The 137,966-nt window shown below is 39.0% G+C and overlaps 2 protein-coding genes across 3 annotated transcripts; both read right to left on the bottom strand.

The window, feature by feature from the left end:
* Positions 1–54,199: 54,199 nt before the first annotated feature.
* On the bottom strand, positions 54,200–133,370 carry RAD54B (RAD54 homolog B). 2 transcript variants are annotated; one of them, XM_024572484.3, is made up of 15 exons: positions 133,205–133,370; positions 128,668–128,828; positions 125,226–125,394; positions 91,529–91,723; positions 88,867–89,148; positions 85,665–85,827; positions 82,487–82,712; positions 82,016–82,223; positions 75,493–75,632; positions 69,323–69,613; positions 66,539–66,714; positions 61,644–61,905; positions 60,185–60,251; positions 59,782–59,982; positions 54,200–55,380 (listed from the first exon to the last, which is right to left on the bottom strand). In XM_024572484.3, the coding sequence occupies exons 2-15, from the start codon at positions 128,800–128,802 to the stop codon at positions 55,160–55,162; spliced, it is 2,736 nt and encodes a 911-aa protein (XP_024428252.2). In that variant the 5' UTR covers positions 128,803–128,828; positions 133,205–133,370; the 3' UTR covers positions 54,200–55,159. The 2 variants fall into 2 exon arrangements, with proteins under 2 accessions (XP_024428252.2, XP_024428253.2); XM_024572485.3 differs by lacking the exons at positions 125,226–125,394; positions 128,668–128,828; positions 133,205–133,370 and adding an exon at positions 109,787–109,912.
* On the bottom strand, positions 99,906–110,207 carry FSBP (fibrinogen silencer binding protein). Its single transcript, XM_024572486.3, has 2 exons — positions 109,787–110,207; positions 99,906–104,345 (listed from the first exon to the last, which is right to left on the bottom strand). The coding sequence occupies exons 1-2, from the start codon at positions 110,158–110,160 to the stop codon at positions 103,820–103,822; spliced, it is 900 nt and encodes a 299-aa protein (XP_024428254.1). The 5' UTR covers positions 110,161–110,207; the 3' UTR covers positions 99,906–103,819.
* Positions 133,371–137,966: the final 4,596 nt, after the last annotated feature.

Here is a 137,966-nt window from a genome sequence, read left to right as displayed (position 1 = left end):
CCTCTCTCTCTCTTTTTTTCTTTCATTCCTTCTTCCTCCCATCCTTTACCATTTTTATGTCTTCTTCCTCCCTTCTTTTATCTATTTCTATGTTTTAATTTTTGTTAAAATTCCTTCTTATCTTGCCTCCGATCTTTCTTTAATCCTTCTTCCCTCCTTCCTCCCTTTCCTCCTTTCCTATTTCCTTTTTCCCTCCTTCCCATCTTTGGTTTTGTTTGTTTGTTTGTTTGTTTGTTTGTTTTTTCCTTTTCTTTCTCCCCCCCTTTCTATTTTTCCCACAGGTGCGACAACAAAACCTGGAGTGCTGAAAAGACTAGAGTTAGACCGTGTTAAACACATAAACGTCAGCTCAAGACCAGTGAGCACAGGAGAGTAAGGAGACAGCACCACCGAATCCCATTGGCATTCTACCATAGAAGTTCATATCATAAACCCAGGGATTCAGAACAAAGCAATTTAAGAAGCAGAGGCCAACAAGAAGAGCCTCACAAACAATGGGAAGACAAAGAAACAATTCCCAAATGAAAGGAAAGGAGGAAGTCTCAGAAAGAATACTAACCGAAAAAGAGGCAAGTCAACTATCAGATACTGAGTTCAAAGCAATGGTCATCAGGAAGCTCACTGAGCTCTCTGAGCTCAAAGAGAACTACCAGAAACTACAAGGAAACTACAATGAACTCACTGCAAACTATATCAACATGAAAAAGGAAATAGAAAATATCAACAAGGGCCAAGAGGAAATGAAGAATACAATTTCTGAATTGAAGAACACAGTAGAAGGAATTAAAAGCAGACTTGATGAAGCAGAGGATCGGATCAGCGAGCTGGAGGATAAAGTAGAAAAAAACACCCAGAAGGAACAAGAAAAGGAAAAGAGGCTCAGAAAGAATGAAGAGGCAATAAGGGAAATGCAGGACAACATGAAACGTAACAACATCCGTATAATAGGAATACCAGAAGGAGAAGAAGAAGAGCAAGGGATAGAAAACCTGTTTGAAAAAGTAATGATGGAAAATTTCCCTAATCTGAGGAGAGAAAAAGTCACCCAAATCCAGGAATCACAGAGAGTCCCAAACAAGAGGAACCCAAAGAGACCCACTGCAAGACACATCATAATTAAAATGGCAAATTTCCAAGACAAAGAGAGGATCTTAAAGGCAGCAAGGGAGAAAAAGGAAGTAACATACAAGGGAGCCCCAATAAGGTTAGCAACTGACTTCTCAATGGAAACGCTCCAAGCCAGAAGAGAATGGCAAAAAATATTCCAAGTAATGAGAACCAGAGGCCTCCAACCAAGACTACTTTACCCAGCAAGGCTCTCAATCAAGATAGAAGACCAAATAAAGAGCTTCCCAGACAAAAGAAGTCTAAAAGAATACAGCTCCACCAAACCAGCTCTGCAAGAGATGCTAAAGGGACTGCTTTAAGGAAAGGAAGGAAAAGAGAAAGACAGAGGAACACAGGTAGGAAATAATGGCAATGAATAACTACCTATCGATAATAACCTTAAATGTAAATGGATTAAATGCTCCAATCAAAAGACATAGAACAGCTGAATGGATAAGAAAACATGACCCACACATATGCTGCCTACAAGAAACCCATCTCAGGACAAAAGACTCACACAGACTGAAAGTGAAGGGCTGGAAACAAATTTTCCAAGCAAACGGACAGGAAAAAAAAGCAGGGGTAGCAATACTCATATCAGACAAAATAGACTTCCAAAGAAGGGCCATAAAGAGAGACCCAGAAGGTCACTTCATAATACTCAAAGGAAGAATCCACCAAGAAGACATAAACATTATAAATATATATGCACCCAACATAGGAGCACCCAAATACATAAAGAAAATCTTGGAGGATTTCAAGAAAGATATTGACAGCAACACAATTATAGTAGGGGATTTTAACACCCCACTATCAAAAATGGACAGGTCTTCCAAACAAAAGATTAACAAAGATATTGTGTCACTTAACAATACCCTAGAGGAAATGGACTTAACTGATATATACAGAGCTTTTCATCCCAAAGAAGCAAAATACACATTCTTTTCAAGTGTCCATGGATCTTTTTCAAAGATAGACCACATGATAGGACACAAAGCAACCCTCAACAAATTCAAGAAAATTGAAATCATATCAAGCATCTTCTCTGACCACAAGGGTCTGAAACTAGAAACCAACCCCAAGGGTAAAAACCCAAAACACTCAAAATCATGGAGACTGAATAGCATGCTATTAAACAATGAATGGGTCAAGAACGAGATTAGGGAAGAAATCAAAAACTTCCTGGAAACAAATGAAAACGAACTCACAACAACCCAAAACCTATGGGACACAGCTAAGGCAGTCCTGAGAGGGAAGTTCATAGCAATACAGGCCTACCTTAAGAAGTTAGAAACAGTTCACACAAACAACCTTACCCTACGCCTACAAGAACTGGAGGAACAACAACAAAGACAGCCCAGAGCAAGCAGAAGGAAGGAAATAACCAAGATCAGAGCAGAACTAAATGACATAGAGACTAAAAGCACAATTGTAAGGATCAATGAATCCAGAAGCTGGTTCTTTGAAAAGATAAACAAAATCGACAAGCCTTTAAGTAGGCTTATCAAGAAGAAAAGAGAGAGGATCCAAATAAACAGAATTAGAAATGAAAGTGGAGAGATTACAACTGATATCACAGAAATACAAAGGATCGTAAGAAATTACTATGAAGACCTATATGCTAAGAAATTTGAAAACCTAGATGAAATGGACACATTTCTAGAAAAATATAATCTTCCAAAACTGACTGAAGAAGAAGCAGAAAACCTGAACAGACCAATATCAGCAAAGGAAATTGAAGCAGTCATCAAGAAACTCCCATCACACAAAAGCCCTGGACCAGATGGTTTCACAGGAGATTTCTACAAAGCATTTAAGGAAGAACTAACCCCTATCCTTCACAGACTATTCGAAAAAATCCAAACTGATGGAAGACTCCCAAACTCTTTTTATGAAGCCAACATCAGCCTAATCCCAAAACCAGATAAAGACACAACGAAGAAAGAAAACTTCAGGCCAATATCGCTGATGAACATAGACGCTAAAATTCTCAACAAAATATTAGCAAACCGCATCCAGCAATATATTAAAAAGATCATCCACCATGACCAAGTGGGATTCATCCCAGGGATGCAAGGATGGTACAATATTCGCAAATCAATAAACATAATACATCACATCAACAACAGCAAAGACAAAAATCACATGATCATATCAATAGATGCGGAAAAAGCATTCGATAAGATACAGCACCCATTTCTGATAAAAACACTCAGCCAAGTGGGAATAAAGGGAGCAGTCCTCAACATAATTAAGGCCATATATGAGAGACCTACAGCCAGCATCACATTCAATGGACAAAAACTTAGAGCTTTCCCACTAAGATCAGGAACAAGACAAGGATGCCCTCTCTCACCACTCCTATTCAACATAGTATTGGAAGTCCTAGCCACAGCAATCAGACAAGAAAAAGCAATAAAAGGCATCCAAATTGGAAAGGAGGAAATGAAACTGTCACTGTTTGCAGACGACATGATAGTGTACATGGAAAACCCTATAGACTCCACTCAAAAACTACTCGACCTAATAAATGAATTTGGCAAAATAGCTGGATACAGAGTCAATACCCAGAAATCAAAGGCATTCCTGTACACCAACAACGAAACTGCAGAAACACAAATCAGGAAAAAAATCCCATTCGATATAGCAACAAGAAAAATAAAGTACCTAGGAATAAACCTAACCAAGGAGGTAAAAGACCTGTACTCAGAAAACTACACAACACTGAAGAAAGAAATTAAGGAAGATACAAACAAATGGAAGCATGTACCATGTTCATGGATTGGAAGAATTAACATCATCAAAATGGCCATACTACCCAAAGCAATTTATAGATTCAATGCAATCCCTATTAGAGTACCCATGACATATTTCACAGATATAGAACAAACATTACAGAAATTCATATGGAACCATAAACGACCTCGAATAGCAGCAGCAATTTTGAGAAAGAAGGACAAAGCAGGAGGTATCACAATACCTGATATCAAACTGTATTACAAGGCAACGGTAATCAAAACAGCCTGGTACTGGCATAAAAACAGGCTCATAGACCAATGGAACAGAATAGAGAGCCCAGAAATAAACTCAAATCTATACGATCAATTAATATTTGACAAAGGAGGCAGGAGCATAAAATGGAGCAAAAACAGTCTCTTCAACAGATGGTGTTGGGAGATCTGGACAGCTACGTGCAAAAAAATGAAACTCGATCACCAACTTACGCCATACACGAAAATAAACTCAAGATGGATAAAAGACTTAAATATAAGCCGTAACACCATAAAAGTCCTTGAAGAAAACATTGGCAGGAAAATCTCAGACATTCCACGCAGCAACATCCTCACAGACACATCCCCTAAAGCAAGGGACATAAAGGAAAGAATAAACAAATGGGACCTCATCAAAATAAAAAGCTTCTGCATGGCTAAAGAAAACAGCACCAAATTACAAAGAGAACCAACAATATGGGAAAGCATATTTGCCAGTGATACCTCAGACAAGGGCCTGATCTCCAAAATATATAAAGAACTCACACGACTCCACTCCAGGAAGACAAACAACCCAATTAAAAAATGGGCAAAGGACTTGAACAGACACTTCTCCAAGGAAGACATACAGAAGGCCCAGAGACATATGAAAAGATGCTCAGCATCACTAGCCATCAGAGAGATGCAAATTAAAACCACAATGAGGTATCATCTCACACCAGTCAGAATGGCCAACATAAACAAATCCACAAACAAATGTTGGAGAGGATGCGGAGAAAAGGGAACCCTAGTGCACTGTTGGTGGGAATGCAGACTGGTGAGGCCACTGTGGAAAACAATATGGAATTTCCTCAGAAAACTAAAAATGGAACTGCCCTTTGACCCAGCAATTCCGCTGCTGGGATTATACCCTAAGAACACTGAAACACCAATCCAAAAGAATCTGTGCACCCCAATGTTCATAGCAGCACAATTTACAATAGCCAAATACTGGAAGCAACCGAAGTGCCCATCAGCAAACGAGTGGATCCAAAAACTATGGTATATTTACACAATGGAATTCTACGCAGCAGAGAGAAAGAAGGAGCTTATACCCTTTGCAACAGCATGGATGAAACTGGAGAGCATTATGCTAAGTGAAATAAGCCAGGAAGTGAGGGACAAATACCATATGATCTCACCTTTAACTGGAACATAAGCAATAGAAGGAAAAAGCAAACAAAATATAACCAGAGACATTGAAGTTAAGAACAATGTAACAATAGCAAGGGCGGGGGTGGGGGGTGGGGGCGGGGACAGTAGGTAGAGGGGATTACAGGAACTACTATAAAGGACACATGAACAAATCCAAGGGGGAGGGTGGAGAGGGGGGAGGGAAGTGGGTTCACCTGGGGTGGGGTGAAGGGATGGGGGAAAAGGCATACAACTGTAATTAAATAACAATAAATAAATTAAAAAAAAAAAAAAATAATTTGAATCAGTATGCCCAGAGAGATTTAAGGCAAGAATTCCTATTACAAAAAAAAAAAAAAAAAAAAAAAAAAACACCTGGACCAGGCTTCTGCAAGAAAAGGAACAATTAAAAATAAATTTTAAAAAATTAAGGTATTAGAAAGATTATAAGAAAAAGTCACAGAGACCTCCTGGAAAATAAGTCACAAGTCAAAGAAATGGAAAATATAAGCAAAATGTTGTCATACTTGAGGACTTATCCAGGAAGTATCCTCCATGTGAATTTTAGAAAGTAAATAGTGAAGATACAGGAGTGGAAAACAGAAAATAACAGAAGGAAATTCTCAGAGCTGAAGAACGATATATGGCTGCAGATTAAAAGGGCTCAGCAAGTCCTGAGCAGAGAAATAAAACAGACCCACACATCATTGTGAATTTCTGAGCACCAAGGACAAAGGGGAGATCATTTCATCCTGAGACACCCCCCAAAAAGGCTTACTATTAAAAAAATAATTATATTGATGTCACCTGTCAGCAACAATAGATGTTAGAAAATAGTTTTCAAAGTTCTAAGGGAAAAATTATTCTGAACGTAATATTCTGTACATAGCCAAAATCTCAGTAAAGTGTAAGGTCAAAATAATATTGTCGGTCATGCAAGAACTCAAAAAAAACAATGACCTCCTAGACAATCTCTTTGGAAATTAAATTTTTTTTAAAGTAACCAGTAAATCAAAAAGATAAAAAAGGAATTCAGGAAAAAAAAAAAAAGGAAAGGAAAATGTGGAGCAGAGTAAACAGAGAACCTAACCCAATAGATCAATTAAAAAAAAAAAAAAAACCGCCCAGGAGAACAGTTGTGCAGAAGCTTAGGAAGCAATCAGTCCCAAATTAAAACAATAAATCCAAGAGCTCAAAGAAAAAGGCTTCAAAAAGAAATGAAGTCACATTAATAGACTGATTAAGCAGCTCGATGTCTTGGTGATAATGTGAAGTTATATGTTTCTTTTGTCCACAAACAAAAAACAGAAAATGAGGGTGGGGGAACAAGGAGAGTATGAAAGTTAAAAAAAAAAAAAAAAGGCACAACCCAAATATAAAGCTAACTGAAATGTAGGGTAATTTTGAGCCATTGTGGGAAAAAAATTTTTTTCATTTGACCTTGATGTTTGGAACATTCTATTTGATGAAGCTCAGTTTTTGTGACATATAACTACATTTCCTTTCTTTTCTTCTTTTTTTAAAGACTTTATTTACTTTTAGAGAAAGGGGAAGGGACAGTGAGAGAGGGGGAGAGAAACATCAGTTTGAGAGAGAAACACTTACTGGTTGCCTCTAGTACAAGCCCTGACCAGAGGGACTGAACCCACAGCACAGTCGTGTGCCCTGACCAAGAATCAACCCTGTGACCCTTTGCTTTACGGGACAATGCCCAACCAACTGAGCGACACTGGTCAGGGCTGACTACATTTCCTTTCAACTGCACGGCAGCATTCTACACAAAGTCATATTTACATGAATCAAAATATTGTAAACACTTTTCACTAGCATCCCATTCTATTGTAAAGAAAGATGCAGGAAACCCACCAAACAAAAGTATAGCTTCATGAATACCTATGAGAACAACAACAATTTAACCATCACTCAGCTCAAGGAATAAAACTTTACAACCACCACAAAAGCCCCTTTTTTTCTCCATCTGGATCATAAGTAATCATTTCCTTGGCTTCTTAATCTTTTTATGACCCAAATGTACATCCCTAAATATTATAGTTTGATCTTAATAATTTTTAAATTTTTAAGGGTTTTTTACATTTATATTTTAAATTTAGAAAGGTTTCCCCTCCATTCCTTTCTTTTACTTGCCCTGCCTCTTGAAGAACATGTAGTCCAGACTTCGCTGAATGCAAACTCATGCTGTTCATCTTCTCTGTAATCCTGCAAATGGACGCCTGGATCCAGAGACTGGCCCAGAGCCTGGCTCCAGCAAGACTATAGGTGGCAATGTGTTCTTTCTTTTTTTCTTTTTTGTTTTCATCCTTTCTTTTTTTGTAACAGCTTTATTGAGATAAAATTCACACCCCATTTAAAGTGGACAATTCAGTGGGTGTTAGTATGTTTACAGTTGTGCAACCATTACTACAGTTAAGTTTAGAACATTTTTCATAGTCCCAGGAAGAAACCTTGTGTCCCCTAACCATGACCTCCAAACCCACAATCCTCTCACCATCCTGAGGCAACTACTAATCTACTTGCTGTCTCTATTGAGTTGCCTATTCTGCACATTTCGTACAAATGGAATTAAACAATATGTAGTCTTTTGTGACTGGCTTCTTAGCATAATGTGTTCCAAGGTCGTGATGCATTCTTTCATCAGGAGACACAACATGTCCAGATTTCACTCTTTTTTGATATCAAAGGATGTTGGGGGTCCATGCCTGGAGCTATTAATACATCAATGATTGCAAAATGGTGATCTGATTTTGACCTTTTTTCAATGTATCAGCTTTAGTACATACATAAAGAGCTTCTATCCCTCTTCTCCTATAAGGTTTCCCAGCACTGCAGCTCTAACAGAGCAGGCAGGATAAGTGCTTGATTTATTCCTGTCCTTTGCAAGTTTTCAACATAGGTTATTCCTCTGTCACCTTCCAATAGTTATCAGTGACATTTAAATATATACATTTGTAAGTTACGAAACCTTGGATTTAAATATATTTGATAGGTTTTGCTTAATTTCATCTATCAATCTTTTTCAAGCTCAAATCCTACTTCTTCGGCCAGAGGGAGCCTCTTCAAGCAGGCTCCTGCGTGTTTCTGACACGTCTCCCAGTAATGTGAAGACACTGTGCCGCCGATGTCGAAAACAGTTAAAAATTGTTTGCTTATACTCTCTCACTCTGACTCTGTTCTTGTTGTTGTTGTTTTTAAATTTATTTTTCAATTACAGTTGACATTACATTTGTTTCAGTTGTGCAATGTAGTAACTAGACATTTATGTACCTTATAAAGTGATCAGCCCAGCAAGTCTAGTACCCACCAGGGGCGTCCAACCTTTTGGTGTCTCTGGGCCACACTGGAAGAAGAGTTGTCTTGGGCCACATTAAATACACAAACACTAATGAAACTGATGAGCAAAAAAAGGGTTTAAGTAAACTTATGATTTTGTGGTGGGCCACATTCATAGCCATTCTGGGCTGCATGCAGCCCATGGGCTGCAGGTTGGACACCCATAGTTATTGCAATATTATTGACTACATTCCCTATGCTGTACCTTACATCCCCATGACTGTTTTTATAACTGGCAATCCGTACTTCTTAATCCCTGTTACCTTTTTTACCAATCCCTCTAACCCCTTTCCCATCTGGAAACCATCAATTTGTTGTCTGTATCAATGAGTTTGTTTCTGTTTTGTTTGTTCATTTATTTTGCTTTTTAGATTCTACATATAAGTGTAATCATAGGGTATTTGTCTTTAGTCTTTCTCTGATTGATGTCACTTAGCATAATGGCCTCGAGGTCTGTCCAGGATTTTGCAAATGACAAGATTTTATTCTTTTTTATGGTTGAGTAGTATTCCATTGTGTGTGTGTGTGTGTGTGTATCACTTTATCAATATATATGTATCACTTTATCACTATATATATGTGTATCACTTTATCTATTCATCCATCAATGGACACTGAGATTGTTTTTTTGTCTTGGCTATTGCAAATGATGCTGAACATAGGGGTGCATATATCTTTTCAGATTAGTATTTTGGATTTATTTGGATAAACACTCAGAGGTGAAATAGCTGAATCGTATGGTATTTTTATTTTTAGATTTTGAGGAATCTTTAAGTTGTTTTTCATCGTGGCTGCACTAATTTACATTCCCACCGACAGTGTATGAGGGTTCCTTTCCTCCACATTCCCCCCAGCATTTGATCGTTGTTGATTTATTGATGACAGCCATTCTGACAGGTGTGGTGTGCTATCTCACTGTGGTTTTACTTTGCATTTCCCTGATGACTAGAGATGTTGAGCATCTTTTCATATCTGTTGACCATCTTTACATCTTCTTTTGAGAAATTTCTATTAAAGTCTCCTGCTCATTTTTTAATTGGATGGGTAGTTTGTTTTTGGTGTTAAATTGTATGAGTTCTTTACATATATTGGGTACTAACCCCTTACCACATGTATGATTTTCAAATATCTTCTCCTACTCAATAGGTTGCCTTTTCATTTTGTTGATGGTTTTCTGTGCCGTGCAGGTTTTCAGTTTGATGTAGTCCCATTTGTTTACTTTTGCTTTTGTTTTCATTACCTTCGAAGTCAGATCCAAAAAAAAATCACTAAGACTAAGGTCAAGGAGCTTACTGCCTATGTTTTCTTCCAGTAATATTATGATTTCTGGTCTTACATTAAAGTCTTTAATGCATTTTAAGTTAACTTTTGTGTAAGTTGTAAGATAGGGACCCAGTTTCATTCTTTTGCATGTATCTATCTAATTTCCCCAACATCATTTATTGAAGAAACTATGTTTTCCCTATTCTATATTTTTTATTTCTTTGTCATAAATTAGTTTTGTGTGTATGTGTGGATTTATTTCTGGGTTCTCTATTCTAGTCCACTGATCTGTGCATTTGTTTTTATGCCAATAACATAATATTTTGATTTCTGTAGCTTAGCAGTATTCTTTGAAATTGAGGAGCATGATACCTCCAGCTTTGTTCTTCTTTCTCAATATTACTTTGGCTATTCAGGATCTTTTGTGATTCCATGCAAATTTTAGAATTATTTGTTCTAGTTCTATGAAAAACAACATTGAAATTTTGGTAAGGATTGCAATAAGTCTATAGATTGCTTTGGGTGAAATGGACATTTTAACAATATTAATTCTTCCAGTCCATGAGCAGGGAATATCTTTTGGTTTTTTGTGTGTCTCCTTCACTTTCTTTCATCAATGCCTTATAGTTTTCAGGAAACATAGTTTTAACCTCCTTGGTTAAATTTATTCCTAGGTATTTTATTCCTTTGGTACAATTAGAAATGGGATTGGTTTTTTAATTTCTCTTTCTAATAGTTTGTTATTAGTGTGTAAAATGCCACAAATTTCTCTATATTAATTTTGTATCCTAAAACTCTACTGAATTCATTTATTAGTTCTAACATATTTTTTGGTGGAGTTTTTAGGATTTTCTATGAGGACATAGTTTCATGTCCTCTACAAATAGTGACAATTTTACTTCTTTGATTTGAAGACTTTTATTTCTTTTTTGATTAATACCTTTATTTCTTTTTCTTACCTAATGCTGTAGCCAAAACTTCCAATACTATGTTGAATAAAAGTGTCAAGAGTGTGCATCCTTGTCTTGTTTCTGACCTTAGTTGGAAAGATGTCAGCTTTTCACTATTAAGTGTGATGCTAGCTGAGATTATGACATATGCCCTTTATTATGGTGAGGTACATTCCCTCTATACTCACTTTGTTGAGAGTTTTATCATTGATGGTTATTGAATTTTGTCAGGTGCTTTTTCTGCACATATAATACTATTATATGATACTTAGCCTTCATTTTGTTAATCTGGTATATCAGGAAGATTGATTTGCAGATGTGCATCCTGGAATGAATTTCACTAGGTCATGGTGTATAAGGGTTTTTTTAAATTATCTATTTATATTTAGAGAGAAGGGGAGGGAGAAGGAAAGGGAAAGAAACATTGATGTGAGAGAGAAACATCAATCAGTTGCCTCTCGTCTGTGCACTGATCAGGGATTGAACCCACAAGCTGGGTATGTACCCTGACCAGGAATCAAACAGTGATCTTTTGCTTTGCAGGATGATGCCCAAGCAACTGAGCCACACCAATTAGGGCTCTTAGTGTATAACATTTTATATGTGTTGTTGAATTCAGTTTGCTAATAAATTGTTAAGGAATTTCACATCTATATTCATCAGAGATATGTGCCTGTAATTTTTTCTGTGGTATCCTTGTCTGGTTTTGGTATCAGTAGGGCACACAAAAACTACACAAGAAATACTCCTTGGACATTTGGCTCAGGTAATCTGGGAGACTGAAGCACTGGGCCCAATAGGATAGTTACTATATTAGCCACCCTGCCAAGACTTGGAGACATAACAGATCTACCTAATATACAGAAACAAACACTAAGAGGCAGCCAAAGTTAGGAGACAAAGAAACATGTCCCAAATGAAAGAACAAAATTCCAGAAAAAAAAACCATAATTGAGTTAAGCAATCTACCACATACAAAGTTCAAAACATAGTTCTAAGGATGCTTAAGAAAGGTGCTGAGAACTTCAACAAAGAGATAGAAAGCATAGCCCTGGCTGGTGTCACTCAGCTGGTTGGAGGGTCGACTTATAGACAGAAAAATCATGAATTCAATTCCCAGCCAGGGCACATACCCAGGTTGCAAGTTTGATCCCCAGGAGGGCCATGTAAGAGAAGACAACCAATTGATGCTTCTCTTGCACATTGATGTTTCTCTCTTTCCCCCCCTCTCACTGTCTCTCTCTCCCTCTCTCCCTTTCTCTCTACCTAAAAGCAATGAAAATATGTCCTCTGGTGAGGATAAAAAAAGAGAGAGAAAAAGATAGTATGCATTAAAAAAGACATAGAAATCATAAAAACAAGAGTCAGTCAGAAATGAAGGATGCAATAACTGAAATGAAGAACACTCAAGAAGGAATCAATAGCATATTAGATGAAGCAGAAGATGAAATCAGCAATTTGTAAGACAAGGTAGAAGAAAACACCCAATGGGAAAAGTAAAAATAAAAATTACTTTTTTTAATAAGGGTAGTTTAAGGGGCCTCTGCGACAACAGAAAGCATAAAAACATTTGCATCTAGTGGTACCAAGGAGAAGAGAGAACTCAAGGGACTGAGAACCTATCTGAAGAAATAATGATGGAAAACTTCCCTAACCTGGAGCACAAAGAATCCCAAGCAAGTTGAACCCAAAGAGGCCCACACCAAAGCACTCATAATTAAAATTCCAAAGGTTTAATACAAAGAAAGAATCTTAAGGGCAGCAAAAGAAAGGCAGTTAGTTGCCTACAAGGGAGCTCCATAAGACTGTCAGCTGACTTCTCAACAGAAACTTTGCAAGCCAGAAGGGATGGGCATGAAATATCCGAAGTAATGAAATCCAATGTCTACAACCAGGACTACTCTACCCAGAAAGGCTATCATTTAAAATTAAAGGAGAGCCCTGGCTGGTGTGGCTCAGAGGATTGAGCGCAGGCCTGCAAACCAAAACATTGCTCACTCAGTTCCCAGTCAAGGCACATGCTTGGGTGGCTGGCCAGGTCCCCAGTTAGGGATGTGCGAGAGGCAACCATTCAATGTGTTTCTCACACATTGATGTTTCTCTCCCTCTCTTTACTCCTCCCTTTCCATCTCTCTAAAATAAATAAATAAATTCTTTTAAAAATTTTAAAAATAAAATAAAGGAGTGGTAAAGAGTTTCCCACAGAAGAAAAAGCTAAAGGATTTCATCATCACCAAACCAGTATTATAGGAAATGTTAAAGGGACTTCTTCTGGAAGAAAAAGAAGGAAAAAAAAGAACATAAATATAAATAATAAAATAGCAATAACTACATACCCATCAACAATTACCTTAAATGTAAATGGGTTAAATGCTCCCATCAAAAGACATAGGCTAGTTGAATGAATAAGAAAATAAGACCCATACTTAGGCTGTCTACAAGAAACCCTCTTCAGATCAAAAGACACAAACAGACTGAAAGTAAAGGGATGTGAAAAAAACACTTTAAGCTAATGCAAATGAAAAAAAGCTGAGGTAACAATATTTATATCAGACAAAAATAAATTTTCAAACAGAGGCTATAATAAAAGACAAAGAAGGACATTTTATCATGATAACAGGATCGACCCAACAAGAGGATAAAACTCTTGTAAACATATATTCACCTGGCATAGGATCACCTAAATATATAAAGCAAATATTGACAGACATAAAGAGAGAGGTTGGCAATAATACAGTCATAGTAGGGGATTCTAACACCCATTGACATCAATGGATAGATCTTCCAGACAAAAAATCAAAAAGGAAATAGCAGCCTTAAATGGCACATTAAACAAGAGGGATTTAATTGATGTTTTTAGAGTATCACAGTCCAAACAGCAGAATATACTTTCTTTTCATATGTACACGGAACATTTTACAGCATAGACCACATATTGGGCCACAAAACAATCCTCAATAAACTTAAGAAGATTGAAATCATATCAAGCATCTTCTTGATAACAATGGTATTACATAAAGAAGATGTGGTACATATATACAATGGAATATTACTCGGCCAAAAAAGGAGTGAAATCTTACCATTTGCAATAACATGGGTGGACCTAGGGGACAATATGCTAAGAGAAGTAAGTCAGACAAAGAGAGACACATACCTAATGATTGCACTCATATGTGGAGTCTAAAAACAAAACAAACAAACAAAACAGAAGCAACGTCATTGATACAGAGAACAGACTGATGGCTACCAGGTGGCGGAGGGCGGGGGGGGGGCTGTGTGAAAATGTTGAAGGGATTAAGAAGTCTAAAACGGCGGTTACAAAATAGTCACAAGGATATAAAGCACAGCATTGGGAACGCAGTCAATAACATTGTAAAAACTATGTATGGTGCTAGGTGGGTACTAGACTCAGGGGATCACTTCATAAATTATATAAATGTCTAACCACTGTGCTCTACACCTGAAACTAATATAAAATAGTATCTATTGTCAACTGTAACTGAAAAATAAAAAATACAAATAATTAAAAATGAAAACCTTCTGTAGCTATATCTATGCATGATTATAAAGATTTATCTATTAATAGTTCTGCATTAAGGTATTCACTTAATACTTTATTTTATGGCTTCTTTATGTTCTAAGATTTCATAGCTAAAAACGCATTGTATAAATCACCAGGCAGGTCATGGGAGGGGAATGCAACGCAGCAGCTAAGATCTCAGGCTCTGAGGCTGTACACACATGGGTTTGAATTCTGTCGTGTGACCGAGGCGAGTTATTGGAACTCTGTATCCAGTGGTCCTGTCTGTAAAGTGAAAACAATAAGACTATTACTTCCTAGAATCATTGCGAAATGCAAATATAACAATGCATGTAAAATTGTTACCATATTGCCCAGAGCATTGTAAGTCATTTGCTATTATACGCATTACATGGAGGGCAAAGCCACAACTTACATTTATGTTCCCACAAAGGGCCTAGTATTCTGCAGACTTTCAGTAAAAATCTTAAGTGAATTGAATCAACTGTAGCTACTGGGGTGAAGAAAAAGAAGGGAGGCAGGGGAGACCGAGTAAAAACAGTCAATATGTTCCAAGGGAAACAATTAAAGAAAAGAGCCCAAGCTAAGACTTGCAAAGTACCTACAGATTTCCTAACAATTAGTCCCTTATGAAAGGTTTGTTTGGGGGTTTTTGTTGCTGCTCCTGAGGAGGATTCTGAGATTTTATTTAATTACCTTCATTTTGGTCCCGGGTCTTCCCAGTGTTCTCCTGGCATTCTCTACACCTCGAGGCTTCAGGACAGGCAGGCCAGAGCACAGCCCTTGAGTATGTCTGTTCTTGCCTGCCCAGCAGCCTCTCCATTGTGCATTATGGAAGATTTTAAAGAAGAGATTCTTTAAGGGGTAATTCTACTTGGCTTGGTGAGCAGCCCCAAGACAGTGGAATTAGAGCCTGGCTGGTATCAGGAGCCAGTTCAGGAAGGAATCAGCCCTGGGGCTGGGGACAGTTCCAGAATGACCAAACTTTATGATGGCCTCTACAAACCCAGATTGTAACAAATCCAGGAGAGAGCACACAGGGCTTGAATTCTGGGGATTAAGTTAAATCCTGATCCTAATTCAGGCATCCATAGTATCTGAACATCTTCAGTGAATCTTCCCTCACTCACACATTTATTCATTCATTCAATATCTGTGGTTCACCAACCATGCTAAGTACTGGAAATATGCAAATGAATAAAAAGTTATCTCTAAATCATATAGATATTGTTTAAAAATAATAAGACAGCAGGCCAAAAATGGATAAATGTGCTAACTCTCATGTCACCAAACTGAATCTTAACCGAGTTTTGGCTCCCCCAGAAATGGAATCTTAAACCAGTTAATCAGGAATCGCCCTATCAGCACTAACTGGTTAGGTCACCTGTCTGATAGAGCTCCGCCATCCTCGGAGGAAAGCGACCTTGCAATAACCACCCTGGTTTTTTTGTCTGGTAGAACTTCCTTGTCTCCACTCCCTTCTGCCTATAAAAGTCTTTCATTTCACACAGCTCTCAGAGCTACTATCTGCTAGATCAGACGCTGCCCATATGAATTAGTTTTTGCTCAATGAACTCTTAAAATTTTTAATATGCTCAGCTTATCTTTTAACAGGTGCTGTCCATCCAAAAGATGACTAGAAATGAACCACAATTGGCAATTGGTCCAAAATGCCAAAAAAAAGAAAAATTGAAATATTTGCAAACATATGACAGATAAAAGTCAACATGTAAAGAAAGATCATACATCAGTGCGAAAAAGATGAATGGGATGCTTAAGTGGGCAAAGGACATACGCAGTGGCTCTACAATTGGTAAAAAAAAGTGATGCTCAACTTCAGCAATAATCAAAGAAATGCAGTTTTGCAATAATAAAAACAAACACCACTCTGCCTATCCAATGGGTGAAGTTAGCCACCGCGTGCGGGCAGAGGGTAACAGGCCCCTTGTGAGCTCCTTGTGGGGCGGTAACGTGGATTTATGCTTTTCCAAAGCCACCTGAAAATAGGTCTCAAAAGCCTTTAAAATATTTATATTCTTTGGCCCAATATACACTTTTGTAAGCATTTATCCCAAAGAAATAGAAACATGTGAAAATATTTATGTATAAAAAGTTCATTAGAATTCTATTTCTAATGATATAAAATTGGAAAGAACCTAAAAGCCCAACAATAAAAAATGATTTAACAAATTATAGTTCATTAATACAATGAACTACAATGCAGCCATTTCTTCAAAAGTTTTTCTGCCCCATCTTCTTTCAGAAACTCCAATTACATGTATATTATATACCACTCGAGTCGTGCCATAACTCACTGATACTCACTCTTGCCTGTCTGTGTTTCCGAAGGCACCAGTGTGCTGGAATTTTCAGCCTGCCTGGTAAATGGGGAAAGTAGGCCTTGGCAGCCAGAGCAAGTCCTCAGGCAAGAGATGTGGTGTTGGCCGTTGGAAGTAGGACAGACATAAAATGGAATGGTGAAGGCCAAGGAGATACAGGCAGAGCCCCAGCGTCTGCTCTGTGTCAACACTTCCTTTCACTGGTTCCAGATCCCACCACAGCTTCTGCACCAACTTCATAGTCAGTTGAGATACCAAATGCACTTGACACTGAGGTAAAGAATCATGGCTTCAGTAGGTTCAGGGACAGAAGGAATGCATCTACAAATCAGGAAGAAAGGGAAAGGGAAGACACATTCCTAGGGGTCAGCCACGCAATGGGGGAGGCTGTACAAATAGGCCTAGCTATTTTCCACTCGTGTTGAACGGCCAGCCACACAAAGGCTTCTTCATCTTTGTCACTGTCCACCCCAGCACTGGCAGGTGATGCTTGGAAGGTTACATGCACACGAGGCAGGCAAGAATAACCGGGGTCTGCCTGGGTCTGTGAACTAGGAAGAGGAAGTCTAGAAGGAGTCAGAGGGGCAAGGTACAGCCTGGCTGACTGTAGGGAAAGGTACCAGGCAGGCCACCATCCTCAGACACAGTTCAGGCAAACCAGCAGTCCAGACAAAGCAAAGTTTTTTTGAACATTCACCCTGCGTTAGGAGCTGGGGAGCTGAGGCGGCTTCAGTGCCTTCTGCTGAAGCCCAGATTCCTCTGGGAACGAGAAATGGGCCGGCAGGAAGTTGTAAAATTCAGGGCCTCCACTAGTCCACAAGCCACGAGGCAGCTGAGTGAGGCAGGACTGGGTACTGGCTGCTGGAGTCCTTTTAGGCAGTCCTCAGAGTATGCTGTCGGTGACTGGTGTCGGGCTACACTAAAATTCAGTCCTATGTAATGCTGGAGAAACATTTCCAGCACCAGCCTTGTGTCTGGCAGTTTTTCCTCATGTGCTCACGTTTTCAGTTTGCAGGAAGTTCACAAGCTATCTATACTTATTCCCTCAGCTTTATCTCTCACTTCTCCTTCACATCAACTCTCCACACTGCAAACTCACATATGCAAACTCACATATATACTGATCCTCAACAAAGGCCTCCATTTCCTGCCTCCACAGCTTGACCTGCAAAGTTCTACCCAGTGCTTTCCTTTACTCCCATGAATCAGGCAAGAACACACACACACACACCATCAAGAATTACGAAGTGTCTGAGATTGTGTCCTACTTGCAAGCTAACAACTGAGTCTACCGCAGATTCATGGATGCTAGCAGAAGACACAAGACTCCTGGGTCAGAGACAAAGGACTTTATCACTCACGGTGCAGCAAGTGGCACCATTCAGCACAGGTTTCCCAAGCTCCAGCTCCCAGAAGGCAACATGAAGAGGGCCACTTGCACACACAGGGATTGCACTAAGGGAGAGGAACCCAGTGCTTTGGGACCCTGACATTTTTACAGGGAGCAGTGAGCATGGCTATCTCTTGTTCTGGAAGGAAGCATCACTGTCATCTTCCAGGACTGTTTGCTGTACAAACAGCTCTGAAAAGATAGCATCAAACAAAGAGTAACCAGTCCCCACTCACAAGACATGCAGAAGCACAGGGGATAAGTAAGGAACTCTCACTAACCTCATAAGATACCAAGAGATTTTGGCGTTAGACTCACTTCTGTTCAAAACCCAGAGCCCTCTCCTACTCGTTGTGTGACTTTAGACATGTTTCTTAATTTCTCTGAACTAGTTTTCTCATCCATTAAATAGATACAGCAGTATCCACCACAAAGTTGTTGAAGACTGAATTAACAATATCTGTATAATGCTGAGCAGAATGCTTGTACTTGTGGGGGCTCATTCATTGGCTGCCATCATTACTACTACCCTATCCAGCTGTCCAAATTCCATAAGTCTTTCAAGCCCAGCACAGTTGGTCCCTTTTCGGAAGCCCTCCATAATCCACCTTCCTACTTCTCACTAACCACAGTCAGCTCAGCCTCCCTTCTAAAGTTGCCGGCCTCCTCTCCATTAAGTGTGTCCCAGCAGGGGATGGCTCCAGCTCTGTCTTGTCTGTTTAGTGTAGATGTGTATGTCTTGGCCTCTAGACTGGATTATCCCATTCTAGAGGACGGACTCAGTCCTCTGCTTCACCATATCCCCATGGCATGCAGCATTGCACCTGTACACACTCTAGAAAACACTGACAGGAAGACAACTGAGAAATAGCACATTCTTGGGCGATCAGGCCCCTTCGGGTACACACACACAGGTAACTGAAAACAACAACAACAACAACAACAACCACAAGACAGAGGCCTTTTACCAGTAGAAGGCTGAAGCCTGGCCTGTCGCCTGAGAGCTGCCAGCCCAGCTCCCCTCGTCACACACTCCCCAACTCCTTCCTGGCCCTGGAGCCAGACCCTCCTGTGACTCATCTCCAGCACATACAGGAGGGGCCTGTCAGCAACCCTGGAAGGAGACGTTCCCTTGGCAAGAGGAGAGGAATCCTGGCCATGAGGAGGTACTTTTATGAAAAGAACCACTTGGTTCAAAGTCCAAAAAATGTTATCCCCTGGAAAGCCAGCTCCAGCCAATCCGTGGAATGAAAAACAAACCTCTTGTGATCAAATGCCACGCCCCAGGTGGCAAAACACATGCACCTCTAACCCAGCTGTAAACTGGTAAACCAAAGACATCTTCTGTGGGCATGTTAGTATTTATTAACCACTTGACAGCTGAGTAAGTCCAAATGTGCACTGCAGCCTTCTCTGGTCAGCAAAAAACAAAGAGGCTTTCCCAGCATGCCACCCGCGCCCACACCCCCAGACCTCTGAGCTGCCACACTCCCGCTGCAGCAGGACCTGGGGCTGCTCGACACAGACTGTCACCTCCCGGTCCGGGGCTGACTGCCCATCACTCTCTGCATCCAGACCAAGTCCTGCCCCTGCCACCATAACCATCTTTTCTACCACCACAGCCATCCAAGGAGCTTGGAACCTAGAAATCTGGGGGTTCACCGTTTTCTCTTGGAATCCTCCATTTTTTGAAAAGCTTTTCAGTGAATTTTGCAATGTATTTTAAGCAAAATTTATTACCTCTGGATTTATCAAACTGGGGTCCACATGGACCTACTGACTTGGAAGCTACAGGCTACGCCGAGGGCATCTTCCCAAAGCTTCGGTTTCACTGGATGCTATTCATTTTTAATACATTTTACACTAAAAAGGGAGACAGGTTTGTTATAGAAGAGACATGCAGGGATGGGGTTGGAATGCTGATGTGAGAGATGTCTGGGCCAAGGCCACCCCAATGTCAGTGAAGCAGATGGCACCAAAAGCTCACACGTAGCCATGCCTCTACTCAAGGGCGTGGCTGAAGTTTACAGAGACTTGCGGCCTCCCTTGGAACACAGGCACTGGCCTGGGATCCAGCCTTGGCCAGAGGGTCCTGAAGGGAGCTCTGCTGAGGGAAGCAGGGCCTGAGGGGTTTCGTGGGAGGGTGTTTCCTCCCAAATGAAAAGAGATCCACAGAAGGAAATACCTTCTTTGTCAGCCAAGCAACCCACAACACCTGATGCCTAAGCGGCAGCAGGCATCTTCTGACCCTGAAGAGACAGAACAACAGCCAATGTCCAAAGACCCCCGAGAAGATAGATGGAGGAGACCAGGCCATGGTTAACCCCATCCAGCTCCAAATTAACCAGCCCGAGAACCACCAACTCCAAACCCCTGGCTCTATGAAATACTGAATGTCCTTATTTGTGTAAGTCATTTTTTTGTTGGGTCCTTCCACACTTTTGTATGGTCTTTCCATACTGATAGAGTCACTGTGGAGGTGACAATTCTCAATCTATTCTGCATGTCTCAGTCAAGGTTCTTTGTCTACAGGACAGAAGAGCGACACACGAGGCTTGCTTTACTGTAGATGGTCACTCTGATTTACTGAGCTCTTATTATGTGCTAGACCCTGGGTTCACTTTATTTAATTCTCCTAACAACCCCGTGAGTGGCAATATTATCTTCAATTGTTTACAGATGGGAAAACCAAAGCACAGAAAAGTTAAATAGCTTGCCCAAGATCACTCAGCCAGTTCTTGGGAGAGGCAGGCTTCGCATCCCCCACACACACAGTGTAAGAGCAGTGCCCACGCTTCAACGACTCCTCTTCACTGCCACTCAGCTCCTCAGAGAATTTCAAGAGCCCTGGAAGGCCAAGAAGCTCCCGACACGAAGGTCGGGAGGGTCCCGTTAAACAGTTCCCAGGGTTATTTCTGAGAGGCTCCAGTGCCCCTGTCGCTGCCTAACGGTTGGTGTCTACATTCCATAAAGTCAAATGCATGTGCTTTTACTGCCCTTGTGTCAAAGTCACTGGAAATTCACCAGGTGTTGCCTGACGCTGAGAGAGTTCCTTGAAATTATATGCAAAATACTGTATGGCTTCAGGACTTTTTCCTTGGGATAAACACAACAGTTTTCAAAGTGATCTGTTACCCAAAAGGGAAAGAACCAGCCTCCTCACACCCATGTTCATTGCAGCATTATTCTCAAAAGCCAAGACATGGAAACAACCTAAATGTCCTGCAATAAATGAATGGATAAAAACAATGTGACATATCTTATTTATATTCCAAAATAGAATATTATTCAGTTGTAAAAAGAAGGAACTTCTGCCTTTTACTACAGCGTGGTGCGTGGATGAACCTGGATGGTACTCCTTGTATATGAAATCTAAAAAAAAAAAAGGCCAACTTCATAGATACAGAAAATGGAACAGTAGTAGTGAGGGGCTGAGGAGAGGGGAAAGTGGGGGGCAAATCTGCAGTTGTAAGGGTAAGTTTTAAGGATCTAACGTATGGCATATCCACTATAGTTAATAAAATGGTATTGTATACCGGAGAGTAGATCTTAAGCATTTTCACACAAAAAAAGAGTTAACTACATGAGATGATGGATGTATTGATTATCTTGATCTTTGTAATCATTCTACAATGTACATATATACATATACATATATCATGTCATCACATTGCACACTTGAAATATATACAATTATATTTGTAAACTATTCCTCAATAAAGTTAAAAGTAAAATAAAATATACAAAGTTATCAGCCTCCTAAAGAGATACCAGATGCCGCCAGGCCCTAGCAAATTTTTTAGCATTCGCCGCGACCTTAGCAACCACCGAGACCAGTGCCCTTGTCCTGAGAAGGAAAACAAGGTGAAAAGTAAAGTGACTTTCTATAGCCACTCCACTAGTTAGGGACGAGGTCGGGCCAGGAACCCATGGCTCAGAGCACAAACTTTTCCCACAGCAGTCTGCTGCATTGCCTGAAATGCCGCCATCAGAATCTTCCTTTCTGAATTAATAAGCCCTATCTCCACCTATAAGCAATTAGATGTCCCTGTCAAATGCTCCAAGGCACACTGCCCCTCCTCATTTTCATGTTGTGGTGTTAGTGCCTGTTTAATTGTCTGTCCTGCACCCCAAACAGATCTTCTTGTAAGCTCCATTAGGGTAAAGAAGAGGTATTACTTGCTTGCCATTGTATCCCAGAATCTAGTACACAGTGGGCTCTTATTATTAGTATCTTAATATTCACTTTGAAAAAAATAAATGAATGAATGAATAAGTGAATGATAACCACCTCCTATAGCACAGGCCTTATAAGGTTACATGAGTCTCGGTATAACCACTCTCCTCCTCAGTGCAAGCCAGGACAAGGTTCATGGTTTGACGAGGAGGAGAGGAAACAAACCCACAATAGCATTTTGAGGAAGGCAGGTTGAGGCAAGAAGCCCAGTGGAAGTATAAAGTCCAGAGCACCTGACAGATCAAGAGACTCAAGTTCAATGAGATAGAGGAGCACAGGAGACACCCCTCCCCATGCAAACCCTGCCTGGCCCACAATTCTCTGTAGGCCTCTGCCAAACCAGGACTCTTCCTCCCCGTGGAGCAGCAGGTGTTTTCCTGCCAGAAACCGCTGTCATTGCTCGTGTCCTTCTTCACCAAACACAACTTCTGAGCTATTAATTTTCTTTCAGTATGCGGGGAGTATGCCAAGAACTTCCTGTAGCTTATGAGTCATGGTCCCTGAGCAAAGAACACCTCCCAAAGGAAGCGAGGGCTGTGGGGCATTCGAGCCCTAAGGGAGGCTCTGCCCGAGGGTGAACTGACCCTTGCACTGACCCGGGAAAGGCCCTGTTGGAGGTGCTGGGATACATCCTGCAGGGCGCCATGAAGACTTTACTCGATGCTCAGGGCTGAAAGAACTGAGAGCAGGCAGGAACCCAGGCACTGACCTGGGCGCAGGCAGCCTGATGTTTGTTCTCAGCCTGAGTTTCATAAGGGTATTGAGGTAATTGAATGAGAAAAGGTTTGTGAGACTGTTCTGCAAGCTGTAAAGCACTGTTACTACTAGTTGCTATGGTTAAACTAATATTAGACATCAGACCTACAAGGTGTAATTTCCCATGTCTCTGCTTCTATTCCTTTGAGGTCCATTTTCCAGGTAGGACTTATGAGAGAACACTCAGAATGTCTTGATTGTGGAATTGAGTTCATCTGGATTTGTGGTAAGTAGACTTACGTCTCTTCACTAATGAAAAACTTCAAAGACAGGAATTACAGGAGAAAAAAGGGTGACATTTATGACCCTGGCTGGTACCCATAGATACCTGTAAACCAAATGCAGAAATCACAGCCTCTTGAGTTTGCACACTCTTTGCAAAGTTGTCTACACTTTGGAGCATGCCCACTTGTTATAACCTACTTGAATCAATTTATTCAGCCCCTGCTGTGTGCCAGGACTGTGTTAGATGTGTGGTTTCCAGAAGCTATCCAGAATTTTTTGCTTCCTTAAAACACTAACACATGCCCTGGCTGGTGTGGCTCAGTAGATGGAGTGTGGGCTGCAAACCAAAGGGTCACCAGTTCTATTCCCAGTCAGGGCACATGTATGGGTTGTGGGCCAGGTCCCCAGTGGGCTCCACACGAGAGGCAACCACACATTGATGTTTCTCTCCCTCTCTTTCTCCCTCCCTTCCCCTCTCTCTAAAAAAAACAAATAAAATCTTTTTTTAATTAAAAAAAACACTAACGCATTACTCACCTAATATTAATATTCTTTTGACCTAGATGACCAGGAGGGCAACAGAGACAGTTGGGGAACTTACTTCCATCTCAAATGCTATTCTTTTCCCAGTTTCCAATATTTTTTTCTACTCTCAACTTTCTGTAGAATGCATTGCTTTTTACTTCTTTCCTTCTGTTTATCACACAGCTAGACACACACAGAGACACACATGGAATTAAAATACTGACAAACATTGCAAGACACTTCACTCCTGAGGATTTCAGTTTCCTCGTCTGAAAAATGAGAGTGCTGAAGAAGACAGGCTCTAAGGGCCCTTCAGAGTCTGTGTCTCTGAGATCCTGAGGTTCTACATACATAGAACCATACATGTATGAGGTTCTACATGCATAGGTGTAAGCCCCCAGGTCAATGAGCAAAGTAGAGGTCAGAGACACTAAAAATATTGACTTGCTGAGCTGCTCTGCTCCATGCCCAGAATGTAACACTCTGAATTACAAGAGACACTATGCCCAGTTCAGCCACATACAGAACAAGAGGAATGCTATTATATTGGGGTAAGGGGATAACTATTAAATGATAAAAGGATCAATGTTCTTTAGGTAGCTGACTGGTCTCTAGGTCTTTACCAAGAAAGGGACTCTGACCTGATACTGGAGATAGGAGCCTGGGGGGGCCGCAAGCTAAGGATGAGCAGGCAAGAAGACAGATGACTTTTATTCCTCCTTCAAATGGAGGTGAGCCAAGCAGTGCTGTTGCCTGACCCTGGATGCTTCTTCAAAGGTGGGCTGTGAGGGATCCAAACACTAGCCATCTCCAACCCTTGTAGAGCAAGACAAAAAATACTCCAAAGCAGTCACAGCCTTCCCCACCCTCATCTCTTCTTAGAGTACAACCTCAAGAAATGGACAAAGACACAAACGGAGGAGGGAGAGCGCAGCCAAGAATGACCAGTTGATTTGTACTGAAAGGGCAAGGACTACAGACCTAAGAAAATAAGTCCTTCCTGGAGGAGAAAGCAGAAGACAAGACAGCTGGCACGAGCTGGACTCCGAGGGAGAAGGCCAAGGACGGGCGACGACGGAGGGCTGTCCCAGAGCAGGGGACAGCGGCTACACTGGGTGCAACTTGGAGAAGATGGGACACTCGGAAGGGGACCGTTACTTTGCTGTCATCATGCAGTGTTGTTTGTTTGTTTGTTTGCTTGCTTACTTCCTTATTTCCTCTCTTCTCTTCTGGGGAACTTTGATAAAGACTAAAATCCCTTTACAGTGGAGGACTCCTCATCTGTTGTTCCACTTTCTGCAGCCTCAGTTACCCGCAGTCAACCGTGGTGCAAAAACATTAAGTGGACAATTGCAGAAGATGATGTATTGTAGAACCGTATACTGAAACCTATATAATTTTTATCAACCAATAAATTGTCCCCCAATAAATTTAATAAAACAATAAATTTTAAAAATAAAAATAAATACATAATACTAAAAAAAGAACTGTAAGGTAATAAAGTGTTTTTTAAGCCAAAAAAAGAATTGCAGAGACAAACAGCTCATGAGCTTTAAATTGCACGCTATTCTGAGTGGCATGATGGAAGCCGCTGCGTCTGGGCCGGGATGTGAATCACCCCTTTGTCCAGCACGTTTCCCCTGCACACACCACCGGCCCATTAGTCACCTGGTAGCCCCCCCATTGGTTATCAGATCGGCTACCACAGAGCTGCAGGGCTTATGTTCAAGTCCTCCGTATTTTACTGAATTATGCCAAAATCACAAGGCAATATAATGTTCTGTTCTATTTTATAATAGATATTGTTGTTAATCTCTTACTGTGCCTAATTCATAAATTAAACTTTATCACAGGTATGTACGTACAGACATATTTTATTGCACTTTGCTTTATTGTGCTTCACAGGTGTGTTTTTTCCAAATTGAAGGTAAACCTTCCACCAGCTAAAAGATTATAGTTCTTTCTATTGCAATACTCACTATTGTGGTGGTCTGGAACTGAGCCCCAACAACTCTGAGATATGCTTACGTAGGTAAAAAGATAGTGTAGATAGGTTTCAGTACTACCGGCAGCGTCAGGCATCCACTGGAAACCTATCCAGCACGGGTAAGAAGAGGCTACTGTACCAGGCTTTCTTGAAGTTGGAAGTGATTTCTGAATATGTCTCTTTGCTAAGGCAACTTATTGCAAAGGCACCTCCGTTTCATTCTGGTGAGTCCTTTATGCCTGAGGTAGCCTCAGATCGTTACCTGCTGGATTCATAGAGTGTGACTCAGAGAAAGGCTTTGGGTTTGAAGTCAAAAGGTACTGGCTACAATTTACTAGTTGTGGAAAGGAATTGTTTAGCCTTTCTTCTTCCTCATGTTGAACAAAAGATGCTAATTTCCAAACTGATGCCGTGTATACGCGGTGGGCCTCAATCAGGAGGCCATGGAATCACTGAGAAGCTTTTTATAAACATACGTGCTCATAAAATACTGACTCATGCTACAACATGGATGAATGTCCAGAACAATATGCTAAGTGAAAGAAGCCAGACACAAAAGACCATATATTGGAGGCTTTCATTTATATGAAAGGCCCCCAAAAGGCAAATCTATGGAGACAAGGAGTGGATCAGTGGCTGCCCAGAGCTGGGGGATGGAAATGGGGAATATGGGATATGGGGGACAAGGTTTCTTTTTGACATGATGGATTTAAGATAAGACGGTGGTGATGGCTGCATGACTAATAACAAGTCATTGAATTGTGCCCTGAAAACAGCTGAATTTTATGGCATGTGACAAGTCTCAACAATGCTTTAAAAACTGCATGTGCCTCCTGTTACCCCCAATGAAGAGTGCTTCTGGGGGGAGAGGGGGAAGTGTAGTCTAAAGGAATTTCTTCCCATTGGTTCTTTACACACCTTCCCTGCCTCCACAGGAGAATCACTGCAGCAAGCATTTGCTCCTCACAGGCTGTCCACAGGGGCCGCAGCACTGGCCCTCCCCCGGGAGCTTGTTGACGTTCAGAATCAGGCCCCGCCACACGACTGTGACTGGTGGGCATGTTACAGTGTGAGGAGCACTGCTCTAGAACACTCTACAAATAACGAGAGTCCTGCCCTTGCAAAGTCTTGCCTTGCCATGGCTTCATCCTTTATAGGAAAAGTCCTTTCTCTGAGAACATTCTTGCCTTCCTGAAACTGGTTACTTGGTGAAAAAAACTCAAATAGCTTCTTTTCCAATTAAGGTCATCCATTATTGGTCATAAACAACTCTCATCAGTGTTGCTCGCCTGCCTCAAACCTTGACCAGAATGTTTATGTGAGGCTTCGACCAAGAGCAAAATATCAGGCATTCTGAGAAATGCAGCCCCTCACCTCCCTTTCTACAAGGACACTGGAGAATCCAAATGCTTGTTTACTGTGGCTGAGAGGCCTCCCCACAATCTGCCTGTTGGTGAGCTGCCCCCACTGATATTTCTCTCAGGAATCCCACGTAACACAGACATCAGATGACTGGCATTGGGCACTGGAAAACAACCTCAACATGAGTGACACTTCCACACTTCCATGCTGCAAAACAAGTGACACAGCGAGAGCCTGGTTTCTAGCTGCTCCCCTTCTGGCCTGGAGGACAAGCAAAAATAGGGTTTTGGAAGCTGGTTTGAGGACTGTTAGTTGCAGAAACTAAACACTGTCCCATCTTCTAAAAGATGGTGGCATTGAATGTTAGCCTCAGACATCTCCATAATAGAGAGTTTTCCTTGCAATTGTACTCTAAAACATGACAGACATTATCTCAATTGTGTTAGAGACTTTGTCTATCTCTAAAGAACAACACTGTTTAGAAAACATTATGTTCCTTCAGCACGATCCTGTCTTATTAGGCAAGGCATTTAAGCAGTCTTGTCCTGCCCTGTTACTCAAAGTGGTGATCCAGCCCAGGGTTTACTCCTGCCTTTCTTTGGTCCCATGGGTGTCTTCATTTTGGTCATGTTTTCCCTCACCGGGAAAGAGGAGCAAGAAAAAACAAAGGTTACCAGAGCTGGATTAGTTCCGTCTCTCTTCCTTTGGAGGTCTGGGGACAATGGTAGACAATATTTCCATCTTTAACGTGATGCTCTTCCTCAAGCCAGAGGAGTCAAACTCACCAGGGGATTTGACAGAGATGACAGGAGGATTTTGAGGCAACTTTTAAAAACACTTTAGAAATTAATACAAAAGAATATCCACGCCCTGACCGTGTGGCTCAGTAGGTTGGGTGTCGTCCCACAAGGTGGAAGGTCACCAGTTGGATTCCCGGTCAGGATACACACCTGGGTTTTTCTGGCATGACATACGAGAGGCGACCAATCAATGCTTCTCGCTCGCATGAATGCTTCCCTCCCTTTCTCTTTCCCTTCCCCTCTCTCTAAAAATAAATAAATAAAATCTTTTTTTTAAAAAAGAACATTTATTCACTCTTTCCAACAATGAAAAGTGTAAAGGATTTTCCAAACTATATGCAAAAATGTGAAAGGTTTTTTCCATGAATGGCTTTACTTACAGTTGATGTGGGAGAAGAAAGTAAATGGATTCGTGACCTCTGGGGCTCTCAGGCCAAAGGTGTAGAGACACAAGCTGGAAAGAGAAAGAAAGGGAGGAGACTGTCTGGAGCTGGGGCGGACTGACCATGGCTGACCATCTGTGGACATCGGATGAGGCTGCTCCAAATAGAGCAGCCACAGAGAAGGCCTGTGATTTCAGGCCCTCGTGATGTCTCCCATACGCCGTGAAGGAAACCTGGTGTGCCTCCCATGACCCTAATTTTACTTCCAAAGATTTGAACATATACACACTCAAACTGTGACACTGGATGAGTGAGAGTTCTTGCAGTTTTGATTACTACCACCAGCCCTGAGAGCCATTTCCAGCTGAGTCTGACTATACCGTCATCTATGGTCATTACAAATAGCCATGTTACACCTGTCAGAATCAACCCCAGGGATGGCAACAACCACCAAAAAGAAAAGAATAACCACATCCAGTCCAGAGCAGACTTGAGTGATTAAAAAATGCTTAACCGTGTACCATCAAAAAGTGCTTATTTCATAGAGCAGGATTAGGGAGTGTGTTCCACTTCAGGCTTATCTCCCTGGATGAAAGATGGTGCACTACAGTCTGTGGCTGTTTAACGTTATATATCTGACAACTAGCGCCCATAACTTTGAAGAAAGACAACAGCTTGATCATTTATTTGCACACTGCCATTTCTCCAAGGTTAAGTAGATTCAGTGGAGCATGTGGAACAAGAAACATTGTGGGGAATCACCTGCTGTACTCTCCATGCCAAAGGCAAGGAAGGAGTGTATTGATTGGTGACTAGACTGTTGGTAGTGCTTTCATTCATCTTGCCATCAAAATCACCCTTCAAGAATGTAAAGGTCAGAGGCTCCTGGATCTTTCCGCCCTGGCCCCGAAACAGAGTTCAGGTTCCCGTTGGTCAGAACAAGAAACACCTGGGACAGTCCTCTAACCTGACATAATGTGGGTGGGGGCTGCATCAGCATCACTTGGCAGTTGATGGAGAATTTTGGCAGGTCTCCTCTGAGAAACCCAGAAAAGAAGTGAAGTGTTTACCACATTGTATTTTGGAGACAGATAATAAATTATGAGTCAATATGACAGAGTAAGAAAAGGAACTTCACTGGGGTAAGTAGGTACTGATCATAATTGGAAATCTGGGGAGAAAACAAATTGCACTTGGCAGCATGAAAAGGAAAGATTCTATGTGTCAAGGTTTAAAAAAAACTCTCCTATTTGAAGAGGGGCTTGCACTGGAACCTGAAGAAGGGCTACTACCTGGGTGGCAGAGAGATAACATTATGAACCCAAAGTGGAGAATGACTGTAATAGTATGTTTAATCCTAGTTGAAATAGAGAGTTAGCATTGAATATAATGAGAAAATGGTTAAGCAAGGGGTTACCAGACTGAGGAGGTTGGCTTTCTATCTTCTGCCTGTGATAACATGAAAAATTTTACCCTGAGGGCGACTTCACTCAGTGGGAGCCGCTGCCTGGAACACTGAGTCAAGGATTCTAAGGCAGTGTTTGCACTTCTGAGGAAAGAGTCATGATCGATTAGCCTCGTCTGCCCTGCGAGTTGGATGGTGATAGCCATGCTTCATGTCTGCTGAGTGTGTCTTAGAGTAAGGAGCACCTCAGAGGTTTGAAAGCAAAACTGACTTCCTTGAACAGAGAGAGAGTGTTGATATCAACATGCCTATTGCAAAAGAAAAATTGCCCCTAAATTTTAAAATGTCAAACCTTGTGCTAAAAAAAAAAATGCAATAATAATTGTATCTTAGATTTAACTGGTTTTTTGTGTCAGTTGATAAATATTTGTGTCTGCCTACCGGAAGCTTGGCACCAGGAATAAATTATGGGCAAGACCAATGGCTTCTGAGCTCCAGGAGTTCACAGTCCAGGAAGGGAGCTAGGGACGTGAACCAACCACCAAAACTACAGGGGGTCAGTTGAGAATACTGCGGTAGGTTGGAAAATGGCCCCAGAGATAGCCCCAATGCAATCTCTGGAACCTGAGAATGTTAATTTATATGGCAAAAAAAAAAAATGTTAACTTTGCAAGTGCAATTAAATTAAGGATTTTGAGATGAGGAGATTATCCTGGATTATCTGAGTGGACCATAAGGGCATGGACATGCAACCTTCTAAAAGGGATGCAGAGGGAAATTTGATACATACAAAAGAGCAGAAGACAGTGTGACCCCAGAGGCAGAGAATGGACTGACGGGATCGAAAGCTGAAGCCAACGAATGGGGGCAGCCACCAGAAGCTGGGAGCTAGAAGAGGCAAGGAACAGAGAGATGCTCCCCCAGAGTCTCTGGAGGGATCAGGGCTCTGCCAACACTTTGATTTTGGCTCAGTGATTGACTTCAGACTTCTGACCCAAGAGACTACATTGCTGTTGTTTGAATCCACAAAATTTATGATATTTTCTTATGACAGTCATCGCAAATTAATAAAGACCCTCTGTGAGCATATAGGCAAGTGACTCATTCGGGGTTCCCGGGTCAAGCTTGGGAACTGGCTCTGGCTGATTTGGACCAAAACACTCCCTGGAAGGCTACGGAGTTCTCTTATATGGTGCCTCCAGGGTCTACCGGGGCTGGCAGAGGAAGCTTGGAAAAAGGGGAGGACCCCAGAGGGCTTCCAACGTGGCTTGGAAAAAATAATTCCTCAGGGGAAACAGCTGCCCAGCCGCTGGAAACAGGAAATTAATTCCAGCCATCTCTTTTGTCTTTGTGTCACTCACAAAAGATCCAAAATTCCAGGAAGTAGAACCTAATTGGGTGAGTTTTGGATTGGCAGGGGATGGAAGAAGAATCTACCCTCCCACCAATCCCCGCATTTAGCTTCCTCAGTAGGAAGAGTAGTAAGGGATCCCACAAACACTGCACATGGGAATTCATCCCAAAATTCAGTAGGGGTTCTGGATGTTAACAACCAGAAACAACAACAATAATAAAAAATACCTATACCAGGAGACACCTAATCCGGTCTTGGGTAGCTGTGGGGGGAAAGTGGTATTTATACTGAAACCCAAAGAACTAGTAGTAAGCAATGGGTGTTTGTGCAGTTAATTTATTTCACACACACACACAAATAAAGCCCAGATATGTCGGTATTTCAGCTAACAGACATATCAGCATTAAAAAGCATCAGTCCCCTCTCCATACTTACATGTCTTATTATTTCACTCTTGATTACAAAGTGTGAAATCAATCCAAGGGTTTGGGGAAGGAAAAAGGAGACTTTGGGGTTGAAACTAAGAAAGGCCATGCCTGACCCTTCTGGACATCGCTGTACCACGTCCTCGGGTCTGTAGCTTGGAACCCCCCACATATCACCAACACTGAGAGCAAACACGCCATGCCACAGCTCAGAAGTGTGTATTATATTGCTTAGCAACCTGCACTGTTTGTATGACTAATTCTTTGCCTAGACACATATGAGTATAACTTTGTCTCTCTGGAGATTATAACTGAGTCACAACCCCACTTTTATGAGATCAGAGAAGAATAAAAACCTCATTCGCCTACGTAGTTGCCCGCAGCTCCTGAAATGAAGCAGAGCTCTAGGTCCTTCAGGTGAGATGACTCAGAAGACTACAGGGAAGAAATGAGGATGAATATGGATGGCAAGTTTCAAAAACAGACTGGAAATAAATTCTATTAACGTCATCCTTGGAAGGAGGCAGAGGAGATTCACTCTAGGGGTCTCAGTCAGCCAGGGCACCAGGGCTGGGCTGAGGTGGTTGGTAGAGTCAGCAAGACTTATGTCAGACACAGTCAATTGTTCTTAAATTGGGCCTTTATACTCAGAAGTTTCCTGGGAAGATGCAACACTCATCTATGGATAAGTTTAAAAGAAAATTTACTGAACATAATGCATATCCAGCTATTTACATATATCCTATATTGCTTTTGGTACAAATAAGCCAATAAGCAAGCGATTCCCATTTAGGCCTCTGGAATTCACTCTCACTTTGCACCACAGGCTGCTCCTCGGCGTCTTGGTCTGTCTCTCCCTTGCCCTGCCATCTTTTTGTCCCATCATCAAGAGAAGGACAATCAAGGAAAGGAGCCAAGTGACGTCCAGCCACTTAGTAGTTGTATTGTATACCATGAGCAACTCTCCAATACCCAATTCCTTATCCATAAACTGAGCAAAATGATAGGACTTCATTGTTCTGGAAATTTAATGAGATAATATAAATAAAGCATATATCACTGCCTGGCACATAAGAAATACTCCATAGCCCTGGCCAATGTGGCTCTGTTGGTTGGGGCATCGTTCTGTAGAATGAAAGGTCATGGTTTCGGTTTGACTCCCTTCAGGGCACATCACCCAGGTTCTGGTTTGGTCCCTAGTCGGGGTGTGCATGAGAAGACAGCCAATGTTTCTCTCTCTCTCTCTTTCTCTCTCCCCACCCCCATTCCTTTCCCTTCTCTCTAAAAGCAATGAAAAAATGTCCTTGGATGAAAATTTAAAAAATAAAATAAAAAAAGAAACACTCCATAAATGGTAACTGTTTTGTATCAGGTTGGAATCCTGGCTATATCACTTACCAGCTGTTGATCTTGTACCAACTCTTCCCTTATGTGACCTTCCATTTCATCCTTCATGACAATACCTATCATACAGAATTCTTGAGAATATTTCAATGAGATAACATATAAAAGAGCCTGGCACAGAACGGGTATTCAACTAATATTCATTAATCAATGGAGTAACTTTTGTGTTTCTACTCATTGTTCCCTGATACATGGATGAAGCTAATGCTTACCTAGTCAAGCTTATCTGGCCCTTTCCTCCAAAAACATAAATTTCTCTAAACTAAGACTTTTATAAATGACTTAAACAGAGAGGCCATATCTTCTAAAGCTTGGTGACCCTGGTGCCTGGCACACGGTAGATACATAATAAAATTTTTTTAATAAAATTAATTAAAATAAAGTAAAATTAGAGCTCCCCTGTGTCCCTGACTTCCTGCCCTGCACTACATCCCAGCTGCCCGCTGTTCCATCTCATACCATTTCTTGAGATCTTATTTGTTGGCTTGATGGAAAAGAGGGTAGACTCAGAAAGTACAATATTGCCAGCAAAGATTAAATCCTGCAACTTATAGATTGTTTCCTGTGAGTAGAGTTAAGAGAATATTTAAAAACTTCTTTTTTTAAACTAGTTAAGTAACTAAACCATTATGCGGAGTTGGTGTGGTTGAGGGGGAGATGCGATGCATGCATCCCCAAAAGTATGCAAGTTGACCCTTTGGGGTACAGGAAAATATTAGAACTTAAACTCAATTAGTACAGTAGTAAATTATATAGTGTGTAAATAAATGAGTTTTGTATTTGGGGGTGCATACCCAAAAAATGTGATGGAGTTACAACTTACACGATCAAAATGGAGATCGTTCACTTAAACCATGTAATTAATGTTATAGTTTGCCATTGTTCCTATACCCAAAACTTATCATGGCCTTTTAACTTCATTACTTCGGATATGTGGTTAGAGTTACCCACATAAATGCTACATGTCCAGCTTTTGAAGGTACAAAACCTTTATTATACTTAAGGGGGAGAAAGGGAAAACATAAGGGATGGGATGAGAAGAGAAAAGAAGAGGAGGAGAGAGGGGGAAAAGGAAAGGAAGAAAGGAGACCAGGGGATTAAACTTCTAAAGTCTCAGTCACCTCATGCATCCTGATGACTCACACCCCAAGTGGTAGCCAGTGTAGAACAACACACAAACAAACCCCAAGTTTTGTCAGCCAATGTAGACAAAACTTGGTCCAAATGGAGTCACCAGAAACCAGCTTTATTCCACAGTAACACTGAGCTCAGTGTGGTCCTGGCCGGATGTCCAGTTTGTGCTCTCCTCACCTGCTGGACTCTCCCAGACTCTGACCTGCACGTGGTCTTTGGCTATTGGCTCCAGGGGCTGCTTGTAATTATCTGTCCTGCTGCCCTCTGCTTGTCCATTCTTTACAAAGGTGTTAAATCATGACCAGGGGCCCCAGTGCTGCCCAAGGCTTATGCTGGGCCATTAATTCAAATTGGCTGAATGATTAGAGAAGTTACAAGAGAACCTCTTCTTAGATTAATGTTTTTGTTAGATATTAAAAACTTCCTCCATGCCCTTATTGAAGCTTGTCATTCTCCTAGCCGTGCAGGTACAAATTTTGGTGCCATATTTATTGTCTACCACTACCTAGAGGGTGGGCCATACCCTCCCCAACACTCAGGCCTACTCAAGCCCCATTAAAGCTGGTTTCTAAACACACTCACCTTCTGAGAAGTATTCCCTGCCTGTTAGCTAAATAACCATTATTAACAAAACAATCCACCGATGAGTCAGCCGCAGTCTCGTTTGGGCAAGTCAGGACAGTGACTAAGTCACTTCTCAAACTCGTGACCCGAGGGTTTGGTGCCAACATGGAAGAATTGTTTTCCCTTCTTTGTCACTCGAGGGCCAAAGGCTGCACCAGAGAGAATATGAAGTTAACTAATCACAGAGACAAAATTTTAAATAATTTCTCAATACAAATGAAAATTTTCATAACATTTCAAATTTTGTGTTACAGTCATGCACCACTTAATGACAGGGATGCGTTCGGAGAAATGCAGCATTAGGCGATTTTGTCCTTATGCAAACATCATACAAAAACTTAGATGGGATAGTCTACTACTGTCATCGTACGGGCTATACTTTTGTATGTCTGGTAGCGCAGTAGGTTTGTTCCACCAGCATCACCACAAACACATGATTAATATGTTACACTACAGGTAACAGCTACTGCATTACTGGGTGATAGAAAATTTCTAGCTCTATTATAATCTTATAGGACCACCACGGGAAATGTGGTCTGTTGTTCATTGAAATGTCATTATGTGGTGCATGATGGTATTGTCAAAATGTTTTCATAACTTGTCAACACTTCAATAAGATATTAAATATTTTTAAAATTTCCTCCACTCCATTACTGAAGTTTCTCATTCTCCTACCTAGCCACATAGGCACTTATGCTTAAGAAATTTTATATGTTCCCCCACTCAACCTCTTACACTTGGATTTCTACTCTTTAGGAACATTTCCACTGTCCTCCCACACCTTGGATCCTGAGCCATGGGATCCATGTGACCAGATCTACCCAATTATCAAGCTCTAATTCATTTCACACATCCTCCTGAAGCTTTAGCTAGTGTTTGCAGCTCACCTTGATTTCTATCTCCTCCCCCTGTTAGTAACAGCCCGTGCACAGTCCTAGTCAATTTAAGTCATTTTGTGCTCATCTCCAATGATACAAGGAAATCTCAGGTGTGTTCAATAATTCCGAACACATTTGCTTTCACCACATGACAAAATTCAGCATCCAGTATCATACTAAGTGTGTATGAAGCTATCTATAGTCAGTTAACATCCATTAGACTGGAAACTTCAAGTCTGTGCTATAAACTGAGTGTTCGTATCCCCCAAAATTCATATGTTGAAATCCTAACCCTGATATTAGGAGGGTGACCTCTGGGGGGTACTCAGGTCATGCATGGGATTAGTGCCCTTATCAAAAAGACCCCAGAGAGTTCTCTGCTCCCCACCATGTGATTGTACAATGAGAAGCCAGTGGTCCACAACTTCCAAGATGGCCTTCATCAGAAACTGACACTACCGTCACCTTGATCTCACACTTCTAGCCTCCAGAACTGTGAGAAATAAACTTCTGTTGTTTATAAGCCACCCAGTCTATGACGCTTTGTTAGGGCAGCTTGAACAGACTAAGAAGTCTGTCGGTGCTGAGTGTTGGAAAGGATGTGAAGCATCAAGAGTTCTCATGGGTAGTTCTCTAGACTTCTGATAATGATGGCTGCATAGGTAAACACGGCTCACCTCATTGCACAACCACATCCAAATTACAACTAAAATACAGAACAACCATCACTCAGAACCATCAGAAACTGAGTTGAAGGGAAGTCTGACAACTATGGAATTAAAGAAACCACATCCATCCAGGCTGGTAGGAGGGGTGGAAATGCAGAATGGGCTGGTGTCGTATCCAAATGTGGTGGGAAAAAATTCAGGAGAAATATTTTGGGAGCAAGGAGTCCCAGCCCCACATTAGGCCTCCCAGCCCAGGGTTCCAGTGCCAAGAAGATAAACACCCATACCTTCTGGATCAAAAATCACTAGGGATTGAGGCAATGGAAGAAACTTCTGGAATCCCAAGCAGTTCCTCTTAAATACCCACACATGGACCTAATCAGACTCACTCCCTCTGAGCTCCAGCACTGGGGTAGCAACTTGAAATGCACCAGTGGCATACAAGGAGGAACTGTAGTGTTGGGCATCAAGGCGAGAGCTGGGGGACATCGTTCTCATGGACAGAAAGGTAGTCCATTGTCCCTTTTCTGAACCCTCCCACCACAAAGCCACAGACCAACAGGTTGGTGCCATATTTGATACTCCATCAACCTGACTAACACTATTTGCCCTGACCTAGAGATTCCCAGAGACTCCTTCCCACCCTATTTATGGGCCCACCCAAGCTGCTTTTCCATATGAATGGCTGGTCTTAGTTCATGCTTCACAACTTCCTAAATCCTATCAAACAAGCAACAGCCAGCTTCAGTGAACCCCCAGACCCCATCCCTCTTGTTAAGGGGCCCCAGGCCCAGCACTAGCAGCAACCAGCCTAGATTCACAGCTTGGCTTTGCCTGGGAATCTCAAAGCCCAGCACAAGTAGCAGCCATCACAGATTGCTTTAGAGCTCAGGTAGGGCATCCCCGGGCAAAATACAGATGGGAGCAGACCTTGGCATGCACCCAAGAGCCTGTGTACACAGTAGACAGCAACAGACCATGACGGAACACCACCACCCTGCCCCTGCACAGCTGATCCCCCATGGAAGGCAGAGGTTTGTAGTCAGTGGTCACAGCCAGTCCTTGCAGCTAACTTGCCTGGATAAATCCCTCACACTGACATGCCAACAGAAATCAAAGCTCACTACAAGAGGAGGGTGTACTCAGCTCACATGAAGGGCACACCTCAAGTTCTCAGCCTGGGTGATAGGGGAGGCTGTGTCACTGGACCCTACAGGACACCTACTACATTAGGCCACACTACCAAGACAGGGAATCATAGCATCTCTACCTAATGCATAGAAACAAACACAGGGAGGCTGCCAAAATGAGGAGACAAAGAAACATGTCCCAAATGAAAGAACAGGTCAAAACTCGGGAAAAGAATTAAACATAATGGAGATAAGCAATCTATCAGATGCAGAGCTCAAAACCTTGGTTGTAAGGGTACTCAAGGAACTTAGTGAGGATCTCAACAGCATAAAAAAGATCCAGTCAGAAACAAAGGATACACTAAGTAAAATAAAGAACAATCTTCAGGAAAACAACAGTGAAGTGGATGAAGCCAAGAATCAAATCAATGATTTGGAACATAAGGAAGCAAAAAACAATCAATTTTAACAACAAGAAGAAAAAAGAATCCTGAAAAAAAGCAGCCTCTGGGAAACTTCAGGTGATCCAAAATTCACTTCATAGGGGTGCCAGAAGGAGAAGAGAAAGAGCAAGAAATTGGAAATCTATTTGAAAAAATAATGAAAGAAAAATTCCCTAATTTGGTGAAGGAAATACACATGCACGTCCAGGAAGCACAAAGAGTTCAAAACAAGACGGATGCAAAGAGGTCCACTCCAAGTCACACCATAATTAAAATGCCAAAGGTTAAAAGTAAAGAAAAAATCTTAAAAGCAGCAAGAGAAAAGCAGTTAGTTACCTACAAGGGAGTTCCCATAAGACTGTCAGCTGATTTCTCAAAGGAAACTTTGCAGGCTAGAAGGGATTGGCAAGAAATATTCAAAGTCATGAAATCAGGGACCTACAGCCAAGATTGCTCTACCCAGCAAAGCTATCATTTAGAATTGAAGGGCAGATAAAGAGCTTCCCAGACAAGAAAAAACTAAAGGAGTTCATCATCAATAAACTACTATATGAAATGTTAAAGGGACTTATTTAAGAAAAAGAAGATCAAAACTATGAAAAATAAAATGGCAACGAATACAATTGAATACAAATACAATTCAATCAACAATTGAACCTAAAAAAAACAAACTTAGCAAACAAGATGAACAGAGATAGAATCATGGATACCAGATGGTTGCCAGATGGGAGGGAGCTATGGGGGAATGGGTAAAGAAGTGAGGGGCTTAAGTACAAATAATAGTTACAGAATAGCCATGGGGATGCAAAGTACAGTGTAGAAAATGGAGTAGCTAAAGAACCTATGTGTGACCCATGGACATGAACAATGGTGAGGGGGTTGCCTGAGGGAGTAGGGCATGCTGGGCGGAGGGGAGCAAAGAGGGAAAAATTAGGACAACTGTAATAGCATAATCGATAAAATATAATTAAAAAAACAAAATAATAACAATAAAGTTGGTAGCCCACATTAGAAAAAAAAAAAAAAGGAGTTTTCACACCTTGCTGGACTTCACCAACTCTACAGAGAAATTTGGCAGCTACCAATAAATAGGAAGACGTGCGATCAATGCACTTCTAGTATGTACTAGTAGTTTCGGTGCAGCAATATACATAACTGTAGAAAAACTGGAAACAACCCAATGTTAAGATTTTAAAAACTAGAGGTACCTATGTCAGCATGGGTAAATCCCTAAAATATACACTGAATGAGAAGAGACAACTTGCAACCACATATACATACGCACACTAACATACATACACATGTTTACTTATTTTAGATGCACATTTGCCACACAATTTAAAAATAAGAGCAAACAGTTGTATGTAGTGTTTATGTTACATAAATATAAAGCGAAAGCATATGAATGTTTATGTAAAAAATGTTAAACTTTGGAATTTTGACTCTCTAAGAGAGAAGAGGGGAAATAGAATTGGAGCTAGATCCAGAACAGACTTTACCTGTACCTGTATTGTTTCCTTTCTTAAAAAAAAAAACAACTGTAACAAATATGGCAAAATACTAAGATTTGAAATAGGTGGGTGGCAAGTACGATTCAGCCAACAGATATTTACACTGGAATGTGCTGAGCGCGGTTGAGGGCTGGATACAGCTGTTAGCAGGACATCCAAGTCTCTGCCCACACAAAGCTTGCGTTCTATCGGGGGAGACAGACCACACAAATATAAAACAAATATTTACGTCAGTTAGTAAGTGCCTGGAGGTGTGGGGGTACGCTATTTAAATAGGTTAGGAAGTCCACTCCGAGGCAGTAACTACTGAGCAGAGATAGGAACTAATTAAGAGATCCAGGAAAGTTCAATGTTTTCTTCCACATAAAGAAAAACAATACGACATTTCTTAGGAACCTATAGAAGACATGGAATATCTAAAGAGACATCCCATATCCCTGATGAATACTGTAAATACATCATTTTCCCCCCAAACCAATGAGAAAATAATTTTAACACTCATCTAGAAAAGTACTTGATATAGAATAACCAATAAAACATTGAAAAAAGAAGGGTAAGAAATGGAATATTGATCTACTAAACATTAATAAATCTTGTAAACCCATAGCAGTTAAAATACTTGTCTAAGCCAAGAGCAGACAAATCAATAGGAAACATAAAACATCCAGAAATAAATGTATTAGATATACAGTTTTATCACCTTCATGGGGAAAGAACAGATTATTTAAGTGTCGTTACAACCGGCCAACTATTTTCTAAAATTCAGATTCCTGATTCATTCCTCACACCACAATTACCGATGACAGAACCTGCAGGATGAAAATTAGCATCTCTGAATGTAGGTGTTTAACAAAGAAACCCAGAAGATCCTAAGCTCTCAAACACTGTATGGCAAATGAATGAATAAAAGACCGAGATAAGACACAGAACTCCTTACTGAAGAAATGAAATGAGTTTGCTTGCATTATATCTTATTTCTTATTTGTTCTTTTCTTCACTTAATTTGTACTACTGAGCATTTGCTTGGCACCATCCACATCTCAGGGGACAGGAATGACTGAAGGCTTCATGGTAGATCTTATTTCTCCTGTTAAGGGGCTCCATCCAGATCCAACTCATGGACAGATCCCCTTTTACTTACTAGGCACTCAGCATCCTCCAAGCCTCAGTATTTGTTCCTTCCATCAGAGGATGCTGGGTGTGGCCTGCTGACACTGTCCTAAGGGAAAGGGCGGCTCTTCTGTCTTCTCTTCCTCAGCAGCTCTCAAGAATCAGAAGCCAGGCTCAAAGGTAGGGAGGCCTGTGGGGCTAAGCCACCCAGAGAGAGAGCAACACCCAGGTCAAAGCATCACTGTCTGCCCATGTGGCCCTTCTCCCCTTGGGCCTCCAAGGACACCACCGGGCATGAGACAGCTCCTGCCAGGGGCCTGATGCTGGCCTCCATCGAAGCTCGGAAACTGCAGACATTTTCAGTTTTTTTTTTAATCAGTACTTCCTTAGGCATAAGTAGAACAACCAAAAACATTCATTTACTTTCTACTACTTATGGATAAACATTAATGTTTCCAGGTTTTCAAAGCCACCTGACAGTCGAAGAATTCCCTAATAATGTTTATGGACGAGAAGCGAAAAATCGTTACTGAAGGCCTCTCAGAATACATTTCACTCTGTGCAGAAGTCAGTCCATTAAACCCATCTTCATCTTACAACAAAATCAGAAGTGAGTAACTAAGGTGTGGCTGCCTTCGACAGTCTACTCATTCCATCCGTTTTTAAAGGTTTTCTCACTCTTTATTTAATTTATCATTTAATACCTACCCCCACAACCCATGGGGAAATAATAAGTGTAAAACTCTGGTAATATAAAACGCTCTTGAAAAAACCCCTGTCAGTCATATTGATGGCTAGAATGATTTGCCCATTTTCATAGCTATCATAACAGCAGCCTGTGGTTTGCAGTCTCAGGAAAACAGAAGCTCTGAGCTTTGAGACGTGCCTGGAATGCCTAAAGCAATGAGAGACAATTGTGATCTGTTGCTGCCACCAGCAGGTCATTCTCACAAAATGATATTTTCCCCTTGCTTTTCATTTTGTTTTGTTTCCAGCTCGTGTACAGATACTTCTTGCCCACCGAGTTCTTAGATAAAATAACAAATCTCTTTCATAGGTATCCTCATCAACAATTACTTTTTAAAAATATACGATATGTAACCTTTTCTTTCTTTTAGAAATAGGGCTAATCCTTTTCCTTGTCTTCTATTCCTTCTTCCATTTTTCTTCATAACCCCCTTAATTCTTGCTATTTTTTAAGATCAGTTTTCCGGTAAATGCATGTTAATTTGAGGACAAGTGACACTGGCATAAAAGGTGGAGGCCTACAGTCCCTCATGCTGGATGACTACGAAATATGCCTTAAATTTTCAGCTAGCTTACCAGTTTCAGGCTGGCATACACAAGTGAGTTCTAAAGCCACATCGACCAGAATTTGATCCCGCTTCTACCACTAACCAGCACTGTGCTCTTGGGAGGTAGTTAACTTTTCTAGACCTAAGTTTCCTCCATGTAAAATAGGGATAATAAAATGTACATCTCAAGGCTGTCAAGAAGAATAAATGAAATAATAAATATAAAGCATATACCAATGACGGGTACATAGTAAACAATCAATAATTGATTCATTATTATTATTATTACCAGAAAGTGCAGAAATTAAGCGACTTCCATACACGTCAGAAGCCAAATCAACGGGAGAGCTCTGGCCAGAACCTTCAGATCGCAGACTGCCAAGCCAGAGCTCTGACGGCCACCCTGTCGTGTTGAGGGCTTTCTGCTTGTCCAATCAATGCTAACGCTCTGGTTCCCTTGGGATGGGCACAAAAGTGCTTCGAACATCATTTTTAAAAAGTCAAGTCCTTCCCAAGCCCAGATACACATCATTAGGTCTACTGGACATCCTTCCTACACTGATAACAGCTTCCTTTTTTTTATTTGTCAGTCACAGTGGACAGGCTGCATTATGTTATATTAGTTTCAGGTGGACAGCATAGCCGTTCCCAACGGATGACAGAAGTGGTGTTTCCATGATATTTCTCATAAGAATCCAGCACATGCGATTCCTCTCTAAGCTCTGAAATTTCCTTTGTTTGCAGAGCTTCACAGAAATACAGCAGCTGCATTATTTGTTTCTGTCAGGTGACACCATTAAATGTATTTCTGGTGGGTGTAACTGCAAAGGTTGCCCCCAGTGCACATAGTGGGAATCATTTCTAGTCTAGGCCCAGACAGCAACCAAAGCCGCAGAGCCTCCGTGCTTGACGCTGGTTGGGACTGAGTCCTTGGGTATTTGACTGCGGAGCTTCCTTGCAGCACAAGACAGGCCAGTGTGAACTCCCAACTAGCCTTGCTGCTAACAATTCATGGACTCACCTGCATTGAGTGCCAGCCTGCAAACCAAAGAGTTGCCAGTTCGATACCCAGTCATAGCATGTGCCTGGGTGGTGGGCCAGGTCGGGTCCCCAGGAGGGGGTGCACCAGAGGCAACCACACTTTGATATTTCTCTCCCTCTCTTTCTCCCTCCTTTCCCCTCTGTCTGAAATAAATAAATCTTTAAAAAAAAAAAAAAAAAGATTCATGGACTCAGGAGCTGAGGAGACCAGAATGTCAACAAAGGTGTACTTTGCTATGAGAGTGGAGCATTTGTGCCTCAGTGATAAGTCTCCCATAGGTACCTTTAAAACATCATCCTATAATTAGATTCTCATTATATCTCCTTTTCTATTGAACATTAATCATTCACAATTTGGTGTCTCATCAGCTGTTAAAGTATATATTAATTATTCCTATGTCTGCAAATGCTGTCTCACCAAAAATCTCCAAAGATTTTTCCACACTTTGGAGGTTAACTTAGTGCATGGAAATTAAACACTGGAAGTGAGTGAGTTCCAGAACTAGGGAAGGGGTTTGCAGGGCTTGCATCTCAAACTAACTTTATTAAACTGAAGAGTTTTATTAAAGGTCATGGACAGTTAACAAGTGGTAGAAAACTCTGGCTATTGATGTCAATCCCACCTCTGTACACAGACCCCAGGGCCTTCTTTATTGCTCATCATGTTTTTTAAAGTCTCTGGTTCTCCACACTTAACAGTGGGTCGTAGTGTATGGGGAAGAAAATGGACATCAACGCATTCTGGCATCCGGTCAACCTTCTCAAATGTGTGATTCTTTCCTAATTGCCTTTCAAGGGTATAATCACATCTCTGAATTTTGTCTCCAGAGACAGTACGAGAATATGTGTACCTGATCACAAAAGCCATTTTAGTGCCTTTGCTACACTAAGTCTTGGTCCTCATCCAGTGGCCTTTTCCATCCAGTGCACATTCCTCCTGTTTCCACAGAAATGTTGGACACCATTGGACACTCCTTCCTTCAAGTCCCCAACCGATTGCTGAGTATCTGCTCAGCAGGGGCCAGGTCGCAGGGCACCAGGACAGGTGCATTGAAGAAACAGCAAGGGGAACAGTGGAAACACAGAACAGTTAATAAAGGAAAATGAGGTCATAAAGACAATGGGCCCAGATCATGTCAGCCTGTAGTCCACCGTTAGGATTTTGACTTACACTCTAAGTCAGAGAAGAAAGTGGTTTTGCAGGGAAAAGGTAGTAGTTTTTCCCCTTGGTTGGTAAAGAGCAAAATTATCGATAACTAAAACTGGGTGCCCCGGAATTAGGTACTATTGTTCCATTACCCTGGGCATTGTCGCAGCTTCCGCAGGCACCCCCAAGCACCGCCTGATTGAGCCAAAGGTTCAGAGTGCCCGAAGCCTGGTCTTATAAGTGAGCCCAAGGACTGGGATCTGAGCAAGGACTTTGGCCCCCTGCCAGTCACCTCCTTCTTGCTGTCTTACAAGTGCCCTCTCCTCCTGCTTTTCCTAATCTCGTCTTCAGGAACTTCTCATCAACTTTGAGAGTGAGCACGACAGTGGCTGCTCTGTGGGATGAGCAAAGTCCCTTATTCCAGCTGGGACACCAGAGCCATGGGCCCCTCCTCACAGCCTATGGACCTGGTGTACCTGTGAGCTGCCTTAACTTAGCTTTGTCTCTGAAAGCTTAAAGGTGAGGAAGAAGGAAAAGAGCATCACCCACCGCAGCCATTTGTGCTGACCCCTGAATTAGAAACTGATTTCCAAAGCCAGCACTGGCAGAAAATATACCTACATTCCCATCCTGACCACATTTAACGAGGACTCATGAAAAAAACATGAGGCTTCTTAATAGTTGATGAGAGCAGCTGGTTTCTTATAATAAAGCTGGCAATGTCTACTTTGCCAGTGATTGAATTTTGAAACATGAGCAGGATTCAGAAAATAAAGGTTAATGTGGTACCCTTTCGCAATGGTTATTGCTAACAGTAGAAAACAGCCATTACTGTGTTAACATTTCCAAGTGTTGCTAGAAGCTGCAGACTATTACAGCTGCTCTCATTATAGCAGATTAAATAGTAGTCACATAAATAATCAGACTCCATCTAAGACTTGGAAATGAATTCAACAATGCCTAAAAAAATCCTAGCCTATATGTACAGCAGCCCTCTTTACAACACCCTCTTACAAGCTACTTTTTTAAAGCCGATTGGGTACTACGTCTGTTGGTGCTAAGATTGTGCCAACCGCCCACTTCTAAAGGTGTGTGCCTCTTCCCTGTCACTCCAGTAAGAGAGCTCAATTCATGTAACTCTTGGCCTCCCTTTGCTCCTTTTCTCACCACAGTCCTTGGGAAAGGAGTAATTTATCTAGTGGGTACGTACACCAAGAACAACTCCACCCTGACACATGACAAGTTCTGGCCAATGGGATGTAATTGAAACTGGGGTGTGCAATGTCAAGAATGGGTCCCTAAGCAAAGGGCTTGTCCTTCTTGTCTGCTGAAATGGCGGCTAGAGCCAGTGTGGCCTACGAGGTGGAAGCTGCGCAGTCAGTATGAACAGAGGAGCAGCATCAAGCTGGGGACCCACCTCCCTGATGACTGAAACTGGCACACTGGCTGGGCCTGCCAACCCAGACACTGACTTCAGAGATAAACTTCTGCCTCATTTTAGCCCTCGTTATTTTGGATTTGCTGACAACTCCAGTTGCAGAATGGCAGCAGATAGTCGAGGAATACAAGGGCAGGGGGAAGCACAGCCCAGGAAAAACACACTCAATGGATAAGTCTTAAATAAGAGTGAAGTGATTAAGGGTGAACAGAACAGAAACTAGAAACTGGGGGGATGAGGGGACATGGATTAAGATTTGTATTCATGTACATATATAATGCCTCCTCATTAATAAGCATAATATTTTAAAGCACTTAGAAAAGTCCTTGGCTGCTAGTAACTAAAAATAAATACGGATAAATGGCATGATGGTTTATTTTGTGTCAACTTGGCTAGGCTGTGGTGCCCAGTAGTTTAGTCAAACACTAGTCTAGAGGTTGCTGTGAAGGTGTTTTTTAGATGTGATTAACTTTTATAGTCAGTTGACCTTAAGTAAATGTTACCCTCCACATTGTAGGTGGACTGATGACCTTAAACAAAAACTGAGGTTCCTACTATAAAGGACACCTGGACAAAATCAAGGGGGAGGGTGGAGGTGGGGGAGGGTGGGGGGTTTGGCTGGGGTGGGGTGGAGGGATAGGGAGAAAAGGCACACAACTGTAATTGAATAACAATAAAAAATTAAAATTAAAAAAAAAAACTGAGGTTCCCTTAAGAAGGAATTCTGCCTGAAAACTGCAACAAAGAAATTCTTTCTGCTTTTTCATGCTGCTGAGAACAGCCTACCCAGCACTGGGAGTAAATGTTTACAGGCGTGGGGTGACAGGAATGTTCTAGAATAAGGTACTGGTGATGGCAAGGCAACATTGTGAATATACTGAATGCCACAGAACTGTTCACTTTAAAATGGTTGATTTTATGTTATGTGAATTTTCCCCCAATAAATTATTCTTTAAAGATGAACTTTTATGTTATGTGAGCTTTACCAAAATTAAAAAATGCAAGCAACAACAAAAAAAGAAATCTCTCCATCTCCTTACCCCCAGGAAGCAGCCCTGGGCCTGCATACAGAAAGCCGAAGCTCTCCTCTGTGCCTCCACATCCTAAATACCCGGGAGGCACTTCCTGGTGGACTGGACAGAGCTCAGTGTTAAGCCCACTTTGGTAACAGACCTCAAGCCAAGTCCATAAACTAATGCAGTGATTTTCAACCAGTGGGTCACAAGAATTTTTAAAACATGCAACACCTGACTATTTAGGCAGGAGCACTGACCTCTTTTCCCTTAGATTGTCAAATAAAAATATGACAGCAGCCAACATGACAATAGCCATCCAATGTGAATGAATCAAAATTATACCTATTTTTTGTCAGAGGAGCAAACAATGTATTTTGGGATGTGCTGCAGGATTTTAGTAGTTTATGTGTGCCATGAGATGAAAAAGGTTGAAAATTGCTGAACATTAAATGCTATCAATAATAAAATAGAATTGTGGCCTCCATATTTACTTCGTGTTATTTCCCAATCTTAAAAGGTACAAAAGCTGAAGGAACCCAGAGCCGACGGCTCCCACTAACAGGTTGTCCACATGTGTCCCAAATGCAGAATGACTGGGACCTCTGAAGCCTTGCCCGGAGTCAGGAGACTTCTGCTCTGCTTTTGCAACACATGCCCTCCTGTGGCCAGTCCAGAACCTTCCTTAAGGACAAGGAAACCTAAAGCTGGATGCAGCCTGTTGTGTTTTGGGAGCTTGATGGTCAATCTGAGCGATCTGGGCAGCACAGGTAGTCCAATGAAATCAACTGCATCATTTTGTAAAGTGTTGTTTCTATTGTTCTCTGACAACACACACACCTGTGTGTACCAAATATTTCCATCAAGATAAAAATAAAGGTAACCGCAAATGTGAGGGATAGGTGTTGACATGTGCTTCAGCTCGCACCCAGGGCTGCTATACACATTTAACCTGGGATGTTATACATATTTAAAACTACTCAGAAAATGTTTTCAGTAATTTGCTGATATGTTTTCAATAAATGAATTTTTTATTTTGTCTTTTATTGGGTTTTCATTATCTTCCTACTAAAAAATTTATAATTTCTTATAAATCTAAAAGAATTTTATAAAAATTAAATTTCCAACAGTGCACGAGCTCTCCAACACTTGTTCTTTGTTGATTTATGATGATGGCCATTCTGGTACAGGTGAGGTGATAGCTCATTGTAGTTTAATTGGAGATGTTGAGCATTTTTCATGTCCATTGGCCCCTGTACGTCCTTTTTGGAGAAATGTCTATTTAGTTCCTCTGCCCATTTTTTAATTGCATTGTTTGCTTTTTTGATATGGTCTCAGTTTTTTGTAAATTTTTTATATTAATCTCTTATCAGGTGTATATTGGGCAAATATCTTCTCTTGTTCAGTACGTTGTTTTTTTGTTTTGCTGATGGTTACCTTTGCTATGCAAAAACTTTTTAGATTGATGTAGTTCCATTTGTTTATTTTCCTTTTGTTTCCCTTGCCTGAGGAGGTATATCAGAAAAAAATATTACTAAGGGAAATGTCAAAGAGTTTATTGACGATGCTTTGTTCTAAGAATTTATGGTTTTGAGTCTAACGTTTAAGTCTTTAATCCATTTTGAGTTTATTCTTGAATAATAAAATGGTCTAGTTTTATTTTCCTTTGCATGAACCTGTCCAATTTTCCCAACACCATTTATTGAGGGGGCTGTCTTTACGTCACTGTATGTTCTTGCCTCCTTTGTCATATATTAATTGCCCATGTAGGTGTGGGTTTATTACTGGCCTCTTTATTCTGTTCCATTATCTATGCCAGTATTATGCTGTTTTATGCCAGTAACATACTGTTTTGATTACTGTAGCCTTGTAATATAGTTTGATATCAGATAGCATGATACTTCCAATTTTGTTCATCTTTGTCAAGATTGCTGTAGATATTCAGGGTCTTTTCTGGCTCCAAATAAATTTTAGGATTATTTGTTCTAGTTCTGTGAAAACTGCCATTACTCTCTTCATAGAAATTGCACTGAATCTATAGATTGCTTTGGGTAGTTTGAACATGTTAACAATGCTAATATTTCCTATCCATGAGCATGGTATATGCTTCCATTTATTTGTGTCTTCTTCAATTTCTTCATTCAATGACTTATAATTTTCTGAATACAAATCTTTTACTCCCTTGGTTAAATTTACTCCAAAGCATTTTTTTTATACAATTGTAAACGGGATTGTTTCTTGATTTCTCTTTCTGCTAGCTCCTTATTGATGTATAAAAATGTAACCAATTAGTGAATATTAATTTTTATCCTGTTACTTTAAATTCACTTATCAGCTCTAATAGGTTTTTGGTGTAATCTTTGGCGTTCTCCATGGACAGTTTCATGTCATCTGCAAATACTGAGTTTCACTTCTTCTTTTCCAATTTCTATGCCTTTTTATTTCTTGTCTGATTGATGTGGCTAGAATTTCCAGTATTGTGTTGACTAAAAGTGGAGAAAGTAGATATCTTTGTCTTGTTCCTCATCTTAAGGAAGACACTTTTAGCTTTTCTTCTGTTGAATATGATGTTAGCTATGGGTTTGTCATACATGGTCTTTATTATGTTGAGAAATGTTCCCTCTATTCCCACTCTGCTAAAATTTTTATCACAAATGGATGCTGGATTTTGTTATTTTCCTGAATCTATTGATATGATCACATGATTTTTATTCTTTATTTTATGTAGTGTATCATGTTAATTGATTTGAAAATACTGAATCAACCTTGCATCCCAGGAATAAATCCCATTTGATCATGGTGTACAATCTTTCTAAGGCATTGCTGAATTCAGTCGGCTAGTATTTTGTTGAGGATTTTAGCATCTATGTTCATCAGGGATATTCTCCTATAATTTTTTTTGTAATGTCTTTGTCTGGTTTTGGAATCAAGGTAATGCTGGCATCATAAAATGATCTTGTGAGCCTTCCCTCCTCTTGAATTTTTTGGAGTAACTGAATAAAGTGTTAATTCTTCTTTGAACATTTGGTAAAATTCACCTGTGAAGCCATCCAGTCCAGGACTTTTGTTTGCTGAGTGATTTTTGATTACTGATTCTATTTTGTTGGTAGTAACTGGTCTGTTCACATTTCCTATTTCTTCTTAACTCACTCAGCCTTGGAAGATTATATGTTTCTAGGGATTTTTCCACATTGTCCAATTTATTGGCATATACTTGTTTATAGTATTTTCTTATAATCCTGTATATTTCTGTGGTGCCGTTGTCACTTCTTTTATTTTACTTATTTGGGTTCTGTTGGGGTTTTTTTCCTTGATAAGCTTAGTTAAAGGTTTATCAATTTTGTTTATCCTTTCGAAAAACCAGTGTGCCAATCGCAGGGCTAATCAGGTGGTGCCCTATTGTGGTCTAAAGCCAACCACTGGGGCCTCTTGGGAGGGGCTCTGGTGCAGACCAATGTCAGATGCTGCATGTGACTGGCCTGGGGCCACATGTAAGGAGCTACTAAGCAATCTGCAGGTGGTCACTGCCTCTGCTGGACCTGGATGCACATGGAGAAGCCACATGGCAAACCAAGGCCAGTTGCCACCAGTACCAGACCTGGGGCAGGTTAGCAAAAGGCACGAGGCACCCTAAGAACTGCTGCCACCTGCCAGCTTCCTCTAAAGCTCAACTGCTCAAAGATACTCAGTATGCAAGTTGGGAGTCACTCTCAGGGAGTCACTAAGGTGGGACACATGGTGTTCACCAGGTTAATGATGAGCAAAACCTCAGAGTATACTGAGGCCAGCCACCACCTGCCTGAAGCCTGCAGACCTTTTGGTGGGGAGGGATCTCAGGGAGCATCAGGCTGTAGCTAATGGAGTTCACAAGGCTAATGCAGATTCTGGTTTGGCTGTGTGATGGGAGGGCTCAACACAGGAAAGACAATCTTTTCCTCTGGCTGTGTGGGAGGAAGGCGCAACACAGAGACAATGGCAGCCTTCTCGCCTCACAACTCAGTTTCTCCCTGTACGTCTGAGCTGCTGTCCCTCCACCAGAGCTCAGGGTGGGTGCCTGCAAGTGAATCTGTGCACAGGCTCTTTAAGAGGATGCCTGGCTTTCCAGCTTTCCTTCTCACCCGGATGGACAGAATACCCACTGCTTTTCACAGACAGATGCTTTGTGACCCCTGTTCCCAGCACTAGAGTTCTAGACTGGGGAACATGATGTAGGGCTAGGATCCTTCACAGGGGGGACCAGTGCAGCTGAGATACCCCTCAACTCTCAACCACCACATGAATACAGGGTCCGCTTGTTTCGCCTCCACCCCAACTACCAGTCTTGACGTGGCTGCTTCTTTATTTCCTTAGTTATAGGAGCTCTGTTCAGCTAGTCTTCCGATGGTTCTGCAGGTCAACTGTTCTATAATTTAGTTGTAATTTTGATTGGTCCTCGGAGGAGGTGAGCAGTGTCCACCACCTACTCTATCCTCTTGATTGGAACTCCCAATAAGGATTTTTTTCAGACTTCTGTCATGAAAGCTGTATTCTGAATTGGTATTTATTTTGTGGACAAGATGAACAAAGGATCTTAGGGATGGAAGATTTCTAATGGCTGGAAACAGAGAACACAGGCCAACTAGTACTACAGGAAACTGAACAACTACAACCCCTGTATCTTATAAGGTAAGAGAAGATGGTATTCCTTTGTTAAGTCTATCCTTCAACAACAAAAACAGCATGTCTAAAAAGCCCTCTAGAACCCAACATATTAATTTGGGACCAACTCAGAGGAACACTAAGTTTTCCAGGCAATGTGACATAGGCTATGACTGCACCACTCAGGCAAAATGACAGCAAGAGCAGAGTTCTTTTACTTACACCCTTATCATACACCCTGTTAAACGGACAGTCTGCTAGGAAGTTGAAGTCTGCAGAGCAGAGCTGCTCAGGTTTTATCCACCATGAATGATTCACTCCTGATGAGAATGTAATGAAATATATTTACCTTGTCACCTAGAGCAAGAACATTTTCACGTGATGTGTCAAAGGTGTATTTGTGTAATTAACAATGAAGTATGTATGTGTGACTCAAATAACACCCAGTACACTGACAGCTTTTGTCAGCTCATGCAGCAGATTGATAGAAGTCATGGAAGCAAAAAGGGAAGGCTGTTCACGGCCAGAAGGCAAGAGGAAAGTGCTGGCTCTTCTCTCTTCAGTGTCACACACAGCTCCATGCTCAGCAATGGGCTGGGTAACTGCCTTGAAACTGAGATCTGTGAGCAAGAAACCAATCATGGAAGTGAAGGAAGAAAAAGCAGTGAAGTACGTCATTCATTCTTACTTAAAGTAGCTGTTTTGTGCCAGGGACCATAATATCTCAAGGTCCTGAGATATTAGCATGAGTAAGATAAAACCCCTGACCTCAAAGAAGTCAGCCTAGTAGAAGAGGGAGCGAGGTAAACAGTTACAGACAATACATTAAGTGCTACATACCCGGGTTATAAACGGGAAGCACAGAGAAGGAGAATAAATACGGGAATTCTTATACATTCATCATCTGCCACAGAGAAGCATCTACTTTTTATATGAGACCCAGATGTGAATCTAGTGCCCTTTAACGTCAGATTAAATGAGTATGAACGCCCACCACAAGCCCTTGGCCCGTCAAAGTTTACAACTTTCCTCAATTCCCAAGGGCTTACCATCTGCTTCTCACCCTCTGCACTCCATGTCACACATACAGCATCTGTCCCACATCACATGGACTCCCTCAAGGAAACAGCTTTTCCGGAAATTCTGGCAATAGTTCAGGGTGGGGCAGAGATGAAAGGAGGACAACTTCTCACACTATTTAGCAAACAACTCAATGGAGAATTGTTTTTTGAACATTCTCTCGTTCCCATCACTGGAAATTCTCTTCTCTACCCAGTCCCAGCTTCCCTCTACACTCTCATTTTCCTTTCTTCTCAACTTTCCCTCCCAGATTGCCTTTTTTTTTTTTAAGATTTTATTTATTTAATTGTTTAGAGAGGTGAAGGGAGAAAAAGGGAGAGAAACATCAATGTGTGGTTGCCCCTAGCACACCCCTTACTGGGAACCTGGCCAGCATCCCAGGCATGTGCCCTAGACTGGGAATCGAACCAGTGACCCTTTGATTCGCAGGCCAGCACTTAACCACTGGGCCACACCAGCCAGGGCTTCAGATTGCCTTTAAATTTTCAAATTTTTCCCCTTCTATTACACTTTAACAGCAACCAAAACCCAAGGTCTTGAGAGGCTCACCCAAGTTTTAATAGGGTATTTTTCCAAATAAAAACCAAGAGAAATTCTCATACCAGAACTCAAGATAATACTTCTCCACAGCACTACCCATATATTATTTCATTTAAGTTTCACAACTACCCTTGGACATTTCATTGAACAGATAGGAAAAGTCAGTTCACCTAAGTAACTACTCACTCTGTCTCATAGGTTCTAATGCATGCAAAAGCACTTAGCATGTCGAACACTGTGATGAGCCATTATTACTATTTTCACCATAGTATTTAGTTGTTTTATCTCTTTTCCTGTATCTCTTCCCACCTACACTTACTACTATCCAGGTAGTATCATCCAATCTCATAACCGTCTATATAAATTCCAAATTTATCTTCCACCTTGACCAGTGCTTCTGAACTCAACTCACAGATCAAACTGCTTACTTGACATCCACTGGATCTCTAACAGGATAGCAAACATAACATAATCAATACTGAGTTTCTGACTGTCCCCCGTAAACATCTTCTCTCGCAGTCTTCCCATCTCAGTAACTGGTCATACCTTTCCTCCCTTAGCTCAGGCCAAAAATCTTGAAGTCATTCTTGATTTTTTCTTTCTTATATCCTATAATGTATTCAGAAATCTTGTTGGCTCTGCCTCCAAGAACATTCAGAGCCCAACCACTCCTTAACAATTCAGAGCTAGCACCTGGTCTCCATACCCGTGGCCTTTTAACTAGAGCCTTTCAATAGCCTCCTATCTCATCTCCTTGCTTCTGCCCATGTTCCACCATCATCTGTTCTCCTCGAGAAGCAGTTCAGATCATGTCTTTCCTCAGCTCAAATCCCAGTGGTTTGCCGTCTCCCTCAGAGGAAAAGCTAAAGCCCTGGAAACAGTCTTCAGCGCCCTATGGCAACTGACCTCCCCCACCTCCATCACCTCTTTGGACCTCATCTCTTACCACTCTTCTTAATCTCCGCACAATGGCGTCTGGCTGTTTCTCAAATGTATCAAACACTGCTTCACATGTCTGAAGGCCTTTGCACTCGAGGTTCCTTCTGCCTGCAACATGTTTTCAAAAGAATGTCGTGGTTCTTAATCCCTCACACCTGTCAGGTCTCTGCATCAATCTACCCTATATATCAATACACAGCAATCACCATCTCCACTCTGATATGGGCCTTATTATGCTTATTTTTCTTCATAAAACTTACTACCATGTGCCACATTACCTATGTGCATCATTCTCTGCGAGCTAGAATGGAAGCACCATGAAGACAGAGACTTTGCCTGTTTTATTCACTGTTTTATGCACAATTCCTAGGACAATGTTCAATATGTACCAGGTACTCAATAAATATTTATGCAGCAACACAAGAATTTAATTAAAATAAGGAAGGCAAGAGTTTCAGGAAGGAAGTGTTCACCAACACCTACTGTGATCCGAGGCCAAGAGAGACGAAGAGAGCTCACTGCACTGTCGACTAGGGAGTCACGGGGAAGGGGGCCTGAGGCCGGCGGGACAGAGGCCAGGAGCTGTGGGTTGGCTGTGACCCAAGGTGGGAAAGGGAGAACTCCCTTCTGAAAACGGGCAGTGGTGATAGGTGACAGCCTGTGAATGTACAAGCGGTCATTCTTTTCAGCATGGGTAATTTTTTAATGTGATATAAAGCAAAATTTATACTTAAAAAAAATTTTCATATTATAACATTTATTCAACATCTCAAGGCAATATTCAGTCTAAAAGAAATTTTCCTAAATAGAAGCAAACGCTTATTATAGAAGCCACAATTGGGTATTAAATAACACCTTTTTCTTCATATACTTCAGTCTTCTAAAGCTTGCTTTGTGCATTAAAACCCTTTGTAATGTCAAAAATTACTGCAGACACCCTCAACATGATAGTTGAAATTTTTTTCAATTTACAAACAACGCTTGGTGGGCAGAGCTTTATAGACGTCAGGCCAGTGCCCCACGAGTCTGAGCCCCCAGATGAGGCACGAGTGCTCTGCAGTGTCCCATCCCCGTGCGCCTCCTCCTGGCCAACCCACTACCTTCTGCACCCAGTGCGCCCTGCAGCGACTGTCACCTCCACCGTCTCCAGCATTTGCAGTTCCGGGCGCTGATTCTCTTACTCCCTTGAGCTACAGTTTAAATTTATCAAGTTTTTCAATTATCTGACACATCTCTGCCTAATATTCCTAATCAGGTTAGATTCCCCAAGACAGGTATTTTACCTTTTTTCATATTCCTTATGAAAATTCCTTAGTGGGTTACTTGATAAAAGTGCATTAATTATGGAATTATTACTAAACAGTTACAAGACAGATATATTTAATGTTTCAATATTTAAGAACACATACAACAGTCGACTGTGTTATCAAAATTATGATATACTTTGCAACAAATGTATTATGGTAATGTAAACAATTCTATTGGTTTCCAGAAATTACATTTAATTGTCGTAATTTTTAAAGGGATTTTTTAACTCATGACAAAGCAGTGTCATGAGTTAATCTGTCATTGTACAGCAGCAGTTTGATTAGTTATATTCTGAAAAAAGAATGATACATTTTCCCTTATTCTTTCAAGAAAAGGATCTTCAAGATTGAAATGATCTCCAGAAAAATGTTTCCACTGCTTCAGCTGTGACATGGAGAGAGGTTTCAGGGAGTCAGGCTTCTGGTGATGTGGACCAAGCTGACGATTTCTAGAGAGAGGGAATTTTTCCAGTGAATCACCTGCAATAAGTAAAAGAATGAGAGAGTCCCTAAGCCAATCAATATTCTACTGTGTACAATACTTTTTATTTTATGATATAATAAGTTTATGCAATTTATTACATTTCGGTCCTGACTTCAAGGACCTTATGGTCTAGTAGGAGATACACACAGTGAACAAATAATCATCCAAAGAGCTATGTTACAGGTCTGCAATCCCTTACCTAAAACCTTTGGGACCAGATAGATATATTTCCAAATTCAGAATATAATTTTGCAGGAGGGGAGTGAGTGGAGGTGGAAGAGGGTACAGAGGGTATAAATGGTAGTGGAAAAAATACAATTAAAAAAATATAATTGGAACAATCTGGGACAGCACTCCATAAGCAAGGCCATTAACATTCTGCAAGTCATATGAACAGTCCTACAAAATGAGTTAAAGATTACTGATAAATTCACATCAATTTTGGGAAGGTTTCTGCCACCAATGAGTCCGTTATAGATATATAAAGATAAAACAAGTTTTAGTCTTCCAGCTTTCTAGATTTCAAAATTGAAGACAAGGAACTATGGACCTATATTATTGATATAAACAGAGTTAAAGGTACGAAGTTAGATACAGGGGACAAATAAGATACAGGAATCTGAGAACATATAACAAGATAAACTGACTTGTTTTGTTAAGATCTAAAAGATGCGAAGGCAAGAACTAGATGCGGAAGGGAGGTAAAGCACTCCAGAAAGGGACATAAAAAAGCAAAGGAGGGAAAGGGAGGTAGGGCACAGCTGAGGAACTGACAGGAGCCTAAGGCAATTTGAGCCTGGCCAGCAGAGGCAAAGAAAATGCAAGAAAAGAAGTTAGGTAATGCAAGGCGATGTGCACTTTCAAAGGCTGAATTATGCAAAACGCTGTAATCAAATCATGCAGGGAAGAGGCCAGTAGTAATTCATTAAATCCATTTCTCTTTCCCAGGGCACTTAGCCACCTCTCCCAGCCTCCATTACAGACAGATGCAACCCCTGAGTCTAGCCTATGGATGTGGATAGAAGTAATCTATGTCATTTCCAGGTCTGGCCTATGAAAGTCCCCTCCACCACATGGTTTTCTACTTTTTCTCTTCTCTCACCTGCTTGCTGGCAGATGCAGGGATCCCAGAAGGGGACTCTGACATCTAAGGGGATGGTAGAGGCCAAATGGAAGAAGCCTGGGTCACTAAATCACCTTACAGAAGGCTGTCCACTCTGTGATTTGTCTGTTGCGGTAGGACACTGTGGTTTTCGAGTTTCTTAAGTCACGGCACTTACCCTACCCGAACTAACTCGCCACTTTAACTATTTTAGTCTTTAGCCTAAAAGCAATGGAAGCTATTGAAGGTTTTACTTTTTAACCTTTTAATTATGAGATATTTAAAATAAATATAAAAGGTGATGAGATAGAAAAGAACCTACAGGCTTATATTCCCCACCTTCAATAACTACCAACTAAAGGCCAACCCTGTTTCGCTTAGATCCCACTTCCCCATTTCCTCATTATTAAGTGTATAGCGCCCATCATCTCACCTGTAAATATTTCACTCTGCATCTGTGAAAGACAGAGACTGCTCTCTAAATTTAATCACACCTAAAAAATCCCTTAATATCATCAAAATCCTATCAACGTTCAAAATAACAGGTTTTAAGAAAAGAGATGACAAAATTGCTTTGAGAATCCAGCAAACAGTACAATACCTTCAAAGTATTGACAAAAAAAAAAATCCTATCAACTAGAATTGTACACCTAGCAAAGACAGCATTTGAAAGAGAAAAAAACAAATGCATTTTGAAAAATCAAAGATTGAGTTAACCGCTAATAGGTCCCTGTTAGAAATTTTTTTTAAAAAGAATATAAGACAGTTGAAATGAATCAAAATATGTCAATAATTATAGTAAATGTAAAAGACTAAATGCTGCTGTTAAAAGAGAAGATCAGACTGGATTTTTAAAAATCCGGCTTTATGCTTTTAATAATAGAGACACCTAAAACATAACATAGAAATATTTATGGGAAAGATACACAAGACCAATACTATAAGAAGCTGATGTAATATATTAACTTAAGGCAAATGAAAGCAATTCATCAGGGATAAAGAAATCACTACATAATTATAAAATAAACAGACCATGAAGGAAAAACATCACAAAGAAGATATAAAATATATAAAGCAAAAATTAATAGAATAACAAAAAACTTTGATGTCTACTGTAATACTGCAAGATTTTAACACTACTTTCAGTAACAGATATAGCTAACAGTAAATTAGGTTATTAGTAGAAAAATGGGCAAATGATATAAACAGATGGTTCATATCAAGGAAATAGGAAAATACGCTCAACTTCACTCACAGTAACAGAAAAGCAAATTAAAACTAGACCATTATACATTATTTTACTATCAGAGTGGCAAAATTCCAAACATTTGATAATGCACTAGACTGGCAAAGCTGTGGGAAAATAGCCATTTTAGTACCTTGCTGGTGGGATGTGAATGATACAATCCCCAATGAAGGGCATTTTAGCAATATCTATTAAAATTACAAATGCATATATTCTCTGACCCAATAACACTTGATATTTTCCCTTGTAGATGTACTTGAACATATGGAAAATGATGTATAAGTAAAGATATACACTGACTGAAAAGAACCTAACTGTACACCTGTGGGGGACAGATAAATACACAACAGAGGATTATATAGCTGCAGGGAAAATATGAGGAAACTTTAATGATGTGGTCAGATCTCAAAATACAATATTAAATGAAAAAGGTACAGATGTATACATAAACTATGCTGCCCTTTACTGTGGTAAAAATGGACAAGAATAAGTATTCGGAGTTCCTTGCATGTACATAAAAATATATATAGAAGGGTACACAAAAAACTAATACTAGTAGTTTCTTACAGGGTAGAAGGGCTAGAAATTAGGCAGGTGAGAATAGTGTGGGAGGAGTTTTCACCATATATAATGTATATTTTTAGTGCTGAGCCATGTAAATATATTACCAATTTGTGAGATAAAACAGCAAATTTTTAAATCTGTAAAATAAGAAAAAATTGATCTGGTAACAAAATTTGACCAATATGGCAGGACTCTAAACTAAGTAATTAAGAAAATACACATGGTTTTCATGCACGAAAGAAACATTTACAAAGTGACCACATGCCAGGCCACCACCAAGTCTCTGTAGTTATCAAAGAATCAGTATCATGCAGACCATATTTCAGACTATAGTGCAGTAGCCAGAATTCAATAACAAGAACTAAAGTATGTTTCAAAAGAGACTTTTAAATAATTCACGAGTCAAAGAAGACATCATAATGGAAAAATGAAGTATTTAGAACTGTATAATAAAAAGACTATATCAAAATTATAAGACTCAGCCCTGGCTGGTGTTGCTCAGTGGACTAAGTGCTGGCCTGTGAACAAAGGGTCACCAGTTTGATTCCAGTCAGGGTACATGCCTGGGTTGCAGGCTGGGTTCCCAGGGCAGGGTGCACAGAGGCAACCACACATTGATGTTTCTCTCCCTCTCTTTTTCCCTCCCTTCCTCTCTCTAAAAATCAATAAAATCTTTTTTTTTAATTATAAGACTCAGAGGAAAATTTATAGCCTTAAATACCTATTTCATAAAAGACTGAAAATAATTAAGCTAAGCATTTAACTTGAAAAATAAAAAGAAAGAACAGAGTAAATGCAATAAAACAGGGAAAATAAAATAAAAGCAGAAATTATTAACAGGAAATATATGACAGAGAATCAAATATCATTTATATGAAATATAAATTCTTCCGTGTCAGTCTTGTACAGTCTACCTTCCCAAACCTAGTCAATATAATTTATCAAGTGATTTCAAACTCCTGAACATTGCTCGCTCGAGTCCTACTCGTCATCCAGTTCCCATGTGAATGGTGTTAATCCTACAGGACTGACATTTTAGCTTCACTTCACCAACACCGACAGTTCACGACGTACTGACCAGTATGGTGGCCCATGCTAGCCCCCTCAGACAGTGTGACCCCGGAATGATTAAGGCCTTCACAAAATGAACAAAGATTAAAATTATTCTGTCAAGTGTATGCTTTTTGGGAAATAGAAAAAAGGATTAAAAACGTTGTAATTCTGAAGCCATTATACCGGGATTTGAAAGACTTCTCTAAGTTAGGCTTTTCACAACTGATTTAAAAATAAGGAGCAAACTGAGAGTATAAGGTTCTAATTAATTTCTCAATTCCTGATCAGGCAGTTGCCCTATGACCTCAGGAAAAAAGAAAACTAATGTATACAACTGGTACATATTTTAGTTATTCTGTATTTAAATATTTTCAACAGCTGAAGAGAGACAAATGAACTTTACCATCACAACAGAGTTAAAATACAACAAACCTGTGTGAGCTAGTTCTCCCGTACATTCGCACTCAAGCAGGTCGTGAGTAACGCAATGGGAACTTTCATGCAGTGTGAATAAATCTTTAAGTTCCTCTACTGAAAACTGAATATGTTCCGATGTCCTGGTTAGGTCTACAACTGCCCCAGAAAGGCCTTGCTTGCTGATCTGCCTTTGGTAGATCTTCTCTTCTATTGTACCTGAAGAGAAAACATTCACTGAATTTTCTTCAGTATTTATGTCTGTTATTTTTGAAGGGTACAGTATGTTTAGCTTACTAGTTAACAAAAAAAAAAAACCCAAAAAACAATAATTCCTAACACTGAAGTATAGATTAACAAAAAAAAATTGTTTTAATTATTCAAAGAGAATGCAATTTTTGTCACATTGAAGGGTTATTACCTGTGGTTAGGAGTCTGTAAATATGTACAGGATGCTTCTGACCATCTCTCCACACCCTAGACATTGCCTTAGAAAATAAAGGAGAATGCTGAGAGTACTGTTGGTCGAATAGCCTTTTCCACATAAGCAACGCACATTAATACATTTAAGATTAGGAATTCTAGGTTTTACTTATAGCTTCCAAAGCCAAAGCCCAGGCATACCCAAGCATTCTGCACTTGGTACCTCTTCCCTGAGAAGGAGAAAGGGACGGCCCCCACGGTGGTGCTGTGAAGTAACTGCAGGGGGTCGGCAAAGGGAGGCGGTCTGTCCGCACCCGCATCAAAGTCCCACACAGCCGCTCTAGACAGTAAGAACGCAAAGAGCCACTGAGCACGGACATTCCCAGCTCACGACTCCTCCCGAAGGAAGCCCTAGGATACCTGCAATCAGTTCAGGCTCTGGGCAGGCCCTTGTGGTTCCAGGGTCAATGATACTGTACAGTAAAGGGTTGATATTCAAACCCGGCACACTCCAAAGAAAAGCCTGGCCTTCCAACCAGCTCCTGGGAGATAACCTAAACCCTGGGAATATTCTTCCTGATAAAAGGGTCTTTGTTTACCTGGGGCCTTGGGCCACACTAGACAGTTTACACTAACAGTGTGATTTAGGTGAGGGCCCTGGGCCATGTCCTGTCAGGGTGACCTCTGGTAGGGTTGGAGACTGAATAACTAGGGTCAGTCACTTGGGTACTCCATGCCTACACAACCGACACCCAACACACACTCTGGCCACCAACATGCAAGTGAACGTCTCTGTTTGACAAAACTCCGTATGTATTGTCACTCATCGATGCCAGGAGAACTAAGTGTTGTCCATCCAACTCCAGAAGGGGAGGGAGATCGGACACTCGTGCCTGGTCTCTTCTGGACTCTGCCCTGTGCGCCTTTACTGATTTTACTCTGTACCTTTTCACTGTAATTACAACAGAGATACCGACTCAGGTGCAAATCTGTAAGTAGAAATCTCAGAATACATAAAGATGGACTGTCCACTAAAGAAAACCAAAGGCTCTTCTGAAATATTTCCCTAAATAAGGTGATTTTATATCTTTACCGTACTCTGCTCAAACATTGATCATAGCAATACTTTACTGTCTTACCCGTGTGTTGTAAGCATGCTGAAGGCCCAATTCTGCAGTAAGCTTGAGCCTAGAGACACGCAGGTTTGGGTTAGAATCTGCTGGCTCTGCTACAGGACCTAGAACAAGCTTTCAGGTCTTCCTCTGCAAAATGGGGCTAACAATATCCACACTTGCGAAGACTGAAAGGATGTAAAGCACTTAGCAGAGTCCTTGGCAAAATAAGGGCTTTAAATGCAGCAGTTCTCATACGAGACATCATCATCTTTGTATCCCCAGCAGGTATACCCCCAGGAGGCATTCTATAATGTTTATTTAACGCATAAAACACAGCCCTACCTGGATGTCCGTGGCTGGATTCCAATCGATGTCATAGAGAACTAAGTGAGATCCTCCAATAAGGTTAAGTCCCACACCACCAGCTTTTGAACTTAACAAAAAAATAAACACAGAAGAGTATTTACTGTTGAAGCCATCAACAATCCGCTGCCTTTGAGAGACTGGTGTTTGTCCATCGAGTCTTGAATATGCATATCCGTGACGCCTGCATACTTCTTGTAAAACATTCAGCGTTTTTGTGTAGTTGGATACCAACACCACCCTGCCAATCAAAAAGAAAGACTCTTGACATATACAATTTAAAGACAATCTTAGATTATTTTAATTGAAGATGCAAAGTAACATTATCACTGATATTTACAGGACATGCAACAATGACTTTATACATTAAAACACAGGTTCTGCTTCAAATTCAATTTTACAGTCAGTATCTAAGAGACTTCCAGTTTTAAAATAGTGAAGTAAATACCTTTCTGCCATCTTCACCTCTCTAAAGTCACCCCAAAATAGCAGAATGACAAACAGAAATACAAACTCTATCTTGGATAAAATAGGAGACATTTATATATGAAAACAGAGAATGACATAATAGTGACCTACTTATGAGTATACAGAAGGTGAAACCTAAGTGCCCCAAGCAGGAAATTCCAGTAAGAAGTAAGTGCAAGTTCATTCACCCCATAGAATCTTCTTCAGGTATCTCAGAAGGAGGAAACTGGAGCTCTTACAAGGGCACTGGTAAGTAGAACCCAGGCCCTACCCCATGTCCCCAGTTGACTTTCTTTCTCAAATGTTTGTCTAGAGAAAGTAAATCAAAGAACTTAGATCAGAGGACTTTAACGGCAGAAACATAACGACTAATCAAAATGAAAGTATGCATTCTGGATGATAAGATCCCAGTCCCCTTCTCCTGCCAGCTCCCAGGACGCCAACAGCCAGGCGTCCCTCTCACATCCCACTCAGGAGAGATGTCATTAGAAGGTTCGTATCTAGGATGACATAAACGACCCAAGAGAAAAGACCCACAGGAAGTCCCTAAATAACAAAGCCAACTCACTGCCTAATTACCCAGCTAGGTAACAAGTCAACAAGCCCTACCCACTACTCAGAGCATTCAATAATGTTTCACTGCCTTCCTCTTAAATACAAATGGGCACCAAGGATCACCAGCTATTTGAGGTGAGCCTCCAACATTAAATATAGAAACCAAAACACCAACAACAACAAAAAGAAGAAACCTGAATAAACAGAGCAATGGAGGAAAAAGAAAACAATATCCTCAAATAAGAGGTAACATTCACAAGGGAAGGCAATAAAAAAAAAATCAATCAGGAATAAGAAAAATACCTTATAAATTTAAAATGATAGCCAAAATAAACTTTTCACTGGAGATTTAGAAGATAATAACAAGAGATAGATTAAAACGTAATGCAATGACCAACAGGACAGAAAAGATAAAAGAATTATCCATGAGGTTCAAAACCCGGCTGACAGAAATTCTCCCCCGAAAGAAATAAACTGTTGAGAAAAAGAGAAAGAGAGAAATGGGAAGAGAAAAACGGAGGGAGAGGGTGAAAGGGTGAGGGAAAGAGGGAGAGAGTGGGAAGGAGCGGGGAGAGACAGGCAGGCAGGCAGGCAGGCATTTTCCTGACCTGGGGGTATTCAGATGAAAAGAACTCACTGAAAAGTTCCTAACTCAATAAATGAAAAAATGATCCATATGAAAGCACACCAAGATTTTAATTCAAACTATGAGGAATGAAGAAGAGCTGCTAGAGCTTGCATGGAGAAAACACAAGTTACATGCCAAGAACAGAAACCAGAAAGGCATCAGACTTCTCAAATACAACTCTGAAAGCTGGAATACATATAAAGCAATCTTCAAAATTCTAAGAGACTACTATTTCAATCTAGAATCTTATAAACAGGTTAGCTGTCAGTCAAGTACTAGCATAGAATAAAAACAGTATCAGACAGGAAAGACATCAAAAGACTTACCTCCCATCTTCTCTTTCTTAGGAAGCTACTATAGGATGCACTCCAGCAAAAATGTGGCACACAGGAAACAGAGATCCAACAGAAGAGAAGAGAGAGGAATTTATAGGCGATGGTTAAGCAAAGTTCCAGGATGGCAGCTCTGTGACAAGATTAGTGAACAACCAGTTCAAAAGGGTAGCAGGAGGGCAGAGGACTCTAACAGAAAAGACAAAGAAAAAATAAAGGAAATAGAGATTGATAGGACAAATGCACCAAAAGGTACTGAAAGGTATAGGAAGACTTTGTAATACAACGAATGAAATAAATGGGGAGGAGAGGTAAAAAGGCAATCAGTTATGCACTGGCCAGGTGGCTCAGTTGGTTGGAACATTATCCCATAGCATTATCCCAAACACCAAAAGTTTTCAGGTTCAATTCCAGGTCAGGGCACATACCTGGGAGTGGGTTTGATCCCCAGTCTAGGTGTGTACAGAAGGTAATCGATCAATGTTTCTTTCCCTCTCTCTCATTCATCAACATATCCTCAGGTGAGGATTAATTTTTTTTTTTTTTTTTTACAAAAAGGTAATCATAGCTCCAGGAAAGGAAAAGTTGTTCAACAAAAGACATGTAATCACGTAAGCTATTTGTCTTAGCAGTAAACAACTTAATTGTAATATCATAAGTATTAAATATTAATTTAACCAGAGGTTATGTGACTGGCCTAGAAGGATGGAAGGTGGAAGGAGGACATAAAAGCACTCAACTGTCATGAATTACAAGACACAGTCATTAAATAATGTCAAAATCAATGAAATGAGTGACATCAGCAAGATGTCACTGGACTAAGACACTCCAGGTCCTCATTCTCCCATGGAAACATCAAATAAACTCCTGGAAACTCATGAAAATAACTTTATAGGAGCTCCGGAAATCAAAGATCTACAGCAACCAAGCAAATGCCCAATCAAGAGAAAGGCACATTCTGAACAGTGGGGACCTGCACAGCGTTTTTGTCACTCTGCCCCGACACCAGCAAGGATAAATTCATCTGTGTTCAAAGCTTATCTCCTCTCACTTCAGCTAAAACTCTGTTCACTCATTATGTTTTGCCCAATAACAACCAGCTATCCCTCACTCGGAAAAGAATAAAAAGGATACAGTAAACAAAAGTTCACACTCCTAAATTCAAACAGGGCACAATCTGCATATAATCATACATGTTCTCCTCTACATATCAAATACCAACTAATAAAAGATTTTAATTAAACTATATTAAACATTTCACAGAATGTTTCTTTGTTCTAGTCACTTCATTGTTATGAAAATAAATCTAAAAATCTTCACAAGTCAAATGATACTAAAAACCTTCCAAAGAGGTTAAGACTCCTTAACAATCCAACATAATCACCATTTTGTAGTCTTTCTATGTATTTTTGCCTTAATTCACAGACACGGGTTGAATGCCTCTGACCTAACGATAATGAAGACCCAGTCCCTGCACTACAGGTAATGACTTATAAGAGAACCCACGATTAAATATGTGAGAAGAGCTCCATTAGAAGGAGGCATGAGACGCTGCAGAGTTCAGGAGAGGGACAGCTAACTTGAACTGAGGCCAGGGACTTCGTAGAAAGCATCTGAGATGAATATTCATGATGAGAAAAGGCTGGCCAGAAGAATGAGAAGTAGAGGCAATGCTGGGACAGGAAATCACAACAGGTATGAGCGGAGGCAAATCTGGGTTCTGCAGGTAGTTCCGTATGACTGGGCCACAGAGTAAGTGTGAAGGAATGGAGAGAGATGAGGTTGGAAAAGGAGGCATTAGTCAGGTCATCAAGAATCTCGTCCAATTTGCTAAAGCATTCAGAAATTTCTGGAAGACAACTGGGAGTCTTTGAATATAAAAAGGGAGTGACATGTCACATTTCTATTTTAGAATATGATTTAGGACAATGTTGATATGTAATGGGGTTGAAAGAAAGAGGGAAATAAAGTTTGTAAGAGATCATCATAACCCAAACCCGTAATTAAAAGAATCAAAACAAAAATGTTGATACCATAAGGAAATGGGTGCCTGAGATTAAGAAATAAAATCAGTAGAACTTAGTGACTGACAATGTGGAGGAAGTGAGGGAGAAAAGTGAATCAAGAATGACAAGTTTCTTGTTTGCATTACGTACCACTCATCAGCCAAGGGTAACGTAAACAGATCAGGCTTGCAGTGTCAAAATGATGAAGCTGCTTTGGGACACAGGAAACTTAAAGTGGGGTAGGACATCAGGATGCCTTTAGATGTCCATTAAACTGCAGCAGTCCCCAACCTTTTTGGCACCACAGACCGGTTTCCTGGGAGACTGGAGTGGGGAGGTATGGGGGGAACAGGAAGCAGAGCTCATATAAGCTTTGCTTTTTGCTTGGGGCCAGGTTCCTAGCAAGTGTGGGGTGGGGGGCGGTGGCGGGTTGGGGGAACCCTGCACTAAACAGAGAGAAGGATACGGAAACTAGAAGAGAGGGTTGGACCAGAGAGACAGATTTGTAATCAACACTATATGAATGATAATTAAAATTATGGGGATAGAGATAGCCTAGGCAGGGTATTTCAAGTGAGAAGGAGGCTAAACCAACAACCCTAAAGAGTATCAACATTTAGGGGAGAGTAAAAGGATTCTCAAAAAGATTAAGGTACCAGCTAGGTATTACATAAAAAAGACATCTCTAGGGTTTTTTTAAATATCAGTATTTACATTAAGTTTTTTCTTAAATAAAAACAGACACATTGTTAATAAGTTTAACAAATACTGGAGGCTGACTGTGCCCCCAAAGAAAACTTATTTTTAATGTTTTCTTCTTTTAAAAAAAGGCAGGGAGAGGTATGAGGGCATCCTCTACGCCAGTTTATTAAACTGACCACTTACTTTTCAGCAGGACGAAGTTCACGAATAACCGCTAAGAGCTTTGTCAGCACCTGTAGTTTTCCCGACTCCTCCTCAGTAAACGTGAGAGGGTTGTAATCAGCAGGGAACACATTTATCAAGCCTTCATACAGACTCCTCTCCTCATTTTCATCCCAAGTTGAGCTACAATCTTTCTCCTATTCAAAGAAATGATTAACATGGGTTCATGTTTGTTTTTTCAATTGGAAGTGGAAAATGCTAAAATTATGGGGAAAAAATGATAAATATTACTAGCTACCTGAAAAGACCAAGCTATCAATTACATAAATCTTTATAGTTTACAATTTGGTCATGTTTTAAAAAACAGAACATGCATCCTATTGAGTTAATTACAGAGCAGTTCGAGTGCAGTCTCCTTCACCTCCAAGTGCAGTGTCATTGTCTGGATGTAACGGGGGCGGGGGGGGGGGGGGGGGGGGGAAGAAACAGAGAAATAAAGGAGACGAAAACAGATGCAAACAGTGCTGCACAATCCATCCTCTCCAAACCCTGAGACCTCTCGTCACTGACCCTCTCTTTCGCTCTTCTTCCCTTTTCTCTCCTGATTTACGGGCTTCACACAGCACTGCCCAGCTGATACCCCAAACAAGCACAGTAGTTTACTCAATCTCATCAATTTCTTCTGCAAGAAGGAACAATTCTGCCAATAAGTTAACAAATTTATTCTTACTAACAACAATATTGTTTTATTTCACCAGTAGTTTTTAGAATAATTTTATTCCAAAGTGATTATCAGCACCTCTGAAATTCCCACTCTGAATGTGTCTAGCTGGCGTGTGAACATGTAACTAGAGGTTACGTTTATTAATGACCACATTACTGTCTAGGTTAAATTTCTGGGGCTGGCAGGTCTCCTCACTCTCCCCCACATTACCAAATTTGTCACTGTTACTTACATATGTGGAAAACTCATTTCAGCTATTTTATGTTGGTCCTTATTTGTAGTATCCTATTAAGTATCCTATGCCTGTTATTAGTTAACTGATACATTCTAGACCAGCATAAGGTCTTCCTTTTAAGGAAGCATTTTTAGCTTCTATTTTTGCTGGGCATCATGCTCAAAGGTTTTAATGTTTATCACTGTATATAGAATCTGTGTCTTAAAAAGTTGCTTAATAAATAGTTATGACTCTGTCTACTGCAGAGTTACAGAAGCTGACTTCTATGATAAACTATGTAAATATAACCCACTGTAGGATAAACTTAGAGAATTCTGGTACAACATTGCATTTTCTAAGTATGTAATTAATGACCTCAAGCATCATATGGCACCCACGAGTTTCCTTTTGTTTGCAAATTATGATTTTACTGTTTAAAGAAAAAAATATAAAAATAAAAATTGTTAAGGACAAGTTGGAGATAACAGACAATTGATAGTTACTGTGCAACTTTCCATATTATTTCATCAAACTGCCCAACAACATTAGCAGGAAGTTATTATTGTCTGTGCTTTCCGGTTAAGAAAGTTAAGGCTGCCCTGGTGCTGTGGCTCATTGGGCTGAGTGCTGGCCTATGAACAAAAAGGTTCCCGGTCCGATTCCCAGTGAGGGCACATGCCTGGGTTGCAGGCCAGGTCCCCAGTTGGGGGCATGTGAGAGGCAACTGATTGATTTTTCTCTCCTTTCTTTCTCCCTCCCTTCCCCTCTCTCTTAGAAAGAAAAGAAGGAAGGAAGGGAGGAAGAGAAGAAGCTAAGGCTCACAGACGTAACTTAACTATGGTTAAAGAAATAGTAAGTAGTTCAGTGTGGACTGGTACTCAGTTCCAACTCCAAAACAGAAAACTCTCAACACACTTCAAACTGCCTTATGTTCATTAAATATCCAAATGGTCAGCTCAACTATGTAGCCATTAAAAATCATACCTGTAGAAGGTATCTAATATCTAATTTGGGAAAATGTTCATAATTTATTGAGTGGAAAAATAGATTTTAGAAAATGATTATATGCACATATCTTTGAGTCCTTTTTTCCTCATCAAAAAATTGGGAATGGTAATAATAGTACTAAATACATAAAGAATAAATTTTACTTTATAAAGAATAAATAAAATGTTATAAAAAATAATTCTAGAAAACTTCATGTTTTATATATAATAAGTGCTAAATAAGTGTTAGCTAAGATTATTATTATTAATACAAAAATGGGGTTTCTTTGTCTGAAGAGCTTTCTTTCTTTATAACAAACTCCAAAAAGTGGTACGCCAGGACACAAAATGTACCAAAGTATAAGGCTTTTGATACATATTACCAAACTATCTTCCAGTTATAGCAATTAACATTCTAACCAGTGTATCATTTATTTTCTTCTTTGTGATTTTCTGAATTTCATAAATTTCATACAAAACTTATGTATTGTTTTCATAATGAAGAACAAAATAAGTTATTTTTAATGGTAAATTTTTTATTTGTTGCACCAAACAAACAAAACTGACTGGCTTTTTAATATAAAATAGGAAGGGAGACCATGACAAAGTACTAGACAAGGTACCAAAGGGCATGGGCCACATGCCCTGGAAGGCAGAGCCTCACACCCGCTCCATCCCTAGTGCAGCTCTATGAATGTGGACATGCTCTGAACCACAAATAGGAGGCTGGATCTGCTCTACTGCAGAACCACACTAAAGAGACGCCGATCTGTGAGAAGACCCACAGTGCAACCCCAGGGATTAGCCCAATCTGCCCTCTTAGAGTCACATGACACAGAACCCGCAGCTCACACCCTGACAGAGTCTCACCTACTACTTACCTTTACAGAGCTGAACAAAAGGCAGGGGTGGTTGCACAGTTTTTTAAGAGCTCCTATACATATTAGATGAGGACTGTTTTCCAATGACCCTTGAAGACAGAACCTGACAGCCTGAGAATTTACCAGCCTTTGATAAAGCTCGATCTGTAGTGCCCCTGGTCGGCAAAAGACTACATTCTCAACTTTAGGTGGAAGATACTTATTTATGACTTCCTGGGTTCTTCTAAGGAAAAAGGGTGCAGTGAGGCAAATAAGTTCAGCTGCTCTTTTCTCTCCTAACTCCTTTTCTTCCTATAAAAAAAAAAAAGCAGACTTAAAGTACTAAAGACAAAAATAATTGCAGTTAAAATGAACATTAAATGTTGTATAATGATAAACTAGTTACTTGTCTTCAGAATTTTTATTTAACAGAATAAATGAAATACAAGTCTGGGAAAGGAAAATCAACTATCATCTCTTTAAAAGTTCGGCATAATCATTTAATTAAGTGGAGTCACAGTCTCCTAAATTTTTGTGTTTTTTTGGCTATTTGGCACCAGAGAGAACCATTAGAAGTCAATAATCTACAAACTAAGTTATTCTGAAAATAAGCTTTTATGTGAATGCTATATAATAGTACATAGTCTCAAAATCGAAGCAAAGAACTATACTGCAAATTCTCGTAAGCTAATTTTTTGACAAGTTATTGAACCTAAGATTAAGCCTACAGGAAATTATTGGAACAAAGTACTGCAGATTCCTTCAAAATCATTACACATTATTCATTAAATAATAGTACAGTTATAAAATCAAAATTCAGTGTGAATAAAATATATGTTCAAATTCTCTATATAGAATCTTTAGAGTATACAGAACTTAACAATGAAGCTTAAAATAAATCCCAAATGGCCCTGGCCAGTATGGCTCAGTTGGTTGGAGCATCATCCCATAAATCGAGGGATCGCAGTTTCAATTCCCGGTCAGGGCACATACCTAGGTTGCAAGAGGCAACTGATCCATGTTTCTCTCTCACATCATTGTTTCTCTCCCTTCCCTTTCCCTTTCTGGAAAATCGATAAGGATATCCTCAGGTGAGTATAAAAATAAATAAGTGAAATATTTTAAAATAAATAAAATAAATCCCATATGTATATATTTGTTTATAAATAAGAAAATTTCCCTTATATTTTAAAACTATTTTCAATTTTTGTAACAAAAGAAATAGGTTCAGGGAAGAAAAGTCATTAAAAACAACTAGACAAACATTAAGAAAATGAAAATCAGCTTTAATCAACCAGAAACAACTACTGTTGTCAAGACTTATATATATATCAGCTCGGCGCTAGGTACTCTGGTGGGAGCCAGGGAAGGGTGAGGGCGCTCGTTCTCTTGGAGATGGCAGGTGTCTGGGACTGAGAGCAGACCCAGAGACATCTACAAGATCTTCGTATACAGCCCCTGCTCTTACCACTAAGCATGTAAGTGTGGAGGAGTTCCAGTCAAGACGGCGGGGCAGGTAGACACAGCACCGAATGCTCCCATGACCACATCAAAATTACAGCTAAACTAAGAACAACCATCATTAAGAACTGCCTGACATCTAGCTGAACAGAAATCCTATAACTACAGATGTACAGAAGAAACCATATTGAGACTTGTAGGAGGGGTGGGGACAAAGAACAGGCTGCTTCCACACCACATGTGGTGGTCAACAATTGGGAGGGATATCTCAGCTGCAGAGGTCTCCCCTGGGGAGCAAACAGTCCCAGCCCAACACCAAGCTCCCCAGCTCAGGGTTCCAGCGCCAGGAAGATAAGTCCCTGTAACTTCTGGCTTTGAAAACACATGGAGATTGGGGCTCAGTGATTTGAACAGCTGCTGAATTCCCAGGCATTCCTCTTAAAGGGCCAACTCACAGACTCACTCTGAGTCACTCGCTCTGAGTTCCAGTGTTGGAGCAGCAGCTCCAAGGCACCAGGCATCTGTGGGGAGGAACTGAATGGCTGGCTCCAGGGCGACAGCTGGCTGGGGCAGCTTTCTCCCAGACAGAAGTGCTGGCAGAGGCCATTGTTTCTTTGTTGAGCCTTCCCCCTGCAGGCACAAGCAGGAGCCATATCTAAGTTTCCATCAGCTAGGCTAAATTTCCATCAACTACCCTGCCTGACTCCACCCAAGCCTCTCCAAGTGCCAAACAAATGGCCTGTCTTGCTTGGCTGATGCTGCAGGCTTTCCTAACAATCTCTCAAAGGTTCAGAAACCGCAAAGAGCATCTGGTCTCAGGTGTGCCCTGTACCTTTTGCTAAGCAGCACCCTCCAAGACGAGCACTAGTGGCGGCCAGTATCAGTTCACAGCTTAGCCCTTCTGAGGCACCTCCATCCCTGGCATAAGTGGTAACCATCTGTAGATCAGTTTGTAGCTCATACCAGTACAGGTGGCCCTGGACAGGACACGGGTAGCAGCTATCCGTGACCCGCACCTCTCAACACACTCAGTGGCCAGCTCAGACTACACCAGAGCACCACCCAACTACCTCCACAAACACACACAAAAGGCAGAGTGTGCAGGCACCAGAGCCCACTAAAGCAAACCCTGCTCTGTAGAATTAGCCCCTGCACCATAGCTCCTCCACTGCAGTCAAGGCTGGTCCTAACAACGAGGGTCAATCCCTCCCACTGATGTAACAACAGCAATCACGACTCAAATACAACAGGAGGGCACTCACACCCCACAGAAGGGACACAAATGGAACATGCGATTCAGGTGACCAAGGAGACTGTGCCACTGGGCCCCATAAACACCTAGTACATAATAAAACCACTCTACAAAGAATGGGAAACAAAACAGCTCTACCTAATACACAGAAACAAACACAGGGAGGCTGCCAAAATGAGAAGGCAAAGAAACATGTCCCAAATGAAAGAACATAAACAAAACTCCAGAAAAAGCACTAAATAAAATGGAGACAAGCAATCTACCAGATGCAGAGTTCAGAACACTGGTTATAAGGATGCTCAATGAATTTAGGGAAGAGTAGATGAACTTAGTGAAAATCTCAACAAAGAGATAAGAAACATAAAAACGGAGATAGAGCCCCAAACAGTGCGGCTCAGTGGGCATCATTCTGCAAAGCAAAACGTTGCCAGTTAGATGCCTGGGGAGGACACATGCCTAGGTTTCAGGTTCAGTCCGCAGTCAGGGCACGTACAAGAGGCAACCAACCGATGTTTCTCTCTCTCATCTCTCTCACATTAATAAATAAATGACATTTTTGAACAAAAAAAATGTAGAGAACATAAAACAACAGAAATAAAAAATACAATAACTGAAATGAAGAACACAATATGGAAATCAACAGTAGATTAGATGAAGCACAGGATCAAATCAGCAATTTGGAAGACAAGGAAGCAGAAAACACCCAATCAAAGCATCAAAGGAAAAAGAATCCAAAAAGATAAAGCTGTGTTAAGGGGCCTCTGGAACAACATCAAGCATACAAACATTCACATAATGGGGGTACCAAAAGGAGGAGAGAGAGCAAGCAAGGAACTGAAAAACTATTTGAAGGAATAATAATGAAAAACTTTCCTAACCTGATAAAGGAAAGAAACACACAAGGCCAGGAAGCACAGAGAGAGTCCCAAGCAAGATGAACTAAAAGAGGCCCATACTAAGACACATCAGAATTAAAATGCCGAAGGTTAAAGACAAAGAGAGCAGCAAGAAAAAGAGCAGTTAGTTATCTACAAGGGAGCTCCCATGAGACTGTTAGCTGATTTCTCAATAGGACCTTTGCAGGCCAGCAGGGATTGGCAAGAAATATTCAAAATAATAACAAGCAAGAACCTACAACCAAGATTACTCTACCCTGCAAAGCTATCACTTAGAATTAAAGGGCAGATAAAGAGCTTCCCAGACAAGAAAAAGCTACAGGAGTTCGTTTATATATATATGAACTCCTATATATAAATAACAAAATGACTATAACTGTGTACTGATTAATAATCACTTTAAATGTAAACAGTTAAATGCTCCAATCAAAAGACACGGGATAGCAGAATGGATGACAAAACAAGACCCATATGTATGCTGTCTACCGGAGACCCACTTCAGATCAAAAGACACACACAGACTGAAAGTGATGGAAAAGATATTTCATAAAAATGGAAATGAAAAAAAAAAAAAAAAGCTGGAGTAACAGAACTTAATTCCAGTCAAAATAGACTTTAAAACAAAGGCTACAACAAGAGACAAAGAAGGACCAGCAATTCTACTTCTGGATATTTATCCAAAGGAACCCAAAACACTAAATCAAAAAGACATGTGCATCCCTATGGCCAAGTAGTAGTGTTCTTTACTGGGTGGAATGTAAATTGGCCAAGATATGGAAGCAACCTAAGTGTCCATCAATAGATGAATAAATAAAGAAGTGGTACATATATACAATGGACTATGACTCAGCCATAAAAAAGAATGAGCCCTGGCTGGTGTGGCTAAGTGGGTTGAGCGCTGGCCTGCAAACCAAAGGGTCGCTGGTTCAATTCCGGGTCAGGGCACATGCCTGGGTTGTGAGCTAGGTACCCAGTTGGGGTCATGCAAGAGGCACCAGAACAATGTTTCTTTCCCCCTATTTCTCCCTCCCTTCCCCTCTCTCTAAAAAATTAAATAAAATCTTTAAAAAAACAAAAGAATGAGATGTCATCTGCAACAACATGGATGAACTTAGGTGGTATAGTGTTCAGTGAAATAATTCAGAGAGGGAAAGACAAACACCATAGGATTTCACTTACATGTGGGATCTAAAACACAAACTAAACACACAACCAAAACAGAAACAGAAACAGTCTCAGATACAGAGAACATCTTGAGGGTTGCCAAATGGGAGGGGATTTAGGCGCTGGGTAAAAAAAGGGAAGGTATTAAGAAGTACAAATTGGTAGTTGCAAAATAGCCATGGTTATATAAAGTACAGAATAGGGAATATAGTCAATAATACTGTAATAACTATGTATTAGGTCAGATGGTACTAGATTCATAGGGGGTTTCACTTTGTAAGTCACATAAATGTCCAATCACTAGCATGTACACCTGAAACGAATATACCATTGTATGTCAACTGTGATTGAAAAATAAAAAATCACTTAAAAAAGTCTCATGTATACCTTCCAAGTTTTTTCTTGGCATAAATATGCAAATATATTTAATATTTTATTTGGTTCTTTGTTTTTTGTAACAAAAAAAGGATCTCAAACTATGAAGCTTCGGTTTAGCTTATTGCATTTCAAATGTCTAGTATTTAGCATTTGGCCAACTTTAGGTGTTTAATATATGTGTTGGGTAAATAATGTAACATAAACATTTTCCATGTTATAAAATACTTGCATAGACCATTGTTTTTACAGTTCCTGGTCCATAGGAAATGCTCCATAAATATTTGTTCAGCAATTATCGTTTTTTATTAATTCTGAGACATACTATTTTACACTGCAGATTCTCTGAAATAAGGTGCTTTTCACAGTTAGTGACTTCTTACAACTGGTAGCATGCTTTTCTTGTTGGAATATATAATAATGATGCTTTTTTGAACTGTTAATATCTTAGTCCAATGAAACATTAAGTTTATACAACATGTAGACTCCAGCCATTTACTTACCTTAGTTTACTTCCAATTAGTTTGTTTCTTTACTGTTTTAATTTTTTACCCTTACAACTAAATTATTTCTTTATAATAAATACCTAAGTTGTACAAAGCCATAAGACATACACGATTTTAAGGCTTTCAATATACCTTGCCAAACCTCCATTTGTACCAATATCCATTCCAACCAGTAAAGAACACTACCCTCATCTACACTTGCTATTACTCTGTAAATCCAACCAACTAAAATATCTACAGAAAAGTACAGAAGTTACTTCACAGTTATTTTGGTTTAATTTTCAATGCCAGGAAGAATGAGCATTTTTATGTGGTTTATTGTCATTTATAATTCTTTGTGAAGTACCTATTTACACCAATTTTTTTTAAGTGATGTTATTTTCTAAAATAAGGAATACAGGAGTTGAAGGATTGTGAGGGGAAAAAAATTCACTATACTAATTTAATTTTTCCTAGATTAAAATTACCCAAGTTATAGATAATCTTTCCAGACATACTGCTCCATTTTTAACCTAAATTTATTAAAATAAATTATACCTCAGAAGCAGAAGGTTGTCTTGATATAATAATGGGTTCTTCATATATTTTTCTATAAGACGACAAAGAGCCTAATATTCCTGGATTTACAAAATCAATTAATGCAAAAAATTCCTGCAGATCATTCTGAACTGGAGTACCTAAAGAGATAAAAGGAATGACGTCAAGTTTGGGTTTTACAATCACGGGTCTATACAGAAATTTGTACTTTCTCCCATAAGAGGACTAAATGTAAGCCAAGTCCCTAAAATAGAGGACAAAAGAGCAGCCATATCAAGTTGAAAAAATTATATTAATAATTATATAAAATTTTAACTCTAGTTTTAACTGTATACTAAATTTGTATTTACTATTGCATAGTGGCTGAGTGTAAGTTCTGGAGTTTGCGTGGGTTCAAATCCCACCTACATCACTAACTCTCTGAGTGACCCTGAGCAAGTCACTCACCCCAGGTTTTATTATTTGCAAAATGGGGATAATAATAGTAGCTCCCAGGGTTGTATGGGTCAAATGAGTTTATCCATATACTATATTCAGAATAGGGTCTAGAGCATAATAAATGTTCCATAGCCCTCAGTAATTCTTAATATTTTATAACTGTGACTGGACAAATTGCCTCAGCTCTTTTAAGTTAAACTCAGGATTTTTTCACTTATACAAGTGGGAAGATAGTAATTTCCCAGTGGTATTACAAAAAAAAAAGGGGACAATATATGTGAAGTGACCAGCACAGTGCCTGACACTTAGCAGACACTCAATGAATGGCACCTATCACTGCCTTTCAGATCCACTTGGGATTTTCGCTAATCCTAAAGGGTGACAGACTGAAATGCAGTAATATACCCTGCCTATATTACATACTCAGTAACTTTGACTAATTTTCCAAAAAAATTAGCATGTTTCAGTAATTATAATATCAGAAGAACATATAAACCAGCATAGTCCCACAGTATAATGTCAGATGACTTTTAATAAGACTATAAAAAGTTGTTCAAAGCTATAAATAAATTAGTAAAACAAATGCACTTACATCATTAACATAAATGATTAAGAATTTTAAAATGTCAGGGAGTTTAATGATCACTTCCCTCAAAATTAAATGGGTCAATCCCAGGTTGGACCATGCTTACTAATCTTTTAAGATATCTAATCAGTTCTACATTTCTAGACATATTATATTAAGACTAGAGTAAATATATTTATGTCAGTATGCATTTTGTTAAGCCTTTAAAGAAAATCTATGATAATGACTAATAAAAATAGGGGGAGTGGGAAAAATAAGAAGGAAAAGGGAGAGAAAGGTTTAAGGATCTACGTGGTTGGCGTACAAACATTCATCCAACCCCAAGTGATGAATCCAAGCCAATCATTTAGTCCCAGCCTTCGTCAATGATTGATGTAGTAGTAAGGCTTTGTGTCTCATACTGGGCTCCCCAGAGCCTGAGATAAGGATTTGGCTGCACATGATTTATGGAGGGAATGCTCTCAGGAGTAAGGGAACAATGGAATAAGAAAATAGCAGGGGGAGAAACTAAGCAAGGATGGCCTCAGCTGTAATTTAGCTCAAGCTTTGTTATAGCCTTAGAGCATAAACTGTACCATAAAGTTAGTCCTAAAATTACCCTGAGGCAAGGGGGCTGGCATTTTCCACTTACCCATATATAGCAATCAATCACTGACCAAGCTATAGGTGAGAGAGCAAGCTGTTACTCAACAGGGATAATTCTCCAAAAAAGACAGAAGACATGAGTTGTTTAATCAACAGTCCCAACAGCTAACAGATGGGTGCAACCAGAGAAGGTGAGCTAAGAAGGGCACCAACAGTTTCCACCAACATCATGTGACCCACCATGTCCAATGAGACCTGAGAGGAAGTGAGGCGGGGCTTCTGGGAAAGTTTCCTCCCTCTTGAAAACAGAGAAACAAGAACAGCCAGTCCCTGCTTTCCTTTGCATATCACATCTAGATGTGATGTCTGGAACACCTGCAGTCACCTGCTACCCACCTAAGGATGGAAGTTCACATCGGCACAGAGGAAGACAAAAAGAACCAAAATCCTGATGATGCCGTTGAGCTGCTGTATCACCACCCCTGAGCCCACACTAGCTGTAGTCTTCCAGTTTTGTGGGAGAATAAGCACCTGCAATCACCCTGATACAAACAGGCAAAAGCAAAACTTAAAAAAAGAAAAGGGCAAAACACAAAAGGGGGGTGAGAAAAAAGGATTTAGGGAAGAAAATAAAAAGGAAAGAGGAAGGAGGGAAAACAGAAGAGAAGGGCATGTGGCTGTAAGAGAAAGCAATACGCTAGCATAGTATCATTCTGAGTTGTCAGAAAGGCTGTTTAGAGGTAGTTTAGTCCCTAATTCACTGCTCTTAGTACTTTTCTCTAATTCTAGACCAGATAGAGCTTGTAGAAGAAGCCAAATATCTTAATGTTAATAAAAGTCAAGCAGCAATGTCCTGTAACAACAAAAAGGAAACACTAATGATTTTCATTCAAGTCAAGTTGGTATTTCACTGAAACTATATTCAGAGCTTTGTAAAAAAAGCTTTTAGAAAAATGAAAGACCTTTTCTCTTTCCCTACCTTCATCCCAAAATACATACACATACAAAATACTTTGTTCTACTGTTATTTTCTAAGACATATGTCTACCACGCAACCAAAGTACTAGAACTCTACTAATAACCTACACCTATATCTCCTCTAAAACCCTGATAAAACACTCTAAGAGCTCTTTATACATATTCATACATATATTTGTCCTTTAGGTCCTGTAGTTCCCCTTCTAGAAAGCTATATAAAAGTATATGCTTATAGATATTCATCACCGTATTTGTTTTCAATATTATGCATTATCATAGGAAAATATTTACATTAAGTGTATTTGATATGCATGTGTGTATATGAATAAATATGTATTTTATATCTATATATAAAGAATAAAGAAATATGCACGTATATTCGGGGGGGGGCTTATTTTTAACTTTCAGTCTTTAATAAGAATTTTGCTTCCTATCTCAGAGTTCTCTTTTTAATATGAAAGGGTATCTAACGTTTTGTAATCATTATTTGCCTCTGTTATGGACTGAATTGTGTCCCCCCAAAATTCATATGTGTAAGCCCTAACTCCCAATGAGACTGTATTTGAAGACAGAACCTTTAAGAAGGTAATTAAGGTTAAATGAGGTCATAAGGGTGGGGGGCTGATGTCCTTTTCAGAAGAGAAAGAGAAAGGCAGCAAGGATATGCACACACAGAGGATAGGCCATGAGAGGACACGGAGAGAAGACAGCATCTACAAGCCAAGGACAGAGGCCTCAGGAGGCCTCAGGAGAAACCAAACCACCTGGCACCTTGACCTTGAACTTCCAGCCTCCAGAACTGTAAAAAAATAAGTTTCTGTTGCTTCAGTCACACAGTCTGCAGTATTTTGTTATGGAAGTCTCCCATTCTAACACACCTCTATTAATCAAAGTGAATCCTAACCATTTTCCAATAAATATTAACTAAATTTGCTACACAGCACTAAGCAACAAAACACCAGGAAACAAAATCAAAATTATTTTCATTTGATTCTCAGATAGTTTTTGAGCACCTATTATGCATGTAGCCCTGGACATACTCATGTACAAGTGTTACGTCCACAATAAGAAACAAATCACCTTGGGAGTAAACCAGCTTGTCTTAATAAAAAAGAACTCATTCAGGCAATTCTGAAGAGATAAAACCAACTACATGTATTTCTAAATGTAGGAGATTAGTTAGTGCTAGGTCTAACCTAAATTCATGGCTCAGGGGGCAGCAAGTGACAACCACAGGGAAACAGAAACAAGCTAAAGAAGACAAAAAAGAATAACAGGGCAATGCTCTACATCGCGGTGTCAAACTCATTGTCACCGGGGGCCACAGCAGCCTCTTGGTTGCCTTTAAAGGGCCGAATGTAGAGCTCCTTGCCCCTGGCTAAGGAGTAGTTACATTGATACAGTCCTAAAGTACATTCGGCCCTTTGAAGGCAACTGCAAGGCTGATGTGGCCCCCGGTGACAATGAGTTTGACACCCCTTCTCTACGTCCTCTAACGAAACTGTCTTACCAGTCAGGACAGTCCTTTGGAATGAAGCCCCAGAATCAGGTTTCTACTGTACATATTAAATTTAATTTGGAATACTAATTGAATTAGAATTTTCTTATCACTGAGACTATTAGTAAAATTGTCCATGTTTACTAAATAAAATATCTGATTTTCAAATGGGAAAGAATTCTATTTTTATTCCTTACTGTCAATACTTCTCAGTAACCCCTATTTCTCACTCTTCTTTTTAATCTTTTTCTTCCCCTTCTAACGCCATTTTAACTTAATAGTTGCTACTACTCTTCCAATAAACAATATTGACCCCACATTGAGCAGTAAAAAGGAACAGTTTCTGTTCTTCTCTTCCAGCACAGCATAACCCCAACCACATAGAAACTTCATTTCTTTAATGACCTTTTCTCCTTTCTTTTCTTTTTATTCAAACTGGCCTCATCCATCACCCTGACTTACCTGCCTCTTTCTCCCTTGCACACCCACTCCCTCAGGAAAATGAGGTTCTGGTCTGCATCAAATAATCTTAGGAACAAAGCCTCGGGTCTGTTGACCCCAGAGACAGAGTTTCAGTCAAACCAGAGATAACATCTAGGTCTCAGTTGTGTTTCAGCTCCAGGCCCAGAGAAGTGGTGAAGCCAGACTATGCAACAGCCATAGCTGACATCAGGACCAGATGTGATGACTAATGACCCCCTACCCTAGCGCCAACCACCAAGTCCCTGACCACGACCCTAACTCCCTTAGTCACCATGATCAATGGCTTTTCTCCTATATAACCTTCCCCTGGAAGCCACGGGGAAGCCAGATCTTTGAGCATTAGCTCCTCTGTATTCAGGAGTGGGCCACTTCCTGAAAATAAATCCCTAACTTTCTTTGCTGCAAACTACTGTTCATCTCTTATTGGGTTCTGATGCACGCAGGCAAACGGACCCCTTTAATTCAGTAACATAACTAAATTCAACTAATTTTTTTTTCCTTTGCTTATGTGGCCTTAAGGTTTCAAAACCAAAGGGTAATCAAGAAGTTTCACTGCAACTTTGGGTATCAAATACGAAGAATCCACTCAGATCCTCAAACAACCAAACATACATAAACCACTAAACTAAGTGTTCCATTTCCTTAAGTCATTTTTTTCCTCTAAAAATAGCCTTTTATAAATACACAACACTAGTTTTTCTCTTCTCTGGTTTCCACATTACTATCATCACTGGCAAAACATTTGCTGGTCATCTACTGAATCTTGGGGATATGAATAACTAAGAGATTCTCTCCCTTTCCTTTTGTGACTAAATCTGTAGCTAAATCTAAATCATTTAACATTTCACAAAACCATTTTTTAAAAGTACAGATAGTTTTAAAAGTCACTTTTGGTCATGGTTAGCACAATCCTCCCACACAAAGTCAAAGGACCATGAATCAGTTAAAGATGGGTCACCCTCCCCACCCCAACCGAGGGAGAACAGAAGGGGAGGAGTTTCCTCTGCTGCTCTAGGGCACACTTCTACTCCACACGTGTGGAGGAACAAGCTGTTGGTCACACCCCCTCCCTCCCCTCACTTTAACTTCAAAGAAGAGCACTGATGTGCATATAGGACACAAGGACAAAATGACACAAGAGATCGTGATATATATAATAAGAACAACCATGCCCTGCCCATTCCTTCCAAAAGAATTGAGATGATAGGGAAATGAGGCCTTGAGCAGGGAATGGAGGGACTGTAAATACTAGTAGTGAATAGAACTCTCTTCTTTCTTCTGCTGCCAGACTGCGAATTGAAAAGGCCACACAAGACCAAGGTGAGGTGTGGAAGAAAAGCTACGCTGAGCTACTCAGGCCTGACGTCAATGTAAGCCTTAAGCTACAAAGGAGTGGGTAGAAAAGGACAGTCCATCCTACCTTTCCCGATTCTGTGGACCAGAAACTTCGGCTAGCAGTAAACCGTGTGCATGGGGCACGTGCACATATAAAAATAACAGATAATGTATTAAACAGGTATCATGTGTCAGGTAGTCTTCCAAGAACTTGACATGGATTAACTCCTTTACCCTCATAACTCTATGAAGTAGATGCTATCATTATCCCTACTTCACAGATAAGGAAACTGAGGCACAGAGAAGTTAAGTAACTTGCCCAAAGTTGCACAGCTGTAAATAGAAGATTTGGGAACCAAGCACAGGCAGTCCAACACCATCCCCTACATTCTTTGCCATGATACCACTGTTTACTCCTCAAAATCCAAAAACCTGGGGTGCAGAAAATTACACAGGGATTTGAAAATGCAACCCTATCAAGGCTCACAGGTGATCACAGGTTTATTAACGTGAACTCCACCCAACACCATGGATTCTTTGGATGCCAAACATCATAATACAAGTCTTGTATGTTCACTAGGCAACAATTCCACCACATCTTCCCAAAAGTAAATACTGACCAGTTAGAATTACTCTTTTCTCACAAGAGAGGCTAATGAGGGCTGTAGTTGTCTTAATTGCACTGTTCTTCAAACGATGCCCTTCATCGCAGATCAGAAGATCAAATTTTATACTCTTAATTTGATCCAAGGAACGAAGTAACATTTCATAACTGATGATCAGAACAGAATAAAATGGAGATTTGATGAATTCTTCTACTCTGTGGTCCTAAAAAAAGGAAAACATTTAACAAATCACGGGAAGAAACTGTGAAATGAAATTTAAGGAGCATATTTCTCAAAGGCATTAATCAAGTATTAGAATACATTAACTCAAAGCCAAATTGTATGCCAAGACCTCATTTTTCTGCAAAGGAGGTGGAGAGTTACATACACTTGAAAAAAACTTGTACAGAGAGAGTGAAAACTGCAGTATTGATTTGAAAAACTAGATTTAGAAGATGACCAAGGTTAAACTTTTAAGTCTCTTACCTGATCTACAGTCAATATCTTGATCCTTTCACTTCCTAACCATTTCTGAAATTCTTTCCTCCAATTTTTCACCAAGCTTCCAGGTGTGACAATAAGCGTCTTCTTTATTATTGGTTTGCCTCCATAGGGCCCCTGACACTGCAGAGTCCAGATGAGCGAAATACATTGCAATGTTTTCCCTAGACCCATTTCATCAGCAAGAATAGCTCCACATCTGCCATTCACTCTGTTAGAAAGTAATTAGAATTCTTTATAATCACAATAGGAAAATATTTTATGCCCCTAACATCATTACTTACTAGTCAAGAACCAGAAACTGGTATTTTGTAATTAAAATAAATTCTACCCCTAAACACTTTTTCTAGTTTTTCATTCAGCTGATGTACAACATATCTCTTTTGCATCTTTGATAATTATATTCATTATATATTTATTAGGTACAAAATTACTAAAACAAATCTAAATTAGAGAGTTGAATCTAAATCATCTGTTACTATTATATGTATATATTTAGAGAGGCTAGACTATCAGTTTTATATCTACATTTGGATATTTTAGCTGTGCTTTTCATCACTAACAGTTTAGCAATTTTTATCAGTTTTGATATTAGGTATCAAAACAATTAAAATATATTGTAACCTTAACCAGCAAGAGCTATCGGGCTGTATTTATGATCCTCTGATAGTAAACAAAAACCTCAACCAAAAATTTCTCCCTGTACTACAAAAAATATTAAACACTAAATACTTAATCCAATATACATAACTTGGTAAGAATGTTATCCTACAGATCTACTAAGTTAATGCAATGCAATTTAAAATTAAATATTATAAAGGAGTATTATAAGTGGTATAAAATACCACTTTATAGTTTTTAAAGCCCTCTGACGTGTATATTTAAAAAGTTACAAAGTCCAAGGGAATTAAGGATATTATCAAAAACAAGTATAGTTTGTTCATCATCCTATTCCTTACTGCTAGAAACAACCAAAAAGCAATTTTGTATCTGTTTTCCATTTCAAAGACAGAAATAAAATTGTAAATGTGGGCTGTAGCCCCTATTATCACTTGTGACCAATAATTTGCCAAGGCAAGACCAAATGCCAGGTGAGTGACAGAGAGAAAATAATGACCCATCCTTTCACGGTGAAGGGAAGACAGCAAGAAAGGCTGCACTGGGAAGAGGCACCTTGAGCAGAGCTCTAAAAGGTGAATAGTTCTCTACAGAAATTGAGCAGTTCAGTGTAGCTGGAACTTGAACTGAATTCCAAGCACAGAAACACAGCCTATGAACCGGGCAAGACAGGCAGAAGACAAAGGACGAGGATGCTTATCCTTGAAAGCTCAGACTGTATCTTGTAGGTCAGCCTTCCAAACATAGGCCTTTCACGACTATTATCACAACGTTTGCCCTCTGTTGTTATTTATTATTTTTCTTCAAATCAGCACTTTTTAATTTAGATTTATTTGAAAGCTTCCTAGGCATAATTTATCTGTGAAACCAGAGCTAAATGTGCTTTTTTTCCCCTAATAATACATTAGCTAAAATATGCTACTATTAAAATTTAAAAATGAGGCCTGCTCATATATACCTAAAATGACCCCACACACCACCAGTGGGGTGCATGTCACACATCAGCACACAGTGCTCTCAGTTCCGAGCATCTGAATGATTTTAAGCAAGGGAATGCCACGTTCAGAACTGTTTTCAGAAATATCAAGCTGGTGGAGATAAGCAGAATGGATTTAAGGAGCATGAGAAGCAGATACGCAAATTAAGAGTCACTACAACAATCCAGACAAAATATAATTTTATCATCTCAGTTACCACAGACGCTGCAGTGGGGCAACAGAAAAGATTAGGGATCAAATCATATTTACAAGGTCAAAATAATTAAAAGTTTGGGATTGATTAGATTTCGAAGGCGAAAGAGAAGACATCAAAGATGATTCCCAGGCCAACTGAGATAAGATCTCCAAAGAGAAGAGCAAATCTGAGAGAGAACCAGTCTAGACAATTTCCTGAGGAGAGCATTCCCTTACCTGTCACCATTCGAGAGGTTCTCGGAGTTTGGGGGAACTGACATTCCCAACTCCCTATTAAATGACCAATTTAAAAATCAAGGGCCTACATTAAAAACAAAACAAAACAGCCCTGTCTGGTGGCTCAGTTGCTTGGAGTGTTGTCCTGTACACCAAAAGGTTACAGGTTCCATCCCCAGTCAGGGCACATACCTAGGACACGGGTTTGATCCCCTGTCAGGGCCCGTACAGTAGGCAACCCATTTACGTTTCTCTGTCTCTCTCTCTCTAAAACCAATACAAATACCCTCCTGTGAGGATTAAAAAGAAAAAGAAAAAAGAACTGGAAGGAAATATACCAAGATATTAACAGGGACATTTGATTCTTATTTCCTTTGCCTGTTTGTTTTTTGTTTGTTTGTTTTTTATATAGAGGGGTGGTCTTCTATCATATCTTTAAGAGAGGATACTATAATTCTTTTTTTTTTAAGGTTTTATTTATCTATTTTTAGAGACAGGGTGAGGGAGGGAGAAAGAGAGAGAGAAACATCAATGTGTGGCTGCCCCTCACATGGCCCCCACGGGGACCTGGTCCACAACCCAGGCATGTGCCCTGACTGGGAATTGAACCAGCGACCCTTTGTTTCACGGCCCGCGCTCAATCCGCTGAGCTACCCCAGCCAGGGTGGATACTACAGTTCTTAAACAGAAAACTCAATTTAAAAGAAGGAGAGAGATCTTTTTTTTTTTTCTTTCTTTCTTTTTTTGACGTAGAGGTGAGATAAGAAAAGCCTTTTCCTAAAATTCTCACAAGGAAAATTAAGCCTTCCACTTTATATGCATACCCCTTTGTCATACTAGTAATGAGCTCTTATTATACCACATTAAGGTCACTGCATTTATTTGTTTCTTCAAATAAAGAGTGAGGACTATGGTCCTGACTCCTGTAATGTATGCCCAGCTCCTGGCAAGATGGCTAGCACACACATGAAGAACCACTTTGGAATAAATGAACACATTAAGCATCACTCACCATTTAACTAAATTTAAGATGGACCATCTGAGAATCATTGTAATCAGGCTTTTCCTAGAAAACCACTATATTACAGACTAAATCAAAACTCAGATTAGACTCAACAAATGATTTATTTTCCTACCTCATTCCCATCACACACTCATAAAGGAATATGATTCCCTCTCTCTGATGTGGTCGAAGATGATATACCAGGTGAGGATCTGTCACAACATCCACAACAGGGACACAGTTCTTATTGAACATCCGCTGATGATTATGGCCTGGTCGTGGCATAACAAGGGAATCTTAAAAAAAAAGATAAAACTATAATTATAAATGAATTGCAATTTCCCTTTGTTAACAACTACATTATCTTGTTTTAATTACTCATAAGACAGAACTGTTTGAGACCATTTTTGGCAACACACATACACACAAAACTTCAAATTTCGTAATACTAATGCTAAGGAAGAATACAAAATTTAAAAATAAAATCTCATGTATTATTGATGTAAGATTTTGTGCAAAGAATTACAGTTTTCCAAACTTCATATACTCAAAGTGCTCTGAAACCACTGAAATTCACTATTGCCTATTAAGAAATTCACTAAGCCATGACATTTAATAGTTCAGCACTCAAAGCAAAGAGAACTATTTCCAACAAAAAGCATAGGTTGGAATTTTGCCAAGATATGCTTGCTAATGCTCACAGCTTCTTATTCTGGAAAGGCTCCCTAAATTTAACACAAAGGCTCCCTTTATGTTCAGTACCGTATACACTAACAATGACCACTGCTATTAATCAGAAGAATTGAGAATTTTCCCTTGACTTCACCACCATCATTTGCTTCAAGTTAATTACTATATTCATGAATGTCAATCTACTGAATCTTTGCAAAGCAGCATGAAGTAACCATAGGATAATAATGTAATTCTTTAGCAATATGCTAATACAATTTAAAAGATTTATTAAAATACCACCAAAAACACAAAATCAAATATAACTAGATAGCAAGTCTCAACTGATAAATCTGATGTTACATAATAAACTCATCAAAATTATTTTTGAATATATTTATATGTCTATACCATGGTTAAAAATGAAATAGATTTTTAAAAAGAGACAAATGAAAAGAAAAAGAATGACAGGAGATGAGAGGGGAAGATAAAAAATAGGTTCCTGTAGATTAAATAAATATCCATCAATGAGGAAACAGATGGTCGCAGGAATGAAAGTTTAGTCGTGTTTACCATTAACAGTTACCCAGAGAAAAGTTTTCTGTGGATCTTCCTAGGCTTCTGAGCAAGTAAAAAGAATTCTCGTTTCTGAGGTTCATTCCTGGCAGGTAGGGGATTAGGAAGTGAAAATGGAAAACTCAGCCCTTGACTTTCCTCTGTATCCCAGCAGCAAAGCAAGAGTACATTCCTTGTGGATTTCCACCCCACTCCCCAAAAAACGGCTGCATTTATTCTATCTTTAAAAAGGACAAAGGGGGAAAAAGAGAAGATAAAGAGCTATACTGCTCAAGCGAGAAGGACCATGCATAGTCAGTCACCTAGCAAAGTGCCCAACTTCAAGATAAATCCACCACGATGATGGGTCACCAGTTCAGTATTTAAGATGCCCCCCATCTTCACAGTGAGGCCCCATTTAATGCTAACAAAATCTCTCATGCTTTAGTTTTACGTCTACAACCTATTTCTACCCTTGGCAAGACAAAATAAATGAGAATGATCAATCATATATCATTTACACATGTACACATATAAATTATTACAGTAACATTTTTCATTTGCTCAGTCAACAAATACTTATTGTATACAGTGTATACCAGGCACGCTAAGTCTCTAAGGTACAAGAGCTACTAGAACCTACATTTTACACAGGAGGAGGAAAACATTAGTGAGGGAAGTAACTACCCCACAAGGTCAAAGAACCGGTTAGGTCAGTATCAAAACCAGGATTCTAACTCACGTCTCTAATAAGCATTTTTTTCCATTGCCCACAGCCCTCTATTATGTAACAGAAAAATAAAGAGAAAGGAAAATAAAGGAAAGAAGGAAGCTTGTTAAAAGAGCAGATGTGACAAAATATTTGGATAAAGAAAAAAAAACAGAAGCGTAAACTTCCAGTCTATATTTCAAATCAGTCTCAATAAGTTCATATAAAGGTGGGAATTTTCAAGTTGGGGTTTTTATCCCAATTATTCCAACAATTACTTGCATTTAGACAAGTTAGTTCATCTTTCTGGGCCTCAGCTTCTGAAGTGATTGATCTAAGTGATCTCAAAGGCCGCTTTATTTCAAAAATTCTGTTTCCATAATACTTGCAAAAAGGGAAACTAATTATGTTACTTTATACACTTTCATTTTACTACTATTATGAAGAAAGCCTACTCTATTCTCCAACTATTCCACTAAGTATAATTCAAACTTACCTGTCTGTCTCCTCCCCACATGAGAAGCTCTAGTGAGTATTACCTCTGGGCCCATTACAAAAAGATACTCAAGAAACACTTGCTGGGAGAATAACCAAATTTTATAAATAAATAAACAGAAAAAAAATTTTTTTAAATAGGCTAGGAATCATTTTTAATGTGATTTTTAATTAAATTCATTAATGTGAAAATTAACTGATTAAACTAAGTTCTCACTAGTAAAATGTGAATTCTTTATATGACATCTTATTAATATTTTAATATGATGATGCATGTAATCAAGACATAGTCTTCAAAATAGAAGTATAAAAAACATAATCCTGACTCATGAATTTACTAATTTTCCCCTTACTAAATGTCAGATTTTATCCAAAATCATACACATGTAATTATGTGTGTATACATCTATAATTTGCATATTTTCCTTCAATGTATGTACAGAATTTTGATTACTGTTCCTTGGAATTGTGAATTTACTTATAAAATAATTCTCAAACTATATATCATTATTCAACATCAGCATTACCCCTTAATCAGACCGTAGATCTGAAGAATAATATATACTTTCACCTGAAAACATTATTCTAAGATTTATTTATTTACTGTATTTTTAGAGAGAGGTGAGGGGAGGGAGATACAAAGGGAGAGAAACTCCATGTGCAAGAGAAGCATGGATTGGCTGCCTCCTGCATGCACCCAACCGGGGACCTGGTCCGCAAACCAGGCACGTGCCCTGAATCGAACAGGTGGACCAACCTTCGGTTTACAGATCAACACCCAACCCACTGAGCCACAACAGTCAGGGAGCACCTGAGAACTTTATAAGGAAATTTCAACTTTAAATTCACATACCAAAAATCTTTTGACAGGAAAAACAGAATATTCAAACTATGTTTTAACTCTTACTTGGGGCATGTGGGTCATGGCGTGGTTTGCAATTTTGGAAACGGTTGTGCCTATTCTCCTTTGAACCTGGTTTATAGACACTTCTTAAAGGGTTAGAAAAACACTTCCTGGCAACTTGAGAAGAACTTGATATAGCAGGACTTCCTCCTCCAAGCTGAAAACATCTGCCACTGCTGAAATCATCTGGGGAGATCACACCCATGACTTCTATTTCTTTTCCACCAATCATCATTGTATGGCCCTCTTCAATCTTTTCAAGCTCTTTGAATTTATATCCAGTGCCTTTAAATTGAGAACACAAAAAGTTCACTTAATTTACTGACACTCTAAGATGGCAGTCAATGATTCCATAGTCACCTTCTCATAACTGCACAGAATGAAAACTGCTTTGAATCCAAACAGCCTTGTACAACCCCATCAGCCAGAATGAAAATAAAATGTATCATTTGGGGAGAAAAAAGACTAAAAAATCAGAAAAAATAAATAATATAACTATAAAAATTAGCCAAGATTTAGAGAAAGCAAGGCTTTTTTTAATTGTTGAAAATAAAGCCTACTATATGTACTCTTATGGCTTTACCATCTCTGTAGAAAACCAAGCCAAGAAAAGAGTTTGGAGTGCTAGATGGACCCTCCTTCCTTGGGAACAAAATAGAGAAACACCATAGCATCCCTATTTCCACTTATGAAAGCCGGAAGTGTGAAGGAAGGATAACTAGCGACAAAAGCATCTGCTACCACAACCATTACCATACTGTTCCACGTGAGATAGGAAGGTTAAAATGTAGCTGTGGCAAGAGACCACTGATCATTCAAAATCTAGCTCTGAATAAAAAGTGGGATATTTTAATATATCAAGCTTGTTTGAATTATTACTAATTCAACAGACATTATTAAGTGTTGCCATGTGTAAGATGCTGATGGAATGCAGATGAGCAAGTCAGAGTTTGCTCAAAATGAGCCCATTAACCAGATGGATATTGATGAAGTTTTAGACTCCTATGCCTGTCTACATTAAGCACACAGTTACTGTGTGATTACAGTGGGGCAAGAACTGTGCCAGGGGTGTCCAACATTTTGGCGTCTCTGGGCCACACTGGAAGAAGAAGAGTTGTCTTGGGCCACAGTAAATACATAAATGTTAATGAAAACTGATGAACAACAACAACAAAAAAAGGTTTTAAGTAAATTTATGATCTTGTTTTAGGCCGCATTCATAGCCATTCTGGGCCATGGGCCACGGGTTGGACACCCCTGGTAGATGATAATCTTTTTTAAAACTCTAAAAAACAAAAACATTCACACTGCCTGAATTATCAGCCAAGATTGCATTATTAACTCAAGGTTGATATATTTATTACTGTTATAATCAAGCACCCAAATCTTATGTTTGAATGTTTTCATTTTGAAAGCCAATCAAATCACCTTTAATATTTAAATTGGTGGTTCTCAACCACTGCTAGATATTAGAATCACCTGGAAACCTGAAACATCCATTCGTCCAGTCCCTCCCCCCACCATTCAGGCCAAATAAATCACAGCCTCAGAGGTCAGGGCCTAACACTGGTATTTTTTAAAAGCACCTTACATGACTCTAACTTGTGTAAGCAGGGTAAAAAACACTATTTTAAACCTAATTTGCACTTTTTGCTACTTGCAACTAAAACATCATTATATTATGAACCATACGTACACCAAATCATGTATAGTATAATTTATAGGTAAAAGATATTCTACAGAAATTCTGATAATTTTTACCGCTCTTGTTGGCTTTTGAATTTGACTAACAAGCATGAACAAGTTCTCCAAAATTCCAGCCCCTATCTCTCTTAACCAACAACGTGCAGTGAATGTGTGGTGCGATTTTTTCAATTCCTCCAAACACACTGAGCGACACAGGAGACACTGTTAGGAGTTGAAATTACATTGGGCCCTTTGAAGGCAACCTCGAGGCTGACATGGCCCCCCGTGAAAATGAGTTTGACACCCCTGATCTAGGTCATTCCTCACCATTATCTCTTTGCTTTTTTCAAAATTTTATTAGACATTATTGAAATTAGATGTCATTCCACTCCTGATATCAACACCTTTTAAATTTTTAATCACTTAGCAGCATTCTGCAAAGAAAAAGCAGGGGGGCGGGGAGGGAGTGCACTAAGACAAATTGCTTAATCTCAGAGAAATGCCCAACTATATATACCTGGCTGACCGTTTGATTATTTTTTAAATTTTAATTATTTATTCATTTTAGAGAGGAGAAGGGAGGGAGAAAAAGAGGGAGAGAAACACCAGCCCCCAACCAGAGAACTGGCCTGCAACCCAGGCATGTGCCCTAAAGGGGAATCCAGTAGGGGACCTTTCAGTTTGCAGGATGACGTCTAACCCACTGAGCCACACCAATCAGGGCTGACCACTTGAGTTTTTGAAAAAATCAGTGTTTAGAGAAAATGAAACCATGAGCTAGGAATTGCCTCACTGAGCTAGTATACATAAGACTAAATATTATGAGATAATTTTATGTTTATGAGATAATTCAGACATAAGTCAATTAAAGAACATCTTAATCTATCCCTTTATAAAACCCAATTGGATTTCAATTATATAACCAGAAATATAGCCTAATTTTAGGCCAAATCACAAACATTAAATAATATCACAATACCTCTTCCAATGTCTTTGCCTTCCAAGTCCTTTAACGTTAATGAATTTCCTTTGACAATAAGAACAGCATCACCTTCCCACTTTTTGTGTTTTTTCTTTGAAGCCTTACACCAAACGACAGTGAAATATTTAACCAGACTATCAGGTTCCACTTCTTGTCCCTTAGACACTGTTATTTCTTTAGGTGCTGAGTAAACTAGAATAGAAAAATAAAATAAAAACCACATTGCTAAAGATCACTTTAATATTTAAAAGGTCATTCAAACAAAAAAACACACAAGAAAGTCAAACTGTTTTACGAAGTATGACAGCACATTTGCCCCTATCGTGTTAGCATTTTATGAACTGAGAAATTCCAATGTCTGGTGCTGGCATTGCCATCAGTGCAATGAATATAAAGTTTTTATCTCAAAATCTTATAAACTCAGTTGAAGCAGAATAACATAATAATCACTGCTAACATTTTAAAACTCTAGGAATTAAAAATAATATTTCAAAGTCTCTAGGAAAATATCTAAAATCACACATTTGAACAACTGATTTTATTAACAGTGACACAAGTCAGGAAAACTAAAATAAGATCACAGAGTTGCCTGGAAAAATATCTGTAGTTTCTTCAAAAACAAACAAATGTAAAACAGCAAAGTAGCAATGAGACTAAACTTCATGAAAATACTTTTGTGTCCAAGTTACAGAGGCCTCTGGCTGGGCCACTGATTCTAAGAATTCAGTAGTATATAATCAAGAATTTAAAAAGTTCCTTCTTACAAAAGCCTGTACTTTTCTCAAAGACATTTCCAGAATCACCTTATAAAAACACATCTCATGTTACCTAGACTTATTGTGGTGATAATTTCACAATACATAGAAAACATTACATTGTACAACTGAAATTAGTATGTCAATTATACCTCAACTTAAAAACTGCCAAGCCAAATATATGTATGAGGGGGAACCCAAAAACTGGAATTATCTTCTAGAGGGTGGGCCCCTTGTAGTACACGCCCAAGGTAAGTATCCTAGGAACCCATCTGTATCAGTGTACCAGCTGGTGTTGTTGTGAGAGGCTGCATTCAGCTTCAGTGAATTTTGTTTTTGAAGACTCTTTCAATGCAATTAAACATTTCATGATGGGTGATTTATAAGTGCACCTACCCACACTGTGCTGAGTGTTCAGCAGTTTTTGACCAAAAAATGGCATGACCCCTGTGCCTTGCCCTCCCTATTCACCCTATCTTGCCCTGAGGGACTTTTTTGTTTCCCCAGTTGAACCAGATGAAAAAAGTCCTCAAAAGGGAAATGTTTTGCCAATGTGGAAGAGGTGAAACAAACAAAAAAAAATGGCTGAAGCACTAAAAGGCATCAAAATCAACAAGTTCAAAAACTGTTTTGAGCAGTGGGAAAAATGTCTCAGTAGGTGTATTACGTCAAATAGAAAGTACTTTGAAGGTGACTGAAGTTTAGACATGTAAGAATAAATACACAATGTTTTATAGATAAATTCCATTTTGGGGGAGGGTCTCCCCTCATATGATTGAAGAGGCAATTTTATACCGTGTGATACCCCTAACTATAAAGGACATTCTGGACAAGGCAAAACTATGGAGACAGTAAAAAAGGTCAATGATTGCTAGGGGTTGGGGGTGAAGAAGGCATGATAGGTGGAGCATAGCGTATTTTTAGGACAACGGAAATACTGTCAGTAGCAGTTGTGTTTATTTTGGGGTGTTGAGTAAATTCAGATTTTTCCTACTATAATTTTGTATGCAAAAAATGGTGACTGAAGTTTAAATATGTAAGAATAAATACACTATTTATAAATAATTCTGGCTTTTGGGGTGTTCCCTTGTGTGTGTGTGTGTGTGTCTCCCATATACCCAAACAGTCTAAAACAGAAAATTCTCCAGCAACTGCACAACAAGGGAACTGATGTTTGATGACAGAAACCAAGAAGTGGTTGCTGCCTCTGGAGCTGGGGGACTAAAAGGAAAAGGACAGGAGAGAACTTGTTCTGAGTGCATAAATTAACAAAAATAATCACTGATAATTTTATGACTACTACATTTTACTGCATGTAAATTATATACCTCAACTTTTAAAGATAAAACAAAAAAAATTAAGAATAGGTTGAAAGACATGAGCATGATACTCTAAACCTGTAGTGTTCTGAAGCAGGAACACTATTACATATCTATTAATTCAAGGACACTTTGCACTACACAAAACCTCCCCCGGTGGGCCTCACTTTCTCTATTTTCCCTTTGACTGTTCCAGCTAAAACACCAGCTTCCCCAAGAGAAATACAGACCAGCCCCATACTGAGTCTTTGCTCCTGTTGCTCACTCAACTTGTACGCTGGATTTCCAGTGGTGAGATAACAGGCATTCTAGTTACCACAAAATCTCATTGCCCCATGCCCCATATCTTCTACCAAATACACACTCGATTCTAGAAAACTAAAAATAATAGAATTTACAAAACAAAAGCTAAATAATTACCTCTTTAAAATGCACCATTTACTTAAATAGGACACGAAAAACCACTGACATCAGGAATAAGACAAGGATGTCCCCTTTTACCACTTCTAATCAACAAGGTCCAGAAGCCCTAGTCACAGCAATAGGGCAATAAGAACAAAAAGCATAAACATCAAAAAGGAAGAAATTAGACTGTACTTATATGCAGATAAAATTATGTACATAGAAATGCCTAGGGAATCTAAGAACTAATGACTAAAACTAATAAAACAAATTTAGCAGGGTCACGGGTTGCAAGGTTTGTAAGTAAAAAATCAATCGTATTCATACAGACTAGTAAGAAATAATTGAAAAATAAAATTTTCAAAAGTTCGTTCACAGTAGCTCCAAAAAAACACAAATGAAATACTTAAGACAACATCTAACAAGAGACATCTAAACCCTCTACAATGAAAATTAAAGAGCTGTGCTGAAAGAAATTGGCAAAGATCTAAATATATAAAACCCATATTTCATGGATTGAAATTTTCAATTTTAAAAAAGAAACTCTCCCCAAAATGATTTCTTAAAGAACACAACACCAATCAAATCCCAGGACGCTTTTGGTAGAAATTAACAAGCAGATTCTAAAATTCATAGGAAATGTGAAGAACCTAGATAGCCAAAACAATCTTTAAAAAGGACAAAGTTGGAAGAGTTATCCCATCTGTTTCTAGGTTTCTAGGTTTGCGAGCACACGACAATAATGAAGACTGTTTGGTACAGGCAAAAGGAAAAAGACATACAGGTCAATGCAGCAGAATAGCGGGCCAAAATATGGACTGGCACGGGTACACCTGGTCAACTGATATTCAGCAAAGCTGGTGAAGCAAATTCAATGGGGAAAAGAAAGTCTTTTCAACAAATGTTGATAAATCAAATGTATATCCATATGGAAAACGATGAACATCAAGAATTGAATGTTCAATTCAATTCTTGAATTGGAAAGATGAACATCTAATATGAAACGGTGCAGCCACTGTAGAAAACATTCTTGCAGTTCTTCATATTAAATAGTTATCATATGACACAGCAATTCCACTCCTAGGTATATGCCCGAGAAAAATAAAAACATATTCACATAAAAACTTGTACATGAATATTAACAGCAGGATTACCCATAATAGCCCAAAGGTAGAAACAACCCAAATGTCCATTCAATTGACAAATGGATAAAATAAATGTGGTATAGCCATACAATGGAATATTACTTGGCCATAAAAAGGAAGAAACTGATACATGCTACAACATAGATGAACTGTGAAAACATTCTAAGTAGAAGAAGTCAGTCACAAAAGGCCACATATGATATGATTCCATTCATATGAAATGTCCAGAACAGGGAAATCTATAGAGACAGAAAGATTAGTGGTTGCTTTAGGGCTGGGGGTTGAGGGTAGGAGTAGAGGGAAGGAGACAGCAATGTGAAAGCTATATACAGGGTTTCTTTTTGAAGTGCTGAAAATGTTCTAAAATTGCCTGTAGTGATAGTTGCACATACATGTGAAAATACTAAAAACCATGAATTACATACTTCATACAGGAGAATTATATGGTATATAAATTATATCTCAACAAAACTGTTCAAAAACGCACACACACACAATAACACCACATGCCCACTAGACTAACAGCAAAGAAGCCTGACCATGCCAAGTGTTAGCAAAGATGTAAAGCCACAGAAAATATCATGTATTCTGCTGGAAGGAAGGTGAACAGTACAAACACTTTGGAAAGAAGCTTGGCAGACTCTTAAAAAGTTAAACATACACCTACTATACACCTCCATTCTACTGAAGATATCTACCAACCAGAAGAGAAAATATAAGTCCACCCAAATAAAACTTGTACACCTTCAAGCCAAGAAACCAATCTCCCAAAATCCTGAAAAATCCATTGACTACTAGAATTTAGATAATCTCTATATTTTTTTAATTTATTTATTTTTAGGGAGAGGGGGAGGGAAACATAAATGTGCAGTTGCCTCTAGTGCGCCCCCTACCAGGGACCTGGCCTGCAACCCAGCCACGTGCCCTGACTGGGAATTGAACTGGGACCCTTTGGTTCGCAGGCTGGCACTCAATCCGCTGAGCCATACCAGTCAGGGATAATCCGTATCTTCATCATTGGCATTCATGGATTTATAGAATGAGTCTTGATCATCTTCCAACAATGTTATCATCAGAACTGTCAGATTTTTTCTATGAAAACAATTGATTCATATGTAGCCTAAATCAACTGTGTCCAGAATGCATGACCCAATGAAAAGATTCAAGCACTGAGATGTTCTCCTGACACTTCCATCCCCTAATACCATTTTCTTTACTTATTATAGTTTACCTGTTTTTAAATGTAAATGATCATATGCCTATCTTGCTTAAAATCCAGTAGTCTTCATGGTCTTAAAGAAAATATGATAGTTCCGGTCAAAGGATCTTCCTCTTCTCTTCCTCCCATGTTATACAAATTAACTTCTATTTCCCCTTTCAGACAGTTTGAATTTCCCTGATTGCCAAACTAGAACAAGCTGCCCTGTTACCTCAGCATTATTTCAGCAATTATTTATGTGACAAATTACTTAACACACCTAAACTATAAAGTCACGAGAGGAGGGGCTGTTTTGACAGTATTCATCACCATATTCCCAGAACAAGAGATACTCTTCAAAACTGCCACTTTGAATCCAGGTACATTTTGACTTCATGTTTATAAAAATATTTAATTCAGAGAGATTAATCTTAAAAGTAATTTTCATTGAGAAAATAACCTTCAGAAATTAACTTTTAACTCATCTCCATTACTATTTTTATTTTCATTACAATGAATTGTTACCTTCAAGATTATTTTTTAAGTAAACTTTACAACAAAGATTTAATCCATCGGTCCCTTTTCTATGTGTCATATTTTACTGACTATAGTTTTGTCAAAATAAGTTTTATAACCATAATTTCTACCAAATGTACTTTTGCTAAGTCAAATTTTGAATACCTAAATATTATCAAGAATTTATCACTCCATCAGTTTTTGGTCAAGAAAATTTACCAGTTTTTAGATAAACTGGTAGTTGTCATGTGTTATATAGGTTGTTTTACCCACCTTGATTTTCCCAGATAAAATTTTCAGGGTTTTAGTATAAACTAAAAGGACAGGATGCTTTGATTAGTTTTCGAATTCTAAAGAATTTTGTGGTGTGAAATTTTAGCCAATTTTAATTCATTTTCTTTTGGCATTATTTCCACCAGTAGCAGTTACTGTGCATTGAACAAAAGACTGACAGTATCTTTCTGCATTTTTAAAATCTGTTCATTTTTTATTAGGTTATCCAAGAGAAAAATGTAATTCCTTAGTACTGGCTGTGTAATAAGTACTCCCTAAACGTTACCTGCCATCATCATCATTTTGCCCTTGTCCCTTTCCCATTTAGTCCATTTTAAATGTAGGACTTGGGGTAGGAAAAGGACAGTGAATAATTCCAAAAATTAGAATGAAGACAACTGGAAATTAAACATATAATGAACATAATATTTTATCTACCCTACCTGTATTACATAAAACATTGACTAGTTTGCTACATCCCAGACTAACCACCCCTAACAATTTCACCCTAACTGTAATTTTTATTTCTAAACTGGGTTTTGATCTATTTTCCCCATGACCCTGTAATGTACTTCCCAAATCAGTAACAAAAAATGGTCTACGTAAACAAGAGACTTGAAGTCCTATCAGCAAGATTCACAAGGTAAAAGATGCTTTAGACCACACTTTGAAAAAACAGAAAGGAATAGATAATGTAGTTTTAATACTGGTGGTGGACATTATACTTTTAATGATTCATAAGCAGTCAGGCTAGGGTTGGATGGCTCAATTGTGCACTGCGTACACCCAAGTCTTTAATATTCTTTCTTTCCTTTCAAAAATTCTACATAAATATATTGTTTTCAATTGAACGTATGTATGAAATATTAAATGTCTTTTATAATCAAATTCAATAAAGAATGTAAATACTCTTTCAGAGTGTCTGTTTTTAGTTTTAAAATTACCAAAACATATCAGAATGTTTAATATGCATTAACATAACTGCAATATAAATTTAAGACTTGAAACAGGTTTTATTACACTAAAAATATACAAACATTAATTCATAAACTCCTTTAAACTGGTAATCATTCATTGTTTATCTAATAAGAGATTGAACGTCAACTAAGTACAAGTATCATTATATATAATATAAACCTAGAAGATATTTCTTTGCATCAAAGGTCATTTTCAGAATGATACTTTATGAGTACGACAGGGACAATACATTTCATCACATTCCTCAATACCTCTTGCCAAAGCATATATGCAGTGAATGCTAAAGTAGAAAAAAAGTACATAAAACTGCAACATTTCCAGGTATCTAAACTATCTGCCCAGCACTTGCAATTCATTTAAATATCAGAAAAGTTATTCATCAATTCCAATTCTGACATTCCAATCACTGAACATGCAAAACTTCACTTTAAAAAAGAAACCGTACATTGTAAATGGAAGTTTAAATGGTACAATCACTTGGGAAAAAAATCTGGCAGTTCTTTAAAAAATTAACTGTATAACTTTCCTAATCCAACATTATGTCCATAACTAATTTATATAAGAATATTCATAGAATCTTTATACATAATAGCCAAAATCTGGAAATAGCCCAGAAGTACATCAAAAGATAAACCAGCTGCAGTATATTTATACAACAAACACTACCCAGCAACAAAAAGCAATGAACTACTGACAAGAAGATGGATGAACATGAGTGAATATCAAAAATGTGAAGATGGATAAAAGAACAGAAACTACTGTATGAAGTTCTAGAGCAGGCAAAACTTACTTACAATTTTCTAAAAACTAGAATAGTGGCTGCCTAACGTGCCAGAGGACTGATTAGAAAGGAAGAGAAGACTACCTGGAGGGAGGATAATGTTCTAAACTCAAGGGATTTAAACTACAAAGGTGTAGTCAACTGTCAAAAATCATCATTGAAGTTTTGTGCATTGCACTGTTTACAACAAATCTTACCTTTAAAAAAAATACATACACAAGTAAATACTGAACTCCCAATTCATACTATTCGTGCTGAAGTGTTTAGAAGTTTTCTAACTAATTCTGCAACTTATTTTTCTTTTAAAAATGAGTTGATGGATGGATAAATGGATAAATATATGATAAAGCAAATACAATAAAAAATTGCAGAATTTCAGTGATAGACATATGAATGTTTACCATAAAATACTTGACTTTTTCTATATGTTTGAAGACTTTCTTAATCTTTGTAACAAGTGAATTCACACATAATTTTAAAACATGATAACATTTAGACTTATACTAATAAAGTGTAAGTCTAACAACATATACATTTTAGTTTAAATTGTTTGGGCTGACTTGGGTAGTATTTTTATCTTATTTATTTATTTTGCTTTCCACTATATATAAACCAATTGAAAACTAAAAATAGTATTCATATTTTAATTACTAGTTTTAATCAAACAAATCAAGATCATATGCAAAGATTTAGCATAGCTGTTAATGATTAACTAGGTTGCATATTTTAAGCATTTAATTTTTTGTATTAAGTACTGCAACCATATTTCATCTAATTATTTTTAAGTATTTACAATCAAATTTACTATCAAATATTTAATTGACTTGGAGAATTTGTGGATCTTAATATTTGAAAAATAAATATATTTAAACATGGTACATTTGGTATCTACTATAACACAATCACCTAAATAAATTTATTTCAATTATGCCTCATTATTAAAATTTTACCTCAACAGAACTGAATTCATTGTCTTATGACACAAAAAGCAAGTACACACAAATCAGTACAATGTATTACCTTGTATTTAAAAGAACATGTATTCACAAAACATTTAACCACCATCATGAACGGTATATATTAAATACATTTCATCACACTCTAAATTATTCAAACATGTCTATTTAAAATTCAACATTACTCTAAAAGAAGGCACATGAAAAATAGTTCATTTTACACATTTCTATCTAAGATGCAACAGGATAGAGTAAATCCTTCAAAAATGAAATAACGGCAAGTTGATGTCTCATTATACATAAAAGTACTTGATTTTAATATTTTAAGAAATCAGCTGGCATATTTAGGAACAGAAGAGCCTCATTATCTTTTCCAGGATGTCATTATAAATCATACCTAGTTTAGGAAAACAAAAGTTGTAAAATAATGTACAGTTTAAGTTCATACAAGTAAGAAAACATATAGGAAGGTGGTAAAAATAACCTATCCACTATTTAAAGTACTGATATATTAGGTGAAATAGTAATTTGACTTAGATTTTCAAATTTAATATACTTGTACAAAATCAAGTCTACATTTTAAAAATCAAATCACTCTTCCCTATGTTTTCCCATCCTTACATTTCATAGGTAAATCTCACGGCCCCAAACAGTTCTCTACAGTATGTAGGATGTCTGGTGGCTTTAGTTGCATTCCATTAGTACTAGCGGAATTTGCCCTCACACATTGCCCTTAGTAAAATTTGCCCTCAGCAAAACCTGTTAATGTAAGTCGCTAAGTAGTCGAAAAACTCAACAAAGTCTTAATGTCAAAAAGAAAAAGAAAAAAAGGTTTAGCTCAGAATTTTCCTAAGATACTACACAAAATGACAATAAAAATCTCCAAAAAGAGTTTAACGGTCAAATTTTCTTTATACTGGAATTTTCATAAACTATACTTTGCTAATTATGGCTGCATGGGTGGAGTGGTTATACAATGGAACAGAATCATAAACACTTAAATTTTTACAAATTAAAATTACACAAGACTGATTGGAAAAACTGCTATTGTAAACTCAGAGCAATGAGTCAGATTCTGGAGTTTAAAAATATGTAATAAGGCTGTTTTATTCTACTCAGTCCCTAAATGCTAATGAATTTGCCCTCTGACACAACCAAACAATAATCTTGAATAATGCTGGGAAAAAATCTGACTGTAGGAGACCATGTTTACAACTATTTTATGGGCAGAATTTTCAAGGGCAATTTTGTATGTATTTTTACCTTCAACACTGATTTTAGAACCTAATCCCGAAAAAAGATGTATGCTGCACTATGATTTCTTTTTAGATTTTATTTATTTATTTTTAGAGAGAGGGGAAGGGAGGGAGAAAGAGAGGAAGGGAAACATCGATGTGCGAGAGACACACATCAAACAGTTGCCTGTTACTTGTCCCCACTAGGGGATTGGGCACACAACTCAGGCATGTGTCCTGACTGGGAATTGAACCCGCGACCTTTCAATTTGCAGGCCAACACTCAATTCACTGAGCCACACCAGCCAGGGCATATGCTGCTCTACTTTGAACACAGAATCCTTTCCTAGAAACATCTCACAGAATTAATGTTCCACAGAACACACTTTGGAAAACCCTGATTTAGTTGCACAGAGTCAATATTCAAATTAAACATTCATCATCAATTCTAAGTAGTAGCATGCTCAGATTACAGTATGAATTACATTATATATAATAATGTTTTCAATAACCTCAAAAAATTAAAGCTGACTATTGTAAGAATGCATTTACTGGAACTCCATTGTAAAAACATTACCTCAAATTAGAATTATAGAAAATTCATTAGATTCAAAGTCATAGCAGATGAAAGATGATTAAATTGTCAAAAGGATATATCATAATATATATTCAAGGCATTTTTATAACATATTGAACTCTTAATAGCAGATATAAAAATGCCAATGAAATTAAGCATTCAACAAGCTAAAGTAATACCCCAACAGTCCATTTTATTTTTATTATTTCTATTTCTACAGCCATAACCTAGATTTCAGACTTACTTTCACTACAATACACATCCTAAAAGACACTGACTTGGAGCTCGAATTTCTCTCTCTTACCCAAAAGGCATCAATGGCTTCCCACTGTACATTCAGGTCTGATTCCTTAAAAATAGTTTTTGATGTAATCTATAATCTGGCACCAACCAACTTCCAAGTTGATACCCCTTAATTCACCTTTGCTCTCCTTTTCAACAAATTTTTTTGAGAATCTAGTATGATTTAGGCACCAAGCTAGGTTCCAAAATAGAGGGTTTGTTAAAATAGGTTGCTGGACTCTACCTCCAGTTTCTGATTCAAAAGGTATGAGTTTGCATTTTTCACAAGTTCTCAAGTGATGCTGATGCTACTACTCAGGATCTACTCTTGGTGAACCATTGCCCTGCTCCAAAGGCCACAAACCGGAAGCCCACTGGCCGAATGAGGTCCACTCACATGTTTTATCTGTGCAGTGTTTTAACATTTTGAATTATTTGCAAACATTTTAAAACTGGAAAATTGTCACAAAAAATACAGATTTCTGGCTTATGCTTGTATGTAAAAATTCTCCTGGAGCTAACAGTAGCTACCCCATTTAGTCAAGGGACATGTCCTAGTTCAGGTTACCACTGCCCTAATCGGCCCTCTAAACTCAGGTAAAATCATCTGGCTTAGCACTGTGTTCGTGCTTATATACAATGGTCCACTTTTCCCCATTTTCTGGGCCTTTCTCCATCCTGCTCACTGACTTAAACACCCCTTCTCCACTATACTGCTAAAATTATACCTACCCCATTCTAAAGCTTGCCTTAAAAATCCTTCCTCAACAAAGCCCCTGCAAATATAGAAATCCTTAAGTAACATACATACTAAAGAACTAAATTTATATGTGTGCTTTAAGAATGAATGTTTTATACCCACAAATACTAAAACAGTAATATTTACAAAACACATTACAGAATATCATTTAAACCACCAACATATTTTTGCTGTTTTTAATCTATGTAAAATTTCAATTTTGTTCATTAAATTTTTTACTGTGAAATATTTTTCAGAATAAGACATTAAAAATGAATTAAGACATTAAATCTTACAACCAAGATTTATAATAGCTCTGAGAGTATCTTATTTTGCTGGACAAAAAAAAACCAACAACAAAAAATGGAGAATAGGGTTAACTAATACAATTCCCCTGATTTCATAACCTCCCAATTAAAAAAATTTTTTTAATGAAATAAACACTTCCAATTTTTTACATGGAGGATATTTTAGTGTATCTTCACTTCTATGCAATAGCAAGGAGAAAAAGCACAAACAAAAACTCAGTGCTGGTCCTTGCTCTGCCATAAATACCTTTTTATATCAAGTAAGTTGAGTTCTCCCTGGACTTCAGTTTTATTAGCTTCTAAATTGAAGAGCTGGGGAAAAAGTGATCTCCAAATACCTTTAATCAGTAAAATCGTAGGACTTACTCCTTCCAAAAATGAAAGCATAAAAATCAATGTCATAAAGACAAGTTTCAGTTAATAGACTAGTATTGCTTCTAAATTACAGTGACTTACGAACCTTAAACTACTATAGCTTTCAAAGCTCTAATTTTAAATGTTGAAGAGCTTTGAAAGAATATGTGTTTGTGTATATATTTACGTATGTTATATTTTAACAATCAAAATATAACATCTTTTGTAAGGCAAACAATTAAACTCCTAGGAAAAAAATTGAGGAAAGACAAAAAAACACAACCATGCCATCTAATCAATAAGTTTTAATATAGCTCAAAAGAAAATTAAATAATTAAAAAGTGTCAAAGAGTTTTTTTAATGAGACTAACAGTATTTTATAAGAGCATGTATTCTGCTTTAAGATATTCCCTAGTAAAAGAAATTTGGCCAAAATTAAAATTACCAAATTGTGAGACTGAAAAAAAAACTTAGAAACTATCATATTCGGGCAGATCATGCCGTAAGCGAATTGCTTTCAGCTTCTCCACTTCAATTTTTGCTTGTAGCAACTCTTCTTCTAGCTGCTGCCTTCTTTTCAATCCATCCCTCTTCTCCTGAACATACAACCCAAAGTTTTTTTGATTTTCTAAAATTATCTGATGCTCCTCTTTCAGCATTTGCAGAATCTGAGGGTCATACCCTAATTGTGACCTAAAGTGTCCTCCATTCTCACGATGAAAAAAGTCCTCTCTCCTGGGAATAGAAGATGGAGACAATGTCATTCTCACATCAACAGAGGAAAGTGATGGCGACACAGATCTTTCCATAAGATGTACTAATTCATGTTCTTCTCTTTGCTCAAAAGTGTAACTCTGTTCAGAATTTAAAACCAGTGGAGGAGGGGGCTTAATGTCTTCTTCTTGCTTCACCTCCACTGTAATAGCAACTGGATGGTGATCCAACATTACTTGTAGAGAACTGGTACCAGCCTGTGCTTCCTCATCCAAGTTTGCACTACAGCACACAAAAAAGCATTATAAAATGTAAATCATCAAGTGAAGAGTATACTTATGCCATAGTTTCATGTTTAATATACATTAATCATCAAGCTTTAAAGCTATGAAAAAAATTATGAAACAAAAAAATCTTAATCATGCCCTGACTGGTGTGACTCAATGGACTGAGTGGGTTGGCCTGTGAACCAAAGGCTCACCAGTTCAATTCCCGGTCAGGGCACATGCCTGGGTTGCGGGCCAAGTCCCCATGTGGGGACACATGAGGGGCAACCACACATTGATGTTTCTCTCCTTCTCTTTCTCCCTCCCTTCCCCTCTCTCTAAAAAAAAAATATATATATATATTTTTTAAATCTTAACCCTTAGAATAACAAAAGTAAGTGGCTAAGTGTCTTCCTCGTTCCCTCCCTCCTTCCCTCACACATTAGCACCTTTCCCCATCCCCTTCTCAAGTAGCTCTCTAGGTGTGTTCCGTTTGCCTCACTCTTTCTCCTAAACTCTATGGCCCTTCTTTTGCCTCTGTAATTTGTTTCCTCAGCCCATTTCTTCTATGGCTTATTTCTTCAACCTCTGACTTTCTAAATAAACTTTCCCTTATAGTTTGTCTTTGCTCTGAATTGTTTCTTAGCCAGAACTCAAGTACTGAGGTTGTCCAACAGAAGTCCGCCTAACTTGTTCCTAACACCTCCCCTCCTCCTCCCCTATGGCAACCATCAGTTTGTTCTTTGTTTCTATGAGTTTGTGTGGGTTTTGTGTTTGAGTGTTTTTAAATATTTTATTTTATTTTTTATTTACTCTTAGAGAGAGGGGAAGGGAGAGGAAGAGACACATAGATATGTGAGAGATATATCAATCAGTTGCCTCTCGCACACACCCAAGTGGGGACCTGGCCCAAAACCCAGGCATGTGCCCTGACTGGGAATCAAACCAGTAACGTTTTAGACCGCAAGCCAGCACTCAATCTACTGAGTCACACCAGCCAGGGCTGTTTGAGTTTTTTTTAATTCCACATATAAGTGAATTCACATGGCATTTATCTTTCTCTCTCTGACTTATTTCACTTAGCATAATACCCTCCACACCTATCTTTATCATCACAAATGGCAGAATTACAGTCTTTTTTATTGTTGAGTAACAGTCCAGTATGTATGTGTATACCATATAGTCTTCATCTGTTTTTTTTTTTTAATTGATAAAAACCTAGGTTGCTTCTGTATCTTGGCTATTATAGATAATGCTGCGATAAACCTAGGCATGCATATATCTATCGGAAACTTTTTGTTTTCTTTGGATAAATACACAGAATAGAACTGCTAAAACTTTTGAAAGGCGATTAACAAAGTTTAGGATTTTAATAACATACACATATAGCTTTCTCCCATCCTCACGTTAAAACTCAGGCTCTTAAAAAGACAGGACATTACAAATACTACACAAGGACAAGGGAGTAAATTATTTTTTAAAAGCCATTTTTAATGGTCTTAAAAACGACACCAATTGTTCTACAAGCCTGACATTTTTTTAATGGCATAGAAAGCCACTCAATGCATTCTGGGCCTTGCTGAACTCTTAACTCTTGATCTGCTTGCACTCTCCTAAACCGATCTAAAAATCATGAAAGCTCAAGACTTCTAGGAGGACAATGGAAGTCCATCTGTGATTTCTGTATTTACCCCCCCCCAAAAAATCACTAGAGGATAAATGGTAATGGGAAAAAATAATTTTTAAAAAATAAAAATAAATTTTAAAAAATACATGTTAAAAATAAAGATTTTTATATGGCTTTCAGTATGCCCAACTATCAGAATTATCCTTTCTACCCATTTGCACATGCAGCAGTGTTTAGTCTTACCTATCCGAAACCACATGACTCAGCTGTTCTCTCAGTTTTTCAACCATTGTCAGGTCAAGTTCACAGGCCAAGGATTTATATCTACCACTATATCGCCAGCATGTACCTTAAAATTGTACTTGCAACCTAGTAGGTGCTCATCATATGTTGAATGATTAAATGTACCTGAAATGGTTTTTATAATGCAATGTTTTTAAATGGCTTACATATGATATATTGAAAGTTTATTAAATTTACATGTAATTTCCATAAAACATGCCTTCGTACTAGAGACATCTAGTTTTAGCAGTTTATTAATATTTGTAATGATGTAAGTGCAATGTAACTAAGATTCTAGTTTTATGAAAAATAATTTCACATATAAAGCTGTTAATTTAGAATATATAATCTTGTTTCTTGAGGTTTTAATTTTGCTTCTGCCTAACTTAAAAATAAAAGTTATAAAGGAGAAAGATTATTAATGAGAAAACACTATATTAACATTTAGAGAATATTTACAAATGATGAAAAACTAACATGGTTAAGATATATTGTATATCAATGATTAATATGTTGAAGTAAGTTGAAGTAGAACATAGGCAAAGAATTAAAATCCCCATATGTCACTTACAAACAGCATTAAATTGCCAAAAATATCAGGTATTTGTCTAATAGATACAAATGAAATAAGATATATAGTATGTTATAAAAAAAACTATTTGTAGATCACATAAATTCATTTTAATTTTTGATTTTGTCATCTTATGCTTTTCAAAAGCAAAGCAATAGAAATGTAATTCAAATTAGTAAGATTTGCTTTTATTAACATCTCTAAAACCTAGAATGGGAAAATGTTCAAACTACAAATGAAAGTTTAATTTTTAAAATCTACACAATTACTATTCCAAATTAGTATGTATAATAGAGTATAATACAATTAGACACAAACATTCTCATGTAAATTTAAAATATGCCTTATATCTGGAATATTGCATTCCATTTTAGTTGAAACATTTACAAGTAAGGTCATCATAAAAAATGCATTAGAGAAAGTCACAAAAATGATAAACAGAAGGACTTCTAAAATTTATAAATATTGATTTTAAAGATCAAATAGATTATAAAACCACAAAATATAATTTGACATTAAAAAGAAGTAAAAATAAAGGCATAAATCAATGTGTTATGGAGACAGTCTTACAAAATAGGTGTGTACTTTTTTAAAGATTTATTTATTTATTTTTAGAGAGCGGGGAGGGACAGAAACAGCGATGTGCAAGGGAAATATCGACGGGTTGCCTCTTTCACGCCCCCAAATAGGGACCTGGCCTACAACCCAGGCATGTGCCCTGACTGGGAATTGAACCAGAGACCTTTTGGTTCGCAGGTCAGCACTCAACCCACTGAGCCACGCCAGACAGGGCAGATGTGTATTTTCAAATACATTAAATAATATAAGCAGTAAGATTTTCCTTATTAAGAATGGAGAGTTTGGTGAGATTAACATACATATTTATATAAAAGCATAATTAAAGTTATAAAATAATTATAAATGTGAGATAATTAAGATTCAAGATGATGCCAAGTATAAGCACATTACATATATAAATATATTAAATGAAAATGCCACTATAGAAAAATAGCAGTGTAGACACTAACATAAGCAAGCATTTAAATGACTTATTTCAAATATTCTTCACTTTTAAAATCTGAAAAATTGACCCTGGCCGGGTAAGCTCAATTGGTTAGAGCATCATCCCTAAATGCCAAGGTTGCAGGTTTGATCCCTGGTCAGGGCATATACAGCAATGAACCAGTGAATGCATAAATAAGTGGAACAACAAATCGATCTCTCTCTCTCCCCCCCCACCCCCTTCCTGTCTCTCTCTAAAATCAATCAATAAATCTTTTTTAATCTGAAAAATTATTATTTACACAGTAGGTATAAAAATAGGTTAAATCAATTAATTCCTTTTATCAGAGAAATTGAATTGTCTCAAAAGATTGCATATGTAACACACACACAAATGGTCAAAATATAAGTACATACTTGTATGCTATTGTTCTTCTATACTCACTGTATTATTAAAATATGTATCTATTGCTTTTCAGCCTTTCAGCTAAGATCATATGTAGTATCCATTCTTACCAGTTTAAAATATGTATCGAACTAAAACTACAGGTTTTTTATGTAGTTTTCAAATTACAAAAGCCTATACTTAATACCCAAAAGATAGTTTTATACCTGTAATGCAAAGCCACTTTTCTCTTTGGTTCTGGGGGGGGGGTAATATAATAAGTAGGACAGTGTAAAACAGTCTTCTGTGGAGTTTTTGGACATCCAGCATATTAGGGTTTAATCCTTTGTAATCACAGTGAACATTTTAAGCAGTGGTCCCATGACTTAATACACCGTAGATCCATGTCCCGGATTCCCACTAGTGATTTTTTTTTACTATGCTATCAACTAGAGATAAGCTGGGCTGAAAAAATTATCCTAGTAAATTATCAAAATAACAAACATGTTGCTAAAAAGTTTGCTAAAAAGTTTTTTTCCCTTGTTTTTCTCTTAACTTCAAAAAGATATCACAGGTAATCACTAATTTTGCTTATAAAATAGCTCTCCCACTAATAGGAAAGCACACTGTAAAGCTTTGTCTGAAAGGTCTCCCAACTAACAAAAAGTTCACATGTGAATTACCCTAAATGATTCAGAAGAATGCAGCTGCCATTTCTGTCTTGTACCAGGGGTTAAAATTTCCATCAGTAGTAAAATAAGAGTTTTTAAGATTCCCAGGGAAGTAGTTATGTGGAGCATAAATTTAAACAAACAAACAAAAGAAATGTTTCTAACCCTTAATGAACCCAGTTGCTCTTACTGGTATAGTAAAATTCGTAGTCTGATATCCTTGCAAAGCAGTTTGAGAAACCCTGCCCTTTCCTGTGTGACCCAAGATCAAAGTAACACTATACCATTAATTAACAAAAACTGAATTTTATTAAGTAACTGAATCCCTAATTAGGTATCAATTCCTTTCCTAGTGTTTATTTTAAATGTAAGTTAGAAAAAGAATTTAAACTGTCTTAATATATACAATAATACCATTGATAAGTTTACATAGTTATTGATTTTAGTTTTTTAGCTCAAAAAACATTCAATAAAAGGAGATTAACAATTTCAAATAAAAGCAAGGGTTCCATTTCTCCTGAAACTAACTTTTTACAAAACTGAAAATTCCAATGAAATATAATCTTAAATGAAATTTTAAAAGATCTCTCATCTAATTAAATAATTTAATTTTAAAGCTTAAAAAGTTTATGAGGTGATGTTACAAATTTCATCCCATTCATTCCTCCCTAACCTTCACTTTTCAGAAACTACAAAGGGAGGGAAGGGGGAAGGGAAGACAATAAAAAGTGGCTTAAATGAAATGCAGCAGAAAAATTCCTTATAGCCTCACTTTTCTTTTTTTAGAATACAAAACAAAGACACTATTCATTGCTCCCGTGTGGGGATGCTTACTATGCATATCACTATCACAACTAAGCCAGAGCCCAATAGATAGGAGGCGCCATAATTTTCCACAACAAAATAAAATAAAGCTTACCTTTGTATGTGGTTCCTGTCTCTTACCAGGCAAAAACTGGAAATCTGGGGAATCATCTCCATAACTTTCTTGGTTGGCTCAGAAATATTGCTTTTAAAATCTGATTGGGTATCTTTTTGCTGCAATAGCTCCTGTTTGGCATATTCTTTGAGCCTTTTGTAAAGGGTGCGTAGGCCCTGCGCTGTTCGTGGAGGGCGGTCTACTCCAATTGCATTATAGTTAACTGCTATGATATCCCAACATCTATTCTTTTCCACTATTACTGAATGTTTATTAGTGTGTTCTTCAAGAATTTTCACATATGGCTTCACAAGCTTTAGCAAATCAAGCTTTTCAGATAAGGTAAAATTGGAAGATCTAGCCTTTCCTACCATTGTTCTTTTCAAATTAAGTAGGCAGTTTCTGAAACCACCATGCAGCCTTCAGCTCTGCTCAGCTCTTTTCACAAACGGAAAAAGATCAGGCTTAACTAGGCTAGCCTCATTTAGGCCCACGCCTACAGGGGAGGGTTTATTAAAATTCCTCCAGCTTAAGCTGACGCAGGTTCAGGAAATCTGCTTAAGCCAAGCCTGACCTACATAAAGCTTCTCACTGAAAAAGACAGGAAGGCACAAGCAAAACACACTTGTGTATAAAGAGAACAGCTCAAGATAGAATTTAATACACAAAGGTCTAGAGATAAGCATGGAACACAGCTAAAAATTAGCTAGTTTGGTGAGAATATCAAATTTCCACACATGTATGCCTAGCTGATAGATTGAAACTGCACTGCAGTGTCACTTTAATAAAAACAAAAGAGGAACTGTTTTGTGCTATTTGTTTACAAACCCAGTAGACAGAAAAAATAAAACTGAAAATATCAGTGGTGAATATAGTGATTCCTAACTGAGCAAGGCCCTAATCACTGTTAATGAGCTGCATTCTCTCTTACAAAATCTGCATAATGCTGGTCCTGCTGTCAATCAGGAATTGCATATCCTCTAGCTAGTTAGGTTACACCCGACTCAAAGACTCCACAGTAAAGCTAAGCTTCTCCTTCATGTTACAATCTACAATATCCACAGTATACTTTTATTCAGTTACTTAAGAAGACATTTTTGTTGAACACTGAATCTAAAAGGCAGATAAAAAAATGTTTTTAAAGCAATGGATTATTCTAGCTGTAACGTATGTGAATGTGCTAGCCTGCTTTATCATGTGTAAAAATCACCATCCACAGTGAGAACAGCATAATCTCACTTTAAGACTGCACACAACAAAATCGCATTTGCTATTATTAAGGGGTGGGATTTTTATTTAGCTATTCTCACAAAATCTGGACTATGAAAGGAAATGGCTAGTCTAGCCATTTGCAAGGCCACCATTTTGCATGCTTAGAATACGTCAATGTAAGAAACATTCAAACCCGTAAGAATTTTTATGAGTTTATTTGAGCCAAACTGATGACCAACTGCCAGGAAGTAAAATCGCAATAGATTGAGAAAATGCTCCAGAGATTGGCATTTTTGCACCTTATTTTATACATTACAATCAAAGGTGGAGGGGAAGGGGGCTACATGAAATTCATTAGTGATAGATTTGGGAGGCAGGAGAACGCAAAGCGAGGAAATCTCTGGGATTGGGTAAAAAGTAAAAGGAAGGCACATACTTCTTTTACACAGGCAGGTGTGGGATAGTTAACAGTTAGCAATTAACATGATCATAATAACAATGAGGGGATTTATGGTCCCTGCTCTGGTGCTTTGAGGGGTGGGTGGGGGAATTACTTTGATATTCCAAAGTTACTGTTATCAGACATGTTAATATAGATGCAAAAAAAAAAAAAAACCTGGCTCAGTTAAAGTAAAAATTGACCTTCGTTTGGGAACAATATCGACCTAGAACATGACTATCCCCTGTAAACTGCTTTTAGTTAGAAAGTTTTAATTTCAGACCAGCCTGTGTGATAACTTTAGCTCTCTGATTTGTCAGGCCACCGTGCAGGCCTCCCCTGACCTTGTCAGGTTTAGTATGTGGCCCCTTTTTCATCCATAAATGTATTTTCTAATCTCTGTCTGAAAATATGATAAATAACAATGTACACAAAATAAGCCTATTTTCTCCCGACATACATGTTTCTCCAGATAAGAGAATGAATTAGAATATACTTTAACACAGTTCCATTCAACCAAACAATTACTGAACATCCATTAAAAATGCTCCCTGTCCTGGCTGGGGTGGCTCAGTGGATTGAGCGCTGGCCTGCAAACCAGTTTGATTAACTGTCAGGGCACATGCCTGGGTTGCAGACCAGGTTCCCTGTCGGGAGCGTGCAAGGCAACCACACATTGATGTTTCTCTCCCACATTGATGTTTCTCTCTCTCTCTTCTCCCACCCTTCCCCCCTCTCCGAAAATAAATTTTAAAAATCTTTAAAAACAAAAACACACTCCCAAGCACTGTGCAAGGCCCAAGGAAAAATCAAAGGTGAATCTAGCTAGATACAGCCCCTAACCAGGAGACTGTAGAAATGCCATAAATTTTCAAATCCTTGTTTTTCATTCTTTCAATGGAAGAGAAGCCAATTAAATGTATTGAGTTCTCACGATAAGCCAGGTCATGTGCAAGAAGCGTTACATGTGTATCCATCAGGAAAAAATGTGAAGGACTGCTGGGTATTCTGTGGAATGCTAGGTTTTGTCTGGCATATCCTACTGAGTAATCTGACTTGTTAGTAGTCCTATCCTTCCACTGCCTTTGGGTAATTTTATTGCTCAGTTAATGGTAGCAAATAGTGATGAAAATTATTCTTGTCCATAGAGATAGGAATTGCAAAATTGACCCAACTCCAGCAACCTGATCACAGATACCCAAAGAAAAGTGAGAACACAAAATTTATACTGTCTTTAAATAATATTTTGTTATTTTTGGAAGAAATACAGATATTGTGCTAAGAAACAAAATACTAATAAAAATATTAAAAACCATTCAATCTCACTAAATCAAGGAAATGTATAGGAAAAATAATTTTCATTCATAAGAGTGACCTAATTCTTAAAGACTGAAAATGTCAAGAGTGGCTTAAGGAGGCAGGGCAAAGAACACTCTTCCACACTGTTGACAGAAGTGTAAAAATGGCATTCTGGATATTGATCTGGGAGTATCCATTAATACTTCACATGTGTAAAACCTTCCAAAACTGTTAACCTAAAAATAAATTGAGACAGCTAAGCCAGGACAAGCAAAACAGGGAAAGTGAGACAAATGGTTAAACAAGCAGTTTGAAGCCATCTAGTAAATTCAACCTTCCCTAAATCAAGGATACCTGAGAGTACCAGTAAACGGTTTGCATTTTTCCTCCCCAGCCAGGGAGGAAAACAGCTTAAATCACCCTACTCAAGGAGCTAGATAACAAAAAGCCAGTTAGTGTTATTTGCCAACCAGGCCCAAGGACAGATGAAGTCAAAGGAATAAATCTCATTTTGGCACATCAGCCCAACACCGATGAATATTTTATTAAGATCTTCCCCTAAGACCATCCCTAAATCCCCAGACCTTAAAACCCCTCAAAACAAAGGTTTCAGCGCACAGCACATGCCTGTACTCGGGAATGTGCCCTCACCTTGTGCCTTTCCCTTTCTGCCCCCACAGGCACGCATCTCCTAAAGTCCAAGGAACCCCACAAGGTTTGCAACCAAGCAGCAATGGGTAGCAGCAGCTCCTCCCAGGCTAACCTCCTGACCCCCTTTTCTCTGGCTTCTTAGTGAGCTAAACCAGACCAGCCAAGGCTCATTTCTTTCCTGTAACGTTTCCAGAAAGCCAAGGCAGCTCCGCTTAGGCTCTCCTGTTGCTTCCAATATCCTAAGCCCTTCCTTGTTTCACTGCCCCCAGCTTTAATGAATATCCTGTAAAAATCATCGTGAAATCTTTCCTGACAAAGTCAAGATCCCACACGCTCCCAGCTGTCCATCTGTAGGCAGACCCACTCAGGGCCAGGTCCCCTTCCCAGCAACACAATGACCAAGTGAGAAGCAACGAGAGTTTGAGATCCAAAATAAGTTATTCGTGAATCACTGATTCCGGCAGAAACCCAAACAGTCTTCCGATTAGGAGATGAAGGCAAGGGGTATTTATGAGACAGGAAAGGGGAATAATTACACAAATAGGAGCCAGGGTGCTAAGCTAAGGAAGAAATGTCTATAGGTGAAGATAAGCTAATATAGTGATGCTGATTCTAAAAAATGGCTTTAATTTTCAGTACAGTAGTCATAATAACTGCTTTCTTGTTATCTTTGCAAACAGGTCTTTGGAACGCAATGTTGCTTTAGGCTCAGTCCAAGTGTTATTTTGCCCAGTTTTAACATTCCAAAGGTTTGGGGAGTGAGACAGGGAAAGCAGTTCCTCTGAGATGATAGCTCTGGCTTCAGTTTGAAGCGGCTCCCTTTGAGACGCACCAGTTAGCCAGGGCAAGTGGAGTCGGGAAACTCAGACAGGCAGCTGAACAAACTGCCAGGTCCATTTACAGCCAGACACTAAAGGTCACCTCCCTAGAGATAACATCGAGGCCTCACTTGTGTTTCAGCTACAGGCTCAGAAAAGCAGCAAAATCGGGTGGGAAACGCCAGGACCAGCTGCAATGGCTAATGACCCCCTGCCCTGTCACTAACCCTGAAAGAACACACCTGGAAATTGATAAATATTCTACTGAAACCCTCTCCTGAGACCTCCCCTGACACTTCCCCTAAAATTCCTGCCTGCAAAAGAGAGATAAAACAGTCAAGAGAAAGGGGAGATGAGCACACGCTCCCTCTGGAGAGCATCCTATGCCATTCCCTTCCCCCTCTTCTCCCCTCTTTTCTTCCCTCACAGGCATGTGTCTCCTAAATCCTAAGGGTCCCTCGAGACTCATAACCAGGGGAGCAATGGGCAGCAGCAGCTCCTCCCAGGCCAATCCCTGAACCTGTTCCCAAGGTCCCCTTTTCTCTGACTTCCCAGTGAGTTAAAAGCAGCCCAGCCTAGGCTGTCTCTGGCGGCTTCTTGTACCGTGTGCCCTTCCTGCTTCACTGTCTACAGCTTTAATAAGTATACCTTCATAGTCCTCTAACAAGTACCTGGACTTGTATTGTGAAATTTTTCCTGCACAAAAAACCCCACACGCTACCAGCTGGCCCTAGGCAGAGCCACTCAGGGCCAGGTCCCCTGTCTGGTAACACTTTGATAAAGGTATAGAAAGTAGATACATACATATGTATGAAAATGCACTCCAAAAAGGTCTAGAACTCCACTCTCCAGTGCAGTAGCCATGAACCACATGTGGATACTGAGCTCTCCCCTCTCTGGAGAACGGGGGATAGAGTTGAAAATTATAAGCTTCTAATCAGGGAGCCCACCAAAAGTCAACTCATTAAAACAAAAGACATTCCTATCACCCAGGAAATTCCAAGGGATTCAAGTACTCTGTCAGAAACTGGGACCGATGACCAAATGTTACAACAAAAGATGTTCCTAGTATCCTAGTACTTTTTTTTTTCCAAAAACAGATTTTTTAATAATATATTTTATTGATTATGCTATTAGTTGTCCCATTTTCCCCCCTCTGTTCCCCTCCACCCTGCACACCCCCTCCCACCCACATTCCCCCCCTTTAGTTCATGTCCATGGGTCATACAGGTAAGTTCTTTGGCTTCTACATTTCCTATACTATTCTTAACCTCCCCCTGTCTATTTTCTACCTACCATTTATGCTACTTATTCTCTGTACCTTTCCCCCCTCTCTCCCCCTCCCACTCCCCTGCTGATAACCCTCCATGTGATCTCCATTTCTGTGATTCTTTCCTGTTCTAGTTGTTTGCTTAGTTTGCTTTTGTTTTTGTTTTAGGTGTGGTTGTTAATAACTGTGAGTTTGCTGTCATTTTTACTGTTCATATTTTTTCATCTTCTTTTTCTTAGATAAAGCCCTTCAACATTTCATATAATAATGGCTTGGTGATGACGAACTCCTTGAACTTGACCTTATCTGGGAAGTACTTTATCTGCCCTTTCATTCTAAATGAAAGCTTTGCTGGATAGAGCAATCTTGGATGTAGGTCCTTGCCTTTCATGACTTGGAATACTTCTTTCCTGCCCCTTCTTGCCTGCAAAGTTTCTTTTAAGAAAGCAGCTGACAGTCCTATGGGAACTCCTTTGTAGGTAACTGTCCCCTTGTCTCTTGTGGCTTTTAAGATTCTCTCCTTATCTTTAATCTTGGCTAATGTAATTATGATGTGCCTGGGTGTGTTCCTTGGGTCCGACTTCTTTGGTAGTCTCTGAGCTTCCTGGACTTCCTGGAAGTATATTTCCTTTGCCAGATTGGGAAAGTTCTCCTTCATTATTTGTTCAAATAAGTTTTCAATTTGTTGCTCTTCCTCTTCTCCTTCTGATACCCCTATGATGAGGATGTTGGAATGTTTAAAGATGTCCTGGAGGTTCCTAAGCCTCTTCTCATTTTTTTGAATTCTTGTTTCTTCATACTTTTCTGGTTGAATGTTTCTTTCTTCCCCTAGTACTCTTTATCACTAAGGAAATTACAAGGGTTTTAGGAGCTCTGTGCCAGGAACTGGGGAGAGAGACCAATATAGGTATTTTCTAATAATCTCACAGAGTCACGGTATAAAATTTACTCCAGCATGCTACCTGAATCACAGATTTACTCCACACAATCTAAACTGACATGCATCTTCATAGAGCAGCTCCGGGTCAACAATCAAGAAACTCAGTTTGGCAAAGTCTTGTCCTTGGGATAAAAACATTATGACCTAAAGGAGGAGCCAGTGTCCCTGAAGTTGGTTGGCAAGAACCTAGCCTTTAGTTAAATTCTGTATACTATAAATGTTGCCAAGTAACTCAAATTTATTTTAGCTTTTTTTTTTTCACTTCATAATTTTGGATGTTGAAGGTGTCTCACCAACATTCTTTTTACCCCCCCTTCACAGCAGTCTCCTAGGTCTAAGGTCAGGAATCCCTCTGGTCACAGCAAAGTGGCCCGATAGCACCGAACTGTAAAATCTTATTTAATGATTATGAGTAGGCACCATCCACTTGTCATCAGACAGATGAGAAAAAGTAATGTGGCCCCAACAGTTGTTAGATCTATCATTTGACATGAGGGGAGCCAGTCTAAGCACAAAGCCAATACCGCAAATGCCTGATGGGAAAAAGAGAAAGAAACTGGGCCCATGATGACACCCTTTAAAGTCCTAGGCCAGTCAATCCTGAAGCCCGGAATTTCCAGTGACACATACCACTAAAAATCAATTAGATAAGCCAGTATTTTTATCAATACTTAAAACAAAAGTGTTGTAACTGGTATAAAAAAAAATTCTGCTGTGTTTTTTCTTTCTTTCCATTGTGCTTATCCTATTTGCCTATTTTATCTTGCTTAAATCACTACTTCCCACATTTTGTTTTTAAATGAGAATTCGAAGAAGATGCAAGATATGAACAGAGTTCATTCTTCCCCAAAAAAGTAGCGGCTGAATGCCGTCATTGTTTCAATTATTCTATACTGGTCCTCCCAAAAGCATAAAGCAGACTCCCAGATTACAGCTCTGTTCAAACAAGAATACTCCCATTCGCACCCAATCCAGATAACTGAGAAAGAGGTCTTAGACCAAATAACATCCTAGCTAGTGAAGACATTTTCCAAAAGACAGCTTAGGGAACACACCTCACAAAGTCTATACAACAGTAGTTTTTTAGCATTGGGGGAAGGAGAGCAAGAGATACAGGCCTATTTGAGAAACTCAGAAAAGCTCTAGAGAAAAATACATGTGTGTATGCACACCCTTCTGCTTGAATTGCTTCCTATTCACCCAACTGCAAGGAAGGAATTCCTGCCCTACTGTTAGGGGGATGGTCCAACACACAACACCTGATACTATACAGGGCAGGTAGTCATATATACTCACAGCCCAGGGAACGAGGACACCAAACTCATGCAGGGCCCTCAGAGGTTACCCTCTGGAACAGAGTGACGCACCAGGGGCTGTGGGAGGCAGCCTTCATAGTATCAAGGGTGGGGAGGGCACCCTGGTGGATATGAAGGATGTGATTGGCTTGTTTGAATAATTCTTCAGCTGGCAGGGAACTAAGCCTTATGGACAATAAGGGGACACATAACTAAACCTGGTAAGCTCAGGGGAGGCCTGTGTGGTGGCCTGAAAAACTCAAGACCTAAAGTAACCACATAGGATGGTCTGAAATTAAAACTTATTAACTACAAGCAGTTTATGGCGAGTAGTCATGTCCTGGGCTGCAATCTTCCCTGACAAAAGTCAATCTTTACCTTAATTGAGCCTGTCTATTGTCTTTTGCATCTATAACATACCTTTGGAATGTCAAGGTAACTTCCCTTTTGCCAAACCTCTTGAGTACAACCACCAGAGCAGAAATCACAAATGCTCATGTTGTCACCATTAATTGTTGACTGTTAACTATGCTGTACCCACCTATGTAAAAGAAGTACGCGTTTATCATTTTACTTTTTTTATCCAATCCCAGACTTTTTTTATGCACCCTGCTTTGCTTTCTCCTGCCTCCCAAATCTATCACTCTTTGCCTCCTCTTGACTGTAATGTATAAAATAAGGTGCAAAACTGCCATTTTCTGGAGCATTTTCTCAATCTGTTGAGGTTTGCTTCCTGGCAATTGTTGTCAGTTTGGCTCAAATAAACTCATAAAAAGTCTTAGAGGCTTGAACGTTTCTTACTTTCTTACACTGACAAGCCTACTACTGAGGGATAAACAGAAACTGCACCTGATCCATTCAATGGGATCTAGCTAAGGGACCTGACCTCAGGAGCAGAGTGGGAGGGGGGACCTGTAGTTAGGCCATTCAAGGCCTCATGATTTTTCTCAATGTCAAGGCAGCACATAACACTGATCCTTAATTTTAGGTCTTAAACCACACCCTCCCTTACAAACACATACACTACCCTTAATTACCCATGCTAATTAAGAACCACTCCTAGACAGCAGAATGGTGGTTTCCAGGATTGACGAGGGATGAGGGAAGACAAAGAGAGTAAAGGGAGTAAAAAATATGGTGATGGAAAGAGACGAGACTTTGGGTGGTGAGCACACAATGGAGTATAGAGATGTGTTATAAAGCTGTACACCTGAAATTTAAATTAACCAATGGTACCTGAATACATTTAGCTTTTAAAACAGAACTGCCCTGGCTGGTGTGGCTCAGTAGATTGGTTGCTGGCCTGCAAACCAAAGGGTCACTGGATCGATTCCCAGTCAGGGCACATGCCTGGGATGCAAGCCAGGTCTCCACTTGGGGGCATGCAAGAGGCAAGTGATCGACGTATCTCTTGCACATCAAAGTTCTCTCCCTCTATCTCCCTCCCTTCCCCTCTAAAAATAAATAAAATCTTTAAAAGAAAAAAAAAAGAACCACTGCTCAGTACGTATATCATCTGACTATTGCCTTTTCCCATGAGTGTCCCATCTTAGAAAAAAGCAAGCAATGCTCTATGCTCAGAATTTGGTAGCTCAGTCTCCTAGAAATGGTCCTTGATAATACCTAAATAGTCTCAAACCTGCTCAAAATGATTTGGAGGGATGCAAATGAGAGGGGCAATAGTCAAATGACCAGGATCCTTTTTTGCTGACCTGATTCCAGGATAAAGTTGAGCAAATGTATTCATTTCTGTCCAATGCAGGAATACAAAGGACAGTCCCTGTGTGTAGGTTGCCTGAAAAGCCCCTCAAAAATACTGAAAACTAAAGGCAAATGATTTAGGGAAGAATGATATTCACTGGTGTTTTTAAGAGGTAGAGATATACCTATCATGGTTTCCCTCTTTAGCAGACTGAGCTCCTGACATTGTCCAATATCTAGACTAGAAAACAACTCTACACATCCCCAAAATTAAGATACCCACTTATTCCCTAACCCAAATCTCCATAAGGAGCCCCTAAAAACAAAGGATGGCTTCCTGATTCTTAATATGCTTTTCTGTGGGAATAGAATATAGTGCATTTGAGAATTCAGTACTTATAGTTGTATAAGGAATTAAGAGTCACAACAGAAAAGATAGTCACAAAATTTTTTTTAAGTAGTTTCCTTTCAAATAGCCTTTCTGGCTTGCTTATTAATATCAACATTTCTTTTTTTTATTTTATTTTCAATTACAGATGACATTCAATATTATTAGTTTCAGGTGTACAATGTAGTACTTAGACATTTACATAATTTACAAAGTGATCTCCCCAGTAAGTCTAGGATACACCTGTCACCGTACGTGTGCATTAAAATATTATCGACTATATTCCCTATGCTGTACATTCCCATGGCTATTTTGTAATTACCTATTTGTACTTTTTTTTGTAATTTTTATTGTTATTCAACTATTTGTACTTCTTAGTCCCTCTCCCTTTTGCATCCAGTCCCCTAACCACTCCCCCACCTGGCAATCCTCTGTTCTGTTTCTGAATCTGCTTGTTCTGTTCATTCATTTATTTTGTTCTTTTTTTTTTTTTTAAGATTTCTTTATTTATTTTTAAAGAGACGGAAAGGGACGGAGAAGGAGGGGGAGAGAAACAACGATGTGTGAGAGATGCATAGATCCACTGCCTCTCACACACTCCCAGCTGGGAGCCTGGCCCCAATCCAAGCATGTCACCTGACAGGGAATTGAACTCGCAACCTTTCAGTTTACAGTCCAGTGCTTACTCCACTGCCCGAACCAGCCAGGGCCTATTTTGTTCTTATGTAAAAAAGATTCCACATACAAATAGAGCCATATGTTATTTGTCTTTATGGACACTCAGGTTGCTTCTATATCTGGGCTACTGTAAATAATGCTGCAATGAGCATAGACACACATATATCTTTGGGAATTAGTGTTTTAGATTTCTTTCGATAAAAATCCAGAAGTGGAATTGCTGGGTCATAATGTAGTTCTATTTTTAATTTTTTGAGGAATCTCCATACTGTTTTCCATAGTGACAATACCAATTTTCAATCCCACCAACAGATTAAAGAGACTCAAAGGGCATGAAACTAAATACAACATGTAATCATGGACTAGCGGTATGAAAACGTTTATCTTGAGTATGCCCATCTGACCTCTTGGGTGATCGGGTTCATTGTCAATGAGAAGTAATGTCAGCAGTGTGCTTAAAATATTGAGTAAACCATGCTGTAAACAGACGTGCCATCATCCAGGCTTTCTTGTTCCACTTGTAAAGCACAAGCAGAGTAGATTTAGCATAATTCTTAAGGGCTCTAGGATTCTCAGAATGGTAAATGAGCACTGGCTTCAAATTAAAGTCACCAGCTGCATTAGCTGCTAACAAGAGTCAGCCTGTCCTTTGAAGCCAGGCACTGACTTCTCTCTAGCAATGAAAGTCCTACATGGCATCTTCTTCCAACATAAGGCTGTTCTGTCTACACTGAGTATCTGCTGTTTAGTGTGGCCACCTTCGTTACTTATCTTTGCTAGACCTTCTGAGTAGCTTTCTGTGACTTCTCCTTCAGTACTTGCTGCTTCACCTTGGAGATAGCTTTTTACCTTAAACCTCATGAGCACACCTCTGCTAGCTTCAAACTTTTCTTCTGCAGTTTCCTCACATCACTCAGCCTTCACAGGATGGAAGACAGTTAGGGCTTTGCTCTGGATTAGGCTTTGGCTTAAGGTAATGTTGTGGCTGGTCTGTTCTTCTGTTTCACTTTCTTATCATGCATGTGTTCACTGGAGTCGCACTTTCCATTTCCTTCAAGAACTCTTTCTTTGCACTCACAATTTAGCCAACTGTCACAGGAGGCCTGGCTTTTGGCCTATCGCAGCTTTCAACATGCCTTTGTCACTAGGCTTAATCATTTCTAGCTTTTGATTTAAAATGAGATGTGCAACTCTTCCTTTCACTTGAACACTGGAGGGTTACTAACCGACCTAACTTCAATATTGTTGACTCAGGAAATAGGGAGGCCCAAAGAGAAGGAGAGAGGGGGGGAAACAGCCATTCAGTAAAGCAGCCAGAATGCACACAACATTTGAGGATTAAATTCACTGTCTTGTATCAGCGCAGGTCATGGTGCCCAAAACAATTTCAATAGTAACCTCAAGGATCACTGATCACAGACCACAACAAATATAACAGTAATGAAAAAGTCTGAAATATTGCCAAGAATTATCAAAATGTGACACAGCAAATGCTACTGAAAAATGGAGTCAGCAGACTTGCCTGACACAGGGTTGCCACAAACCTTCAATTTGTAAAACAACACATCTGCAAAGTGCAGTAAAACAAGTACGCCTATATGTACTTGCATATGGGTTGAGCATCACAATAAATGGCACATACATTGTTCATACATTGCTGGTGGGAGTACACACTGGAAGTAACCTCTGCAGGGGGCAATTCATTGTTATCCATCCAAAGAACAAATGCACATACTTTGAAACCAGCACCCTACTCCGACTTATTTATCCTATGGGTATATTCTCACATACATTTATAATATAGAGATATTCGTTATTGTTTTGTTTGTCATAACAAAAGATGCCAAGCAACCTAAATAACCATTAATAAGGCCCTGATTAAATATATTTGGCAAATCCATACAACAGAATATCAAGTAGTTTTTAAATAGAAAGAGGTAGTTCTAACTGTACTGACGAAAAGATTTCAAAGACAAACTGTTACAGTGAAAATGCAAACTATGGAACAGTGCAGCTAGTGAAAAATCATCTGTATGGGAAAATATATTACAAATGTTTCCAAATAGAGAATATCTCAAAGATATGCAAAATACTGGTAAGTAGTTGCATCTGGGGGAAGAAACTAGCTAGCCAGGGATCAAGGAAGGGGGACTTCTTACTATATTTCTCATGACTTCTGAATTTTTTTACCATGTGCATTCATTACCTAGTTTTTTACCTAAAAAAAAAAAAAAAGGTCACAAGGGACTATTGATTCTATTCATACGAAATATCCAGAACAGGCAAAACCATAGGGATAAAAAGCAGATTAGTGGTTACCAGGGCTGGGAAGAGAGTAGGGAATGGGGAGTTGACTGCTTAATTGTCCCTGTTTTCCTTTCAGTGGGATGAAAATATTCTGGAACTAGGTAGTGGTACTGGTTACGCTACACTGTAAACGTGCTAAATGCCACTGAATTGTGCACTTTAAAGTGGTGAATTTTATGTTATGGATATTTTAACCTAACAAAAAAAAATCAAACATTTATGAATTAAATATAAATAGAACCAATAAAATTCAAAATTGCATTAATTTGGTAATGACACTTTACTGAAATTAGTAATCACACAGGTTCTTCTGCAATAGAGTACATGATGGCTCAATTCGTTGGCCAACACTATCTGAACACATGCAACCTTGATTTGGTAGGAGTAAACTACCAAGACATTCCGTCCACCCCTGTTCTTATCTGCAGACACGAAATCTTCAGTAATACTCCAAAAGATTCAGCATATGCTTACTTTTATTCATATAATTTAACAGAAAACACAAATGAGGCAAAACGTTCACAACTACTCAATGTAGAATTGGATTATTCTCTTCTACATGTGGAGGATATCTTTCAAAAGAAAAAGGCAATGGAGGAAAAATGAAGATATATTTTAACTGGAACACATAGGCTTGGACCTTCAACTCAAGGTGGATTAGATCTAGGATTGAAAGGTTATCAAAAGGTGAATGGGCACTACACAGGTCTTTTACCTCCATACCTTCCTATACACAACATCCCTCTCCAGCAAGCAACACAGAAAGCAAGATGCTTCTTACAATGCTGTTTTTCCCAGTTAACCTCTTTGAATGACAGGCAGGAAGGTTATCAGAAGGTTGGCACAGGTTCCTCAGTCCAGTGAATGTACTAAATCAGAGAAGGATTAAGGAATTAAGGGTTGAGTAAATTAACTCTCTCTTTAATGTATCTTTTTTTAAAGATTTTATTTATTTATTTTTAGAGAGAGGGGAAGAGAGGGAGAAAGAGAAGGAGAGAAACATCAACATGTAGTTGCCTCTCAAGTGCCCCAGACCGGACCAGGCCTGTAACCCAGGCATGTGCCCTAGACTGGGAATCAAACCAGCAACCCTTTGATTCACAGGCCGGCGCTCAATCCACTGAGCCACACTAGCCAGGGCCCTCTTTAATGTATCTTAGCTCTTAACTCTTTTCTTATATTTAGCAGGGAAGAGAATAAGAAACCATAGTAAAATCCCAAATAAAAATTAAATATACCCCAAGTAAGTAACATGTCATGTGTGATACTGTAGAGTCCAAGTATTATTCTCTGGAGAAGAGATTAGTTACCGTGACAGGAAACAAAAACAGGTGTACATTATCTGCTATGGGCTTGGGAGTAGAGAAGAAAGTGTAGGAAAATAGGATATTGATCTAGCAAAGATGGAAGGAAGAAAAGAGGGAGGGAAGTAAGGTAGAAAGAAAGGACAGAGCGAATCAGTGAAACATGGCAGCAGTGACACCGCCCTGCCCAGGGCTGCTTCTGCAAATCTTCCCTGAATTGGTTCCAGCTCCAAAGTCCTTCCCAACTTTTAAAAAGTTATGGGGAACATAAATGGCACCAAGGAAGCTGGCCGCTTGAGAAAATACAGAATTCCTTTCTGCCTCAACAAGAAATGAACCCATTTATAGGTAAAATTAATTAATCATCACCAAGCTCAAGAACTTCCTTTAAAAGGGGTAAGCCTTTGAGGCACTTTTGTCGATTTATACTGGTATCTTAAGGATGGCAGTTACAAGTCCACAGACCAGCAGATGGGGCTCTCTCCCTGAATATGGTTATTCAACCAAAAATTAATAAAATACAATTTGGAAAAATGTAGTCTTGATGTTGCCTTTCACAAGGTCAAATAAACATCTGTGAACAATCCTAATTATTTTTTTAATTACCTGAAAAATACTGATCTATTACAGATACAAAAAGAACCATAATCATTTTAACTCAATCAACAAAGTAGGAGAAGGAATGTTTGTTAAATGCTTGGTTTTCCGGGAACGATATACCTTCATAATTCCCATCTAACCAACCTGAAGTTACTCCATGGACTACAATGAATTAACCATTTTACTTACTTCAAGTTCATCTCTGCAATTCTAGTAGTTAACATATTTTTTTAATGTTTTTTCACATCTTTAAACACATTTTGGTAACTGAGTAAAAAACCATAGTTGACCATTAAGTTTACAATGAACAATATTAGACATATACCTATTATAAAATATAAGATTTGAATTACATGGCTACTAATCCAGTCATTAAGATAAATTATGAAACAAGAAATCTAAATTGCCAACAATCTATTGGTTTTATAGCAATAACTTTCAAATGTAACATTTTCATTCTAATAAATAATCAATTTAAATAATACGGTAATAAAACTGGCCAAGTGTAAACATGATTAATAAAAAGTCCAGTCTTACCTGTATGATGTAAGTTTAATGTTGGCATTGCAAATGTTTCAAAACAATCTTTTCCCCTGTAATTATCCTCATGATTCATTTCTCTAACACTTTCCTCAGTAGGCAGGAGATTTAAACTGCATATTCTGGGGTCGGTTTGTGATTGGAGGAAAGTATTATTTGCAGCACCCTATAAGAACAAAATATTCAGAAAATATCTAATTTTCCATATTTTTACATAATAAATTCCTAATTTAAAACATGAGCTACCAGTTTAGTTTCTCTGTATATTAACAGGGAATAGATATTTTAAAATAAATTTTATACCCAATTTTTATTGTATTTTAGTTTTAAATATGTCTAAAAGCTGAAAGACATAGAATAAAAATTGTGTTTATGATTATAGTGTATTTTAAATAACATATCACAAGAGCTTTTAAACAAATTATAACATGCTATTCTCATAGTCAATTATACTTTTTCTTGCTAAATTTCTCAATATTAAAATCAACACTTAGCCCTGGCTGGTGTGTCTCAGTGGACTGTGTGCTGGCCTGCAAACCAAAGGGTCACTGGTTTGATTCCCAGTCAGGGCACGTGCCTGAGTTGCAGGCTGGGTCCCCATTTGGGGGCACACAAGAGGCAACCCGCACATTGACATTGCTCTCCTTTTTTTCTCCCTCCCTTCCCCTCTGTCTAAAAATAAAATAAAATCTTTTAAAAAATAAAGTAAAATAAAATCAACACATATTGCTAATTTTTATAATACTGTCAGTGTATTGTTTTTATTTTTTTAATTTATTAAAATTTTTATTTATTTTTAGAGAGAGGGGGAGGGAGGGGAAGAGAGGCAGAGAAACAATGACATGTGAGAGAAACATCAATAGGTTGCCTCTATCACACCCCCAATTGGGGACCTGGCCCTCAACCCACGCACATGCCCGACCAGGAATAGAGCCTGTGAAATTTCAGTTAGCAGGCCAGCACTCAACCCACTGAGCCACACTAGCCACGGCTACATTTCTTGCTGAAGGCTATAAGGGAGAATACATTTCCTTGTCTTTTCAACTTTCTAAAAACCACCCACATTCCTTGGTTTGTGGCCCCTTTGACCACTTCAAAGCCAACTATGTTGCACCCCTCTAACCCTGTTTCCATAATCTCTTTCTCTGAACCTCTCTTCTGTCTCCCTCTACTTTTTACTATCCTGGGCCAACCCAGATAATCCAGGATTATTATCCCATCTCAAGGTCCTTAACATTAATCACTTAGTTAAAAAGCTCCTTGTGCCATGTGATATTCACAAATTCCAAGGATTAAGCATGGACATTTTTAGAGCCATTTTTCTGCCTACCATAGTATGTTTGAGTTTTTAAAAAATAATAATCCACCCCAGCTGGTGTGGCTCAGTGGATTGAGCAACAGCCTGCAAAGCAAAGGGTGGCTGGTTTGATTCCCAATCAGGGCACATGCCTGCATTGGGGGCCAGGTCCCCAGTAGGGGGCACGTGAGAGGCAACAACACATTATTAATGTTTCTCTCCCTCCCTCACTCCCTCCCCTCCCCTGTGTCTAAAAATAAATAAATAAAATCTTTAAAAATAATAATAATAATAATCCACATTGTGATACCTTTATAAATATTCATTATAAAAAATTTCAGAGACATTCAAAAAAATCTATCTGATAAGATTTTAAAGTAAGTCATAGTAATAAACTAATAGAGGTCATAAGTTTTATTTTTTGCAACATGTTATTTTGATATAATTTCAGAGTTACAGAAACATTCCAAAAATAAGGTAAGAAAGTCCCATACACCCTTTACCAGATTCAGCACATGTTTACATTTTGTAACATTTACTTTCCTTCTTTCCCTGCCTCCCTCCTCCCTTCTGTGTGTGTGTGTCTTCTGTGTGCGTGTACATTTCAGAGTTAGCTGGAGGCACTGTGCTCCTTTTCCTCTAAGCACTTCCAAGTGGTTACCGAAGGCCACATTGTTGTGTAATTCCATTTATATAAAATGGCCATAACAGGCAAATCTATAGACACAGAAAGTGGATTAGTGGTGACCAAGGGCTGAGAGATCTGAAGAAATAGGGGAATGAGTGCTGCTGTGTATAAGGTTTCTTTTCAGAGTGATGAAAATGTTCTAAAGTTGATTTCGGTAATTGTTGCACAACTCTGTATATACTAAAAATCACTGAATTGCAGTAGCTAGGTTGTATGGTATGTGAAGCATATTTAAATAAAGCTGGCTTTTTAAAAAATTATTTTAAATGAAAAACTATGTTTTCTACTTACGTTGTAGCCAGAATTCTAAAAATAAGTAGGATAAAACACATGAAGACCAGTTCTGGCCAGTGTGATTCAGTTGGAGTGTCATCCCATAGAACAAAAGGTTGTGGGTTCAATTTCCAGTCAGAACACACACCCTGGTTGTGGGTTTGATCCCAGGTAGGATCATGTATGAGAAGGCAACCAACTGATGTTTCTCTCACTTTGATGCTTCTCTCTCTCTGTCTCTCTACCTCCCTCCCTCCCTCTCTCTCTAAAAGCAATGAAAAATTGGCCTCGGGTGAGGAAACACATACACACAGTGGTAATTATTGCACAACAGTGTAAACTTAATGTCACTTACTTGGACACTAGAAAATGGCAAAATGGCAAATTTCGTTATATATATTTTACCGCAATAAAAAAGAGAAAAACATTAATAGACTTTAATCTCCATAGCATAAATGGATCAGAGAACTGTAGAGTAGCAGAAATATGGATTACCCATTTTATATACTTTCTATATACCTTCTACACACCTAAGACCAAAACAATCCTTTCCTTAGTAGTAAATTGCATATTTTAAGACTGCTTCAAGCATTTACTTTTTATAAGTAAAATGAAAGGAATGTCCAGAATAAATCATTATTTCCATATGTCTCTTTAAACAGCCTCACTTAAAGTTTTCACTTATTTGTATTGTATTGTTAAACAGAACACTAATCAGAGTAATTTTTTTTACCCCTAACCTCACACAGGTATTTTTTACTGTTACCAAAAGTTTATTTTATGGACCCAACTGTGTGTCATTCCTTTTTTTAAAATTTGGTCATTATTTTTAAGGTTTTGAGAAGACTTTGTCAGAAATGCTGAAAATCTTATAGGCAGTAAATATTTTTAACTCTTTAAATGACATTCTTTTTTTAATATGCACCCAAGGATATGTTCATTGATTTTAGAGAGAGAGGCAGAAAGAGGGAGGGAGGGAGGGAGAGAAACATCAATCAGTTGCTGCCCTTCTGCACCCCACCTCACAGCCTAGGTGTGTGCCCTGGTCAGGGATGCAACCTGCAACCTCATGATGCACGAGACTCCACTCCAACCAACTGAGCCACCCAGCCAAGGCTAAATGGCACTTTTTATAAATACATGTTTCTCTACATTATGCTGCCTTCACTTTTTTTTTTTACCTCAAATAATTCCGTATCTGGATCCAGCTTTGTAATCTCTCCATTGGGACTTGGATCGCTTCTTGCAGGTGGTATAAATTTTGGTTTTTTGAAGGGTTTCCCCTGCAACTGACTTGGTGCTGCAGATCGTCTCATAGTCAGCACTACAAACCTGAAAAACACTAAAAACAAAAATCGTCCATGAATATGACTGGCATCACTTCCAAATATAAAAATATCTCATCACTACAACCATGATATCTTAAAAAATATGAGAGAATAAGCCAAAGCAGTTCAGGGTGGCAAGGAATCTAGAACCTGGACGTAGTCGGGCACAGAAGAGCTCTTCGGGATCACGAGCGGGGAGGGATCTGAAGAGTGGCAGTGGCATCTTCTTATGTCACCCATGAGAGATTTGGTAGCTGGAAAAGCCCAGCCCCTTCAGACAGTGTGACTGTCACCAATTTACAGTTAGCCCAATGAAATGCAAATGGATGTGATGTGAGTTACTGTTGAACCAAGACGGCGGAGGAGTAAGTGGAAACTACGCCAGCCTCCTCCCAATGACCAATCTGGAATTACAACTAAATTGTACAGAAATCATCCTGAATAACCAACTGAACACTAGCTAGAGAAGCCTTATGACCATAGAGAGAGGGAAGAAGCCACTTAACCACAACATGACTGGTAGGGAGTGAAGTGGAGACGCAAGAGGGCTGAGTTCCCACAGACGGCAGCTGAAGTTCCACAGGGATATTTCAGCCAGCAGGGGTTTCCCCTGAGAAGTGTGGGATCTAAACCCCAAGCTGAGCTCCCCAGCCTACAGCACCAGAGCCTGGAAAGGAAGCCAGATAACATCCAGCTGTAAGAAGCTGCAGGGTTTCTGTCTGCCAGGGAGAGACCATTGGAGATATACAGAGCCTCTTAAAGGGCCAACACACAAAATTTCATTTGCAGCTTCTTACCCTAGGCTCCAGCAAAGGGAGGGCACAGTAGATTAGAGACAAGTGAGGAGAGTCTGGGGCAAGTGTCTCTGGGGAGAGAACTAAAGGAACAGCAACCAGGATCCCTGTGCTGAGTCATTCCCCATAATGCAAATGCAGTCTTTCCCAGGCAGTGCAACCCCCTTCAAGTGGCATCAGCCTGCTGGGAAGCAATAACCCTGCCTGCAGGAATTACTCGGCCCCACCCTGTGGAGCTTAAGCTGGCTGCTGAGTCCAGCTTGAGGCTATATCAGTGATTAGTTTAACAACTAAGGTAGAGCTTTGGGAGCTCTGAGACTTTAGCTGACCCTCCCCTGGGCCTGGTGCTCATAAAGCCAGCCTTGGTGCGCAGCCTGGTTCTTTCTGTGCACAAACAAGCCCAGCTGAGGGAGCCACCTGCTGTGGATCACTGATAGCTCCAAACTGGTTGCCCAGGGCCAGTCACAAGCAGCATCTGACAAAGGCCTACAACCGAGTCTTTGCAGATCTACCTAAAACACAGAAATAAATACAAAGCAGCAACCAAAATGGAAAGACAAAGAAAGAGACCCCAAATGAAAAAAATGAGAATTCTCCAGAAGAACTAGATAAACTGGGGCAAGCAACTTATCAGATAAAAGTTCAGAGTAATAATTATAAAGATACTCAGCAGCACCCTGGCTGGTGTGGCTCAGTAGATTGAGAGTAGGCCTGTGAACTAAAAGGTCACCAGTTTGATTCCGGGTCAGGGCACATGCCTGGATTGCAAACCAGGTACTGGTTGGGGGCATGAGAGAGACAATAGATTGATGTATCTCTCATGCATTGATGTGTCTCTCCCTCTCTTCCTCTCTCTCTAAAAATAAATAAATAAAATATTTTAAATAAAAATAAAGGTATTCAACAGCATAAAAAAGACATAGAAACCATAAAAAAAGGATGAGTCCAAAATAAAGAATGCAATATCTGAAATAAATAATACACTGGAAGGAATAAACAGTAAGTTATATGAAGCAAAGGATCAAATCAGTGATTTGGGAGACAAAGTAGAAAAAAATAGCCAGGCAGAGCAGCAAAAAGAAAAAAAGGTTTTAAAAAATGAGGAGAGCTTAAGAACTATTTGGACAACAAGAAGTGTAACAACATCCACATCATGGAAGTACCAGATGGAGAAGAGAGTGAGCAAGGGATCAAGAACCTACTTGAAGAAATAATGATGGAAAATTTCCCTAATCTGGTGAAGGATAAAGACACACAAGTCCAGGAAGCTCAGAGTCCCAAATAAGTTGGACCCAAAGAGGCCTACACCCAGACACATCATAATTAAAACGTAAAGACTTAAAGACAAGGAGAGAATACTAAAAGCCACAAGAGAAAAGCAGATAGCTTTTACCTACAAGGGAGCACCAGTTAGACTGTCATCCGATTTCACAACAGAAACATTTCAGGCCAGAAAGGAGTGGTGTGAAAGATTTAAGGCGATCGGGGGAGGGAGGTGGGTTTGGCTGGAGTGGGGTGGAAGGGTGGGGAGAAAATGCAGACAACTATAATTGAACAACAATAAAAAAATAAATAAAAATTTAAAAAATTAAAAAGAAAATATTTAAGGCGATGAAAAGCAAGGAACTACAACCAAGGCTACTTTACCCAGAGAGGCTATCATTTAAAATTGAGGGAGAAATAAGGAGCTTCCCAGACAAGAAAAATTTAAGGAGTTTGTTAACACCAAACCAGTACTGCAACAAATGTGAAAGGGCTTGCTTTAAGAAGAAAAAAAAAGAGAAAGAAAAAAGAAACAGAGGAAAATAGACTAACAACAAAATGGCAATAAATACATCCCTATCAATAATCACATTAAATGTAAATGGCTTAAGTGCTCCAACCAAAAGACATGGGTAGCTGAATGGATAAGAAAACCAGGTCCATATGTATGCTGCCGCCAAGAGACCCACCTCAGACCAAAAGTACACTCAGACTCAATGTGAAAGGATGGAAAAAGTAATTTCATGCAAATGGAAAGGAATAAAAAACTGGGGTAGCAGTGTTTATATCCCACAAAATGGACTTTAAAACCACAGCAAGAGACAAAGAAGGACAGTACACAATAACACAAGGAACTATCCAACAAGAGGATATAACCCTACATACCCAACACAGGAGCACCTAAATGTGTGAAGCAAATATTGATGAACGTAAAGGGAGATGGTCAGAAATACAGTCATAGTCGGGGATTCTAACACCCCATTGACTTCAATGGATAGATCTTCCAGACAGAATATCAAGGAGACAGCAGCCTTAAATGACACACTAGATCAAGTGCATTTAATTGACGTCTTCAGAGCATTGTACCTCAAAACAGCAGAATATACATACTTTTCAAGTACACAGGTAATGTTTTCTAGGATAAACCACATGTTAGGACACAAAACAAGTCTCAATAAATTTAAGACTGAAATCATGTCAAGCATCTTCTCTGACCATGATGCGGTGGAACTAGAAATCAATCACAAGAACACTGAAAAACACGTAAAGACATGGAGCTAAATAATATGTTACTAAACAATGAATAGGCCAACGACTAGATCAAGGAAGAAATCAAAAGATACCTGGAAACAAATGAAAATTAGGACACAACAATCCAAAATCTGTGGGACTTTGGAAAAGCAATCCTAAGAGAGAAATTCATAGCATTACTGGGCTATTTCAAAAAAACAAGAAAAAGCTCAAAAAACCAATCTAACTTTACACTTAAAGGAACTTGAAATTAACAACAAAGCACAAAGTGAATAAGAAGGAAAGCAATAATAAAGATCAGAGCAAAAATAAATGAGTAGAGTCTTTTAAAAAAATGTTACAAAAGATCAACGAATCCAAGAGATGGTTCTTTGAAAAGATAAACAAGATTGACAAACCTTTTACCCATACTCATCAAGAAAAAAGGAGAGAGGACCCAAATAAATAAAATTAGAAATGAAAGAGGAGAAGTAACAACTGACACCAAAGAAATACAGAAGGTTGTAAGAAAATACTATGAACAACTATATGCCAACAACTGGACAACCTGGAAGAACTGGATAGATTCCTAGAAACATGCAATCTTCCAAAAATAAATCAGGAAGAATCAGAGAATCTGAACAGACAGATTATACCTAGTGAAATTGAAGCAGTAATCAAAAAACTCCCAACAAACAAAAGCCTTGGACCGGCTGGCTTCACAAATGAATTTTACCAAACATTCCGAGAAGACGCAATCTGGGAGCAACAACGTAAATAAAACAACCAAGAACCAACAACAGACCTCCTCTGCTTTCTTGCACTTTGTGGCTTAAGCCGCTTCTTTCACTTTATCGCCCCAATAGACCGGCGTACAAAAATCTTCCGTTAATTAACACCGTACAGGAGAGTGTATTTAGACTAATGTTGGGGAAAAGAAACCCAAGCCATCGGAGCAAATCGAGCGGACGGCCCGTCCACCACAGGCATAGCCCAACCGCCCACCCCGCGTCCTCTGCCACCAGCCACCGCAGCGCCAGCAGCTAGGGCGTCCTTCACACTCACGATCCCGCTCCGGGACCCGCAGGAGGCAATCACCTTACCTCCTTCCTCGGAGACCTCTGGCGCCTCTCGCAGCTTAGTCCGGCTCGAACCTACAGGGTGCCGCAGTCTCACCTGGAAGTTCTCCTCCTGTTTGCAACGGATCCGAAAGAAGCGCAGTAACCAACCAGCAAGAGGAACCGGAGTAGCCAGCACTTCTTTCACCGCAAGAGGTGCTCAAGGATCCCGCCTCAGCGCAGCCAATCACAGGAGACCCCGTTGCGCGTGCGCACTACGTCCCCACCGCAGCGCTTAGTCCAGCCTGACTCCCATTGGACGACCTTACCGCGCATGTCCTTTTGCATTTCTCCTGGAACGCTGGCAGGTTTCTTCAGATTTTGGTTCAATTCAAAAAAGGTAATTATTTGGTGCCTACAGTCCAAAGATGTAGATGCTGAGGCTACAGACCTCATTTTGAAACATGACATACTTCTTAAATCTGAGAGTATCTACACCAATATGTTCATGCAGTTCGATGGTCTGCCTAGCAGTATTTGCTTTGGAAAAAAAAAGGTATCCATCCATATAAAATGGATTTTACCATGAAGTTAAATTATGTTGCGTTTGAGCAATAAAATGACTTCACCAACTTTGTTAAAATTATATATCCCTTTAAAGTACCTAGTCCGAATAGGCAAACTGACGTTTTAAAAGTGACCTACCACCTTTTAATACTTTAGATACATAGGTCATGGGTCTTTTCAGTAAAAGCATCTCCAAATCAGACCACCACCCGTAGTATCTATAAAAAGATTCCAGTTTTAACAAAACACTTAAAAATATATGACTAGAATAATTTTCCTCTAGCTTGATTTTCAAAAGCCATTAAAACTCAAAAATATGTGATGTACCAGAGAGTATCAAATTTTATCAAATTGTGGTAGAATAGCTATCATTTTTATACTAAATCGTTACCATTTTTTTAGATTTTTTATTATTTATTTATAGAAAAAGGTGAAGGAGGAGAGAAAGAAAGGGAGAAAAACATGGATGTGCAAGAGAAACATTGATCGGTTGCCTCTCACACACCCCTAACAGGTGACCTTGCCCACAATGGAATGGAGAACTTTCAGTTTTCAGGACACACACCCACTGAGCCATACCAATCAGGGCACAATTTTTGAACTTTATTTTGGCAAAATCCGTGTTTCAAATAAAGATGTTATTTGTTATATAACAGCATAAGTTTCTGTGTTCATGTTTTAAAAGTTAGGGCTAATTTTCTACAATAAAGATTAGGACAAACAGTAAAATTATAACTGATGAGTATAATCGAAAAGAAATACAATGTTAGAACATAGCAAATAAAATACTTTTTTTAAACAATAAATTTCAAAGAGTTATTTATATTTTATAGAAATTATTGATGAGGGGAGAAATCAAACTCACCTTTTATTCTTTCTAAAAAATATCGTGAAATATTTATATTCACTAGATTATTTTAGAATATAAGGTAAAGATAGGCTAGAAAGATATCTGTCATTTTAGTTAGGAAGAGTACAACTATTTCTCAATGCTAAAATAATTTATTACATAAATATGTAATTTGTAATTATCTGCACTTCAATCACAAAATCAGCCTGTGAGGTCAGATATCTTCACGCAATTCACAACTATTCAGAGCCAACTATGTGCCAGAAGGAGAACAAGAAGGGAGAGAAATTCAAAACTTACTTGAAAAAATAAAGAAGGAAAACTTCCCCAAACTGGCAAAAGAATTAGACATGCAAGTCCAGGAAGCTCAGAGAATCCCAAAGAAATTGGATTGAAGGAGAAACACACCAAGACACATCATAATTACATTACCCAAGATTAAAGATAAGGAGACAATCTTAAAAGGAGCAAGAGAAAAGGAGACAATTACCTACAAAGGAGTTCCCATAAGACTATCAGATGATTTCTTAAAGGAAACCTTGCAGGCAAGAAGGGGCTGGAAAGAAGTATTCAAAGTCATGAAAAGCAAGGACCTACAACCTAGATTACTCTATCCAGTAAAGCTATCATTTGGAATGGAAGGGCAGATAAAGTGCTTCCCAGAAAAGGTAAAGTTAAAGGAGTTCATCATCACCAAGCCATTATTATATGAAATGTTCAAGGGGCTTATCTAAGAAAAAGAAAGCAATCAAAACTATCATTGATCAAAAGAAAACAGTAAAATTACAACAAACTCACAACTATCAACAACCGAACCTAAAAATAAATAAATAAATAAACAAACGAATAAATCAAACTAAGCAAACAACCAGACAGGAACAGAATCACAGAAATGGAGATGGAAGGTTATCATCCATGGGGATAGAGATGGGGAGAATGGGGGAAAAAGGTACAGGGAATAAGAAGCATAATTGGTAGGTACAAAATAGACGGGGGGGGGGGCGGTAAGAATAGTATAGGAAATGGAGAAGCCAAAGAACTTATATGTATGACCCATGGACATGAACTAAGGGCAGCAGGGAGGGGGGGGGATGTTGGAGGGAGGGGTTTCAGGGTGGAGGGGGGAAAAGGGGAGAAAAAAATGGGACAACTATAATAGCATAATCAATAAAATATACTTAAAATTGTTTAAAAGAAAAAAATAAAATTGATTAAAGTTGCATAGCTACTAAGTGAAGAGCTAGCTCTCAAACCCAGGCTATTTGGCTTTAGAAAACTTTTCTGTAACATCATGTTGGGTTTTTTGTTTATTTGTGTTTTTAATTTTTTTGTTGTTCAGTTACAGTTGTCCCTATTTTTCCACCCATTATTCTGCCCTGACTCGTCCAACCCCTGCTCCCAAAGACCATTCCCACCCCATGTGTCCTTGTGCATGGGTCCTTTGTACATGTTCCTTGACTTTATCCTTTTCCTTCTTTCCCCCATTATCCCCCTTCCCCCTCCCCTCTGGTCACTGTCAGTTTGTTCTTTATTTCCATGTCTCTGGTTCTTTTTTGCTCTTTTGTTTTGTTGATTAGGTCACACTTATAGGTGAGATCATATGGTATTTGTCTTTCACCACCTGGCTTATTTCACTTAGCATAATGCTCTCCAGTTCCATCCATGCTGTCGTGAAAGGTAGGAGCTCCTTTCTTTCTGCTGCATAGTATTCCGTTTAGTAAATGTACCACAGTTTGATCCACTCATTCACTGATGGGCACTTAGGCTGTTTCCAGCACTTGGCTATTGTAAATAGCACTGCTATGAATATTGGGGTGTATAGGTTCTTTTAAATCGGTATTTCAAGATTCTTAGGGTATAATCCCAGCAGTGGAATTGCTGAATCAAAAGGCAGTTCCATTTTTAGTTTTTTGAGGAAATTCCATACTGTTTTCCACAGAGGCTGCACCAGTCTGCAGTCCCACCAACAGTGCACTAGGGTTCCCTTTTCTCCACAGCCTCACCAGCACTTGTTTTTCATCACAAATTTGCTTGTCACAGCCCCAAATAAAAATGTTTTTATAGTAATCCCATGCCAATTTCTAAAATAGATGCTATCTTCAGGCTGGAGCCCTCTGGCTGCATTTTGCCTTGCACCCATGTTTTGTTTGGCTGATATAATGTTTTTAGTTTTTTAATTTTAATAATTGTCATATTTGAAAATTGATTCACACATTAATTATCCAGAATTTAGGGCTTCTCTTTCAAAGTCAGAAACACACCTGTTAGGATGGCTATGATTAAAAAAACAAACAAATAGAAAAAACAAGGTGAGGATGTGGTGAAATTAGAACCCTTGTTGGCAGAAATGTAACATGGTGTGCAGTCACTACGGAGAACAGGGTGACAATTCTTTAAAAAAATGAAAAAGTATTATCATATGATCCAGCAATCCTACTTCTGTGTATATACCCCCAAAGAACTAAAAGTAAGTCCTGAACAGATATTTGTACATCCATGTACATAGCAGCATTATTCATAATAGCCAAAAAGTGAAAGTAATTCATGTCCATCAACAGAAGAAATGAACAAAAAGGGGTATATACGTGCAATGGAATATTATTCATCCCTATAAAGAAGGAAACATCAACATATGTTGTAAGATTGATGAATCTTGAAGGCATTATGCTAAATGAAATAGTATAATGGAAAAAAGACACATGCCACTTATATAAAAATACACAGAGAAAGTAGAACAGTGGTTGCCAGGGGATGGAGAAAGAGGGGAATGAGAGTTGTTGTTTAATGGCTACAGAGTTTCGGATGTACAGGTTCTGCAGACCAAATGTACAACATGAATATTCTTAACCCTATTGAACTGTACACTAAAAAAATGGTTAAGATGGAACAATTTGGTTTTTCACTGTAAATTATAAACAATTTTAATGTAAAATAAAATTTAAAACATAAAAAATCTTTAAGGTTTTATTTATTTACTTTTAGACAGGGTGGGAGAAAGGGAGAAAGAGAGGTAGACAAACATCAGTGTTCAAGAGAAACAACAATGGGTTGTGTACGAACCCAGCCCACAACCCAGGCATGTGCCCTGTGAATCAAACCAGCAACCTTTTGGTTCACAGGCCGGCCCTCAATCCAAAGAACCACACCAGCCAGGGCAAAGAATCCTTTTAAAGAAGTTAGAAGATCCATCAGCATCGGACTCAGCAATCTTCCAAGGTACCCATGAGCTGAAGTTGAAGAGTAGTTTCCTTTACCACTGCCGGCCTTCTCCAGGGCCACCAGAGATGTCACTCCCAGTTTTCTCCCTGGCATTGAAGTCGAAATGTCAAATGCCAATTCTTCTCATTTTCATTGGCTATTCTTCACCAGTTCCCCTCTCTCATTTCTGTT

This window comes from Desmodus rotundus, chromosome 8 (assembly GCF_022682495.2).
Source record: "Desmodus rotundus isolate HL8 chromosome 8, HLdesRot8A.1, whole genome shotgun sequence".
Lineage (NCBI taxonomy): Eukaryota > Metazoa > Chordata > Mammalia > Chiroptera > Phyllostomidae > Desmodus > Desmodus rotundus.
This window is presented reverse-complemented; position numbering and strand designations above follow the sequence as displayed.

What these genes read in the sequence shown, in the direction of transcription:
- FSBP (XM_024572486.3), bottom strand. Translation starts at nt 110,160, where the DNA reads ATGGTAGGAAAGGCTAGATCTTCCAATTTTACCTTATCTGAAAAGCTT. An exon ending in GACAGGAACCACATACAAAG is followed by an intron (nt 104,346 to 109,786) that starts GTAAGCTTTATT and finishes TGTGTGCTGTAG; the next exon opens with TGCAAACTTGGATGAGGAAG.
- RAD54B (XM_024572484.3), bottom strand. Translation starts at nt 128,802, where the DNA reads ATGAGACGATCTGCAGCACCAAGTCAGTTGCAGGGGAAACCCTTCAAA. An exon ending in GAAAAGAGTAATTCTAACTG is followed by an intron (nt 75,633 to 82,015) that starts GTCAGTATTTAC and finishes TTATCTCTTTAG; the next exon opens with GTACTCCAGTTCAGAATGAT. An exon ending in GAACTTCGTCCTGCTGAAAA is followed by an intron (nt 61,906 to 66,538) that starts GTAAGTGGTCAG and finishes TTTGATTGGCAG; the next exon opens with GGTGGTGTTGGTATCCAACT.